Source organism: Ixodes scapularis, unplaced genomic scaffold, assembly GCF_016920785.2.
Source record: "Ixodes scapularis isolate PalLabHiFi unplaced genomic scaffold, ASM1692078v2 PGA_scaffold12__126_contigs__length_90152505, whole genome shotgun sequence".
Taxonomy (NCBI): domain Eukaryota; kingdom Metazoa; phylum Arthropoda; class Arachnida; order Ixodida; family Ixodidae; genus Ixodes; species Ixodes scapularis.
Window position 1 is genome coordinate 40841139 of NW_024609838.1, and position 119197 is coordinate 40960335.

At 47.3% G+C, this 119197-nt stretch overlaps 5 protein-coding genes and 1 pseudogene across 8 annotated transcripts; 2 read left to right on the forward strand and 4 right to left on the reverse strand.

The window, feature by feature from the left end:
- Window positions 1-305: 305 nt before the first annotated feature.
- Window positions 306-2949, reverse strand: LOC8039125 (trafficking protein particle complex subunit 13). The gene has a single exon (XM_002413149.4). The coding sequence runs from the start codon at window positions 2830-2832 to the stop codon at window positions 1579-1581; it is 1254 nt and encodes a 417-aa protein (XP_002413194.1). The 5' UTR covers window positions 2833-2949; the 3' UTR covers window positions 306-1578.
- A 219-nt stretch (window positions 2950-3168) lies between these two features.
- On the forward strand, window positions 3169-54283 carry LOC8039121 (WD repeat-containing protein 76). Of its 4 annotated transcripts, XR_006077565.1 has the most exons (15): window positions 3169-3343; window positions 10187-10321; window positions 14389-14502; window positions 18014-18100; window positions 18160-18197; window positions 20211-20298; window positions 26323-26489; window positions 34901-35054; window positions 39037-39189; window positions 39600-39715; window positions 41044-41136; window positions 42144-42305; window positions 42808-42861; window positions 52099-53900; window positions 54013-54283. XR_006077565.1 is itself a non-coding variant. In XM_029981330.2 (14 exons), exons 1-14 carry the CDS (start codon window positions 3275-3277, stop codon window positions 52352-52354), a joined length of 1641 nt encoding a protein of 546 aa, XP_029837190.2. In that variant the 5' UTR covers window positions 3169-3274; the 3' UTR covers window positions 52355-54283. The 4 variants fall into 4 exon arrangements, 3 of the variants coding, with proteins under 3 accessions (XP_029837190.2, XP_029837189.2, XP_002413195.3); XM_029981330.2 differs by lacking the exon at window positions 10187-10321 and adding an exon at window positions 3989-4078 and having other exon boundaries at window positions 52099-54283; XM_029981329.2 differs by having other exon boundaries at window positions 52099-54283.
- LOC120837493 (tigger transposable element-derived protein 6-like) lies at window positions 36338-37810 on the reverse strand. Its single transcript, XM_040206903.3, has one exon. The coding sequence runs from the start codon at window positions 37583-37585 to the stop codon at window positions 36359-36361; it is 1227 nt and encodes a 408-aa protein (XP_040062837.1). The 5' UTR covers window positions 37586-37810; the 3' UTR covers window positions 36338-36358.
- Window positions 54284-61069: 6786 nt separating the features above from the next.
- On the reverse strand, window positions 61070-73243 carry LOC8039124 (uncharacterized threonine-rich GPI-anchored glycoprotein PJ4664.02). The gene is made up of 4 exons (XM_029981331.4): window positions 72509-73243; window positions 71648-71771; window positions 68664-68822; window positions 61070-64904 (listed from the first exon to the last, which is right to left on the reverse strand). Exons 1-4 carry the CDS (start codon window positions 72695-72697, stop codon window positions 62047-62049), a joined length of 3330 nt encoding a protein of 1109 aa, XP_029837191.2. The 5' UTR covers window positions 72698-73243; the 3' UTR covers window positions 61070-62046.
- A 31931-nt stretch (window positions 73244-105174) lies between these two features.
- LOC115321088 (heat shock protein 68-like) lies at window positions 105175-115850 on the reverse strand. Its single transcript, XM_040206891.3, has 2 exons — window positions 115843-115850; window positions 105175-107032 (listed from the first exon to the last, which is right to left on the reverse strand). Exons 1-2 carry the CDS (start codon window positions 115848-115850, stop codon window positions 105175-105177), a joined length of 1866 nt encoding a protein of 621 aa, XP_040062825.3.
- On the forward strand, window positions 110746-111305 carry LOC115321076 (annotated as a pseudogene).
- Window positions 115851-119197: the final 3347 nt, after the last annotated feature.

Below are 119197 nucleotides of genomic sequence, written 5' to 3' on the forward strand. Positions count from 1 at the left end.
TGGCGGCGAAGATTTTGGTTCGGTTCGGTTCCGGTTCGGCTTAAAATACCGGTTCGGTTCCGGTTTTTGTTTCGGTTCCGGTCCGACACCCTAGTTGTCACGCGCCTTGCTCCGACACTTATTGGGTAGGGGGGCCGCCCCCTCCACAGTTCGCCAAGTTATCGTGAAATGGAGTATAGCATTTGTGCTCGTGACAGAGGCAAGGTAGTGGAGAGATATTGTGCCAGCAGCGACCCTCGGTCTTATGCTTCAAAAGCTTATCACATGAAACGCAAAGTGTGCTCTAACGAAGACAAAACTGAAAGTTTGTGCGTGAGCATTTTTAATCAACCACAAACCTTGGAAAGGAAAAATTATTGCCGAAACGCGTTTCACGTGCTGCAGTGAAACAGTTCACGTCACTGGCTTGAAGACTTCGATCAATAACAATCGTGTTGCACGAACCAAGCAAACAGTGCTTCTCATTCAAAACATTAATAAACTTAAACGCAATGCTCTGCACAAGAAAAACAAAAAATGCCGACGCATTCTGGAATGTCATCACAGCAACACAGCAAGCACCTTTTGGACTAATAAAATCTTGCAAGCAAAGGCTGGTTCTCAAGTCTGCATTTGAGTGCGATCGAGCACATTGAAAATGCTTACAAGAGTGACAAGGGAATGCACTGGGGACATCTTTCAGAACACTTTCGACCTGCACATATCCCCCATTGTTTCGTGCATAGTTCTTTTCCCATGGACTTGAAATAATTTCAAAAATGGTATAAGCAAGGACCATTTCTCTTAGATAGCCCACAGACTTGATCTCGCAAAGTACTGCAAACAACCAGTCCAGTTATGTGCAGTTCCTGAGCCACCCGATAGAGCAGTGCGTCCTTTAAAACGAATGGTAAATATATCTTGGTTATTCTTTTCTCTTCATAAACAGACTCTTCTACTGCAACTAAAACAATGAAAACAAAGAAGGAAACACGCACACAGCTCTGACTTGCAAACAAAGTGTGCAAGTGGGCTGTATGTGGGCTCTATAATCTTGTGGTCGCCTTTTGTGTGCACTGCTCTCATTGTTTTAAAGCATGTTCCACCAACAGGTGCTTCCAAGCCAGAGGCATGCGGTTTAGAGAAGCTCGTTTTAGCGAACGCCGTTTTACCGACCCCAGTTTATCGAATTCCTTTATAGAGAAACCAAGTTTAGAAAAAATGACGATAAGCCTCCTTTTAGCGAATTCAACCGCCGCAAAGGGGCGTGTACGGATAAGTCAGATGAGTTAACATTTTGGTAATGAGCCGCCGCAGACTGCCGCTGCGAAGCAGAGGGAGCACAGTGGGGAGCTTGGGTTAACACAGGCACCAGTGATACACGCGTGAAGTAGAAAAGCCTTTTTCAAATAGTGTACCCTTTTCGACAAACGGCATTTCCCTAAACTGAGGCTCTGCTTTCTCTAAACTGTGCCCATTCTCTAAAACGTGCTTCGACGAAATGGCATTCAATCAATCGTAGTAAACCCCTTCCAAGCAGCCGCAAAGCATGCAATCCCACTCAAAAGCAAACGTGCGAACCAGCCATTAAACTTAAGGCTAGCACAAAACCTTTGTTGTGTTCGAACACACAAACACGCTGGTGATGTCGTCGTAGTCGTACACCTGCTTGAGGAAGGTGTCGTTGAGCTTGATGCCCGAGACCCCCTGCAATCCCGTCCTGAACGGCACGGCCTCCAGCTTGATCCTCAGGCTCGTCTGCGGCTCCAGCTTCCCCAGGCTCTGACCCGACGTTCCCTGCCACAGCAAACCCGACGTCGCCGAGTTGTCGAGCATCAAAACGAGGTCCATCGTCCGCTGGCACGTATTCGTCACCAGGCAGGTGATCTCGAACGGCTCCTCTAGGTTGACGCTGCTCGGCGCCGAATCAACGGTCAGTCTGATGTCCTCGTAACCCGGGGCTATCCGTTCCAGCTGCGACGTCTGCAACCTACCCCTCTCGCCCATGACCGAACGCCAGACGATGTCTAGTTTCCCGATGCTGGTGATGCCGCTTCGGCTCCGTTTGTCGCTTGCCGCGGGCGCCACAGCAGCGTCGGCAACCCTGGGCGACAAGCTGAACAGGTACTGCCGGGTGTCGTGGGGGTTGAGGAAGTTGACCTGTCCAAAGATGCTCTGCCCGTCGGCGCAGCTGTTGAGCTGGCACACGTTGAAGTGCTGGGACGGTTCGAGCGCCACTTTCTCGAGGCTGATCGGAGACGAGGTGATGTTCTGGAGCTGCGCCTCGAGGTAGACCTCGTCCGACTCGGCGTTGTAAAACTTGGTCTTGACGTCGAGCGGCTTGTACACCTGGAACTTGAAGAACTTGCGGAAGTGGAGCTTCTCGCCCGTGTGCGACGAGTAGTTGACGGTGCAGACGAGGATGTGCGTGTTGATGTCCTTTACTTCGTGGTGGATTACTTCGTCGATGCTGCTCTTGGGCGGCAGCTCAGGCACGGCGGTGCCCTCGCTCTTGCCCGTGAGGAAGACCTTCTGGGAGTCGGTCTGGAGCTCAGCCTTGACCGACACGTCCCTGACGGTGTGTTCGCTGTCGTTGTGCACACTCATGTAACACGAGAACGTCTCGCCGAGGTAGATGTTTCCGAAGCTCTGCGGGAGCATGAGGAAGCTGCCGGTGCCGAAGAGTTCGAGCCCCAACGGAGCGCCGAGGTCTTGCTTAAGGTCTTGGAGCCACATGCTGCCCGGGATATCCCGAGAGTCGCAGACGACCGGTAGGGTGGAAAAGAGTGACGGCCGAGTCAGTCGCATGACTTTGAGGGCGAGTAGTTGCTCTCTCTGGTCCCTCTGATCCATCGTGAAGACTGGAAGACGGCCCGGTGTCCAGTCGTATCGATCTGTGGTACTTATTTTCGTTTCAGGAGTGTGAGCGGCAGGAAAACATTACACACCCACTGCCATCTTGGATTGGACGTGGTTGTGGCTACTTGTGGCTTGCGTGGCTTCACGGCTTCACTTTGCGATATTTGTCGCAAGCGTTAATCACATATGTATTAAACGCGGCGGCGATGGACTTGAAATTTATATATATATATATACTACAAAAGTTTAGAGAAAACTTAATTTGTAAATTAAATTAATTTATTTCTCACGTTCACGCTTCGATCATTTCGACCGCAATGCGGCGGATTGCGTTTCGCGCGCGTTCGGCGTTCGGTTTGCGCGGCAAGTGCGGCATCTTTGTCGTGGCTTTCTAACGGTTATTGAAAATATTGCGATATTGTATTCAAGACAGTGCATGTCTAGCTGGTCTAGCGTCATAATGGACCTTCAGACTTCTTTCTACGGGCGTCGCATCCGCCCGAAGGTGAGTACCGCTTTTTAACTAGGCAAACGAGTGCACAATCTGCCATGATGTCCTCTATGGGCCTCGACTCCAAAATTGTTCAATAAAAGTAGCAGATAGTCATTGCAGGTTCGTCAGAGGCAGTTCAATGTTATGTGGCCATGAACGCGTGAAACCGATAGATAGCGCACGACGGGAGGAGTGCCTACTCTGGTTGCCTTGATCATCCTTTGGTGTGCCTAAACTAAACCTCCAGCGCAAGCGCATGGTTGTTGCTCGGACTTATCGCGACTAAACACTCGGAAAAGTCAAAGCAACATTGAAGGGGGCTCTCTCAAACTGTTACAGCAAGTAAAAAACGTGAGTTACATCAGCTGGCGACACAAAAGCTCGTGCATATGTCCTGGCGGTGATCATAGTTCCCACGCGTAATGTATGCCTTGTGGAAAAAAAAGGGCGATGGGTGCTTGTCTAGAGGAAGCCCGCCTTGCTATCACAAAGGTGGCGAAATTCCTAAACGAAGCGGGGAAGAAGAAAAAAAAAAAAAAACCGGGCGAGTACTCCTTTTTTCTGCCCCCTCTCCAGTGAGCCGTCCTTCCCGTTGTCCCTGACGTATGTAGAAATGAGAGTAAACAGTTTCATCGTCTCGTTCTCCTTGTCGCAAAGGAAATTGCAGCAGTGGCACTTGCGTCCTTTGCATACCTGTCTCCTGGAGAGGGTGTCGTAGGAGGGTCTACTTGTCCATGCATGTCCAGGGTGAGTCGGAAACTGGACACACCCTCCGGTGCACGAGGTGTCTCGTAGATGACTCAAAAAGCCCTAAACATCTTGAGCTACTCAAGGTGTCTATGGAAAACTTTTTTTAGATGTTCAAAGTTACTGACAAGAGTGAGGATGGCAGTGTGCGTCTTTCGAATGCTCGGCCTGCAGCGCATGCTCCGTGCCTTCCGCCATGCTTTGGCTGTGTGCGCATGCTCGATGTAAACAAGGTGCCGAAGCGTCCTCAAAGAGTAGGAAGCGCACACTAGAGGCGGAACGAACGAATCACCTCCACTCTGTTCTCGACTTTTCAGTGACCGTATAAGACTTCTTTACTTAGACCTCTAGAAGGCATCTTTGGGCTTCAGCCCCACAGAACTTCTCCCGGGACACCACATTTGAACGTCCCTCCCAGTTGCAATTCCCCTTCCGAGGGCACACTCCCAACCGCACGATGCTCGGAGACTGGGAGACAAAGAATGTGCTTAAATTGAAAACCAATTTTGACGCAGCAGACACGGGCCATACTCCTCAAAGCCACTTGAGAAAGAACAGGCGTGGATCACTGACCGGAAAACTGGCAGGGTTGAGAGAATCGCGGGACTGCCTTGACCCTACGTAGTTGAGACATCTGCAGTCGCCAAAGAGAAAGGCAGGCTGAAGCTTCAGTCTCGCCTCCGGCGCAAACTTCCTACCTTCGACAACGCTTCTTGCTCTTCTCACTTATGTCGGTGTCTGTAGGGGCGAGGCGCAACGCAATCGATCCAATTTTATCCCGACAAAGATGCCCGCAAGAAACTTGCAAGCAGCCGATGGAAGTCAAGAAACTCTATGCCCGGTGCCATCGACGGCTGCCAACCATGAGACGTGGGTACATATTAACACCCCTGCAGAAACTCAATCTATTAATTGTTCTAAGAAAAAAAAAAAAAAAACGGGGCAAGATGTGCAGACCTTGCCGCAGGGGAAAGAATGAGGAAAGTGGTCACATATTATGGACAATGGTTCTTTAGAAGCACGCTGGCTGTGAATACTGCAGCTTGAGCCTAGCATCAGGCTGGAAGTTTCTCCGATGGCCGAGTTATCCCAACAGGTGCTTGTGATATGCAACGATGGTTATCGTTGCATATGAAAGGTGCCAGAAGTCATGTGGCTGTGCAACTTTTTTCTTTTCTATTAATGTATTTGCAGCTTTTTAGAAGTCACAAAAAATGGGTATCATATTTTTTGTCCATTTCTAGTATTGAGTGTGTGCCTTCTATGACCCACAACTTTGATTATCTTTGGTGTTCGTGTCTAAACCATAGAAAACGGCTGTGAGCGCAACTCAAACCGGCCAATTCTCGATCGGTGGTTTTCGGGCGGAAAGAAAAAAAATTTCGAGTCGCAAAATGTTTTCTGGGTAGTTGGGCTCTCATATGCTTGTACAAATAAAAACCTTGACAAGCATAAATACTCTGTCAGTGTTTCTTTAAGCGGTCTGTACAATGTTCCCAAGGTGGCACCCTTACGAGAGCAATGGTAGAAGTTGCTCAGAAATGATTGCGGCTTTTGCTTGTTACTGGGCTCAGGAGCTTCATGTATGGCCTTGAACTCGTCCTCAGTTGGTCATACCCCATTCTTTGTGTATCTTTAATCATAGTCTCTGAGATCCCGAAGTGCGTGCGCGTAGGCTTTTCTAGTTGTTTTATTCGGCTCGCTCTCCAGCAGTGCGAGCTTTTTTTTTTTTGTGCTAACTTCGTCGCTTGCCGCGAGGTGGCAATGTCCTCCTAGTCATTACAGAGTGGAGAAGCCGTCAGTGTCGCAGGTAGGGATCTGCACTGGTACGGGCCAGCGCGCGGCCCACGGACCGGGCTCGGGCTTCACGGCTACATTTATGAAGGGCCCGGGCCGGGTGCAGGCCTTGCATTCAAGTCTACAAGGAGGGCCAAGCCGACCATTACTTTTTGTTTGTTTAGCAGCTTGTTCTTTAGAAGTGTGTTCGGGGGATTGGGAGAGGAAGCACACTAGCGGAGAAACAGATGCTGAAGCATCTGTGTGTGCGTGTATGATTTTGTGTGTGTGCTGCGAATTCTCTTCCAAAGCACTAGTGGTGCGGCGTTCCTTTTTTTTTTCCCCGGCGGCATTGCCATCATACCATAGATTCTCCCCATGAACACGCACACATACATACCTACACAGTGCACACCCTCGCCGGCGTAACCCATCTACATATAAGTGCCTGCATCCACAATATAAGTCGTATCTAAATGCCATAATTTTTTCCCTAAATGGGCTTATAGTACAAGCAAACAACAATATGACCTGCATAATTTACGTAATAAATAATAACAAAATATGAAAAGAAGGACGACACGAGGTCTGCACTTTTGTAGTATCAAACCTTGTACTCAGGATCGAAAAGCTAGGTCAAACAAATCACGAAGATGAAACAAACAGCATGGTTGTTTCTGTTCGGGGAAATACATATATATTTTTTTCTGTACGAAGCTAAATTTTTTTTAGTTTTATTTGCGCCACAAGAGATGACTATGAGACGAAAAATTCTAGGATTGTAATCGAGAAGTTTGTACGGCCATTCCTGGTCAACATAGGCATGACTATGACAGACAGGGTAGCAGAACGAAAGAAACTGCTTGAGTTCACTGCATTGCAACATGCTTCGCATCTAATCTAAAAATTCAAGGCTTGGAATCTGTAAATACACGAGGTTGGAATACTGAATAAACCAGGCTTGAACAGGGTTGGAATTGAAAAATAATTCAAGTTCTTTTTCTTGAGATCCCATTGTCTGTCGGCATATCAATTATGTCAAAAGGTGCATAATGGGATACGGTGGTGTGTGCTACATGTGCCAGAAACTAGACATTTACAAGATAACGCCCCACCTTTTGAATCAGTACCTACAATTATTACAGAGTTTATAAAGAAAAAAGGCGAAATCATTGCGAGGGGGTTGTATCTCACTGCCATAATTTTTTCCCCAAAGCCGGGGTCACACTGCGTATACATCATACAAAAGGCAGTCTGCAAACAGATTCGAATGCAAGTCACCACGAGATCTGTGTTTCGAATGCCACATGGCAAGGAGTTCAAGGAGGCACTTGGCAAGTGGCATTCGAACCACGGATATTGCGGTGACTCTTGTTAGCGGACTTTTTTTTTGTATTACGTGTGAGAGCAGTGTGACCCTGGCTTAAAGGTGCTCCTAGTATAAGCCAACACTGTGATATTACCCCCATAAATTGCGTAATAAATAATAAAAAAAAATGTTGAAAGAAGGACACCACGAGGACTGCAGTTCGAGAGTATCAAACCTTAACTCAAGCTCAAAAAGCTATGTCAATCAATGCGTGGAGAAGGAAAAGTACAGCATGATTTTTTTTATTTAGGGTAATTCATTTTTTTTTAATGTACGGAGCCTTCTAGAGTTGTATACGCGCTACAGATTGCAGTTAAATATATCAAAAGGCGTGCTTGTAGCACTAGCCGCCACCTGTCTAAATGAATATTTCTAATTAAATAAGCATCGCAGCTTGCCTGTGTACTTCCCCAAAGCAGTTTTACCATTCTACCACAAGACAAAAAAAAAATAAATAGAAGCTGCAGTAACTCGACGTAACACGACTTTTTGTTTGACTCATCTCCCTTGCGCCATGCTGAAACCACTGAAACGGCGAATTCGATGCCTGGATTGAGAGCGCCTCTCCGCGGAGGCACTCCTCCGCATACGCCCTCTTCGCACAAATGGGACGGCCGGAGAAGCGTTTGCGCCGTTTGCTCGCTTTGGGATCTTGGAGGCCATGCTTCAATCCCAAGAACATAATTTGGCTTATGTTAAAGGAACAGTGCAACGAATTTCAGACTTTGGCCAATTAACTGCGGAAATTAATCTGCGTCACCTATGGAACGAAAAACAGAAAACAGCATTTTTTTGTGAGCGCTAGTTCTTATTTAAAAAATGAAACAAATCGAATGTCGAAGTGCCTCTCAACTCTCCACGACGTCCATGTCGACTTTCGAGTGATGTACTCTGGTGGTTCACGTGGTTTCCCCTTGGGCCCTCTCTTCAGAGACCGCAGCCGCTTCCTCCGCGATTATCTAATTTCAAAGGATTAGCCTCATCGAAGGTCGCGGCGAGCGATGGACACAAAGGACGGTTCGCCACAAGGCTGACGGCGAGTGTAGCAGCGGAGAGGGACAGGGTTTGTTGACTTCTGCGTACCCCCAGAGACGCCGTCATTTTAGTTCCGTAACCACCACAGGTGGCTGCAGATCGGCAAATAATTCGTTTTTTGCCTTGCGATTACGCAGCAGAATAGCAGTTTTTCGGGGAAAGGTCACGCGTTTTTGGTCACTTGGGCTTGTATAAACAATATAAAAAATGCAAACTGGCAATTCTTTCAACATTAAAACCGTTGCACTGCCCCTTTAAAAGTGCATTCTGCATTGTTAAGGCGTAATCCGTCATCTTTGGGACCGCTGCAAAACTGCTTGCAATCGCCTATCGTGGTGGTCCTTAGATGTACCTGCAATAAGAATGTAATTTAAAAGATGAGTACCCCTGCTTCTGGCATGTAGCTCCTCCCTCAAAAGTGGCTGCTGAGATAGATATTTCAGGTGGAAGATAGCTATTTCTAACAGTGCCTTGTGCATTGTGAAGAAAAGCCTAGCTCACGTTTAACTGACAGTCATCTTCTGGTAGGCCTGTGCAAGATCAAGCTGTGTGAAGTGGCAGGAGCTGACTAGGTAGCTCAGGAGTTGTTCTGATGCATTTAGTGCCTAGGTTTACCAAACTATGTTGTGTTTGTTAAGACAGCAGGAAGCTAGTCAGCCCAATGGTAATTTTTTTTTTTTTTTCTGTAGATTGGTAGTTTTGCCAGTTCTATACCGCTGCTAGCTTGGGGTCTTTAAAGGAGTACAAAAACGAAAATTGAAATCTTTAAATTTTATTCGGAAATGAGCCGAGCACAACGGATAATAACCGTAAATGATAATCGCCCGTTTGTATTTTGAACGACTGGCTATATTTTTCGTTCCAAACGGTGCACTCGAGCGAGCGCTCGAAGAGAAGCGAACGGAGAGTGCGATGAGTCATGGGATATCCGGCACAAAGAAAAACAGAAAAAAAAGATTCCCCGCATTTGGGACGTAGCAAGGCTGACGTGGTTATGAGCTTTGCCGTTGGTGCCGTTGTTAGCGTTGTGGTGGCGTCAATAGCGTCAGCGCATTACGACCGAGCCGTTTAAAGTAGCTGTGGGGTGACAAGCGTGTGGCTGGCCCAAGGAGCACATAGCTTCCACAGCACTGTTGGCTTGGGGGTGAACGGGGTGGGAAAAGCAACTTTTGTCAAAATTTTGAGTGAAGGGCTAATCTTCTAGGGGGAGAATGGCTGTCTCCGGGTGCACAAACGAGGGTTTGGTACAATGCGCGATTTGTGAGTTGAGGAAAGCTATGAAGGGGGTGAAAATGTTGAATTCCAAAGAGTGACGCTGCTCCGATGGAACTTGATACTTCAGAACTACATAGCAAGTTTCGCAACATTGCTAGATTACCTCCCAAATAGGCTCCACATGCATCCACCAGGTGCACATTGAAAGATTGTTTAATTAACATTAGAATTAGTTTTCCTGTGCCTTTCAACTTTGAGGTAATGCTGCAACATGCAACAGATTCAAGCTAAAAAATGAGCACTGGAATTTTGTTTCCGTACCGCTTTAACATGCGTAATGCAGTAGCGATATATATGACTGCGCGCCGGTGCCATGCTCATCCAGGTCGAAACGGGCAGGGGTGGGAATTGAACCCAGCATCCCTGGGTTCTGCAACGTGAGCTTTCGCTCCACGCGCTCCGGTGCGCTAATGCACCCGGCCACTGATCCCCCAGTATTTCCATTTCCCTGCCCTGTTTACCGGGCTTTTGTAATTGCTGCCAATCTGCAACCATTTCTTCCTTTTTTAAAAAATTGTGCGACCATTGGTGTAACTCAGCTTGAGGAACTTGAGTGTTTCAAAGGTTCAGGGTATTTTGTTGGCTTAACTTTTCAAGTTCTTCCTCAACCTTGGAGGGCAGGGCCTATACTGGCACCTTGTCTTGCTTTACAGGACTTTGGTGCTGAATGGGTCTCGACCTCCACACAAATTCGTGGTATTCAACCCTTTCCCGAGCCGGCATCGAAGATTCTGGTTAACTCCAGGAATTTGCCGTCTTGTAGGGTGGTCTTGAACAGGTGGACACCGGTGAGTCCAGCTTTTAGAGGCTAGAACCAGTTTCATATGAGAAGGCTTGCATACACTCTCTTGTCCACTATACTTCGTTTCAGCTTCGGTCCGAGCGCGGCCGATGTTATGAGCCGAAGGGCCAATCAAACAGCGAAAAAGGCACAACGTCATAGCGTGCTCCCTGCAGTTGATAGGACCAGCCGGTATTCGCCGTCTCTCTGTGCGTGCTCCTCCGCCGGCTAGTCTTATCACGCGCAGAAAGCACGCCATGACGCTGCGCTTTTTGCGCTGTTTGATTGGCCCTTCGGCTCATAACATCGGCCGCGCTCGGACCAAAGCTGAAACGAAGTATAGGAATGCTGGGGTCGCAAACATATTTTATGTTGTCTCAGCAAGTTCTTTCCTTGGATGGCTGCACTTGCTGCTTTGGAACACGAGTCATGTCATTGTTCTTTCTATGTTGGTACAGAACATGCATTCTGACTCAGGTTCCATCACTGTTGACTGTTCATTGATCATGATGTCTATGATGAGAGAAAGCACATTGGACGAAAGATTGCACAGCTCACAGCTCGCACAGTTCGTCTTCTTTCGAAGATGAAGCACGTGCCGCTTACAACCATTGCCTCGGCATGTGGTATTCTGGAAGATCTGTTTTTGGCCACGTTATGGACTTGGCTGACTTCGTTACATGTATTTTGAATCTCCACGTCATTATGCTTCGCACATCCTTCAGCAATTGCAGAATTCTCTGTTTGGGCCAACGTCAGTCTGGTTTCACTCAGCAGGCTTCATTGCAAGGCTTCATCTCTAACCCCACGGCCAATCTGATTGTGGAACCTTCCGTTGAGTATATCTCCATAATTGCAGGTTTTGCAATATGTTGCAGACATCAGTTTGTCGCTATGCTGAGTAGACTTATGGGACCTGAGGTTGTTCCACCATCTTCGAGGGCTTTGGTTAAAAGTGCCTTTCCAACTTAACAATGTCCATGAAGTCTAGGTTTGTGAAGAGAGTGCAGGATCACATGCCTCAGCGTCGTAGGCAGTGCAGAACGTGGTTTGCTTCATCCTTGTCTTAGACAAGATACTGCAACAAAATTGTAGCTCATATTTTATTGTCTAAATGTCAAACACATTCTTGCCATATCATGGAGACACCAATTTTTTCTTCGAAAGGACACCAACACATTATTTAAAAGGAATAAACCGAATATCAATACATCACTCTGAAGTTAAAATGCATTGATACCACCAAGTGACAAAGCTCACAACCCCGCCAGCTTTTGTGGATCCCTGGCCGTGAAGGAAAACATGACGCCGCAAATGCGATGCGTCACAGGAGCTTCGGAGACGCATTGCATACGCACAGTGTCAACGAACCGTGTGTCCATGAAATGTGTGTCCACGAAAAGCTGAGCAAACGTCTTAGTCTGTCTGCCGGCCAGGAAGAACTCTGTTTTTAAAACTGGACAAAATCATCATTACTTAACAATTTCAACATTTTATTATCTCACAGTTTGTATGAACATGTAACGAATGACACATTGTAGGCGAATTAAAATAGGGAATGCTCTAGGCAACATCTTTTTAACAGTTCTATGAGTGAAAGATGGGTAAGTAATACATTACTATTTACTGTTTGTAAGCATTGGTGCCAGGAAACGCCGACATTCATAATCATGTTTGTTATTGAACGGATCCAAGACTAGCCAAATGGGCAATAAATCCAGGTGCATTATGCAGTGTTTTTGTTTTGGTTCAAATATGAATAGAAGTTACAAATAGAAGTGAAAATCCGAACAAGTCTGAATCGAAGGTAACAAAAATGAGGGTTCTCAAACTTGGCTAGGGGTCTACGAACTGAGATTTTTATCAATGTTAGGGAGGGGGGAATCATTGGTAAAAATTCTGACACTGAAAATGAACATGTTCCAGTTTTTTTATTTGTGCACATATGGTAAGAAGCGTGAAACAAGTAGTGCTCGCAAGCGCTTTTCATTTGGTTCTGTGCTTGGTGCAGGAATTCTTTGTTATGAATTGTTGTGTTTTCTTGTCAAGAGTGCTGTGAATGTATGATGGCCCTTCTCGTTAAAGTGTCTCTAAATTAGGGAACCCAGATTATTTTGTTGCTAGACCTTAAAACTATATGTTCACTACTGTAAGGTTTTGAAAAAAACGCCCACCCAAAATGACGAGATTAATGGTGAAAAACATGGGGTGGGCTATCCTTAGGGTTGCCACAACAAAACTTTATAAAAAAAATTAATGATAAACACCCTGGCATCGGCCACAAGCCACGTGACGCTGGAACTGGTACAGCAGATCGCAGACTCGGCGAATTCGCGTTTCACGATGCGATAAACATGCGGAAATTCCCTACGAACTCCTGTATCATGGGAAAGGATGCCGCAGGTTGCCGATGCAACAGAGTTGCGTTTCACAGTGTGAAGGACCTGCCAAAACCCGCCGAGAACTCGCTGCAAATTCCGGACGCAGCAGATTCAAGTCTTGTGGTGCAATAAACACTTGGGAACCCGCCACAAACTTGCCTGACAGGGGAACCAATATTGCGAGCACAGATTGCGGACAAAACCGTAGGAATCCGTTACAAACTCGTATGTTATGGGAACAAATACCGCAGATTGCAAATGCAGCAGAATCGTATGTCATGACGCAATACAGCGTGCAAGTTGGTCCGCTCGTTGTGCACGTCGTGCATTTGTTTACCTCCCGACCGTGCCACATGCTTTTGTTTCCCCCCACCTCAACCAATGAGGATGCGGGCTTGGCGGCCTCGTCATCGCGTGTTACCTGCGCCTTCTCTATGTTGCTTTTCAACTGGCGTGCCCCTCCTTACTTCTGATGTGCCAAAGACGCATTTTGGAACACTTGCTCGCTGTACATACATGTGGGGCCAACTGGCGTGGAATCGAGATTGCGTGCGCAGACCGCAGACAAAAACGCAGGAACCCGCTACAAACTCTATGTCACGGGAACGGATACCGCAGATTGCGGACGCAGCAGATTTGCATTTCACAGTGCAACATACACGCGGGAACAACTCGCTTGCAACGGGAGCCAGCATCGCGCTTGCAGATCGCGGACAAAAATGCAGGAACCCGTTATGAACTCGCTTACCAGATGTGCCGGTACAGCGAATTGCGCGGTTGATGCGATTTCTGTCGGACACCGCGTGACGTCCGACGGAAATTGGGGAATGGGCAATGTTTTGGAATTTTTATGTTACAGATATTTAGTCAGAAAAACGGGATGGGGGATTTTTCAGGGGCAGGCGTTTTCTCGAAACTTTACATTAAATCTGTATTCTTTTGGATTCTAGTAGAACTAATTTACCGTGGATCCTTTAAACTTCATATATCATACAAAAAGTGCCTTAGTTGGGACACATGATTTGTTTTTTTATGTTTTCGAAAATACAATGGCAGCCACTCCAGTGGCTTTCTGAGCATTACATTTTCTTTGGATACTACTCTGGCCCCATGCTTTCTGAACTTGATAAATTTGATAAGAGGCATTTGATAAGAGGCAAGGAAAACACTGTGATTTGCTGCAGTTATTGCAAAGCATGTTGTCTTCATGAGTTAGGATGCCCAGGAAATGCTGATCTCCAAGTCAGGCCGAAAACTCAGTGTAGTACCAATTTGATGCAAAGTTGGTACTATACACAAATTTCTCATTGATAATATTGACATATATAAACCCTGCTAACACTTGTCAAAATAAATTTCATCTTAAGCTCGTACGGCTGTTAGGGGGTGTGCCTAGAACGTATTGTGACATTGTTTTACAGCTGTAAAGGGGCAACTTGGTTATTACAGTACAACTAATAAGGGGTGTTAAACATGCTTCATACCATAGTGATCACCCGACTATACACCACCAGTAGGAACCTGCATTGATGTGCCACAGAATCGGGTTTATGATGTGCTGTTTTGAATTTTTCTGATGAAAGGTGTTTCATAACATGGAGGGTTTGTTTTTGTTCCAAAACATTGCTCCGAGACTTAAATTTTCCTGGACTGCCACTGCAGGGTGTATACAGTGATTTCATTTACCTTGCAGCCAAAACTTCAGGATGCGGAAGCAAGTAGTGGTGCCAAAAAGCCGGCGGAGTCTCCTACCAAGGGCATTAAACGAAAGTTCACCGTCCTCACTGAAAACGATGAGCCAGAAAATGTAATGCACTCCTTTTTTTTGCTCTTACGTGACTGACTCTTGCTCCGGATGCATCATTTGTTTTACCAATTTAGTAATATCGGATAGAAGAAAAAAATGGTTGATTTCCACTGCATTTTGGACTGACCTTTCTTGTCAGAGACGCACCTGCCTTAAACATTTTTGCTTAATTTGAGGAGTACAAAGTGTGTAAAGTTCGTTGCATTGCAGTCTAAACCCTGAGACGTGGAAAAATAAAATAACTGACCTTACAACACAAAATCTCTTGATGCTAAAGCAAGTTTTTTTTATTGTGATTTTTTGTTTTGTTTTTAGGGGTGGGTGGGTTGAAGGGGTGGGGGGAAGAGGGGAGAGAGTGCTGTCTTTCGGTTGATTCACATAACCTTGGCAGAGGTTATCATGTCGGGTGGCTTGGCGACGAGTGTTTGCTCTTGGTGTGGTGCCTTTTCTGGCTGAGTTACGTCAAAACCTTGTGGCGGCATTTATTTTGTCTTCCTCTTTTCTGTTCAAATAGATGGCTATATTTTTTTTAAAAATTTCTTATATTATACACACTGCGACCTCATATGACGTCATTACAGGAGTGGAAAATACAGGTGCATGAACAAAACGAGCTGTCCTTGATAATTGTTAACTGAAAGCAATGTACATTGAGGGAAAGAAAGATTGTTTATTGTGCTACTAAAGTCAACACTAGAAAGAATACATATATCTCTGTCAATTTCATTCTAGTCATCAATAGTTCTCTTGAGAAACGAATCTTTAAAACAATTTATATGACTCTAAAACAAAACATTTAATGGATGAGATCGTCTGGTGTACATAGTAGTAGAAAATGAAATGCATTTAGTTTGCTCAGTGCCACATTCTTCATTGACATTCTGTTGAACATTTTGGGTCAATCTATCGTTCGCCTCCTACACAGTGGTTCGAGCCCAAGAGATAACAAAGTGGATGAAGGAGAGAAATTTGTAGTCGCCTATTAAAAATAAATCTTGCAGCTTAGCCTGGATTAATTCCAGTTGATTAACATTTTTTCTTTTGGAAATTAAAAACAGCACGGAAAGACGAGGGCCAGACAAAGAGGTGATACGGACGTAGCGCTGACATACAACTGAGTTTATTGAACGCAAACTCGCAATATATATTTGCGGTGTCACGAACAAAAGAACAGAAAAAATTCAGCCCATGTGATGTATCACCAATAAAAATAAAACAATGATAAAAAACATTGAAAAAATAATAATGAAATGCGCCATGACACAGCCGTACAGAGTATGTGCTAAAAAACGAGCAAGTCACGGAACCAGAAAATTCATCTCTTTGCCTGATAGGGCCACAGAAGGACTGCTTACACATGCTGCACCCAACCTCGCTATCTCAGCAGCCTCTAGAATTTCCCGAGTAAGCTGGTCCCTATGACGCTTAACAACCTCACACCGTTGGAAGTCGGGTAGGCAACCACAGTCGCGGCAATGAATGCCCAGGTGACCAGACACGGTTGTGGAGGCACTGTAAGCGTGCTCTCTCAACCTGTCGTTGAGACAGCGGCCCGTCTGGCCAACGTAGTGCCTGCCACACGTCAGAGGGAGAGGATAAACAACCCCTTCCGAACACGGGACGAAGCAATCTCAATGCCTCGTACTGCAAGCCGTGGCCGCCCTCGAAGAAGGGTTAACAGCTCTGCACAACCTGGACAGCTTGTCCGGGGCAGAGAATGTCTGGTCCTCGTCTTTCCGCGCTGTTTTTAATTTCCGAAGTATGTACCAACTCGCCCAAGCCTCAACTTTAGCTTTTTTTTTTTTTTTTAATATAGGTTCCATACAACAGATCCATACTCTAGAACAGTCGTTCTCAAATGGGGGTCCGCGGACCCCCGGGGTCCGCGAAGCCCTGCCTTATCAGTTATGCCCGGCAATAGAAATGGTATTTTTTTTTTTCAGATAGAAAAGGACTTTTTTCATTTTCGGGCTAGTTTTCTCGTGTGTATGTCAATAAGAGAAGTCTACTTCACGCTAGCCCTTAGTTAAATCCATTTATTACGTCATTATTATATTTAACTTATACATTCACCCTCCCCTCACCTCGAAAGGGGTCCTCCATCATTTCCGCCGGTCCACAAGGGGTCCGCGAAACATCGATGGTTGAGAACCACTGCTCTAGAATGAATAAAATGTTGTCTGGGAGGTAGGCCTAACTAGGGAGCCTTCATGTGCGCTTTGCTAGGGTGATGCCATTTTTTGTAATACCACTCGCCGACAGACCAGCAGCCATCTTGGTTCTCGGCGATGATCCGTCGGGCTTATAACTAGGGTTTCGCGTTTTCGGTTTATTTTTTCAAAATTCGGTGTACTTTTTTCGGTGTTTATTTTAACATTCAATTTTCGTTTTTTTTTTTTTTTTTTTTTCGGTGTATATTTATTCCAAAATAAGTTTCCCGGCTTTTTTCGGTGAATATGAAAGAAACACCATCGGACACCGGATCAGATGGTCCTAGTAGCTGTGATATTGGTGATCACTCAAAGAATAACGTCACATATGCATACGTGGTCTTCGCTACAACTTCCGTCAGGACACACCTCAAAATTGACGAATTCGCGGGAATAATCTTCAGCGCACTTCTTTTTCCTTCCTTTTCTGACGATGTGACCGTTTGAGATGATGACCGTACAGAAACCAGCAGAATGGCAAAAAGCAAATATCCATTGTATTTAAGTTTTTAACCAAAGGGAAGTTTGAGAGAGGGTGTTAAGAAAGGTATTGACGGCTTTCCTCGATGTCCTCTGAAGTGCATGAAGCGAAAAACCTTATACTAGCCCACATCCAAACTTCTTTTTTTTTTTTTTTTCAAACCGCGAACTTGACACACTAAGCCTGATCACAGAAGAGACACAGATGTCCTTTGAATGCCAATCCAAGACCTCTATTGTTGCATGTTGAACCTTGGAAGAGGGCAATCACGAAGACGTCACACAATGTCGAACCTTGCAAAGCCCTCTCTCTTTCTCTCTCTCCCCCACCCATCTCGACGCGGCCCTAAAAAATTGACCTTTTTCGGTTAAAACCGAATTTTAGAAAGCGGTTTGACATACTTTTATCGTTTTTTTATCGGTTTAAACCGAAAACCCCGAACCCTACTTATAACCCTCCTGGAAACAAGCACCTTCTCACAAGTTCGGAGCAGCGTTGTGAAACCCACGGAGGGAGGATTAGCGTTTCCTCCTCAAATGGGAGGACCGATGGACACAATGGCAACTTTCTGGCGCACGGGGAAACAATGAAAGGCACAAAATGGTGGTGGGAGACGGTCGGGGAAAGGGAAACAGGCAGTTGGCATCATCCTATGCGAAGCACAGATGGAGGCACCCTAGGCCCAACTGTGTTTGAAATTTTCTGTCATCTTTTCCGTTTTTTTATTTCTTAGTGTCTCGGGGTTTAGATTATGACATTTCTTAACCAGCTCGTCTGCTTACTATCGCTTTTTGCAATGTTTGTTACTCTCCCTTCTTAGGATGACAAGGGAATGGCCTACCGCGCCAAAATACAGAAGAACATTGCCGAGAAAATGGCCTTCCTGGAATCTCTCGGGATCGACAAGGTATGCTTAAGGCCGTAAGCGAGAAGAGCGTGAAGCTCCAACCTTTTGTTTTGTTTCAGTTCGAGCTTCGTTCTCCGCCCAAGAGGCCAGCCACAAGGTAGCGATTCATCCAACCTTTCATGATCACACCTTATATTTTGAGCCATGTGGGGGTTAAGTAATGTTTCCTGCAATCATTCTACTTTGCGATTTAAAGGAATGATTAGCACTTCGAATGGACATTGGCGTCTTGCAGGGCAACTCCAGTCAGTATTTCTTAATTTGAGATTACAACTGTTTTCAGCTGAATTAGTGTCCCTAAATTACAAAGTATAATTTTTTTCTTTGATTTTGTGTGTAGTCTTATTAATACCACGGCTCACAGTTTGGTTTCGCACGTCTACGGCAAAACCGAAACTATCTACTAAAGGGATGGCAACACTGATCATCAGCCGTACGGACGCGACGTGATGTCACCGTGGTGCTGCAGTACGCGATACAACCAATCAACCGCAGCTCCACCGCACCGTGACGTCGCAAGGGTGCTGCACCAGGGTTCCTTAACTAAAAGCTAACCCACTTGCTGCTTGCTAAAGAGCAGCTGGTCATATCTTTAAAATCGATTTTAGTGGAGTACGCTGTTTCACTTTGACATAATATTTCGTGCCACTGAAGCAATACCAGTCATTTATTTTGGTTTCGTTTTTGACCGGAGTTGCCGTTTGAAGGGGCTAGGACACACCAAAAATAAAATCTGAAATAACTATACTGCTAGGGCCCATTGTATGTTCCTATGTTTTTGCTTATATGGTTTTGAAAATGGTGAGAGTTTCGTGGATGAATCAATCTCAATGCGGTACTATTGGAACCACCCCATTCAGGAAGGCCACCATGTTTGTTGTGTCGGTGAAATCATTTGCCTAACGTGCAGCGTCCCCTGGCACGCACTCACAGACTCGGCTCTCTCAGCGTCTCGCGCTTCAGCTTCCTCGTTTGCCTTCCGCGTCTTACACGCAGTTTGGAGGCAATGTCGTCTACGGCATTGCTCGCTTCGTCGGAACCTTCAACACTGATCGCCGCAGCGGTGAGAGTGATTGTTATCTTCGACCCGCTGGCAACCAGCTCCAGGGACGACGGTGAGACCGTCACGAACGAACTCGCCATCATCCGCGACGATCTTGCCCGTGCATGCAAGTTAGAAGGTCAAAGGGCAAGGGAGTGAAAGCAAAAGTAGCTTTGGAGTAGCCGAGCAGCGTGAGTGCGATCGTACCTTGGCGAGGTGAGCAGGGGGGCACCTAGATGGAGAGAGCGTTCAGCTAAATATGACGGTCGCATAGTTTACGGGCAGCATGGTGTGACTAATTTAGGCAGTTTTGCCAGTCGTCAGATGTAATTGATAGACATTTGTAACTTGATTATTGCAAATACTAGAGGTCTAAAATCGCAAAACTTGGTGTATATAACTAAGCAGCCTATAACCATTTCACTTCAAGAATAATCTACTCATTTAATTTTCGTGTCCCAACCCCTTTAACACGTTGCGCTGAGAGTTTGTACAGGGGTGGCCAAAGACTATGCATTCTGTGTATCAAAATTTCAAAGAATGAACTTGCTTTAGTAAACAGTAAAAAATTCGGAGTGAATTTGCTACTTACGTCGACTGTCTGCAAATGAAAGATGTCTGGCTGGTGCAGCAGCCAAGAGATAGCGGCCACTGATGGCATATAACCAAAATAGCCTGACAAAGCGTCATTCTTGCTGGTTTTTTTGTCCATTCAGCTTGTTTTATTAGCAGAAATAACAAAGTATTTTCTTGTGTCAAAAATCAGTACCTCTGCCCTTAGAGACATGTGCTCTCAGTCTTACCTGCCTCCATCCATCGCCTGTTGTGGCAGATCCCTGATGTTAGCAGATGGATGCTGTATTGAGTGAAACTAGGTTCTTAATTTTTTAACTCTTTATTTAGATAAGTTAATGCTTTCAAATTTTGTTGCGCAACATGCATCATCTTCAGCCACCTCTGTGCAGAATCTTAGCGCAATGCATTGAGGAACCGATTTATGCCCTTTCTTCATAAGGTCAATGATCCATTTGACTTACATGGTACAACTGTCTTTTCTTTGTTATTCAGAAAACCTGCCTCAGCAAAGCCCTTGCCGACTGAGCGGAGGAAGAGCCAACGGCTTCAGAACAAGGGCCCTGAGGTTCTGCCAAAGAAGGTACCGGATTCACTGTTTACAGTCACAGATGAAAGAAACTTGAAAGTGCTGGTTTGTTGGATAGATGAATATGGCCGAACCTTCAGAATTGGGTGGTGGGTTGCACCACCTAGTGGTACCCACAAGCAATTAGTTAAATGGATGGATGGGTACAGCTCAATCTTTTTAGTTAAGTGGTGGCATGTGCCACCTTCCCAAATCTTTTAATTTCAACAGTTAACTTCTCTCTGTTATAAAAAGATTAAAAAATAAATATGGTTAAGCCTTTTAAGAGTACATCCCTAAAAAAATTGATCCATGTAACGGTGGCACCTCTTCACAACCTGGTGCACACACTTTCTGCCCTGCATATTGAGAGAATAACAAAACTGCATTCTTTCCCTCAACCAATACGACCGGTCCGATAACCTGTGCTTGGTGATCTCTGCTTTTCTAACGTCTGTTGTTCACATTGTCCATTTGTGTTTTCTTTGATGTGTTTATCAACACTTGTGCACACACGTTTTGCGTTCTGACACCCACTTGTGCTAGTGTGAGTGAAGAAAGTGTGTTGACGTGTCCAAGATTCTATTCTTTTGTCTGCAAGTGTACGCCAAATTGAAGGACCACTTTTTTACCACCTTATTTTGACAGTAACATATTTTCCAGACTATAGTCAACACCCAGTGGATGGACCACAAAAAACATTTTAGTTGGAAAAAGTTTTTTTTTTTATAGTGCACACTTGGTGCGCAATAAAGTAAAAAGTTCTTATCCACAGCACGGCTCGTCAAATGCCTGTTCTATTATTTTACAGAAAAGCTTGTGTCGTACATAACTTATCATCAACATACTTTGTCACTTGTATAATTCGTCATGTCTAAATGAACAATAAAAAAATCCATGTATAATCAAAACCTATAAATGGTTTGGTATAATCGAAACCTATAAGCGATGTCCACATGATTGGCGTACCGTGCCTGCGCAGCGCACTTCTTGGGGGCCGTCTGGCCGTTATTGCCCTCTCCCACGTCACAACTGTCATCGTCGTCTCACTGTTTATGATCATTGTCTAGAAGTATTGTTCACACTACTTGCGCAGACTGTGGCGCGGTTTTGTAGACGTCGTCGAATATCGTAGGCACCAAAACGTGGTAAAGAGTGCAGTGCAGACGACACTTGTGCCTGGCACATGCCTGCCCCAACGTTGGCTTGCCGGCCCACCTCGGTCCCGCCCGTCGTTGCGTAGAGGATCACGTGATATCTTGTCCCCCGTGATAGCCATGTTTTCGGCGTCCCGAGGCCAATGTTTGCCAGGTGGAGCTGAAGTTTCGGTTTTTAATTTCTGCTAATGTTTAAAGTAAGACTTAACAATGTATCCCATTTTAGAGCGCAGCTCTTAGGGGCCCGTTTCCGGCTTGAGCGGCGTCGCCGTCGGCGTCGCCGTCGCCGTCGGCGTCGGCGTAATTGCGCGGTGCATCATGGGAAATGTCCCATAATGCACCGCGCGAGCCCCCCACCAAGGTCACGTGACCTTGTGGGGGGTCACGTGACCCCCCGAAGTCACGTGACTCCCCTGAGGTCACGTGGCCCCCTCCTCGAGGTCACGTGACCCCCGCCGATGTCGCGTGACCCCCCGATGACGTCATTGTCACTGATGACGTCACCGGCATCCACATCGTCATCGTCATCATCACTGATGACGTCACCGGCATCCACATCGTCATCGTCATCATCACTGATGACGTCACCGGCATCCACATCGTCATCGTCATCACTGATGACGTCACCGGCATCCGCATCGTCATCGTCATCATCACTGATGACGTCACCGGCATCCACATCGTCATCGTCATCATCACTGATGACGTCACCGGCATCCACATCGTCATCGTCATCATCACTGATGACGTCACCGGCATCCGCATCGTCATCGTCATCATCACTTATGACGTCACCGGCATCCACATCGTCATCGTCATCATCACTGATGACGTCACCGGCATCCACATCGTCATCGTCATCATCACTGATGACGTCACCGGCATCCACATCGTCATCGTCACTGATGACGTCACCGACATCCGCATTGTCATCGTCATCATCACTGATGACGTCATCAGTGACGTCACTGATGTCGTCACCGGCATCCGCATCGTCATCGTCATCATCACTGATGACGTCATCAGCGACGTCACTGATGACGTCACCGACATTCGCATCGTCATCGTCATCATCACTGGTGAAGTCATCAGTGACGTCACTAATGACGCCATCGGTACCCGCATCGTCATCGTCACTGATGACGTCATCAGTGACGTCAGTGATGACATCATCGGCATTGGGGGTCATGTGACCCCCAAGGTAACGTGACCCCCCACTGGTTAGTTTAACCCCCCCCCCCAGTGCCCTTCCCTCCTCCTCCTCAAGAGCTGCGCTCTAATTCGGCGTTACAGGGAGTTGTAAGCGGCTTTCATTTTTTTTTGCAAAGCAAAGGATGTACAGTCAAACCCGGATACATCGAATTTAAAGGGGATCGTAAAACAGTTTGATATTGTTAGGGTGATGCTGTCGGCAGCAGAAAGGACAGGACAGTACACGATGATAGAAGAGACAAAGGATTTATGGAGGCCGAGCCGGCTAGTGGGGCCTGGCGCGAGATGGTCGTGCGCGCCACTGCCCCGTCGTCGTCTTCACCTTCCTAACAGCACTCCCTCCGACGAAAACGGCCGACCCGGCCGGTGAATAAATGAACACATGAAGCACACTGACAAAGCCACACACACAGAAGAACAAAGGACAGCTGCCGACAGCGAGGGTGAGGATGAAGATGGAAACGTTGAATTTCGGCCTCTTCCGCAGCGTCACAGACCTCTGCACCAGCCACACGACGGCACGGTCCGGGCTGGGGGACTCACGTCACTCAGAAGCGTCGGAGCGTCGGGGGCTGGGGATAGGGGCGGGGGATCGTCTGTCGGCTTCGTCTGATGCGGCTTCGTCCGATTCGGCTTGTCATGGCGTCTGGGCGGGGGCTGGGCGACGGAGCCATGGGCTGGTGCTTGGTCTGCTGCTGCGGATGACTGCCTCAACGAGGCGGGTTCATAGGATCACAGCGACGCCGATGTTCAATGAAGGAGATGAGGATGGCTCCGCACCTCCACCATACTGTTAGGGTGATGCTGTCGGCAGCAGAAAGGACAGGACAGTACACGATGATAGAAGAGACAAAGGATTTATGGAGGCCGAGCCGGCTAGTGGGGCCTGGCGCGAGATGGTCGTGCGCGCCACTGCCCCGTCGTCGTCTTCACCTTCCTAACAATATATTGATAATTTGATGTACAGAAATATGTCAACTTAAGCTCCCAGTTGAAATTTCCGCGCGTCTCTGCTAATAACGAAGGCTGCGACGAACGGAACCTTTCCAAATAGGGCCTCTAAAAGCCGCTAAATACAGTAGAGCTTAGTTTGTGAAGATCACAGACACCTCCGTGTTTATGCGACGGTGTTTGACTTTCACACAGTGCCGGCAACAAAACACAAAAATAATCTTTAAAAAAATGAGAGAAAACTGAAAAAGCCGGCCACTCCATCCATAGAATAAAGTTAAGCAAGCAACAAAAAAGAAACCTCACTAAATTCAGGCAGCAAAAAAAGAAAAAAATTGGCAAAGCAAAAACTGGCGAAAGAAAAAGGTGAACACAGGTGTTCAAAGTGCAGTTGCTCAGCCGTTGTCAAAGCACTCGCACTCAACTTATAAAAAAAAAATTTTTTCTTTGCTTATTTTATTTTAAGGCTAAGGAGTCGCGCAGCGACTAGACAAGGGTGTTCGGGGAAAGAGCGCACGCTACCCAATAGCGGGCATTCCCTGCCCTCCCTAGGCGTGTGTGTGCGCGCGCTGCCCTTCTTTTTGCTTTTGCTATCCTCCACTTTTGTTTTCTTTACGGTTGCTGGGCTTTGTTTTTACAACTGCTCTTTCGCTGCGTATCCCCATGCGCCCATGCTCGTATGCTGGCTTGGCCATCTGCCAGCCCTGCAACACGAGCTATGTGCTCGCGGCCAGCCAGCACAATCCCACCACCGCTGGAGAAGCAACCTTGGCCGTTTTAGTTCGCTATATGGAGTGTCGGGCCGTGGGAGATCGCTACTATTAAATTGATTTTCAAGGGGATGTTTGGCCTGTTCGATAAAAACAATAATTCGAAATAACCGGGTGTGATATAACCTGGCTTGACTGTAGTATCTTTTACTAGTGCTTTCTAATATGAAATCTCTCATTATCCCGGAATTTTCAGAATTGAGCGGAGTTGCCCTTGAAGAAACGAGCCCTTTTTAACCTGTTCACCATTTTTTAGATTTTGGGAATTTATGACCTTCAACTGCCTAATTGTTGTCTTCAACATTAAATTTGTTGCCTGCAAAATCAAATTTCTAGCTACAAGAAAAAGAAGAAAAAAAACTTTCAGCCTTTCCACTTTGGTCAGGAAGGAAGACCAGCGAAGCTGTGCTATGGTGGGAATGAAGCAATGGCTGGCCGCAAGTTGGCAAGCCAGGGTGAAAAGGCTGGAAAGGTTGTTGCCATCTATGAGCGATGGCAGCATGCCGGTTGCCTGGTTACCGCCGTCGCTTATAGATGGCAGTAGCTGTCCAGAGTTTCGTGTCATCATTTGTTTGCTGATGGACACGATACTGGGGAAACTAGCCCTTAACAGCTTTGCTGTAAAAAATGATTGGTGCTGCTATTTGTTGGGAGAGCCTCAAACTAAGCCATGAGTGAGCCTGGTTTATCCAAAATAGTTGAGTATGTGAACCGGGGAAAGCAGACAAGCTATCCTCGTCTTGAACGGTTTGGGGATGGCTCCAGCCTGATGATCTAGGCTCGTCCAAAGTTCTTAAAGGGTTAATACAAACTTCGGGGTAAAAAATAAAAAAAAAAACATTTGCAGAAGTCTATTGGAGAGTAAGAGTCTGAAAGGAGCACTTGAGTGCTTTTTGCAGAAGCTTGTTTTTGGTGGCATATACTTTTGTTGGGCTTTAGTCAATAAAAATTACCGGTTATAGATGGCGAGACGTTCTAGTGAACTCCGAACAATAGAAAAAGACAGACACTATTTTCTCTTGGGGGGACCAGCCTCGGGTCCCCACCACCTCCGTGAAATTTGACCAATGAAAATAGTTAATTGCAAAAGTGATTTTGAACGCTACAATTATTGCTCCTTTTAGGCGTATCATGCGTTGTATTTTGACAAAAGAACATAAAATCTTTGGGTGTAGGAGACGTAATGCAGCAATTATTGTTTGGAAATGCCATCCGCTGTCATTCCTTGATGTCTGCTCTGAGGCACAGAACCTTTGACTATATTTAAATACAGAAAACAGCCACCTACGACGGTAATTTTGGGGCTTTTTTTTTTGGATGCTTACAGCCTGCAGATAGAGTCATCGCCACAAATATACAGTCTTGGAATCCACTTGAGTGCCCTTTTGAAGCCAGTTCATACACTTGCGACTACCTACAACCTCTTGCGATAGCTTGCTACGAGAAAAAAACACAGGCACGCGGTGCCATCTATGGTGTGGTCCTCGAACTGCGTTTCACTAGAACAAAAGATTTTTTTTATCATTTGCAAGATCTATTGTATGTGCTATCAATGAGAAAGGGTCGTTGAAACATTGACGAAAGCTTTTTGAGCCAATTGTGAAAAAAGGATGCATAAAAAAAAAAAAGCAAATTGCAGAAATCCCAAGTGTTCCACGGCCACTTAATAGGTGACGCCAGTCTGGTTTCTTGTTGTAAGAGACCACAAGAGTTCATAATGCACTTCTTCCCAAGCAGTCACAAGTGTGTGAACAATCGTTTACTCGAGGATAGGAGGTACCCTTTCCAACCAGAGGTTGCCCTTCAGGGTTTCAATGAACGACCCTCACCAATTCAAATTTGTATTTTGAATTTGACAACCAATTTTATGGCCACCATTGATTACAGTAGACATAAAATTGCAGCATAAAATTTTGCGCTTAATAATATAAAAAAAAGAATTGTTTCAGGAAGAGGAGCAGGTGCCGGAGGTTGTGAAGCGAGAAGGTCCCTTCGACATTGGTGCAGTTTTCGTGAGTGGAAGCCCAGACAGTGAAAAATGCTTCCTCACTGAGCCTGCCATGAGGGAAATGCTGTCTGAGGTTTCGTTCCAGAACAAGCCGAGAGATTCCCAAGGGTGAGCTTAAGTTTCTCTGTGAATCTCTCCATTTTCTGTGGTCGCCTTTCTACGGTAGCATCTCATGTAACGCCCTCCACCAAGAGATGGCCCATCCCCTTTTCCTCACTAAATATGCATACTGTAATATTCCGAGTCGTCGCCCTCCTCCCTGCCACCTAAAGTTCATAAAAAAGGTGCGAAGGGCCATGTTTTCGTGGGTAAGCACAAAAAGTTTAGAAAAAGCTAGAAAAACACCCATTTTTCTGAACCTATTTAGAGCGACTGCACAAGAGATACCGTAATTACCCGATTCTAACGCGCCCCCGATTCTAACGCGCACCCGTTTTTCCAGGCCAACAAACCAGAAAAACTTTCACCTCCGATTGTAACGCGCACAGAACTTCGTGATCAAGAACAACGAATGCGAGAGAAACAGGCGATTTATTTACCGAAGTAGTCACTCATCTCCCTCCTCGTCGCTCTCCGAGAGCTCTTTGTCGCTCTCCGCTGACCACAACATGTCGTCCTCGGTGCCGTCAAGCGCGTTCGCTATGCCACACTTCTTAAACGAGCGTTCAACCATGGCCGAAGGGATCGTGGCCCAAGCCTCGCGCGCCCATCCCGCGAGCGTCTCGAGAGGCGCACGCTTCAGCCAACCGCTCGTCGTGAACGAGTGGGAGCCGCTCGTCAGCCACTCGTTGTACAGCAGACGAACGCGATCTTTCACTGGCTTATTGAGGCACACGTCGAGTGGCTGCAGCTGTGACGCAGAAGGAACAAAGAAGGAACGAAATGGTTGCTAAAAGCACGGAGGAAAGATGGCAAAAAGCTTCGGCGCCATCTTGAGATGGCGATGGCGATAGGTGGAACAAAATTTCCCGCTGTTTTGATAGTTTCGGTTTCGTATCCGATTCTAACGCGCATGCGATTTTTTGGCCTATTTTTCCGGAAAAAGGGTGCGCGTTAGAATCGGGTAATTACGGTACATTAAACTCAAAATTCGAATTAGTTTCATTGTTTTATGCAAAACATGGTCATGAAAAAACGTTTTACTATCGCAAAGTCCACAAACACCACTGATCGGCATACAACGCAAATGTTCATTCCAGGAAAGCACATTTCTAGCACCACCATGTTCGCTTCGTTAGTAGAAAAGAAAAAAAAAAAAAAAGCAGACGAAAGAATGGTCAAAGGGCAATGCTGGGGAAGCTGGAAAGCTGGCGATCACGTTGGCAAATACTTTGGCATCAGGCCAAGTTGGGTGCCTTGTCAATCACAAGGAGCAGACTCTTGTGCAACTTCCTTGTTTAGTGCATTCATGCGTGCATCCGCGCGTGGCTTGCTATCAACGCGGGTTGAAGCGGCGTTGTTGCGTGGCGTGGACTGGGCACAACTGGGGATGCCGCTAACTTTTTTCGAATCGAAGTTTCGATGATCGAATCAAGCGGTTCGAAAGGTTCGAAAGATTTCGGATTTTCGAACTTTCCATGTTGAGAAATTCGACGGAAGTCGAATTTTCAAACTTGTTACACTAGGAAGTTCGACGCTTTTCGAATTTTCGAACTTATTACGCTGCAAAATTCGATGCTTGTCGAACTTTCGAATTTGATAAACTAAAAAATTCGATCATTTTCGAACTTTCGAACTTTCGAACTTATTGCACTACAAAGTTCGAAGCTTTTCGAACTTGCGAACTTCCTACGCTAAGAAATTCGATAATTTTCGAACTTTGGACCTTATTAATCTAAAGATTTTGAAAATTGTCGGACTCTCGATTCCTGAAAGGTCAAAAGTTCGACGAACTTCGAACTTTTTGGGTAAAAGTTCGAAGCTCGTCGAACTTCGAAAGACCGGCGGGCGGTTTCATTTGGATTCAAGCAGCGAGGTACATTCGTAATTTTTTTTTCTCAATTTTACATGGGGTGACGCATTCCTTGCGAAAGACAATGCCGTTCATTTCAATCACCTGGCATGCTTGGTTTTAGAAAAAAAGATTCCCGAGGAGCGAGGAAGGACGACGGGTTTTTGACAATTGTCATTTGTGCCATAATTGAAGCGCGCAATAGCCGAAGCTAGGGTGCCTTCATGTGCGCTTTGCTTGGGGTGATGACATCTGGCCATTTTGTTTCGAACGCTTATTTTTATTTTTTGTTCTGAAGCGCGTGAAAGAGCGTGTCCCTGCACGTGCTCGTGACGCTGACTGTGCTACGGCGACATTTAGTTTCCTCGATTTCTTTGTATTTTGCCTGTGAGCGCGTGCTGTCTGCATCGGGTACTACAAACGATGGCATCACCTTAAACAGAAGGACATTGAGGCACCCTAGCCGAAGCTATTAATGGTAGAGATGTTAAACTTTTTAAGAATGATCTGTATATAGCTTAGGTGAGTGTCGTCTTAAGATATGATTATTGTTGTTCAAGACGAGTTTGGAATAAATATCCAAACATGTACCTACGGACAATTATGCCCTAAACTTGGTAATTTTTTTCGCCTACATTGTTTTGGTATCGCATTTAAATTAACACCAGAGACAGTACATATCATTACCCTCTGCAGAATACAAAATAATGTATTTATTGTTTGTTTTTTTTTTCACGCTGAGGAATAAATTAACTCATGGGGGAAGATTTCTAAATTTGGTAAAATTCAGCACGTCATAAAAAATTTTTTTTTTTCTCATTTTACGTTCTTGGGACGTGTTTCTTTTGGCCTGTACACATTTTGGTAGGAGAAACTTGTTTCATAGTTCTGGGCCTCTTAATATGCAAGAATACAACACTTCCGGCGGGTTCTTGAGCGCTTTTTTTTCTCTCCAGCTTTTTATTTTTGCATTTATTGTTATGTTTATTTATTGATTATTTTTTACCAATGGCACAGCTATTTAGGTCGAAAAGACATAGCTTTGAACTTTCGAGCCACCGAGCATGTGACGAGTAGTGCCTCCTGACAACTAGTTTCTAAAGGCTTGCTCACACATGCAGCGGAGTGCTACAAGCATAGCGCTGACCCCGTGCTAAGCACGCGCCGACGGGAGCGTTCACCAGCTTTGTATCGCACCGTCAAAACTGTTGCTCATGGCATACGATAAGTACCTGACGGCACGTGAGCAGCGTTACATCAGCGCTTCGCTGCATGTGAGAACCGGCCCCATCTAAGCGATCTTTTATGCAGTGAAGAGCCACAGTAGCTATACATATGCATTAATTTCAGATTAAAATAAGCTCGACCATGCCCTCTTTCCCCGTATCGTTTTCTTTAACAGTCCGAAATATCTGGGAGGGGGGGGGGGGGAGAGACTGGAGCTCCCCCCCTTCTCCCCCCCCCCCCTTCCCCCACCGTTTTTCTACTTCCGACACCACTGGTATAATAAAACGCTCCTCGACCTCAAGTTGCGTCAGCTTCTGTGCTTTTTGCTCGGCGTTTCTTCCGCCCCAGAAAATAAACCTCCAAAGCAATGACAAAAAAAAAAAAAAAAATGGTCAAGGTGCAGGCGGGGGCTGGTGTATGTTGATCATGATGCAAAATCCCGAGACTGGGAATGAAATTCGTAAGAAATAGTGTAAGGAGAAAGAAAAAAAGGGGACAGGGCAACGTCTGAAACTCAGCTGAGTTGAGTTTGAGACGTTGTCCTGAGCTGAGTTTTCAGCTGAGTTGAGTTTGAGATGTTGTCCTGTCCCCTTTTTTCTGTCTTCTTACACTTTTTCTTTCAAATTTCATTCCCAGTCTCAGGATTTTGTATCATGTACAAACTAAACTTACTATATGCCAGCGTCACTCGGGCGGCGTTCGATCGGATTACTACCAGCGTGCAATGGGGTAGGGGGGCAGTTTGCCAGATCACTTCAAGGTTTTTCTGAACCTCAACCGCCTGCCTGCCCCTGGCCGTTCCGAACTGGATGAGTATCGTTAAACAGTGCGTTCGTAGGATCACTACTTCGTAATGCACGTAAATGACCACCCCGGGCTGGCGGTCACAATTACTGCTCTATTGTTACACGTCACTGCACTGGCAAATATTCCAGCACATCTGGGGCGCTCGTCGTCTCATTTAATTGCCTGACCAACTTTGCGCAGTCTAAATATCACACCCGAACTTTTCTAAACCTGATTTCGTGAAAACCAGTGAGGCGTGAATACGTTATTTGAAGCTGAAACTGTGGCGGAACGTGAAAACCGGACTTTGAACTTTGTGCACTTGGACTTAAAAAAAATCAAAAACCTTCAAAGTTTTTTTTTTTTTTTTTTGATTTTAGCATTAAAAGAGAATCGAAACCTTCGAACTTTTCTAACTTTATGTAGAAAGAAATTCGAAATCTTCGAATTTATCGAACTTCATGTCTTTAAAAATTCGAAACGTTTGAATTTTTCGAATTTTAGATCCAAAGAAATCGAAACATTCGAATCTCGAATTTCAAATTAGAAAAGTTTGAAATCTTCGAACTTTATCGAACCTCAAGTAAACAAATATTCGAAATAATCGAACCCGAACTTTCAGAAACCGTGAAAGCTACGAACTTTTCGAATTCGAAACCCTACGATTTTGAAAAGTTGCGAATATTTCGAATTCGAACCTCCCTACGGTCGAAAATATCGAAACTTTTCGAAATCGAACATCAGTTCGGTTCGAAAATATTGAATCCTTTCGAATTCGAACCTAGGGTGGTTCGCGGCATCCCTAGGCACAACACCACGGACACGGAGCTCGAAATGGTAGGCTTTACAAACGTCTGTGTGCGGCATTCCAGCAAATATTTATTTACCCGTTGGCTTTGTCTCAAACATTGCACAACCTTACCAATCACGGTTGCGATGCACCGGGAAAAGGAGCGAGTTCGCGTTGACCTTATTTCGGGGCAGATGGACTTTGACCTTATGTTCCACGGGTACATTCAAGGATATGAGGTGTTCGCCAACCTCGCGATCCCTAAACGGGTTACTCCTTGTGTTATCTCTCCGACTTTTCTTTTTGTTTGAACTAACTTTTTTCGTAAGCAAGACAATGTTTCATTTTGTTATTGCCATCTTTCTTCTTTTGTGCACACTCCGACTTTGGGGTCGCAGAAATCGGGGTGGAAATGCGTAAACAAGTGAAGTGTCTTTCCCTGCTTCTTTTACTTTGTCATGGACGTCCTCCAACCGTAAGGTTCGTGGCCATGTTATTCGGGTGGGATGAATGTTCACGGATCGTTGAGTCCGTGTTGTGGGATTTGTAAGTTTGGGCAATCACTCGGTTTTTTTCTAAATCAATATTTGCCCAAAAATTGGGATGGGCAATGACTTGGGATATTACGGTAGGTTAAAAATTCCGAAACGTCGGCCACCTTTGATTTCTTTCGGACATGACGCAATGTTTGGCGGGAATCCCATCAACTGCGTGATCTGCGGCATCGGTACTCATGACAGCGGACTCTGGGCTGGTTCCCGCATGTATTGTCGCACCATGGAATTTGTATCTGATATACTTCTGCGATCTGCGATATCAGTTCCCCACCCTCATGTCTATAACTCCTTTTTATCAAATTGATTGTCATATCCCCAAAGAGTCCGCATAGGCATCTCTTTTAAAACTGAGTAACACTTAACGAAAATTTTGTAGTCTTTTGAAACCAATGGGGGTGTATTAAGTAGAGAGCATTTGAGCTGTCTCCGTAAGAGGGGAGCATGTTTTTGTACATCACTTTGGTACAAATAGTCGCACATGCTAAACGAAAAGCGCCTAATAAGCAGGGACAAGGAATTAGACAAGAAAAAGTGCACTAAAATGAAGGTTTATTGAAACAAAGACATACTATTACTTCCATCTTGTTCTTGTGACAAGATGGAAGGTGTTTAGATAGTAAACTCTTGTTCATTATCTGAACACCTTTATTGCCCAGTATTATTGGTTAGCAACAAGGGGGTTCTTTGAGACTTTTTGAGGCTTGCTGAGGTTCTTTGGGGCAAAAAAAAAAACTTTCAGCCTTTCCAATCTGGGGAAGAAGGAAGATCAGTAAAGCTGTACTATGGTTGGAATGAAGTAATGGCCGGCCGCAAGTCAGCAAGCCAGAACGGAAGGGCTCGGAAGGTTGCGCCATCTATGAGCGACGGCATCAACCAGACAGCTGGCAAGCCGGTTGCCTGGTTGTCGCCGTCGCTCATAGGTGGCGGTAGCTGTCCAGAGTTCTGTGTCATCAGGCCATTTGAGGACGGACACGATTCTGGGGACACTAGCTCTTAACAGCTCTGCTGTAAATGTTTGAGAACCCCTGCACTTCATAGTATTACTCACTTGTTCACTCTACACTCTGCGGGCCACCTCAGGAGAAGTGTAGATCTGGACCCGCGGATATCCTTATCTGATCCGCATCTGCAGCCCCTGGCATCCGCTTCTGATCCGCACTCAGCCAAATCTGGTTCATTTTTATCCGCACCTGCCAGTTAACTACGAATATTCGTGGATAATCCCTGGGTAATCCGCAAATGTGCAGGGCTCTGCTATAATGCTTCTGTACTCTGAAAACTGTACGTCAAAGGTACAGTTTTTTTCCCCCAGGTTAGTACTCGGCTATTTCACATAATCACTGTGCCTTATTGTCCTCTTTGGATACATCTATTAAGAAATGCAATACATGATTTTGCTGTATTTGCTGAATTTTCGTTGCTTATATGCAAGACTACCCCTATTTCTGGGTCTCGTTTATGTTTTTTTTTTTAAAGTAGGTTCTTAAAAATGTACCAAATTCTTTTATCTCTGATTGTGGATGCCACACCAACCTACCTATCCTTTGTTAGTAGTAGACCAGTAGAGTTATCTAAAAAGCAATCGGATTGCCTTCTTAGTCCTAGTTAAAGGAAAAAAAAGTAACTGAAAAATTTCAATAATTAATTAACTAAATGTAGGTGCACAAATGAGCCACTGTGGGATAATAATTATAACAGACGGAACCCCACGCGTGAAGACTACTTAACAAGGTCTCCATACAAAAATTGGCAGTTCGATACTTTAATCCCATGTTCCGGGGGAAAAAAACCAGCCATCGGACGTCCAAAAAACATGCTTTCTTTGTAAGGTTCTTAAAAATATTAGGTGCTGGAGAAAATCAGCCATCTGCAATAAGTCCTTGTCTTGAACTCTTTTTGTTCACATTCCACCCATTGAAAAGCATGGCGAAAGAGCCCGAGTACTCCCCTGATCCCGCCTTACCACCGTCTCCTTCCGCACAATAAAGGACGTTTGCTATGGTCATCGAACGTCAATAGTTGCGCCTGCAAACGCAGCGTCTGAAGCCAACTAGCTACCAATGCGGCAATGCTAGCTTGGGCTCCAAGCTGGGCTGTCAACAGTCCGCGCTATGCACGGCAACCCCTCACTTCGCTCGGTGAAACTTTATAATAATCTCGAGCCCAAGTGGTTACCAAGCTTTTTTGTAACCACTCCCCTCTTTAATGCCCAGGGCCCTGAGGGTATACGCAATAAATAAATAAATAAAAAAACCTTGTCGGAAAAACCAAGGGTTCGCCAGGAAACTACTTTCTGCTGTCGGCGTCAATGTCCACAACAGCGCGTCCTCTTTTGGCTAGTGTTGCCACGTTCATATTTGACAGATAACATTGTAAAGATGGCATCTGCCATTTCTGGCTTCAGATGCTGGTTTGCATGTTCCTTCATAAAGAAGATGCTTTGTTGCCATGGTAATGCCTACCACAGCAGACGAAATTAATCGTGTGGAAGGAGATGGCAGGTGGAGTGGCATAATCAGGAGCGTACTTGGGCTCTTTCGCCATGCTTTTTAATGGGCGAAACGTGAACATAAAGAGTTTGAAATAAGCACTTAATGCATGTGGCTGATTTTATCCAGTGCCTGATAGTTTGACGAGCCTTATGCAAAAAGTATGTTTCTAGCATGCAATTCAAACGAAATGTCTTGTACTACAACATTGGGCGAAAGTACCGATGTGCCCAGAAATTGGTCATATACATAATTGGCTGAAGTAATCTGGCTTAAGGCTGGTTTACAGATTTGTGTTTGAGTAAGCTTTAGTGCATCGCATTCCATTGTAACTGCTTACGATGAGAGCACACTAGCGCCATCTATCAAGCAGCCCTGTAATTGCATATAACTAGACCGAAGATTTTGCACAGTATTTGCGAGGTGAAACCGTTGCAGTATCTATGGGAAGTGGTCATCTACAGCATTGTCAGGATTATTTGAAGCCCAGGGTAAAAGAATGATGCTTAGAAAAAGTTACAAAGAATTCTATACGCAGGCTGAAAGTGTTCCAGAACTACTCGATAGATGGCGCCAGCAGTTACAAGGAAACGCAACGCACTTGAGTGCGCTCAAGGCAAATGTGCGGACTGGTTCTTACAGATCTGGGGCAACTGAAACTTTTGCTGCAGCATTTCATGAGGTGAAGCAATATAACGACTCCCCAAACGGTTCTGCAGGTGCCTCGACGCGTTTACCCGACTGGCCATAGACGACACGACGATCAAGAAGGTCGTCCCTGCCCGCATCACCGCTCTCGCCGTTCACCCGTCGTCTTCGGTGACCGTCGTCTTTGCGGGGGACAAGCTTGGAAACTTTGGCTACTTCAAGATGGTGAGTTGGTAGAGTTGGTGGTTTTGCCTTGGTGCGACGCAAATGCACCGTACTACTTTGCCTACAAGTTGTATGCAAGGTGCTCATAGTAGGTTGCCACTTAGGAATGGGACTGCTACGCTTCTACCTTGACCTTGGTATATGTTGACACTGCTCACCAAAGTCAGTAATTTTTGCTAATATCTTATCACTAGGGTTTTTTGCTTATGAGTAAAACCAGTTTTATTAAAGGCCCGTTCACACTCTTGCGACCGATTTCGACCGAGAGAGACGAGACCGGTTTTTAAGCCTCTTGCGACTTCTTAAGTCCAGCTCCGCTGCATCGCATCCGGTCCTAAGAAGTCGCAAAAAGCTTAAAAACCGGTCTGGTCTCTCTCGGTCGAAGTTGGTCGCAAGAGTGTGAACGGGCCTTTATTTTTTTTCCCCTGAAACTTGCATTTTGAACATTGCTTTCCTATCTTTATTTTGTATGAGTTATGTTTTCTTGATATTTATGTTTCCACATGTGGGGCTGTTTTTTTTTATTCTTTGACCCTATTTATAAGTGTAAAAAAAAAAAACTTTTTTTTTGCATAGTTATACAATTTTTTTTTTTTTTTTATGCACGAGAGTTTTTGTGCTAGACATAATGTCAGGTGCCTCTAGCTGTAACTGTAATGGGAGAGACCTCGTCAGATACCAAGTCCTTAGACTCTGACTAACCTCCTGGTCAATTGGGGATCAAATAACAAAAAGAAAGAAAACTTTCATCAAAATTAGGTTCCACTCCATTTTTCCCCAAAGAATAGCGGAAAATGGCAAGTCTATCGTGCCATATTTTAATGCTTTTGGGAGACGTAAAGAACAAGCTGCTGCTATAATATGCGATACAGCCTTTCTGTTGCAGAGACTGATATGACAAATGTATGTATATAATGAACCAGGGGGGAAGTATGCCTGTAATACTAGTATAGTCATTTTAGGATGTTTACATAGTAAAAATGTGGTGCAGATATTTTTCGAAAAAGACTGACTTTGCGATAGAGCACGGGTTCTCAAACTATTCCTAGGAGCTTCGGGGGGTTCCCTAGAAATCACGTTTGACGATGGTTTAGGGAATGGTATAATTTTGCCTCATGTTTGTGAAAATGTCCTGGACTGCTAAAACTACCATGATCAAACACTCCAGTAGTAGACAGTCTACAGTCGAGCCCACTTATAACGAACTTGATCGCCACGCGGCATTTGTTCGTTGTATCCAAAGTTCGTAGTAAGTGGACCACCTATAATACAGGCAAAAAGAGCAAGCGAGAAGAAAGTTAACTTTATTTTTGAAAAAAGTCCATGATGCAAGTCTGCTTCTTCAAAGCTGATCGCATCACTGCCGTTTCTAATTTTTCCAGCGCGGTAATATGTTCATCACCAAGACCTCTGCTGCACACGAGTTCCTTAAGCGACGCGATGTAACCGATCGCGGTTGAAGCGTTCACAGCAACCGGCGGTAGAGCAGCATCCTCGTCATCGTCGGTCTCTGGGCAGTCGGGAAGGGCTCGCACTTCACGCACAATAGCTTCGTCAGTGCACGGCTCCGCGATGTCGGCGTCGTCATCAGCAGAAACGAAATCGTCCCAGGCAACGTCAGGTCCGGCCAGCTGCGTGTCAACGACGCGTTGCCACAAGTCCTCGTGCGACCGGCCTTCCTGTGGGTGATCTATGGCGTCCTCGGTGCCTGGGCCCATAAAACCCGCCTTGCGGAAGCAATTTGCTATGCACTCCGCGGTGAGTTCCATCCACGCCGCCTTCAACATCTCCACGGCGGCAAGCAAGCTGATGCGAACCGGCATGGCGGCATCTGGCCGATCAATTGCGATCAACAAGCGTTGGATGACGCGCCGCCGGTAGCACACCTTGAACGCATGAATAATGCCCATATCCAGGGGCTGAATTTTGCAGGTTGCATTGGGAGGCAAGAAGAGTACTGTCACCGCACTCAAGGAAAGCTGCACATGGTGCGCCGCACAGTTATCTAGCACGAGCAGGACCTTCCTGTTTTTTCGTGCCATGTCGCGGTCAAACTCGACAAGCCACTCGGCAAATAAGTCGCGGCTCATCCAGGCTTTCGTATTGTTCCTGTAGCGTACGGGCACGTAGCTTCCAAAGCATCGCGGCTTACGTGACTTGCCAATAACAAAAGGTAGCCGCCGGTCACTGCCGTCCATATTGGCACAGAGAAGAACGGTTATCCGCAACTTGCTGTTCTTACCTCCCGCGCACTTGTCGCCTTTCAAGGCATGCGTTTTAGATGGCAACATCTGATAAAACAACGCAGTCTCGTCGGCATTGTAAACGTCCCGTGGAGCATAGCTCGCAATTGTTGGGAGGTTGTCGAAAAGCCATGCATCGACGTCCTCGTTGTTCACAGACGCGGCCTCGCCGACGACCGCCTTGAAAACAATTCCGTGGCGAGCCTTAAACCGGTGGAGCCATCCATTGCCTGGGCTGAAATCGGGAAAGTCCAAAAGGAAGGCGAAGTCTTTAGCCTTGGAGAGCATCAGCGGTCCACTGATCGGAACGTTGCGAGACCGGGCGTCAGCGAACCACTTCAGCAGTGCGTCCTCAACGTCCGCGTAGGTCGCCTTCCGAAGGCGCTTTCTTGTCGGGTTGGCATTCACGGTAGCACCAAGAATCTTTTCCTTGTCCTTAGCAATGGTCGAAATGGTCGATTTCGACAGTCCGTACTTCTTGACCAAATCGCCGTTTTTTGCACCTTGAGCAAGTTCATTAACAGTGGCCATCTTCGTTGCAATGTCGACTGCTTTCCTTTTAGCACCTGAAGAGGTCGGCATACAGTCCGCCATCGCGCCAGGCGCAAGTCAAGCCCTTGGACTCGCGCGTTGAGGCAACCTTCAAATCCCCGATCTGGGAAGAGCACGAATGCGGCAACGATGTCAACGCAGTGCCATCGCACAGAAAGAATCGACGGCTCAATATCCGCGGTCCGGGGTGGCAACGGAGCAGCAACAAATGGAGAACCGGTTTGGGCCGGTAAAGCGGGTAGAGCAGGCGCCGAACTTTCCGGATTGTTCGACGCAGATCACGTGGATGCATCCCGACGACGCGGGCGGCGCCACTTTCTTTCGTCACCGCGCGCGCGCGCTTTTTCGTTTTCACTTTTCAACGCGCGCTTTTTCTTTTTTTCTTTATTTTCTCCGCAAAGGAGCGTCCGGGGGACGCTCCGTGGGTGAAGTTCGTCTGCCGCGGGTTCGCAGTCGAGCGAAACCGCGCCAAGCACCGCCGGCTCGGTCAACTACGGGGGCCCGACAGCTTCGCGTTCGCTCTAACCGAGTGGTGAGGCCGCAACAGTTCGTTCTATGTGAGACACTGTGCCATTGCCCCAATGTATATTTTGACGGTAGCACCACCCTTGTTCGTACTAAGCGAGCGTTCGTTATATCTGCGGCCGTTATAAGTGGGCTCGACTGTATTGCTGTGACTGCCATCTGATTTTGGTCAGGTGCTGATGTTGAGCAACTACTTTGCTGCACACAAAAACGATTAGGATGGCACGTGTTTCAGCAAACCAATTTACGACTAGAATTTCCACTGTTAAAGGGGCACTAAAGAGGATTCTGCGATCGTCTGTTCTTGGTGATAACTGTTTCTATGGGCCTTAAGCACCCTAAAAATGCAAAAATTACCATCACGCGACGCCGATTTTTTTGTCACCATGCTGACACCGCTGCTGGAATTTGCCCTGCCTTTCCTAAATGGAAAAGTCTGCTCAGAAAGTGGTGTGTCCCGACCTTTTTATCACGCTTTTAATAAGGAAATCGGCAAGGCGTGAATGTAATTTTTGAATCTTTAGGATGCTTAGGACCCTTAGAGTCAGTTATGACCAAGAACAGATGATGGCAGAATTCTCTTTAGTGCCCCTTTACGTAATCTCATAGAGCTGCCACTTTAAATATTCTGCCTATTACACAAAGACCAAAATATTCCGTAGGGCGAAGGGGAGAGCCTGGTGCAAAGCTACAGTCCCCACACGTCCGGTCTCATGTGCCTCAAGGTCAACAAAAACCAGCCTCAGCGCGTCTTCTCCGCAAGCTACGACGACACCGTCCGCTGTCTCGACGTCGAACGCGGGATTTTCGACGAGGTGAGTGTGTACGCCATCCTTTCTTAAAAGAAGTAGTGCAACGATTTTAACGTTGAAATAATTTGCAGTTTGTATTTTTTATATTGTTTACCTGGTCACAACTCATAAAAGAATGTGCCACCTTCCCCCAAAAAAGCTGCTGTTCTGCTGCATTATCACAGCAAAATAGCACTTTGACTTGCTTCTCGGAGAGAGACTCAAATCTCCCGTTTTCCTCCGACATGCCGATTCGCTTATTGGGCCGTAACCTCCATCGTTTACCAAATTACGGCGAGACAAAGTTTAGCACTTAACAACCTGACGACGTCGTAGCTTAAAAAAAGAGCCAAGAAGTTTGACGAGACGGGGTTGAGTAGTTAACTTCTCGTCTTACTGACGAGTTTCAGTAACCGCATGTTTTGGAACTGCAGGTGTACCGTTCCCTAGATGAGAATGGAGTCTTGTGCCTGGACTGGGGACTGCACAATTCTCTGATCGTGGGCCACAGCGACGGCGCCGTGTCCTTGGTTGACCCCAGGACACGCGAGTGAGTGGTTTTTGTCCGCTTCGCCAGATGTGCCATTCCAATGTGAACATTATTTTGCTTCATTGGAGTTAGTGTTAACTTCTTCAAAGATTAACCGTCTTAAATTCGTGCACACGCTCAGACTAATAATGTTTTAGGGCGATTTTATTTCAAGTCGTGCGAGAGAATAGGTGGTGAGTAAAAGAACATTAAAAAAAAATGTGCATGTTGGGCCAACTCTTGACTGAAACAAAACTGAAAGGTGGTTTTGTAGCAAATTTCGTGGCAGTCGTCACTGGCTGCACATTTGGGTGTTTCGCCAGTCTTATACATTTTATATAAGGAAACTTTTAATGTGATTTTTCGGAATACACTAGAAGAACTAAATGGCCCAAAGACTGTGTTTTTATTTTGAATCATATTTTTAAATTCGGAACCTAGCTTTTTTGACGATAAGCCACCTGGCTTGAAGATAAGTCACTTGGCTTTATTGAAGAAAATCCGTGAAAAGTGCACTAATGTGGTTTATGCAAGTGAGTTATACTGCCAGGGGGACGTAATATAGTGGGCTAATCGTCACAATAAGTCTGATATTTAACTGAGATCTGATAAATAACTTTCTATTAATGAAAATAAACAAATGGTTCCAATCGGAAACTTGCCGAGTGTCATCAGATGCCACTAAATCAGTAAATTTAAAAAGATTTCGAGCATGGAGGAAGGGCAGTAGTGCGCTGAAGTTTCCACTCATGCAAGAGGCAGAAGGCTGGTGGCGTCAAAATGGGACGAAAGGAACAAAAATTCAGACATATTTTGGGGACCCTGAAAAACGAAGCATGTGCACCAAGTCTTTCTACAATGACTGATTTAGGGTTTTTTGATAATGCCCAGCAACTTCCTAATTAAAACAATATGTTTACTTTTACAAATTAAAAAGTTAATGACTTCTAGAATCATCCGACTTATCGTGACGATTATCCCCCTTTATTATGTCTCCGTGGTTGTATAACTGACCTGCACAGACTACATTAGTGTGGCTTTCACTGCTTTCTTAAACAAATCTATGAAGCCTAAAACAAAACATCTCGTGTACACCAGCTCAACTCTCCGACGTCGGGCCACTCCAATGGCGCCGCTGTCGGCATTGCGCATGTACAGACACATTTTCTCATGCGAATCTCGTTTCTTCGCATGCGCAGTGCTCGCACCTGATGTGAGCAAAAGGGAGCCTGTTCGTAAACGCGTGTTAGTGTGTAGCGAGTGAGAGCAACACACATTTTTTGTTTCACTGGATTGACACAAGTCGTTGCACTGTACGCTAATCTTGCCACGGCGTTTTCTTCCGTCAGGACAAGCTCGTGCACGCTGCACAGCAGGAAAGTCCGGACGGTGAATGTTCATCCGGTGCATGAGTGGTGCTTCTTGACCGGCAGCACGGACGGGTGAGTTGCTCACGTAACGATTTGAGTTGCCACCCTCGGACACCTGAAATTACCTGACTGTATGAAATCTTTACGTGGAATGTGTTTCATCGACGAATTCTGCAAGAAAACTGTCGCAAAGAGCCGTCACGAAAGGCCGCCACACGACGTAGGCGCGATCACGTGACATCACAGTCACGTGATGTCGAGCAGCACCATATCAACGTAGAGCTGGATCACATGATGTCGTGCCTTCCATAATTACACTCGTATGACAAAAAAAGAAAGAAAATTTTATGTTTGTGTAAAGTATATGGTCGGTCTGCCTCTGAGGTACGCTGGTTGACGGTTTAGGTGAGAAATGTAGCCAGTGCAATACCACTGCAAGCCTGGAATTTTTTAATGTGCATAACGCTGTAGTGTTACGCGACTGCAGGCCGGTACGAGGCTCGTCCGCATCGAAACGGACAGTGGCGGGGATGGAACACATGATCCCTGGGTTCTGCAACGCGAGCTCTCGCTCCACGTGATCCGAGCTGCGGTGCGTTACCACACTCGACCACCGATCTCCCCGCCTCTGCGGTGTGGGTCTCGCCTTCATGTGGCTTCGCGGCTGTCCCAAGCCAGGAAAAATGTGTGTTCTGTGTTCTCGAGCATGTCTTCTCAAAAAGAAACCTTGCGGTATATTGGTGCCGATACGGTATTAGATGCCTGGCATTTATGGGCCAGCCTCGAAGATTTTACACCTGCGGCACGTAGCCTCGATTACATCGCAGCATCACGACACTGTGACGTCACGTGACACGGCGACGATTTAGGCTTTATACATTCACAAAATCCTTGCAGCGTGCCGTTGAGTAGCCTCCATACTGTGCCCGCAAAAGGAGGAGTGGGGGAAAGCTGTATGAATGCTATGCATTTAGAATGCCTTTGGGAATTGCCAAAGAGGCAGCCAATTTTCGTCTTCGTTCCTTTTTAATCTTTGAGAAACGCGTAGGGGAGTGACCGGTATTTGTGGCGCATTTCAGGACGGCCAAACTGTGGGACGTGCGGAACCTCAAGGAGACTCGGAGCAAAAAGGCGGCAGAGGCCATCGCCACCATGGCTCATCACCGCTCGTGCTCCGCGGCCTTTTTCTCGCCGCTTACGGGCAACCAGATCCTCACCACTTCTTTCGACGACACCCTCAAGTGAGTCCCGTGTTTGTTCTATATTTCACCGTCACTCTATTTATGTGTAATGCTGCCCGTCCCTGGAAAAAATTTACTGTTCTTATCGCTTCAAAAATAAGCAACCGTAAAATCTCGTATGAATGCCCACCCATTTTGAAGAGAGAAATGGCGAAAAATATTGGGTGGCGATCTTTGAGAACGAGACAGCGAAAGTTTGTCAAAAATTACCGATAATCACCACAACACCCGCTATCAACCACACAACACGGGAACTGATGTCGCAGATCGCTGGCACAGCAGAGCAGCTGATTCGAGTTTCACAGTGCGATAAATGCGCGGAAGTTGCTACGAACTTGCATGTCACGGGAACCGATATCGCGTACGCAGATCCGAGACACAGCAAATTCAGGTTTATGCTGTGATAGACACGCGAGAACTGTGGGGAACTGTAGACAGCACATATGTAAAGTGTCTGCCAAGCTGATGGAGCAATACTTGTCTCTCTTTCTCTTTGACACAGGGTTTTCGACAGTTCTGAGCTGACAAGCGAGGTCAAGTTGAAGGTGTCGCTCAAGTAAGCTGTCCTGCACGATCATTGTGCGAGACTCTGGTATCACACAGTTTTCTTACGTCCCACGTGCCTTGCAAGGCATTGTACGTGTCTGGTGAAAGGTGTCGGCGAGACAACAAGGAGGTGCGCCGAGTAACATGCTCCTCCTCGGTTGGGTTACGTTGAGAAAATAGCTACCGTATTTTCCACCATTCAAGTCGCAGTTCCTTTCCTAAATTTCCGTCGGTGCATCCTGTAAAATAATGTAATTTACGTTCTTTGGTTTTTTTGCACACGGAAATAATTATGCAAGGAGTAGGCCATCTTGAGATTAACGACAAAGGAGGAACGGCAGAGTGCCTTCTCGACGACCTGCTCTTCTGGCGGTCCAAAGACGATTCGAAGCGTAGCGGCATGGGTTCGCGGCTGTGGCGACTCCGTGCAGATGCAGACCTAAACAAAGAAGAGCGACTTAATAGTGTAGGGTACAACGCACCCACAGATCCATTCTTCTCATGAAAATAAAAGAGATGGCTCGAGGCGCAGCACGCGCACGCGCCTCGGAGAGCGCGTGCAAGAGAAGACGCGCCTCGGAGAGCGCGTGCAAGAGAAGACGCGCCTCGGAGAGCGCGTGCAAGAGAATGCTCTGAAGCCGCCATGACAGGCAGACACGTCGTTCGCTTGTCTCGTTCTATGTCCTCACTTTAAATAACGTGGCAGGGCCTCGCGGCCCCCCACATATTTGGTGACCCGGTCGAGGACCATGGACAACGGCGAACCCCAAAGAGCAGCGGCCGGATCCCCGGCTTCCATCTCATCGGTTGCAGTCCGACTTCCGCCGTACTATGACAGAAACCCGAGGGTCTGGTTTCTGCAGGCTGAGTCCCAGTTTCATCTCAGCGGTGTGACGAGCCAGGAGAGCAAGTATCATCATGTCGTCTCGGCGCTGTCGCTGGCAGCAGCCGACGAAGTATACGACATCCTTGCGCAACCGTCGGCCACAGCTTCCTACGACCAGCTGAAGGCGGCTCTCCTGCAGAGAACCGAGGCATCAGATTGCTCCCGCCTTCAAGAACTTCTTTCGGCGGAAGAACTCGGCGATCGACGTCCGTCTCAGCTGCTAAGGCGGATGACTCAGCTCCTTGGAGATCGCGCCAACACGGTCGGCGACGCTCTGCTGCGGGAGCTATTTATTCAGCGCCTCCCAACCAACGTCCAGATGGTGTTGGCCACCGCTACGGCTCTCGACCTCACAGGCCTCGCAGCCCTGACAGACGCCGTTATTGAAGTTGCCACTCCACCCGTCGCCAGCGTTACATCAGCGGCAGAAGACGGAAGTGAAGCTATGCCTGCCCCGCCAGGCACTCCATCGTTTGACGGCAACCTCGAGCGGCTTTGCCAGCGGTTGGAAGAGAGTGTTACCGCGGCAACTCACCGGCGAGATCGTCCACGCACTCAACAACGACGTGGACGTTCAACATCTCGTTGCAGAAATGCTGACCGTTCCCGCTCCGCAAGTTCAGCGGACGTCTGCGTATACCATCGTCGCTATGGCTCCGACGCCCGGCACTGCCTTCGTCCCTGCTCCTGGAGCAAACCGATAGAGGCAACGAGTAGTCAGAACCTACCAGGAAGTCGCCTATTTTACATCGCCGACAGGACTACGGGAACCCGTTATCTCGTCGATACCGGGGCCGAGGTAAGCGCTGTTCCTGCAAAACGCGCGGATCGATCACAGACGCCCATCTACTACCTTCGGGCTGTGAACAACTCGTCGATCCCCGTCTACAAGGAACGGTCCATCACCATAAAGGCCCGTTCACACTCTTGCGACTGCTTGCGACCTCTTAAACCTGGGTTCCTTAAAACTTCTTAAACCAGAGAACACACTGGCGCCATCTATTGGGAAGCAGTGTAAACTCGGCGGTCCGGCATATTTTTTTTTATTTCTCGCGCAATATCCTTTCTTTTTTTGGCTCGAAAAACTTTTGTCAATGTTATAAGCGAGCCTTTCTATGTGTATTACGCACATTTGACCCCGGAAATCCCGCAAAACCTTCGCTCTTGTGAAATGCAGTTCTAGGGTCACCGCATAGATGGCGCCACAATGTCAGTGTGTCCCCTCATTCTAGAAACATTTAAGAAGTTGTAAGAGATCTCGTCTCTCTCAGTCGTACTCGGTCGCAAGAGTGTGAACGGGCCTTTAATCTTGGCCTCAGACGAGTCTACCGATGGGTATTCCTGGTCGCAGACGTAGGCAACGCGATCATCGGCGCTGACTTCCTACAACACCACAGCCTCCTTGTAGACGTCAAGGAGAGACGTCTGCTCGACTCCACAACGCGACTCTCCGTGCAAGGCGTCTCAACAACTGACACCGCAGGATTCGCGTCAGTCTGCTCTAACATCGACGGGCCATTCCGACCTCCTCTCCAGGATTTTCCAAGCCTCACTCGAGCTCCTGACTGGACCAGACCGGTTTCGCACGATGTCCACCATCACATCGAAACAAGGGGCGCACCGGTTCACTTCCGACCCCGTCGTCTGGCTCCAGAGAAACTCCGCATCGCTCGCGAAGAATTTGAGCACATGCTCGAGCTTGGAATTATCCGACCTTCGTCAAGCAGCTGGGCGTCTCCCCTACACATGGTGTCCAAGAAGAACGGAGATTGGAGACCGTGTGGCGACTATCGCGCACTGAACAAGAGCACAGTGCCCGATAGATACCCCCTCCCAAACATTCAGGACTTTACTGTCAACCTCCAAGGCGCGACCATTTTTTCGAAGGTTGACCTTACCCGCGCGTACCACCAGATCCCCGTCGCTGACGAAGACATCCCAAAGACAGCTATTACAACTCCGTTTGGTCTGTTTGAGTTTCTCCGCATGCCCTTTGGCCTCAGTAATGCGGCTCAAACATTCCAGAGATTCATCGACGCTGTCACGCGCGGGCTTCCCTTCGTATTTGCCTACGTTAACGACTTGTTGGTCGCTAGCTCGACAAAGGAGGAGCACACCAACCACCTCCGTCTTCTTTTCCAAAGACTCTCAGACCACGGCATCATCATCAACGCCGCAAAAAGTGAGTTTGGGAGATCAGAACTCGAGTTTCTGGGACATCGACTGGACCGACACGGCATCAGACCTTTGCCGTCGAAAGTGCAAGTGATCAGGGACTTTCCAAGACCTAGCTCGATCACAAAGCTTCGCCAGTTCCTCGGCCTGGTAAATTTTTACCGCCGGTTCATTCCGAACTGCGCGAGGCTACTCCAGCCTCTTGATTTTCTACTAGCAAAGACTGCACGTGCCACTACCAACCTGCCTTGGAGTGAAGACGCGGAGCAAGCCTTCTGCGAAGTAAAGACTGTACTTGCAGACGCTGTACTTCTGCGACATCCACAACACGATGCCAGAACCTCGATCATGACAGATGCTTCAGCTACGGCTGTTGGGGCGGTCCTACAACAACAGGTGGACGGTGAATGGCAGCCCCTAGCTTTCTTTTCCAAGAAGTTAAAGCCCGCCCAGACCCGCTACAGCGTCTTTGGAAGAGAACTGCTCGCAGCGTACTTGGCCGTCCGGCACTTTCGACACTTTGTCGAAGGTCGCCCCTTCGTCATCTGGACGGACCATAAACCACTCACCTACGCCATCCGCAACTCAAGCTCTGTCTATACCCCTCGAGAGATCCGCCAGCTGGCCTTCTTGTCGGAGTTTACGACGGACATCCGGCATATCAAAGGGAAATCAAACGTCCCCGCTGATGTACTGAGCCGAATTGACGCCGTACCTTCGCCTGCTCCGCAACTCGACATCACGTTGCTGGCTCGTCATCAGGCATCCGACGAGGAGCAACAGCAGCTCCGCACATCAAACAACTCTCTCCAGCTAGAGGATGTTGAGTTCCCAGGAGGCATCACCATCGTCTGCAACACGTCCACAGGAACGCATTGCCCATTCGTTTCGATGGCGCTACGAAGGCCGCTTTTTGATGCCATTCATTCGTTGTCGCATCCCGGCGTGAAGGCAACACAGAAGCTAGTGGCCAATCGCTACGTTTGGCCTCGGCTGAAGTCCGACGTGCGTGACTGGGTGCGGACCTGCTTGGCATGTCAACGAGCCAAGGTTCACCGTCATTCCGTGCCTTCATCCACGAGCTTCCTGCCACCAGATGCCCGTTTCGACAAGGTCCACATCGACCTGGTCGGGCCCCTTCCGACATCTCAAGGGCAACGATACATCCTGACCTGTATCGACCGCTTCACAAGGTGGCCGGAAGCTACACCATTGCCCGACATGACTGCAGCCACCGTCGCCGAGGCATTCGTCTCGTCCTGGGTGGCGCGCTTCGGATGCCCGTCTGAAATCGTCACCGACAGAGGGCGTCAATTCGAATCCAACTTGTTCACCGAGTTGTCCCGAATCCTAGGCATGACGAGATCTCGGACAACTGCATACCATCCGCAGTCTAACTGCCTGGTGGAACGTTTCCACCGACACCTCAAGTTCGCGCTCATGGCCCACGCGAACTCCAAGGAATGGGTACAACAGCTTCCACTCGTCTTACTCGGAGTTCGAACGGCGTTGAAGCAGGACCTCGGCTGTGCAACCTCTGAACTCGTCTATGGGACGACTCTCCGATTACCATCGGACTTTTTCGAGGTCGACCCGTCTCCAAACACGAGGCCAGAAGACTACGCCACAAAGCTGAAGGAGGTTTTTGCAGACCTACGACCAGTTCCTACGCGCGCGGTATCTGCCAAGACTCCTTACGTCTCTCAGGACTTGTACAGTGCAACGCATGTGTTCGTGCGCCAAACAGCCAGACGGAAACCGCTCCAACCACACTATATAGGACCGTTCCCGGTTCTGGAAAAGAAGCCAAGTGGCTTCGTTGTACAGATCAATGGACGACGAGACACCATCGCTCTCGAGCGTCTAAAGCCAGCCCATCTCGAGCACGCACCCGTGAACCTCATCACATGTGAGACGCGCGAGGAAAGTCCGAAGTCTCGCAGGAAGTCTGCTCAAGTTCATTGGACAAACTCATGGCCAGAGCTAGCGCCCTAATTGTGTGTTGTCGTTGTTCTTTTCGTTTTCTTTAATCGCTCGTTGGGGCTCCTCGCTAAGGGGGGGCATATCTGTAGGGTACAACGCACCCACAGATCCATTCTTCTCATGAAAATAAAAAAGATGGCTCGAGGCGCAGCACGCGCACGCGCCTCGGAGAGCGCGTGCAAGAGAAGACGCGCCTCGGAGAGCGCGTGCAAGAGAATGCTCTGAAGCCGCCATGACAGGCAGACACGTCGTTCGCTTGTCTCGTTCTATGTCCTCACTTTAAATAACGTGGCAGGGCCTCGCGGCCCCCCACAATAGTAATAATAATATTGATCTTTTTTTCTTTTGCTTCACAAACAAAGGGCGAGACAAGGTGAAAAGCTGAAAATATGCATCTTGAGGAGGCCCCTATAGCAGAAAGCAGCAGAAAAGATGCCAACGTTACCACGAAAATGGCCATTTGTAGGGAGGTGCGACATCTACAATGGTGTGACTTATAAACTGGAAAATATGATTGGTTTAACAGCACCGATCTTCTAATTCGGGGGTTCTCCAACTCTCGAGTAGCCCCTTGTGATCTCGTCATCGATCCAGTAAAGCGGTGCGGAAGCTTGCAGACCTTGTAAAGAAAAATGCTCGTACGGAAGAGTGCCGGGCTCGTAGTTATGCGTCAATGGGTGACTCTGGCCTGATTAAAGAGTGCCTATACTCGAAAAACTCTTTGCTTAGGGGAGGGACGGCCGAATCTGAGATACCATGAAAGTATTGCTCTGGGGAACGTTACTGGGACCAGAGGTTGAGAACCTATGCCTCAGACAGTCTATCGCAGGCAAGAGGCAAACAGTCTGAGAGTATCAGGAGGCATTGCGCGACTTTCAAAGGGGGTCCCGTGTTTCTAAAATTCTTCTTCTTTTTTTTTTTATTAATTGGGAAGTGTTTTGTAGGGGTTTATTCATTTTCATTTATGTTCCGTGTTTTTGTGTATAATTTTTTGGCTTCGGACAAAAAATTTGGGTTTTTCAGGGCTTCTGTTTAGCGAACAGTACACAGGCACGAGAGTCTCCAAGCTCCAATGTTACTCGAGCGCTTGAAAAACGTTTCATACCAATAAGAGATGGAAACGAAATAAGGTGTGGCGTTCCGAAGAAAAAAGCAGCCTTGCGGACGGTTCGGTGGGGGCTGTGTTCCGGGTTGACGTTGGATAAAGCCGTAGATAAAGATTTCTTTTGCGTGAAGCTTGACTTTTTGTTACCCAAAAACGGCTCCAAATGGGGGTCTGTCGGCTTTCCCCCGATTTCGATAAAACCGGCTCGGGGTGTTGATTTTCGGGGTTCGTCGGTGTAAAAGTAAACTCGGAAAATTGTTTTTATTTATTTACACAAACAACCTGCAGCGCCGAAGCATTATAGCAGGGAAACACAAAATAAAACAGATACTCACAAACATAAATACAATGGCAAAAATACAATAAATACTGTTAAATAAAAGAACACACACAAACTCTTGAATGTTAAAAAATTTAGGATATTGAAATTTAGGATTTTTACGAGTCGCGTACGCCGTCTTGTAAAAAGTGCACGCGAGACGACGAGACGTGTGCCAAGGAATATGCACATCCGAAATTAGGTTATGTCGTGGGAATGAATGCATTTGCTATACTCTGTTTCACCTTATGATGTACCGCAGGAAAGGCCACAAGCGCAGGCTCCTTGCTCTAGGGCACATCTCGGCGGCACAAGCTCTCGTGCGTTAAGAGCAGCTCCCAACGCTATGAGCTCGCGCTTCTAGCCTTCTCTGCGGTACAGCATAAGGTGAAACGGAGTATAGCAGCGACCTTCCAAATATTTAGAGGTGTGCGAATATCAGAATCTCTGAAGCCAATTGAATCGAAGAATAAAGCTTGCAATTTGAATTGAATATTTTTGAATACGAATAGTAGTTTCGATTAAGAACATTTTTGAAAACAAATTTTTTCTATTTGATGTGAGTTCAACAAGAATTCTCAATCAAAACACAACTGGAATATTTTTTTTCCAACAAACATTTATGAAAGTGTTGATTTTATAGCAATAAGAAAAATGTCACAGATGTGATTGATAAAAAACAGATGAAATAAAAGATGAGTCAGTAAAACACCATTCAAGGAGTGAAGTTACAGAACGTAATTGTAAGTACACAAGTGGAGGCGGGTTGGCAAACCGCAGCGCAGTCGGAGATTGCGTTGCGGACGAACGCAACCACGTGAATGTAAACGAAAGTACACGAGCGGTGGCGGGTTGACAAGCCACAATACAAAGTCGAAGATTGTATCGCGTAGCTGCACCGACTTTGTGCAATTTCTTTTCATGCTGGTGAACGCAACCATGTGAACGTAAACGGAAGTACACAGGCAGGGGCGGGTTGGCAGGTCACAGCAGAGTTGAAAATTGTGCGATCGCGTTGCGTGGCCGCACTGACTGTGCCATCTCTTTCCGTGTGCAATAGCTCTGCCGGTAGAGGGCACCACAAAAAGGCAATAAATTAAGAAAACAGTGTTTTTTTTTTACTTTTACCAGTGCGAACGGGTAGTAGTAAATAACTTACCAGTGAAAACAGGTAGAAGTAGAAGTTTACTCACTTTTACCAGTGCAAATGGGTAGAAATAAATAACAAAAGGAATACTGGTTAACTGACGAACTGGAAAATTAAGCGGAAAATACTACAAGCCAGATATCGCCGATAGCCGAGGTCAGCCGTAAATCCATATCCGAATCCATAGCACCTTGGCTACTGTAGTGACTGTAGGAAGGACTGCAGTGAGTGTTGTCCGTCGCATTTGTGCTCACGACGATGCACGTGCCGTTGCAAATTGTAGTCCCTCATCGAATCTATTGCAGCGTTTGTGCCAGGATCACTTCGCCATCTCCGCAATCCAGATAAAATGGCAAGCAAATGACAGATCGCACTATTGCAAGCAAATAACTTTCCAGTGCATCACACAAACAAAAAGGCACTTAGGTCGGCTTTTTGGGTTTGCCAAGCTCAAAACCAAACTGTGCAGTCCAAAAACAAAACAGAAAGCTTGACCATGAATTGACACTAATCAGCGAGTTACGCGTTATTGGTAGTTTTCGCAGTATTTGAAGAACTCAAATACTTTGAACAGTGGAAGTGTGAAGCCAATCGAATTGCATAGCAAGCATCAATCGCGAAGTCTAGAATATTCGCACACCCCTACAAATCTTTCCACACTTTCTGGAAGCTTCACATCTCTAAGCATACATCTTTTCGGCACTTGTCACCCAGGCGAAAACTGCCGAGTCGCTAGGCTGTGGAGACGTTTCCGACGTCCAATATTCTGCGGAAGAGCTCTACTGCGCATGCTTGGAACAAGTTTTACGGGGGTCCGTAATCGTTTCATCGAAACACGTTTCGGGGAAAAAACGCTTTGTGGACGCACATTTCGTTGACTCTGGGATGTTTCGTGAACAGCTTTTTGTAGGCACGTTTCATCGACACCCTGGCGTTTCGTGAAGACTCCTTTCATGGGCACATGCTCTTGCGATGTTTTGTCGACAATATATTTTTCACTAAGTGCGTAATAAAATCTGGAAGCTGTTAAAGGCTAGCGTGATTCACCGTGGTGTATAGGGGGCCTGAGGCAGCAGCTTTGGGACACCCCTTCCCTCTCCCCTCCTGTAAACCAGGCAAGACGCAAAAAGCCTTTCAACAAAATGTCGCGTGTCAACAAAACGACCTCTTGACAAAATGTCGTTCGACGAACTGATTGCCACTGGTTTCGTGGCCCACTATGGGTAGAACTTGAGAGAGAGGAGGAGATGAGTGCGCGAGAAGACAACAGAACGCCGGGCTCTGGTTGGCACGATTAGCGAGTAGACGCAAAGCTAGTTTGAACGCATTTTGAACAATGAGTGGATACAAAGGCAGCCGGCTTTTTGTCTATCTACTACTCTTCACTATCTACACTAGAGAGCTCGGCTCTCTAGTGTCCCCGCACCCTCTAGTCTCCTTTCTCTCAGTTTCTACTCATATAGACAAAAGAGGACAGCTCACAGAAGCGAATCGTTAGAATAGTCCACACAAAAAATACTAGAATCTGAAGCGTTGACACACACTGCTTTAGTACCCTTCATAAAAGGCAAGTTCCAATCATTTTCACTAAAATTTCTTCTCTAACATGTACTCTATACACGCTCGGAACAGGCACAACAACATGACGGGGCGCTGGCTGACGCCGTTCAAGGCCGTCTGGATGCCCGGATGCGAGGACCTCTTCCTCGTCGGGAGCATGGAGTACCCGCGCCGTGTGGAGGTGTTCTCGTCTGCTGGGACCCTGCAACACACGCTGAAGGGAGACAGCCTGACGTCCATCTGTTCGCTCGTGGACGTTCATCCCGACCGCTTCGTCGTCGCCGGCGGGAACTCAAGCGGAAGGGTGCACGTGTTCGTCGAAGCGTAGCAAGTTTCTCCTCGTTATGCACAACGAAGTTTGCTTTGCATTCCGGTTAGCGTTCCAAAGGCTCGTTCGCACATTTGCGTCTGAGCATGCTTGAGTACGTTGTGTTCGGTTGTAATCGTTTGTGACGAAAGATTTAACAGCGCCATCTGTTAGATGGCCCTGGAAACTTTTCGATCAATGTATAAAGTTTCATCATTTTTTCCACATCATTCTCCTGCTGCGGGCTTGAAATGATTGTGACGACATTATAAGTGGCTGTTTCTCGTGTATGGTGCATGGATTTTATCCTGCAAAGCCCATAGTCTAGTTATATCCTGTTCCAGGGCTACCCAAGTGATGGCACCAGTTTGCCAGTGTGATATCTCATTTTAAGAGAATGCAACGCACTCGAATACCAACAAACGCAAACGTGCAAAACAGCCTTAACTTTTCGTCATTTTGTATAGCCATTTTATGCATAGACTTGTTGGTTTTACTTGGTTTGGATTTGTGCCGTGCTCCTGAAGTGTCGAGAGGATAGCTATCTGAAGAATTTTAATGAGGGATTTTATGTATAGCAGTTTCTTTTTTTTTACTCTTACAATGGCAAGATAGCTGTGTGTCGTTTTTTTTTTTTAACTTGCTTTTGTTTGCACTAAGGTTTCAAACTTGAATACCGACAAACGCAAACGTGCGAAACAGCCTTAACTTTTCGTCATTTTGTATAGCCATTTTATGCATAGACTTGTTGGTTTTACTTGGTTTGGATTTGTGCCGTGCTCCTGAAGTGTCGAGAGGATAGCTATCTGAAGAATTTTAATGAGGGATTTTATGTATAGCAGTTTCTTTTTTTTTTTACTCTTACAATGGCAAGATAGCTGTGTGTCGTTTTTTTTTTTTTTTAACTTGCTTTTGTTTGCACTAAGGTTTCAACCTTGAATACCGACAAACGCAAACGTGCGAAACAGCCTTAACTTTTCGTCATTTTGTATAGCCATTTTATGCATAGACTTGTTAGTTTTACTTGGTTTGGATTTGTGCCGTGCTCCTGAAGTGTCGAGAGGATAGCTATCTGAAGAATTTTAATGAGGGATTTTATGTATAGCAGTTTTTTTTTTTTTACTCTTACAATGGCAAGATAGCTGTGTGTCGTTTTTTTTTTTTTTTAACTTGCTTTTGTTTGCACTAAGGTTTCAACCTTGAATACCGACAAACGCAAACGTGCGAAACAGCCTTAACTTTTCGTCATTTTGTATAGCCATTTTATGCATAGACTTGTTGGTTTTACTTGGTTTGGATTTGTGCCATGCTCCTGAAGTTGCAAGAGGATAGCTATCTGAAGAATTTTAATGAGGGATTTTATGTATAGCAGTTTCTTTTTTTTTACTCTTACAATGGCAAGATAGCTGTGTGTCTATGTTTCTTTTTTTTAACTTGCTTTTGTTTGCACTAAGGTTGCAACCTTTTCATGGTAGTGCTGTGAGTCTATGAAACGTGTCTCTCTCTAGGTTTCGCTCCTTGAAGTAATGCTTTCTGCAATACAGCATTTGCAATTTCTTCAATTAAAGTTGCAAATTTCAAGACTCGGTTACCGAAAGAAAAAAAAAAAGTTTTAATCTTTTTAATTTATAAAGTGTTTTAGGCTGTTTCAAAGCATTCCATAAAGAAAACCTTATGAGCGAGTCAGTTACTACCAGCCCTGTCGATCAGTAACCTTTGCAGTGGACCTAATAAATGGCCCGTCAGATCCAGCCTTCACGTTTCAAAAACCTCGAGATTTTGCCCTGGATGGTTATTTCGTGAAACTACCCAAAGTATGTTTGAAAAGCGTGTTAAGCTGTTTTATAGCTTTCCAAGTTTGTGAAGGCTCTTTTTGTGCATATGCAAGTGTCTTCCAGTGGTTCATGTTTGTACATGTGCTCCAGTAAATACCGGCAGCATTATTGGGGACTCATTGCATGTTTTTGAACCTATTTTTGTGGCTTTGTCTTCAGGTCGCCGGGCGCCGTGAATATCCGATTCGCTTGAGAAAGCTGGCGAGCGAACCTGCCTCTACAATTTTTAGGGGCGAAGCTCCTTAGGGTCTAGCCTTGTCCGTCCGGCGTCCGTGCTCACATCGATTGCCATCCCATCAGTCTTCTTTAAAAAAAAAAAATGTTTGCGCAGTCGACAGGATTCGAACCTGTGCGGGGAGACCCCAATGGATTTCTAGTCCGTTGCCGTAACCACTTGGCCACGACTGCGGGACGAGTGGGGGGCTCTGAAGCCTGGTTTACATGACAGCGACTTCATCGTATCGACTCCACTCGTTCTTCGAACAAAGCCGACGCGGCAACGTTTACATGAATGCGCACCAAGCCCAACACGAAGGTGGCGCCATGCCGTGTCAAAGCTCAAAGTTATGCAGTTCAGGCACCAGCCGCACCACGTTTTCTGGTGCATCGCACATAGGCCACGTGGAGGCTTTTCTGGCCTTTCGACGCGTTCAGTGAACGTAAAGATTTTGCCCGCCGTCTTCGGTGCTGTGGAAGAAGCTACGAGACGGAAGAAACATCAAAACCCAAGTGTTTAGGGCTCCAGGCCGGGCCGCCGGGTCACTCTGGACCAGAGGCGACGTGTGTGCGCACGCTTTGAGAAAGCCTCCGTGCTTCGCCGCGCCAGACCTCGCCGACCGCGACCGGACCGACCGGACCCAGAGTCCGAAAGGCTCCTGCGCAGCCAGGAACGGCACCGAGGTAGGAGCTGCTCGCTCTGCGCTACCATGCAGTGCTCTACAGTGCTCGGAGCTCTCGGTGTCGTTCGTGCTTGCGCCGAAGCTTTTGGGACTCCTTCGGACGCGCAAGTCGTACTTCGCAAGGCTTGGACGGGGGCCGTCTTCACCGAGCAGCTCCGCTATATTCCGCTTACTTATGATGGAAATAAAAGCTCGCGTTTGTTCTCGGGAAAAAAATGCGGGCGACCATACGGAACTGCTCTCTGCGCCGCCGACGAGGTTGGCCGCCGCCATGTTCTCAGCTGTTCACTCGCTCCCGCAGCGAGCGCCTTCTGATAATCCTCCTTGTTCCAAAATGCGATGCGACCTCCGTGTACATGGGCTGAATGAATGCGCACTCGCCATCTCGATCCACCTCTGTCTAGCAACTTGAATGCGATGCGCTTTCTTTGCTCATTATGCCGTTTACATGACCGCGTCGAAGGCGACAACTGGATTTGATGCGACTAAATCTCATTTATGTAAACGCGGCTTGAGATGTGGTAGTAACTCAAGACCTGGGGATGTCATGGATGAAACGTTGCATGTTGCTGCTCAACGTCTATACAGGAGAGGGCGCTGCAATCAAATGCGTATATAATCGCGTTAAACTTTGCATGCATTGGCTCAACGTTTATAGACGAGAGGGCGCTGTGGTCAAATGCTCAACTGCGTATATAATCACGATCCATGCCACACATTCTCTTTCTGACATGGACCGTTAGCTTAAAGGGAAGATGGGGCACTTCTACATTTGAGAAAAAACGCTTGAATTGCGTTCATTTGGCCTTTAGAATAACAGATATCAAAATTGTATTTCAATGCGACGCGCTGGAGAGCCATACGAGCAATTTCAAAATAGGACTGAAGCCCCGCCTCCCTAGCCTTGGGCAGCCAAAAGAGCCGTCGATGACGTCACGGACAGCGACTGTCTTTTTCATTTTTCTCGCGTTTAACAATACTTACGCAGCAAATCGTTTGGGTATTCGGATTCACGGGGTAAAAATACACTAAAATTCACCTCTAACTCATTTTTTTCAAGAAGCTCCGTAGCTTCCCTTTAAGCGGTGGAGATGCGTTCCCATGGCTTCTAGCGGGTCTAAGCTGATCCGCTAGAAGAACCACTGGCTCTGCATTTCACCAACCATAAAGCAGTAATAATGAGGTCGAAACGCAACCCGAAATGTATCACTACCTATGAGCAATAAAAAAAAATCGGCACTGCCTATGAACAATACAATCAGTATCATCAGCACCACCAGAGCTTCGCCCCAATCAACATCATTCACCACGTGGAGATGCTGCCTCTTTTTTATTCTAGCTGCTAGGTGCCGTCGATTTAGCAGAAGTCGTCAATAAGTAAGTGTTTTAGTGAGCAGCGGCGAATACCGTACACAGCGCCAGAGATGAGACGAATCTGCCGACGTTTGAGTTCCATTAGTTTCACCTTTATCAAACTTTTAATGCAGAGTTTGACTGAAGTTCAGCTGTTACGCACATGCGCGGAAATTGCAATCGAGCCAACGCCACCTAGGAAAATGGGCGCAATATTTATTGGGAATAGACTCAATGGATTTACCTACGCCGGCTACGCTCGGTGCACATACTGGACTTTCCTGCATTGTGTTAGAAATAGGCTGAATATGATCTACAATATCTAAACGACAATCGCACATTTGTATTTTGAGCCAGATGGCTGTATTTTTCGTTATAAACGGCCCACTTTGGCGAGCGCTCGGAAGGCAGCCAGCGAAGAGCACGTGACACCTGTTGCAATCGTGACGTAGAATGTTTCGGGACGAGCAAAGCTGTGGTGAGGCTTATGTTGACAGGATGTCCTAGCCGTTCCAGCCACTGAAGTGGCTGAAGCACGCCATCGATCGAACCACTGTAACTAACCCCAAAGCTGCTTTTGTACGAATTTTGAGTGACGTGTTTGATCTTCTACAACCTTGTAGAGGAACAAAACCAACGTCTGGAACACATAAGAGAGTCTCGGGGAGGGGGGAGTTCCTCCTTCCACTCTTCTCGTGGTGGCCGGAGGCAATACGGGCATCATCACTACCTCTCAAGGTTCCTAGATGGGCATTACAAACGAGGCGTTAGCGACATTCACCAGGTGCTCTTTGCTAATCGTTTAATTGGTTTTAAAATTCCTTTCCGTGTCTTTTTCAACGAGAGATTGGTGTGTGTGATATGGCACTGGGTTTCCTTGAACACGAATAGACCAAGGAATAAGCGCCAAAATTTTGTTGTATTGCTTAACGTACAAAGTGATGTCTAAAAACTACCGCAAAAGTTCATCAAAAATTGTGAAATGTTTTGTGCAGAAGTCTGGCAGCACTTCAAAAGTCGAACTGTGTAGAACTTTGTCAAAAGCTTGAAGGTTTGTTGAACCTCAAGGTTCTGTGAATGTTTGCAACAACTGCAAAGTAGGGGTGGGCGAACATTAAACATTTCGAATACGAATCGAATACTATACGCTTAATATTCATATTCGATTCGTAAACCAAGCCTTTGGTATTTTCCGAATATTCGTCGTAACACGCATATTCTAAATTAATTGAATATTCGATAATGTGTTCACAAGCCTAAGTTTTGCTTTCAGTTGCAATTTCGGTAAGCAAGGCCCATTGACAGCAACATAGCTGCATGGCTGCTTCAAACCCTTCAAATGCTTCAAACTAAACTGGTGGCGTCGGTGCAAGGAGGTTTGCATCGGTGTAATCTGCGAGTTTCTGCTCCCTTGCGACTCCTGATTTTTAAACTGTGCTCACTTCAGTGTTCGCCCACCCGTGTTATGGCGGATGGAGGGATAGAGGGGAACCGTCTGCGAATCGGATGAACGAACAGGGAACGGCACCAAAACGAAGAGAGAGGAGCGCTATTTGGAGATATTTTGCAAGAATTCCGGCATCGATGGCGGAATGTATGGCATGCAAGTCAACGCTTAAAACGCCCACAGGTACGGCAACGCCCCTTGTCAACCATCTCAAAGTATGCCTCCTGCGTTGTTGAAAGAGTATCGTGGGATTACCACTAGTACGTCAGGAAAAGATCAACCGACGCTGACAGACTTCATGCGCTGCACGAAGTCCGTCAGCTAGAAAAGAGGGTGCGAGCGCTAAATAACAAGGGGGCCGCCGTGGTGGTGCTTGATTCACACTGGAGCCTTACAGTATTGTGGAAGACTGCGGCTTCAAAGAACTTCTCACAGAAGCCGTTACCATCTATCGCCAACCATCACGCTCTATACTCTCGCGTGTGCTTGTGCCACGAATGTGACGACACCCGAAAGAAGGTGAAATCAAAGCTCAACAGTGTCTTTAAAGGTGGCACTACCGCTGTTGCCTTCAACAGCGACATGTGGACATTGCGCGCCAGCGAAAGTTATGAACTTCACCTGCAGTCTTCTCACTCCAAAATTCATGATGAAGCGGTTCACAACACAGTGAACACTCGACACGAAGTGGTTCACACCACAGTGAACACTCGACACATGGCTACCAGTCACAGTGCTGTGAACAGTCACGAGAGCAATTAGGCTCAACGCCGTCAGCAGATGTTTGGCAAGCATTTGACCACTTAGCCAAAAGTGCAATGGAAAGCAAAGTGCTTTCAGCTTCAGAATGGAAAGTTGTAGCGTATGCGGAGGAGGCACTGCTAAAGAGAGAGTGTGGTCCGTGTGGGTGGTGCCGAACTGCCGGGTACTTAAGATATTCGAGTTTGGTGAAGCTTTGCATAAAATACCCGGCAATACCTGCCACTTCAGTGCCGAGTGAGAGAGATTTTCTCTGTGGCTGGAGGTGTAGTTTACGCTCGAAGGGAGCGCCTCCTACCTGACCATGTGCGGCAGTCGATTTTTCTGCATGACAACTTGTAATCCTCCCTACAACTAGAATTTTTGTTTTTATGTTTTTATTCTCGCTAACACGAGTGCCGTGAAAAATCTAGTTGCAGAGAAGATTACAAGTTGTCATGCAGAAAAATCACCTGCAGTTTAAAAATCAAAAGAAAAATGTCAACTGCAGTTCCCACATGTGAAAATAAAAATGCTGTGAATAAATGCACCTGCCTTCGACTATTCGATTCGATATTCGAAGCTAACTATTTGTATTCGAAAATATTAATATTCGCACACCCCGACTGCAAAGTTATTGAACTTGCAGTTTTGGTTCTGTCCGTGTTTTTCAAACCGAGTCTCTACCGGCAATGATGAATAAGTGATGCTTGTGGCAGGCAGGCATTCCCTCTTTGGAATGTAGGATTTGTTCCCAACTGATTACGAGCAGTGTCATGGTATCAAAGGAATGCTTAGGAAGCTCGCTCCAGCAACACGAAACAAATGCTCGGCACAGTTTATTTTTTAGATTGTCGGCTCGACCGGAAGGCCTGCCTTACACCGACGTCGCGGCACTGGAAAGCGCGGGAATATTTGAGAGTGGGTTTTTTGCATCATTTTAATTTGCTGATTTCACAATAACTAGGTAGTACTGCATTCTGATACCAAACGGCAAATCTGAAAGAGTAAAGGCCGGGGACTCGGAGAACGCGGTGGGGGTAGCTCAGACGATTGCCGGAGTGCACCTTTAAGTTCGACCGCAGCACTAACAGTCCGTCGTCACGGCGCTCGTTGCTTTTGCGGGTTTGCCATCGCCGGTTACGGCAGTAGTGCACAGAACAGATCGCAAGATGCCGGTGCATTCATTGTGCGCGATTGACTTAGTCGGTAATAATGAACGCACAAAGACGACAAGCGCCGTGACAATGCACTTTTGGCGCTGCTCAATCGGCTTTGTCGGGTCGTAGAGTCGGCCGCAGTCACACTTAAAGCGAAACAGAGTGTGGCGGTGGCACAGCGGTGGATACGGATACGAATTTAGCTGTGAAGCGTTCGGCGTCAGACCAGTCTATGGAAACTCCGGCAGATATGCTTCGGTGACTGCGGCTGCGGTAGCCTCTATTTTATCGGCACTTCTACGATAAACTGCCCGAATTACTACAGCCGACGGCATTCCTCGGTGGCCCCTGCTGCCTATATAGGGGTGTGTTCAGGTAAGATTGAACACGTCAGTCCGGTTTGCATTCCCGTTTTTCTTTATATTTTTATGTGTTACTCCCCAATATGTGAAGGGAACAAAATCACATGGTTTCTCAAAAAAAAGAAATCTAAAGGAAAAGAACATGATTGCCCCAAGACGACAGTGCTGTTTTTGGGCTTTGACGGTTCTGTCAAGTTTGACTGCATGCAACAAACAAACTAAAAACACCAAAAACCTGATTATTTTCTAGAAGGCAGGGAATAATAGTTACTATGTTCTTGAATGTTTACAGAACTCTGAAAATTATATATTGTGTGTAAACATTCACAAATTTGGCTGCTTTTACATTTAAACCCTATTTTTGTAACTCATTATGTGTTAAAGATATTAAACACTTTTTTCATATCTTTCATAAAAGTGCCCCTCATCTCAAAATAAATTCCTGCTCTAGTTTATAATTCAAATTATTTACAGTGCTTAAAACATACCCAAAATTGAGAAGTTTCGAAACTTCAACGTGCAATTAAAAAAAATAAAAAAACATCTTCAATCTTTTTCAATATTTGGAGGAATCGCTCTCCTTTAGACCCTCATAATGTTCCATTAAAAACGTGTTGCATCATTTTGTCTCCATCAAAAGTACAGCACTTTGAAATGTACCTTTCCACGTGGACATCTCTGCCGAAACCACAGCCGCAGTGGCCGCCTTCCAATTTTTTTGTTGAGAACTTCTCACAAATGTCCTATTTTTTTACTGAAGCACAAGTCTGAGTTATACATCTGGTGGTGGCAGTTGGATACCATAGCCACCAAGCTGCGTAGCACGGCTGCTCTGGAAGGATTGGTCTCCCGGCAAAACGTGCCGACAAGAGTGGTGCGATGCCATACCATGCGACTGCTAGCCTCATTGACATCTTGCAAGAGCCGCAAAAGGTAGCACTTGTGCGGAGCGCTCCTTTGCTTGGTCTCCCCTGGCTAACATCTGTGGTGCACAATGAAAAACCTAGCAGAAACCAAACACAGTGTGGCTTGTGCTAGTGTCCCTCACGTCCCGTGACGTGCGGGCAAATTTTGTGCTTCCCACTCTTTGTCGGCGCGATCAAGCGAATTAAACTTTTTAGCCGCCGGCCGTGCTGACATGCACGGCCTCAAGCATAGCGGATCCATCACCTGCTTTTAGTATGTGTGTTCACATTTTCGTGAGCTTTTCTCACTTCCGACTGTGCTCCGACCTACAAGGCATGCAGCTAGGGCCAGTGCCGACACACAGTCCATTCTTTTTTGTTTTTATTGAGCTTCAACTATATTTCCTCAAACATCATAAATAGAGTGGCTTTGAACGATATACAACAAGCGTCATCTCCCCCCCCCCCCCCCCTCTAAGGTTTTACAATGCTCGTTCAAGTTTCCAAAGAACTACTGCAAGCGAAGGTGCCCTTATGTGCGAAGAAAGCGAGGGAACACAGATCATCGGCATTTTGGCGAGATTGGATCGAATTCTTAAGTACACTCCCACGCTGCTCCAAATCTGTCTGCACGAAGGAGCTGACTAGTCACTGGTACACGAGAGACTCTTGCAAGCACGAAATACCGCAGAATACTGGACGCTATCGACAGGTCTCGCAGTTCGCCTGCGGCCGTTGGCACTTCTCATTTAAAAAATACACTCTGGTTTAGCTCCGAACGTTGCTGGAACCAACTTGTAGCCGGGAGCTCGTCATCAAAGGTCCTATTTTAAAACTGAACAAAACTGTTCAAGCGCGAACGTTCGGACAGCGCTACAAAAGCGTCTTGGTCCGCCCGACGAAAAACTCGACGAGTCCGCTTTAATTAAAACTAAACTTTCCTAGAGAAACGTGGCGAGCCCCAAAGGTCCCCAGATCGTTGCCAAAAGTTTGAGAAGTCCGTCGCCGCCATTCTCACGAAGTGGTCACGTCTGGACCGCGCAGGAACCTCGCTCGTGGCTTGCCTGCCATCAGCAGCGCGTGTCCGTCGTCGCCGTTGGCGCACAGCGGCCGCATCAGCGTGAAATCGGCCGACTCGTCCGCGTCGTCCAGGTTGGCAAGCTGGTACATGGACCGGTCCGGCTCGTCAGCAGCATACTTCTCGCCGCGCCTCGCCGCCGCCAGCCACAGCGCCCCGAAGTTGAGGCAGCAGAGCGTCACCACGGTGACGTTGACGTAGACTACAACCGCCGGCTCGCGGTCCACAAGGCGGCTCGCAAGGAACGGCAGAACCATCTCGCCTGCGGCGGCGCCGAGGAGCACGAACGACGCAACACGGTTGGTCACGCGCACATGGCGCTCGAGCCACGCGAGCGAGGTCGGCAACACCGACGCCATCCCCACACCGAGCACGCCGACCCCTGCCCAGAGCAGCGCGTCCATCCGGTCGGCGCCCACGACGAGCAGCACTGAGGCGAGGAAGCATACGCCGAGGTCGCCCAGGAGCATCGTCCGGCAAGACACCTTGATGGCGGCGACAACGGCTATGCCGCGCGCCGCCGCAAAGCTTCCCCAGAAGACGTAGGTTAGGAGGTAGCCGCGCGGCAATGGGGCGCCGGGCGTCTGCGGCGCTGCGTAGATTCGTAGGAGCTCGCCGACGGCCGCCTCCATTCCCATGTAGAGGAAAAAGAAAAGGGAGGTGAGGACCACCAGGCTCCACTTGCTCGATGGCCCCTGGACTTTTGTGTCTTCTTCCTGGCGCGAACGGGTCTCGCGCGGGTTGGTGCACAGGAACGCGAGGAAGACTGCCGACACGACGAAGAGGTAGGCGCCGAGGATCGCGTACACAAACTCGAGCTTGCCCAGACGGTTCTGCTTGAACTTGTCGAGAAGCCAGGAGGTAAGCCCGGGTGGTTCGGTGGGGCCGGTTTCAGACGCCTTCTGGAGCGGTCCGTTTGGATCCGAGGCGGAGCCGTCGGCTTCAGTCGCGTTCGAGGGGACGTTGTTCGACGCGGTTTCCGGATGACTCGATGGCGTGACGACGGCGGTTTCTAGAGGTGGTAACGTTGTTACGGCGGCGGTTGCAGCAGTGATAGTTGTCGCGACTGAAGGCTTTCTGCCGGAAGTGCTGGGTGCGGTCTGCACTTCGTGGTGCACTTTCGGGATATCTGGTTTGGTCGGCGCAAGTGTCTCGCTGCTGCGCTTGGTTGTTGTTGTCGCTGTGTCCGTCACAGTTGTTGTCGGGCTTTTAGTGACAGTAGGAGTTTCTTCGGAGGCCGTAGCTGGAACACTTGAAGTTCTGGGGACGGTAGTAGTTGAACTCAAAAGTGGGGAATGGGGTCTGGCAACGTTTCCAGTCGTAGTTGTCGCCGGTTCTCGACTAGTGCTTGGTAAGTGAGTTGGCAACGGCGTCTTCTTTTCGTGGTTCGATTGTGTTGTCGCATTAATATTTGAGATTGTAGGCAATGCAGTCGTGCTCGGCACGGTGGAATTGCCATACGGCCCAACGTCCGTAAAGACTGTAGCAGCTGCAGTCGCCACAGTACCAGGCAATGGTTGTGGGGCTTGAGTGCTAGGAACCGATGGTGACGTGCTTGAGACCGGCGACACTCTGCTCGGTTTTGAAAGGTCTGTTACTGATGGCTTAACTGCGGTCGAACTGGAAACAGTCGTTGCAGAATGAATGACTGAAGATGACGTGGGGCTCGTGCTTGAGACTTTTGTCGACAAAGAGTCGACTGACGACGAGACGGAGCTCGAAGTTGGCGTCGCCATTGACAAAGGAAGACCCGACGAAGAGGAGGAGCTTGCACTCGGGACCATTGTCGACGGAGGAACAGACGACGAGGAGGTGACGCTCGAGGCTGTCGTCGACATGTTTCCGTTCGCGGTAGCGTTTGCAGAGATGCTGGAATTGCCCGTTGCCGCCGCATTCAATTTCGGCGCGGGTGCCGACTGCGGTAGGCTTGGCTTCTGAGATTCGCGGTCCCACTTGTTTTTTGCGGCCGCACCCTCGGCGTAAAGTGGCTTCGTCGGTTTCTTGGCAGCCGTCGTGACGTCCGCCGACGCGCTCGTCGACGAAACCGTGGTATTGTCATCCGTTCTACTTTGCACCACGTCCGTGCCGTTTCCACCGGCATCTCCGGTGCTTGAACTGTTCCATGTATTACTGACTAGAGTTGGCTCTGGACTAGTAGATGTTGCACTGGTTGCCAGACTAGCGGTCGAACTACTGGCGGACACACTTGAGAGCGTAGTAGGCGGCAACGTCTCTAGTACCCTTGGCTGCATGCTGACGGTCGAACTATTTGTAGGTGCACTCGAGGTGGTAGTTGGCGGTGGCGCTCTCGCCGCCAACAAGATTCTAGCAGTTGAACTGCTCGTGGACGTACTTCGGACGGTATCGAATGGTAACTGCTTTATTCTAGGCTGGACGCCAACGTCGGCACTGCGTTCCGTCGCACTGTTCGGTTCCGGCAACTGAGGTAAGGGAGTCGTCTGCTTCGCGTTGCGTCGTCTGCGTCGAGGACGGTCGCGCTCAAAAAATCCTGGTGTCGCGCCCGACACGAGCGTGTGCGGGAGTGGCCGGTTGACGGCGATGCCGTGGTGAATCCCGATGGACGGAATGTGTCCGAAGTTGTCAACTGGGATTGACGAGTTGCCTGGATGCAGCGGCTGGACGTGTTGCAGAGTCCCCATCGGTCCGCTTGGCGACAGGAAGGGCTCGGCAATGAGTGGGGCGACCAGCGCCCCCAGGGCGAAGCAGAAGTGGAGCCCCTGCATGAAGGGGGCGCTGTGGCGACCCCACAGGTCCAGGCACCACACGTTGCCGCCTGCACAAAGACACGCAATCTTTTCGTTAACCCGTTAATTGACACTTTTTTTTTAAAGTGTGCGCCGTCTAGTGGTTGCTGCATTAATTGTTTGAGTAAGCCATTGTTTGGGCATTAGCTTCGCGTTTATTGGACGCGGGGGACGTGTCAAAATTCGGCGTAAACTCTGCTTGGCTTATGTCGAAAACGAGCGCTGCATCGGCATTCGGCCAGGACTCGAATCCAATCGCAGGCTTCGTGCCCTAGGAATGCTGACCGCCAATTTTGCTTGTTGGGGTCTTGAAAAGGCTCTATTAAAGGAACACTGACATCCCCCAAGAAATTTTGTTATTTCTTTTCCAGGTGATTCATTAGGGTGTTAGGAAGCTATGCAATCAATATTTTGCTGCAGCGTCACATGTATTTTTAATAAAGAAACAAACCGAAACTGGGCTGGGGATGAAGAAATACGGAGAAGGAGAAAGATAATTAGAAATCATGTGGCTGTTTAACTTTTTTTTTTCTTCAGTCGATGTATTGTCACGAATGACAATGGATGAGGCAGTAATAACTGAATAAACTAAACGTTTAATGGGGCGAATTTGTGCCCAAAACAAACAAAACAAAATGGGAACAGAAGAAAACAGCAGAGCGTCGTGGGCGTCGATGTCGGCGAAACCGCAGGATCGGGCACTGGGGCAAGACTGACTCCGCTCGCCTTGCACCTTATGTACCCTCGTGGGTTTCTGGATCATTCAGCGTAGAACTTTCGGTGCATAGAATATTCGGAACTAGATCAGACGAGAATGTTCTCGAACTTATGAGAAGGCCAAATTGAAAGAATAAATAAAAGGACAGTCCGCTGACTGGAATCGAACCTACACCTACCACGCGAAAATCAAGCGCGGTAACCACGCACGCGCTTGCTCGCCGACGCGTGTGGCAGTATATGCAGCTTTTTAGAAGTCGCAAAAAATGGGTATCCCATTTTTTTTATTTATTTCTAGTATTGAGTGTGTGCCTTCGATGACTTTGATTATCTTTCATGGTTGTGTCTACACCATAGAAAACGGCACAGGACCATGGAGAAGACAGCGAGCGTGACTCGAACCGGCCGGTTCTCGATCGATCGTTTTGGGGCAGAAAGAAAATAAATTTCGAGTTGCAAATTGTGTTCTGGGTAATTGGACTTTCATATGTCATGTACAAATAAAAACCTAGGCAAATAAATACCCTGTCAGTGTCCCTTTAAAGGAAACATTCACTGGATGAGTGAGTGGATGTTAACAGTCGTAACCTTCATAACAAACAATAATTTAAATCATTAAAAAAAAAAAAAAGAATACACGTGCACCTAATGTGGTTGTCTTTGCAAGGAAGTTCTCTAGCCAAACCTTTTCGATGTTACCCCAAACACACTAGGCCTCCATATGATGTTGGTTGCTCACACTATTAATTTCTTGCCACCTGAAGTGTTCATTCAGTAGTTCTTCACTGTGTGGTACTGTTGGAAACATAACGTGGACAGCAAAGGCCAAATTTGTGCAAATTGCCGGTTTTAGATAAAGCATCCGAGTCATGGGAGAGATGGTACAACTTGAAAGCTGACAAAGCAAGCTCCGAAACTGAAACACGAGCCAGACTCCTGGTCGGATTTTCTGGTTCGTTATAAACGGCCCGAGTGACACTCGTGATTGATCAGTAGCCGAAGGTTTCGAGGGCCTCCGACAAGACATTTACATGTACCTAGATTTGCTTCACACTAAAAACCTTTACACCTTGAAGGGGGCCGAAAGGATGTTCCCAAGACGTACAACCTGGCTAGACCCTTTGAGCAGGGTCCGTTATTGGAACAACTCGGATGGGAAACTGCCATAAGAGCCTGCTTTGAAAAGGCTGCTCCAATCCGTACTCGAGAACCGAACTAAACGCAATTACAATGCCGCCATTTCTCCCGCAGCGGCCACTCCGGGAGCTGTGCAAGGGTTGGTGGTGCCATCTCGCAGTGCTATTTCACAGTAGCTATATAAAGCAAGTTTAATTTTTTGACTCGCCGCTAAAGGACGTTGCTGTAATCATTATTTAGTTCGGTCTCGGTAGACGCAAGCGGCCCAGATTTCACAGGCGAGTTTCCCAACGGAGCATTTTAGTAACGGCAGGGCCCGACAATCAAAAGAAAATATGTGGGACTCGAAATATTTTTTCTCTACAACAAATAGTTGCTTGAGACTTCCTTCACCCTCTTTTTCTCACTTACAAACAATGATGATGCACAACTTTAAATTTTTTTTAGAAACAATAAGCCACCTTTTTCATATCTTCATTTATAAACATAATAAAACCCACGAGACATAAGTGACCGCTGAAATGTGGGACGCCGCCTTTTTGCTGCCTAGAGTCACGCAAGTACCACTGACAACATTTCTGGTTCTGAAATTCGACACCTTTGAGTTTTAGATACAACATCAATTCACTCCAACTCTGGCTAGATTGTTTTGCTCTTTCATGGACTGCTTTAGCAAGCAGGGTGATGGAAAGTGCTTCTTGCATTTTCCTTTACATTAACGACGTCAACGACAGCTGGCAATGCAGATCCTATGCAGCAAAATAGCTAAAGTGACGTTACTCTGACATGTAGCCTGCTTAGTGACTCCACGGTGGGTAAAAACTGAAAACTACTGACAACACTGATCCTCATGGATGAAGAAAGAATAAAACAATTAAAACAGGGACAACACAACCACATCTTTCAACTAGCAACAGACGAGTAAACTTTCAAACAGCGAGCAGCCGACTATACCCGGTAGGAGTAGGGAAAGAAGGGGGAGAGAAGGAAAGGACAGAAAAGAAACGCGAAGTGCAAGTCAGGGCGGTAGGGTTATCTCGGATTTTAAAAATTCAACCTCAGTTTTCGTCAGCAGGAGGGAAGGGTTAGACACGTTGTTTTTTGCTGTGGTCATCTCGAATGATTCTATGATTTCCCTGCCGAATCTGCTGTCATGTCCCCCCAGGATTTTTGTGCCATCAAAAAGGGGGATGACAACGCAATGCGTTGTCATCCCCCTTTTTGATGGCACAAAAATCCTGGGGGGACATGACAGCAGATTCGGCAGGGAAATCATAGAATCATTCGAGATGACCACAGCAAAAAACAACGTGTCTAACCCTTCCCTCCTGCTGACGAAAACTGAGGTTGAATTTTTAAAATCCGAGATAACCCTACCACCCTGACTTGCACTTCGCGTTTCTTTTCTGTCCTTTCCTTCTCTCCCCCTTCTTTCCCTCCTCCTACCGGGTATAGTCGGCTGCTCGCTGTTTGAAAGTTTACTCGTCTGTTGCTAGTTGAAAGATGTGGTTGTGTTGTCCCTGTTTTAATTGTTTTATTCTTTCTTCATCCATGACCAAAACCAACACGCTCTTCTCCCAAGCAACACTGATCCTATGCAGCAAGATGGCTGAAGTTGATGTTACTATGGATTGGGTTTTTATGGCGCAAGGGCTGCTGAGACCAAAGAGTGCCAGATGTTACTCTGAAACGTAGCTTGTTTAGTGGCAGCTGGTGACTGCTGGCAACAACGACCCCTATGTAACAAAATGGCTGAAATGTAGCATGTGTAGTGGCTCTACATTGGGTGATAGCTGGTGACTACCGACAACACTGGTCCTATGCAACAAAATCGACGAGGTCGCGTTGCTCCGAAGGTTGGGTTGTTTAGCAGCTCTACAGCGGATGTTCTGCCTTGCAGGAGGACGAAATTCCACGTTGCCAAACACGCTCACCAGTGTCCAGAAAGCCCATGGTGATGCCGGTGATGGCAGAACAGGCCATCAGTGTGGACAGTTGAGCGCAGAAGGGCATCACCACAATTCCAATGGAGGTGGCAAAAATACTGAGGAACAGCAGGAACTGTCTGTTGTACCAGTCGAACAGGAAGCCACCTGAAACGGTTGAATAGGGTAAACTAAACTGGCAGCATTTTCAGCTCAAGGATTATACTCGCAGAAAGCTGGGCCGCTCGAAGGGCGTTACTAGAATTTATGGAATGCATTTGCAGCAGGTCATTTAGCGATTTGTAAGGAGCAGAGCTACATGCTACGAAAGTTAGAACCGTGATTACTAATATGGCCTGCCTGTTCTATGGGGGGGGGGGAAGCATACTTCATTTCACAGAAAGCTTCTGCGGAAACACTGTGGAACAGTATGCACTTGCACTATCTTCCACAGTGCCAGTGCGTAGTGTCGCAGGTATATCACTGTCAATATTCATCATTGTACATGGTTTCTAAAGAGGAAATAGTCAAAATGTGCAGATGAATTAAGCATACCGACTGAGTGGAATAAATCTTTGGCAATGCCGGTATTCAAACTCCAGGAGCAGTTTGCTAGCGAATGCGGCTATTCCTCCTGGTGGGTATGCAAGAATTTTTTATGCCATGTGACCAGCTCGGATGCAGGAAGTGCTTAGCGTCCCAGCCAATATCACTTGGCAGCCGTAATCCTTATCCGTCATTTTCTTTATTTCTCGATTAACACAATCTTCCCCAGAAATAACCTTACTACCCATTCTTAAAGTACACAAGTGTGGTTCATTTCACTTGCATTTTAAGCCGGTTCACCCTCTTTTATTTTGTGCTAAAGCAGACTAATAATGGAAGCGAGGACAAACTCACGGTAGCTGCTTGCCTGTTTCGGCGTCAACTATTCTATGCTGCACAGTCGAGGCTGGCTCAGCTTCCACAGTGCTCTTACGCTGTCAAAGCCACTTCCACGAGTGCGTCGCTTTGTCTGGTGTCTCTTTCGCATGAGCGCACGTGCGAATGAGATGCAAGACGAAGCCACGTGCTCTCGCAGCAACGCCGAGCAGCAACACCCTGGAAGCTACACCAGCCTCGACGACGTATCAAAAATATTTGATGCTGAGTTTTTTTGGTTTTTTTTATAGGCACCTCGTTTTCGTCAAGCGGGTCATGCGATGAGAGAATCCCTCTTGCGGTAATTTGAGTTGCCGGGAGAGATGTCCGCATTCACTGGCAAACTACCCTAGGTCTCCTAAATGCCGGTCTGGTAAGGGAATCGAGAGACCCGATGTTCTGATCTTGGCGCCGCCAAAGGTATTGTCTCTCGGCGACCTCGTAATATTTATCCCATTCGATCGGTACAGTTCAGCCATCTGCATGTTTCGTCTATTGAAGCAGGTAGCTTCAATAGCTTCAATTGCTGGTAGTTAAAATGGCATCCAAGCATAAAGCTTTGCTGTGTGCCCGTGCCGAGAGAAATTGGAAAACTTGCATCCTGCAAAAGTGTTCAAAAGGGATGGCCTGTTCTCACACTGTCAGTAACGGTAGCAAAGACATTAGTATCACGACTCTAAAGGCAGATGCATCGTCTAGAGGTCATCTGTTAGGTAGAGAGGGAGGAAAATGGAAATTTGCTCCAGATAGCCTTAGGCAATGAAGCCACACTTGAGGACCCTTTCCTGTCCATTGTGCATTACCTTGACCCTCCCAGTTTGTCCAAAGAGGTGTTTTTTCCCCCATTAATTAAAGGCGGGCTCTGGTGAACTTTTGATGGTTGCCGATTGGCCACGAAATTGGTTCTAGACACTAATAGACACATCTGACCTAGTAACCCAAATTGCAAGTCACTATAAGTTTTCAAGTTTGGTCCGAGAGGCTACAAGGAGTATGATGGTGTCAAATGAAAGCTAGTTAAGCTCACGCCAGCAAAACAAAACAAAAGATATGCGCAGAATGCCACATTCTTTAGGCCACCCGCTAGACTCGCTGGTTACACAGCACACGACGGACGTCGCCCCGTCGGAGAGTGCAGGAAACTTTTAGTGTCGGTGTTGGCGTTGCATTCATTTTTCTCTTTTCTTTTCAACAGCTTTCGAATTTAGAGACGATAAATAGCGAACCGGAAAGAGCAAAGCCCGGGTATTCCAAAAATGTTTCTAAAGCAGCTACAAAAAACAAAAACACTACCGGAGCTTTTCTTTTAAGGTTGGTTCACAGATTTGCTTTTGAGTGCAACCACCGCCATAATAATCACTCGCAAAAGAACACACTGCTACACTGACGGAACCTGTCAGGTAGTCCTGGAACAGCTCGAACCAGCGTAAGTCTAGACTAGGTTTTGCAGTACTTGCAAGACCAAATCCATGTACTCCCTACGAGAGACAATCCCTTATAATAGTGTCAGAATTAATGTCTCGGTGTACGTAAAATACACACAGGTCTGAAGTGTTCTAGTACGTAAAATACACACAGGTCAGAAGTGTTCCAGTACATAAAATACACATGGGTCTGAAGTGTTCCAGTACGTAAAATACACACGTCTGAAGTGTTCCAGGGGTAGACGACGCAAGTGTGTCTGTCCTCATCGTTGCAAGTGCCTGAAACGGAGCCGATTGCACCGAAATGCAGATGCGTGGATCGTCGTTGACGAGCAGGAATAAAGAAAGGAGAAAAGCTAGCCCTGCTGAACAAGATTTTGTGGACTGGCAATTAAAAGGAAAGGGGCGGAGGAAAAGCGTATTTTCAATTGCATGGGTGCGAGCGGCATCGAAGCCTTCAAATAGAGACTCGGAGAAGAAATCGAGCTCTTGTTTGAGAGATCCCTCGCGACTTTGTGGGAAGCAAATGTAACCGTATCGAGGCACTTTTATTTTTGCCGTCGGTCGATCGATAGATGTCCCCATACCACGCCCCATTTGACGGTTTCGTGTGTCCGATTGGCAGCCGCACCGAATGGGGGAACTTGCCTATTAGGCAGCCAAAGATGTAACCTCCGTAGCGTGCCGTGTATATGTGCTCGATGCTTGCTTCCGAATTCGTTCTCTGCTGAAGGTCTTGGATGGTCGCCGTAGGTATCGCGAAGCACAATCCCTAAAAAGATAAAAATAGTTTTGTGACATACTTTCATAAATTGCGTTCTAAATTTGGGCCGGTCTTGATTCCCGACCTTTCTCAGACTTTGTAGAAGGTCGCAGTGACACTATTTCTAGTAACATCTGCCGACAAGAACATAGCAGCGTGCGACGTTCTGCAAAGTTGTGACGTCGTGCAACATAGACGTGATCTTTGAATCCTAACAGCATTTGAACAAACAAATTTTACAATTCAGTTCTCGGTGCAAATTCCCCTCGTAAATGTCCGAGATGGGGAGGGATAAATACTATCCTCACAATACAGGATACAAAATATCAAACCAAGAAGCTGACAAAACAATAGGCTATAATTTACCTTTCTCTGATAAGGCAGAATGGATCTCTTTCAGTACAGGTAAGAACTAACGTAGGTATTATCTATATAATGAAGTTGAAGCCATGACGCAGGCGAGGTGGTTTCATACGAACATTTTAATCCTGGAATGTTGGGACTGAGAGGACAAAAAAACGCGAAGCTGCAGGGTTACAATAAAAATTAACGTCCAACCCTCCCTCCCCCTCCTCTTCCCGGTGTCCCCACGTCCCAGAGTTTTGATTAATGAGATTTGATTTCTCAACTCGTCTATGCATAGATCTCGCCTCTCAGAGACGTGGTCGAAGTCTAAGTCTCGATGTTAAAACGTACCGTTCGAATCGCGGCAGTGACTGAACTATAGCGGAATAGAGACAACTTACCAGGCCAAAGAAGGAGAGACATAGGTTGACAGTCCGCGCGATCGTCAGGCGCCCGCCGCTGTTCACGACGAGCGTCCTGGAAAACACGCTGTGCCGAGATGAGAGCTTGTTCGTCAAGAGTCCGGTTTGATCGAAAACCAACTCTTCCTCGTCATCGCTCTTGAGGAGCGAGTCTCGCCCAGCCATCATCGAGCCCGCCCTTGTCGGTCGAGTCTTGATCTGCCGACACCTTTATACCCGTCGTAAGTCAACTCTGTCTGTCAGCATCGCGAGTTTCACGACCACTTCGTACGCAATCAAAGCAGTAGCCACCGTGGCCACCGTAGCACCGAGCGTTGTGCGGCCGCTTGTCAAGAGCGTCGAGTCAGTCCTCGGCGCGGTGCGATGGTGTCCGACGACGCAGCGCGGGGACTTGCGGACGCCTGAAGCGACCCTCTTATCGGTGTTGTGACGTGAACCAGGTACCTTGATGTGCGTCAGCCGGTCTAATGCAATCAACGTGTGCGACGGATGAGCAGGCGGCGACCTCAACGAGCCTCTCAGATTGGATTGCACTGGATGTCCGTCCGGATTGGATTGGATAAGAAGCGACCAGAGCAACTTTGTACTACCCCGCCCCCTAGATAGATATTAATTGGTCCCTCTATACCGGGCGGTAGCTTGCGCCACCTAGCCTTGAACTAATTCTGACCCGTTGCTCTGGGGCAGGGAGCGCGAGCTGGCGCGAGCGGATCCGCAAGACGCGACCACGTTATGATGGCTGAACCATCCAGGTGGCTCTGTAACGTTCGATTTTGCACGTGCCACGTTCGAATGCAAGAATCTGAAGATGCGCAATAACAAAACCTCTAAAAAAAAAAAAATTTAAAAAGAATTATGTGCTCGCGGCCGCAGTGTTCCATTAAACATTCCTTTCGTCTTTGCTTTCTTTCATAGCTTCAGCGAGCACGTATGTTTCACTTTACGTGATAGCGAAGTCGAAGCTATTCGCAAAAGCACGTCCTCCTGAAAGATGCTCGCACTGCACGAGCGCGCGTGCTTGACAGGGACGCTGAAAGTACAATGTACTACTGAAAGCTCGTAGCTCGCGCTTGTAGCCGCTGCTACGCTGGCACTTATACTTCGTTTCACCTTATCTGCGAGCGAAGCCAAAGCTAAAAGCGCGAGACCAGCGCTTTTTGCGTTTCTCTCCAGCTCGCGCGCTCGAGCAAAGCCTGAACGCACGGAGCTTTCGTGCTCGTGCTTCCAGCTTTGCCTTCGCTCGCACATAAGGTGAAACGAAGTATAGAATGGGACGGAGTGGAAAAAACTCTAGTGGGGAAGCGTAATGACGCATGTGCGAAACGCGAGCCAAATATTCTATTTTGCCCGCCTGGAGCGCTGCTCAAAACTTGAGAGGTACGGGCAGGTACCGGGGAGTCAGAGCAAGCAAGAGGAGGCAGGCGCCTCGAGGACGAAGATTTAGAGCACGTCTTCTACGATGCTCGCACCTGCAACCCAGCGACACGTTGGGAAGAGACCTTGATGAAGTTTTGGGACTTATTAAAAACACCGAGAACTTGGTCGGAAAGGTCGGACACGACTAGGGGTGTCGCGAACCGGCCGAGGTTCGAGTTCGACCTGGTTCGACTTTTTCGAACTTTTAGTGGAAAGTTCGACGAACCTTGTATTGAGGTTCGACTCCTGTGCGCATGCGCGACAGGCTGGCCAGTTGGCTTCGGATTAGATGGTGATGGCTAAGGGATGAATTAAGAGCAGCGCTCATTGGTTATATCAGTTAATAGAGTACAAACGATTAAGTTATTAACTTCTTCAGTGATTAGAAATAGTTTCTTTTAATTGCAGCTGTTCACAAAATTAAAAATAACCCTTTGCATAAAAAAAAATATCTCCGAACCTAGACATGCTTGTATCAAGGTCTGGCCACACTGTCCACAAAGTCGAACCGGCCGAATCTGGTGAAAAGTTCGAAGGTTCGTCGAATGGTCGAACCGGTTCGACCCAGTCGAACCCCGAAAGTTCGACCTAAAAATGTGGTTCGACAAAAGTTCGCGACACTCCTAGACACGACCAGCCAGTGCAGCCGCCTCAACGGCAGCTAGGAAGCGGAAGTGGGAGAGGCGGCGAAGCGCCACCTCACAAGATGGGAAAAGCGGTCGCGGGAAGTCAGCTTGGCCGGCTGGACTTTTAAAAACAGTCCAGAACACAGGGCAGGGCTGACTAGCATGGTTCTGACTGGACACTGGACCGAAGCCTTTGCTCTAGGTGGTGTTGGCCGGGGAGGAGGAAGCAGACGGAACGCTAAAGAGAGAAGGAGGTTTCCCCCTTTCTTCTCCAGCGTTCCGTCTGCTTCCTCCTCCCCGGCCCGTCTTACCCTCGCCCTTCGTTCTTGTCAGTTCATAGTCTACTTCACCTTACGATGGACCTCAACAGACAGCACGAGAGCCATCGAAACCAATCCAGTGGCTTCTGAGTGTCGCGTGACCCAGTCCCGCTCACGGTGCTGGATTGCCCAGGGTGACTCGTAGCGTCCGCAGCGGTCCATCGCAAGGTGAAACGAACTATGCAGAGACTAAAGTCAAAGGAAATGAGCGGGAATCCGCTCGCTTGCTTGTAACCCCACTCCACTAAAAATATAACACAGAAAACGAGCATCGGAACAACCTCCTTGATCGGAAAAAAGACCAAATAAAAGGCGGACTTACACTACAAATGCAGTACAAAAAACGAGCCTCGGAGCAAAGCGCAAGGGGAGAAGAGGGGAGTGAATCTCGCTTTGGTGTTTTAATGCCGAAGCAAACCCACATTTCGCACTTCAAAGGAGCTAGTGCGCACGAATGAACGTGGAAGGCAGCAGGGTTGGCTGCCTGCTAAACAACCCCAGGCAGCACACAATATTTGAGCGATATTCGCCTCGGGTCGGGAAAGTCGTGCGAGTATTGCTGATTTTTCCGTTGTATCGGGAAAATGGTGCCGGTACCATTTTGGTACTGCCGATGTCGACAGAATATCAGTTATATTCCGGCGACGCAGCCATGGTATGTATGGTACACGAACCGTGTTTTTTCCTGAATATCGTTTTTGAATCGGCAATAACTGCGCAGTATTAGGCATTTTTGTCCTATTCGAAAATAATATTGAAAGAAAGCCGGTGCCATTTTGTCACGGCCGATGTCCACACAATATCTGTTATATTGCACCGACACAAACCCGGTATCGACGATTGGACGAATATTGTTTTTTTCCCCTCCCAAAAAGATAACTTGGAAGGGGAGAGGAGAGAGACGGGACGACACGAGTGAGAGAGGAGGCATAATAAGAGGGAGAGTGAACCCAACCTTTTTAGGTCAGCATCACGTGACCAGACTCGCTGGCGCCTTGGAAAGCAAACTTGGAAAGGGAGAGGGAGGGAGACAGTTGTGAGGTACCCGTCTTTGGTTAAGGCTGCGGTCCCACGGTGGCCATGACCAGGGTGTCGAACCGGAACCGAACCGAACCGAAAACCGGAACAGAACCGTTATTTTTAGCCGAACCGGAACTGAACCGAACCGAAATCTTCGCCGCCATCTTGGAACTGAACCGGAACTGAACCGGAAAAAAATATAACGGTAACCGGTTCAAAACGGTTCACGGTATTTTTTTTTGTTAGTATTACAAATTTATTATTATTGGCACGTGTATTCCTCTACGTATTGATCAAATCGTCATATACAGAATTGCAATGTATAATAAATCCTGGTTTTTTGCGGCGCTTTCTTATTGGCACTCTGATTAGCCATGTGTCACAATGTCACGTGACGTCATGATGTCAAGTTATGCTGTGAAGTAATGTCACATCACGTGACCCCGTGACGTCACGTGACTCACCGCGTTAAGTCGATTCGAATTGAGGACGTCGCTAGATCTATTAGCGTTGTTGATACCGTGACGTCACATGACATCACAACTTCACACTGAGAGTCACGTGACACCATGATGTACCCGATTGTCATGATTTCGAGTCAAATGCTCTGGCTCATGACAACCAGTATCGCCAAGCATTCGGGTAACGCTCGTGTTCAACTCAAAGATTATGATGGGCCCGAGTCCCACTAGAGCTAGAAACAGAAACAAACGAAAGCGACAAGCCTCAGACACATGCAGCATGTTCGCGATGGTACCTTTATACGGCTTTGAGTTGTTCGGTGCTCGCGAAGTTAGCACGAGTGTTTACAAGCCTGCAAATGGTACCATCGTGTGCAAGATAGTAGTGTTTGAACATAGCCTTCTTTATTCTACAAAGCCTGTCAAATCGCGAAATACTCTGGTTTAAGGCTAGCCGCTGTCGTTTGTTTCTGTTTGTCGCTTTAGTGGGGCTCGGGCATTATAGCCCAACTAAAGCTATATCTGAAGATCAGCCCATGCTCTATGCTTTGCCAACCCTGCGTATGACTATGATAAACACTGACGGTGTATATATTAGGATCAGATCACGTGGCTGATAGTTCTAATTGTGAGTTGAGGAGGGGAAAGCTGTTTCATTTCTTTCTTTCGACTGTCTGCCATTTCGCGGAGGGGCAAACTAATGGATGCATTTGCAAGTTATCAACGTCAAGGATTACAACTTAGCGGTATTTATTGAACTTAAGGTAAAAAAAAAAAAATGCTGCACGACCCATTTTACATGTAGGCACATCATTGAGGCTCCCAAACATGTTTTCGTTATTGCTGAACTGCCTCAGAAAGTTGTCCCGAGAATAGAAGTGTTAAAGGGTCTAAATGTGACGTATTAGTCGGACGTTACATGGAACTATTAGTGTGTACGGGAGGGATACCTGAAAAGAAGATCCTAGTGGCCTTACGGGGATAGCCGAACGTTGGCAGCCGCTCTAAGTCTCACAGGAGTGTCGCTCTCAAGTTCTCCAAGTTTCGACCGCCCTGTATTTTGTTTAACCTTCACAGTTTGGTGCAAAGTTAAAGCAAGGAAGAATTACTGTTAACAAGTGACACAAATATAATTGTCGAGTGAACACCACTCAATACGGAGCAGGCAATCCCTGAGGAATAAAAAGTATCTTGAGGAGCAACTAAAAAAAAAAGGGAGTGGGGAGGGGGGTAGTTTTAAAGCATACTGTGTCGTAAAGATTCCTCTGCCCCACATTTTCGGCGCAGACTAGAAAGCGTGGCCTGGAAACGATAGTGACAGATGGGTAGTTGGTACAACTTTTATTTGTAAAAACACTCTTGCCAGAAAGCACGTTTTCGTCGTGCCAGATACTCGCGCCGTGCCTAACGACGATGTACCAACAAGAAAAATGTGTGCCTCTCAAATACATAGCTTGCACTGAGCGCGAAACTTTTGCAGCTTGCATTTTGCCAAACCGGATTTGATTTTCTCAGCAAGAACAACTCGCAATGACAACCAGTATCTAGTGCGATTACGTCACGTGCAAAACATGTTAAATACTTCAGCTTTCTGGTGAAGTGCGACGTTCGCAACACCAGCACTAGACGTCCAATGTGTAAAGTTGTGTAGTATTTATAGTAGTCTCGCGATGATATACGGCAGCCTAATGAAATGTTGGAGCACATGACTGATAAAGAGCAGAGTCATGAAGTAAGGTCTCAAAACAAGTGCACGTAAAACCTAAGATAACATTAGCCTCCAGAGGTAGTATACCGCGACGTTTCGAGCTGAGGCAAGCTGATGCCCAAAAGTGATTTATATTAGGACTCTAAAAAATCTTTGTTTGCCCTGCGCGGAATCTATGTTTAATTAGGAATATCATTTTATGCATTTCTATGCATTTCTTTTTGCAGTAAAGCGTTGTGTAAGGGATTATTTAGAAAAAAATTGCGTGTCATCTCCTTATTTCTGCACATTTCGTGTATTTGCCCTCCGATATATCATGTGACCACAGTGTTTTTTGGCATGCCCTGCAACCCACTATTTTACACTGCAAAACAGCTAACAAAAGCACGTTGCCGAAGACACAACAGCTGGCGTATTTTCGAGTATCGTCCTTCCGTGTCAGTCTCAGGCGGTTATGTGAACTTCATAAAGTCAAATTTATCGATGATAATAAAAATATTCTTAATTCCTGTCTGAAGATTTGGCAGCATAAATAGAAGATTCTCACCTCCAAGATATATAAGTAAATGCGCCTTTAAATTATCTGAAAGATGTTCGGCAAATATTTTTCGGCGCTTTTATCCTCTATAGACACGTTATAGGTGATTTTGAAAAGATATAAATGTTTTTTTTTATTATTTTGAAGCTAACTTAATTAACTATATGTGTTCCTCACGCATATATAACTTCTCAAATATATAGAAGTTTATTATCGCGTTTTTTATGTGTTTTTACTATCTCCTTTTTTTACTGGAACGAGTGGTGGAACTATGACGATTGCACACAAACTCTCAGAAAGTGTCCAATTAGGTAGCTTCCGAATTGAGTAGAGCATGAAATACCACTTTGTTCTATTTAACAAAAATCATCAATTAGCGAGGGTGATGCTTATTTGCAAATTAAATTGACCTGCATTTTGTCAAGAGCAAACCTCAACATCCAGGTTATGCCAGTTTATCCAATATAAGAAAATGTTCACATGGGTAAGCACTGTTTCAGGTCAGATTCGATCTCAGTACTAAGGTGCTCATAGGTTAGAGTGAACAATTTCAGCCACTCCTTTTCGCATGATTCGTCGCCCGCATCATGGTGCTGAGAGCAAACAATATGCTAGTTAGAAAAACAAGCATTGCGATTGTCGCTTAGTGTTCCTATAAAATATAGACTGGAAGGACTTGTCCCGTGACTTTCGTGACATTTTGAAAATTATATTCCCTTAAGCTCAGTCGTCTCGTCATCATATATATATTGTGAAACGTATTCCGTAAAACACATGTCATGATATATATGGCGACAAGGTTCCCATTTCATGATTGTATTCACTGTAATTAATTCCTTAGTTCAAGGGCAAAACCACGATTCAACATCTAATACTGCGATACAAAGTTGTACCAGTCACGGGTATTTTAGGCAACCTACTTCACTTCCGAAAACATTTCGATTCAGGTACAATATATGTGACTCTGGTAAACGAAGGGATGTTGAGTCGTATAAACACGACGTTTTGTATGTTAATGTAGATTTTCCTTTCTTGTTGTGTAGGAATAAATAACAGAATTTTATAATTTTGGTACCTGAGAATAAAACTGAATTGAACAAACAATTAAAAAAAACAACTATATACTGTAAACGACTATTTTTCGTGGGCTTAATATTTCGCGATTTAGGTCAAAGATGAAGTTTTGGAATAATTCGCGGGTTGTAATTTTCTCGACGCGGTGGAATCTCAATATAAATTTCAATCTGTTTACATTTTACCGAAATTGTTCGCGGGACCCATTTTTCGCGAATTGTAGGCGATTCGCGAAATTCTCAAAAGTAGGTCCTCGCAAAAATCAGATTGTTTACAGCAGTTAGTTTCACGGCCTAAATAGCGCCTATTGACAGAACAACGCGGAAAATATATTCTCAATTTAGCGGTTCAAACCGGTTCAAACCGGTTCGAACCGGTTCGAACCGTTATTTTTTGCGCCCCGGAACTGAACCGGAACTGAACCGAAAGCCGTGAACCCGAACCCGAACCGAACCAATAAAAATATCGGTTCGACACTCTGGCCATGACATATGACGCTTTCCGCACGTTTTCGAAATGCGATCGTGGCGTGTTCAAGCTTGCTAAAATTATGTGTTATATATCATCTTGTAGTGTACAACATTATCTTTTATCTGATGTAGGATTTGTTTTCCTAGTGCAAAAAGCTAATCAGAGGGCACCCGCGGACATTGACCTTTTCGGCAAAACATGGTTTCGTAGTACAGTGGTACAGGGTGCACTATTGGAGCAATTTCTTTCAAATTTTAGAATGCTATGGAAGAAGAGTGCGTTCATTGTCAACGGAGGCCCTTTTTTCGTTTTTTTATTTTATTTTGACAGATATTTACTTCAGAAAAATTGACTTCGCGGAAGCATTTCAGTCGCGAAGTTTTGGGCGCCTACTCGGTCATGTTATTTGGAACTTTTTACATCAGTTTGTAATTATGGTCGAAAGAGTTACACTAAATTTCATTGTAATATGGCTTAAACTTTTTTCGGAATGCTCACGTGAAAAGTGACAAAAACAGTTAATTTTGGCAAACTTCATTTGGTAGTACAGTGGTACAGCGCTTAGGGATTGGCACACATGAATAAAATTGTAGGCCCGCATTGTAGGCCCGCGTGTTTCAAGAAGCGAAAGGCAACGGGCGGTGACTTATGGCAATCGCGGCATGCTTCGGAGAAAGCGCTCCCCCCCCCATTTCGGACGTGACAATCTGCTGGCCTTTTCCCCCTCACCACGAGCAAGAAAAGGACCACGTTGCCCAAGCAAACAGAAACAGGCGAGGGATATTCCAGCAGAGCGTCCGACTGGAAACATCTCAAGTTCTCCTCACCTTTGCTGTCGGGAAAATGGACGACACCGGAGGGGAACAAAAAGGAAGGAAGGACGGGGCCAGGGGCTGGGCGTACGGGACGGTGCGGAGACCAGGAGGCAGATTTTTCCTCGGACGGGACGGCCGGGAGGCAGCGAGACATCGACGGACATAGGGGATATTTAGAAAAGGATGATTGCCAACGCCGTGGGAACTCGACGCGGCTTCTCTGTGACGAACCCAGATCTGCAAGTGCTTGCCAAATAGTTTTTTTTTTGTGTGTTCGCTTGATACTACGCCATTTACGTGGATTCGCGGAACAAGTCCTGCTACGGTTTGAGTGACATGTGTGGCAACTTGGCAACTAGTCAACGATGACACTGGTCAGTAGCGATAGACCCCTCTCTCGACAAAGAGACTTCTTAGAGTTTGTGTTCAAATGTTTTCGTGGCGGATAGAGCGGGACGTATGGATACGATAGACAGGTGAGAAACAACTTATTTACGGGTTTTCTTGGTCATGTAGGACTCAAGCGAAGTGCTGCAGTCGATGTTTTTTTTTAAATCTTGTGATAGAATTGAATCTTGTTCTTCGTCGTTATCCGCGTGCTGTTGCGTCGACATTTGTAAATATGCGTGGTAATATTCTATTTTTTATTGGAAGTCGAATAACAAGTTTGTGATTATTGAAAGGGCGTTGTTAGTGCTTATGTGTATATTTATACTAATGTTACTTTATTGCCTTTATCGCGTTTATACTAGAGTCTGAACTGGATTAAGGAAAACTATTACTGTATACAAAATAAGTTATATTTTGTTCTAAGGCAGCTCAAGCCCATAGGGAGAAGTAAATTAGTTGACTAAATAGTAAGTTTAGTACCCCTGCCACACGAAAAAGTTAATATATTTTCATTAAATTATAGGAAATTTAATCAGTTCGCGGTCTTGAGTGATTATACGAGCGTCGCAAGCTGATCTGTCAGCCCCATAATGTCACTCGATCGAAAATACGTTAATTTTGCCATCTGGCCGGGGTATAATGCAAGAATTTAGTGACTGCAGGTGATAACAGTCACTTACATGATCGTAAATGACACGTGTCTAGCCGTACCCGCGTTGACTACGTCTAACTGATTTTTAACAGTGATCTGTATTGCTGTGTCCAATCACTGCGTGTCTCGCCATTTTGCCGATGCATTCCTCTATGAAACAGGCATTCCTACAGCAATAATTGCGACTTAATGTTTTCGAGTTGAAACAATCGTATTTTTCTATAGACGTCTTATACGCATACCTCGTGCCATTTCGTAGCGATAATTTAGCGGTGTAATGTTTTTTTCCGTGTGATAAAATGTTTTCTTGACCAGTTGCTATGTGCAGCATTCATTTTAGCTAATAAGACGCACGTTGCGACGGCCGATCCACGCGCGTCGCCTTCGCTTCGTCGTGCGCCCCCGATGACCTTCCGTTGCGACGTCACGAGAAGAGCGCTATACGCCTCGCAAGTGGGCTCATTTTCATCTTCTGCGCATAAGGAAGGAAGTAGCGGTGACGTCAGAACGCCGAACTCTGATTGGCTGATCGCGACCCCCTATCTCAGCGTCGTCTGCTCCTTTGCAACGTCGTCTGCTCGCAACGTCGTCTGCGTCTGTCTTACCTTTCCTGCGACTTTCGGAGCGAACTCGACCTCGCCTTTAAGAGAGGGCAGACGAAATAACTCGAGCGGTACGTTGTTTTTGTCTAACAACTAGCAGACGCGCATCAAGGAGGGAAGTCAAAGGACTCCCTGGCGAGGTGTCCCGGGGCGCCGAGGTTTTTTTGCTTAGAACCGAGGCAAGTTCCCTCCCAAATACTTTTTCCCTCCATTCGTGTGCGGCGAGACCCCTCACTCTTTAACGGCGTCGGCGGGTTGGCGCAGTTAACGTCGTCTGCTTTACGTCTGCTAGTCAAAGCGGTCAAAGCGATGGCTGCTTTACCTTTGCTGCGTCTGTCGGAGATTCACCGCTTTTTCATCGGCGAGAGTCACCGTTGCCTCGGGAAACAAGGAGATAACAAGAGGAAGAAATTGACATTTTAATCCAAAACTGAGGTCAGCAATCAAAATATTATACGGGAAGGGTTCACAAGGGTCGCGCGGGCATATTCCACTCAGCACGCCAGCCGGTCGTGGGCAGACGGTCGCCGAGTCGCGGAGAGCCTGCTAGGCCTAACTGTCCAGCTCGTTTGGTCGCGTTCGGTGGGATCGTGGCCGTGGGAGCTTTTCCCGGGTGTTTGTGGATCCAGCGTTCTTGTTCGTCGTGGTCTGTTTCAAGTACTTTTTACTTTTTTCTTGCTGCTTGAAGTCGGGATGCGTCAGAACCGCACGTAAAAAAATAAACGTCCGTGGGTCGTCGCGACCGCGACGTTGTCGGCCATGCTGATTTGATCGTAAGAAGTGAGTAAGACAGCTTCGGAGCTGTCGTAGGATTTTGTCGTAACCTGCGCAAAACTTACGAAAATTTCGTTTCGTGAATACGAATTTGTTCTTAAGTTTTGTCTTAAGCACATTTTTGGCGTAAGATCGTTTCGTGAATCTGGCCTCTGCACTTCCGAAAGTCGCAGGAAAGGTAAGACAGACGCAGACGACGTTGCGAGCAGACGACGTTGCAAAGGAGCAGACGACGCTCAGATAGGGGGGGGGCGCGATCAGCCAATCAGGGCTCGGCGTTCTGACGTCACCGCTACCCCCTGCGCGAGAAGCAGACGAACTTGCCCTCCGCATAGGTGTTATTTCTAGGAGGTGGTGGTTAGTGTGCGGCTGGGCTGATGTTTGTATGTGCCGTGTATGAGTATGCGCTTAATGTATATGTTCAGCTGGTGCTTCTGGTATGCGTAATGTATCTACATCTGTGTATAATAAAGGTGCCAAAAAAAAGCCCGGTGGCGTGAGCAAATAAAAATATTTTTGTAGCGCATAAATTGGGCGACATCTGTAGTCCGTTGAAACTCGAGAAGGTAGGGCGAGGGTAAGACGGGCCGGGGAGAAGGAAGCAGACGGAACGCTAAAGAGGGAAGGAGGTTTCCCCTCTCTTCTCTGCAGCGTTCCGTCTGCTTCCTCCTTTCCTGCCCGTCTTGCCCTCGCCCTACCATCCAAGTACTCTGTGGATATACGTGCGATATCTGGCGGATGCTCGGACGACACTGCCTGTACAAAATCGAAATTCTCGACCCCCGGCGGATACTCAGCCGACGCTCTAAGTATTCTATAGATACACGCCCGATATCCAGCAGGTGCTCAGACGACACGCCAGCTCGATTGACATACGCGGTGCCCGGTGGGTACTGAGCCGACACTCCAAGTACTCTATGGATATGCGGGCGATATCCGGCGGGTACTCCGACAACTCGATTGACCTTGGATTAACACGCGACGTCCGGCGTGCACTCAGCCGACGCTGCTAGTGCTCTATAGACATACTCGGCGTCCGGTGGGTACTCAGCCTGACAGTGGCGGTACTCCAGTGATATTGTGCTGATACTGCCCCGCTTTTGAAACGATATTGTCTAGACATCGTGTGGATGGGAAGAAGCGTATATTCTGAGTATTTGCCAACAATATTGTGTAGATACTCGCCTAATATTCTTGTGCCGCTTGGGACGCTTCTTAAACTATAAAAAAATAAATTAAAAAATGATAATTTTTTGGCGGCGCCCGAATCAACGAGTTATCAGAGCTCTGCGAGTTGTGAGTCGCTTCCGCTCCCAGATCTCAGTCTGTGAGCACGCGTGTAGTCTACAAACCGTCGCAACAACAGCAAAAAAGCATGACAAGAAGGACGATGAGGAGTTGTGCATGGCGGTTTCTTCCTTTGCCACTCTCTTTTTCTTTTGCTTGGTGCTTGGTTTCTTATTTCGTTCTCGTGTAACGCCGTCGAAGCCCGACGCCTGCGCGTCCGTGAAAGGCGCCACGTTACCCCCCTTTCCCCTTTGCTCTTTGCTTTGACGCTTGTTTTCTGAATTGCATTTTTTTTATGAGTCTGTTAGGGTTCCACGCGGGCTAGCAGTTCCATTCCCATTCCATTCCGGGCTAAAGGCACCTAATTCCATTCCCATTCTCCTTAACGTTGCCGCCATTCCATTCCCATTCCATTCTGGGGTCGTGAAAATGCGGAATGATTCCGGAATCATTCCAACTCCGGAGCGGCAACTCCGCAGCACTGGTTGGCATTGGGGGCACATGGGAATACAGTGCTTGAGGTCTCCCGTAAGTTGAGGGGGGTCCCTACAAGAAGGGAGGAGGGTGGGGGGGGGGGGGGTTCTGACGAAATGTATTAGATGCACATAAAATAAAACCGACTGCTGACTATGTCCCCGCCGTAACCTGCAACCCTCAAGTTGATAATCCCCAAATCTCACATCCCTGAAAACAAGCTATTTTATTGCAAGATATGATTTTGATTTCACTAATGCTGGGGCTGTGGAGACCCCCCAGACTTTAAGCCCTGGGAATACACCAAATGAGGGAGTACAGAGGGATATGGGTTGGACATCTTTCGAGAGTAGGGAAGCGATCAGTAAAGTAAACTTTGAACAAAGACTAGCTGAAAGTGAGGATACGCGTTGGGCGGGGAAAGTGTACAAGTATATATATATGAAAAGTCTAAACACTAAATGGACAGATTAAACCCGCAAGCTGAGACTTAAATACATTCAACGAGATGGAGACGATCAGAGTATATCAGTGGAGGAGGGAGTAAAGGAAACTGAGAGGAAATTGTGGGAAGAGAGAATGCAGGGGAAATCAGCTTTAACAATATACAGGGCACCAAAACAAGAAATAACGAAGGCACAGCTGTATGATAATTCAGCGGGGAGCTCTTTGCTGTTTGAAGCTAGAAGGGGGGTGCTAAGAACGAAAACATATAGGGCTAAATTACAGGAAATAGACACTCTGTGTGACGCATGCAACCGCAGAAGAGAAGCTATAGAACATGTAATTTTAGGGTGCACGGGGCTTCGTCCCACTCTCTTGGGGTGGATGACTATGGATTTGGAGAGGGCACTGGGTTTTCCGGACATGGATGGACGAATGGATAGGGAAAGAATTGTGGTAACTAAGGGGAGTTTGAAAGATTGGTGGAAAAGATTTAGAAAGAGGTAAAAAATGCAGATAAAAATAAGCAATGGAATCACTTTAAAAAAAAAGGGGGGGGGGGGCCGTGTTATAACAAAATTTATACAAATAAAAAAAAAGATGACAAAATGTTAGGCTAGGTGGCGCAAGCTGCCGCCCATTACAAAGGGTATAGCTATTACCATCCATCCATCCATCCTATTGCTGCAGGTTCTGTAGTTTCTGCCTTCCACTTTATAACCACCTTATTATTTGTGTACACCTCTTCAGGGGCTCCGGAAGTCAATTCTGATCGGGGGGGGTCAAGGCTCACATCCTTGCAGTGCAGACCCCCCCCCCCCCAACTTTGAAGATCGAACGCGCGGAAAAACCGAAATGGAGGAAGCGACCTTTGTTTAGCCGAAATCTTTTCTGAGTAACAAAAAGAGATCTTCAAAATCTCTAGCAGGCAAGAGCGTTTCCTTGGCCTCTCCTGTCACACCGAACAAAAGTACGAAAATGATCGACGGATGGCAGAAATGCTTTTCGCGTCTAGGCGTCGTGCAGAAACTTCAAGGGGCGCCTCCCATGCTAGGCCAGCTCTGAACCCTCTCCGGCCATTATGGGATCAGTGCGCTTAATTGTCACGGCATTGGCATGACCGAGCTTGAAAGAGCCGATCCCAAGCAAAACTCGTCAAAGAGAGTGTGCAGTCCCTCCATGGACATATGCTCCGGACTGCTGTTCGTCGAAGCGCTCTGCCAGAGACCAATTTCCAGCGGCAAGAGGTTTTACGTTTGGGGAGGCTTATCCAGAGCCGGAGGGAGGCCTCCTCCCCTCCATCCTTTACGATGACAAGGAATGGTAGAAAAATGCCTTTCCTAAGCTGTCCCCGTCCCGCTGCCAGTGGTTAAAGGCCGCCGTACAGTTCGCGCTTTCCACTTTTTCTGCGTTTCCCCCTCTCCTGCCCTCCTTTCCTTCCTTCACCGCCCTCCCCCCCGGGGGGACAACACGGAGAATGGATTAGGAGACGCCTCCGTTAATCCGGCCTAACCCGCCGAAAAGGGGGCCTGCTGCTTGACCAAAAATTATTTCGCTGCACAAAAAAAAAAAAAGAAAAAAAAAGAAAAAAAAAAAACTGCCGTGGGCAGCGACCGAATGCGCTTTGCCGGGTTCGCAACGCTCCGTCCGCCTTGAACAAGCTTGTATGCAATAATTCAAGAACATAACGACGGCAGCGTATTCAAACAGTGTAAAATAAAATGTATATAATATTTATAAGAACACCGTTGTCTTCACTACTTGGCTTTCAAATTTTTAGCGTTGCCAATAATCGTAATCAAACTATTTTTATGATTGAAGACCCCTCGTCGTGCATCGACCCCAAGATTACGCTCACGTGAAACATGATTCTCCGTGGGAGCGGCTCGAGTCACCGTAAACTTTTTTTTTTTTTTCAACGTGGATTTTGCTTTTTAATTTAGCTGAGGTACCACTGGCAGAACACGAATCGCATACTTGGAAGGTATATACCGTCTGAAAACTCATATAGCTGGTTGAGTGAATGCAATACTATCGCATTTGTTGAAGCTTGATTTGTTGATTCGAACTTCAACAAATCACACGCACCCATTCTCCCTATTCCTGTTTACCCAGTCATAGTCGTTCCCTCACGAAGCAATACGAGTACAAGTAACTGCAGTTTATGCATTGTTGACGTTGCACAGCCGTGATCGCACGGTTTTTAGAAGCGCTATAGAACGAGCACAAGCGTCGAATTCCAGTACACTAATTGATTTCTGTCTCACCGCCATGACGCCACACGAGAAAAGCGATTTCGTTCTGTCTGTGCAATTAGGAACACAGAAATCAAGATATAATCCCGGTGATAAAATAAAGCGAAATGGATCTCTGCAGCCAATACCCAACCGTTTGCGAGGTGACTAGGCGAAAGCGTATATTACCTCCGTGCCTTTGCCCTCTGCAGACCGCCAGAGAGAGTCATACAAACTCCTTGTAGCTATTGTCAACACGATTGCGTTTTTCAAGCCGGTAGTTTGACTCGGCTGGCATTCGTCCCTTTCATAGCTCTCTATGAAACCAGAAAGGTAGATACTTTTCTACATTGGGTGGGTTTGCCCGGGGCCTCCAGTTATTTACGGCCAAAATCACACTGAAGGCGCTTCAGCAATGTTCACTCTGGTCGACACACGTGCACTCTAAAAATGCCAGTCGTCTGCCTTCCCAAAAGATACTTGAAGAGCCAATCATAGAAACCGACGGATAACGAGGCCGAAATTATGCTTATACCTCAAAACAATTATAACACGAATTTGGCGTCGTCATTCCCAAACTGGTTGCCGGACGAAATTCTCTATGCGTATTGCAAGCCAGGATTGGTAATAGGAACCGTGCGTATCTAATTCAAGCCCCGACCAGGGCGCCCCTAGCGGCAAACGGGTCCATTGCATCGGGGAGCTTCTGCCAGCCGCTGCGTTGGTTGTGCGTTGTAGTGGGCTAGCGCTGTAATTTCTGAGATGGCTATTCCGCACCAAGAAAGCCGTAACAATTGCTGCGTGGTCGGCTGCAACAGTACGTCGAAGATCGCGCACGGCACGAAGTACTACATCGTCCCTTCGGAGCGGTACGAGGAGAGTACTGCGCGGCCTGGGTGCGACTTGTGCGTCCATACAGGTTAGTGGCGTTCCTTATTTTCCAGTTCGCGCTTTGTTTAAGCTGCTCACGAATAATACAATTAACTTTTTTTTCTATTCTAGCGACGATGGAACAGCATCGACACCGACGGCAAACTCTAAAGTATGCGGCAAATACTTCACCGGAATCGAGAAGCGGAATGCGGTCGCCACTCTAAGCCTACCCTGGATGTTTCCATCAGCCTACAGGAAGATAGTAGTGGGAATCGCGGAACGGCGCTAAAAAAATCGCCCAGTTATTGTCAAGTTGATTCAGAAATAAACGTGCATAATTACCACAGTCCACTCAACGCCAACTGCATTTTTTTGCGGGCGCGCTTAATTTTGTTAGCGGAGTACGGCGCGCCGTGACATCCACTTGTCCGTCCAAATGGACCTCCTTCACGTCGTACACGCGGCCAGATTCGCGAACGAGTTTTCCCTTCATATTGGTACCACGGAAGAAGCTTTCTGGATTCGTAACCGCCTTAAACCCCATCGTAATCACCCCGGGAACACTGTCCGCTGTGCTGCTCATCACCATTGCTTCCACCCGATGATTCTGCACCGGCTACCGAAGAAGCTTTCCGGATTCGTAATCGCCCACTGTCCTCGGTGGCGTTCGGTGCTATTACTTCCCGATGATTCTGCGCCGACGGCACCGGCTACCGAAAGAACTTTCCGAATTCGTAACTGCCTTAAATTCCTCCGTAATCACGACGGGGACACTGCCTGCCGTGCTGTTCGTCGCCATTGCTCCCCGATGCTCCTGCGGCGGCTACCGCTAGGTCGCGGCGAACAATAGGCGACCGCCGCGACACGGCCGGCTTGCTCGCTTCCTATAGTAACATAAGATACGTACGGCAAAATTCCCTGCCATAAATAAAATTATTTGGCTGACGCCAAAGTAACGCGAAATAGGTGCAAAGAGTTTTGCAAAAGGGAGCGTAAACCGAAAAAAGGGGAAAAAAAGACAGAAGAAAAGGAGAAATAAGAAAAAAAAATCTCTGGTGACGTGGCCAAAAAAAATCTGTTCATGTGATTTTTATTGTCACGTGACCGAACAAAAAAAAAATAAACGAAATAAAAAAAAGAACACGAGAAAAAAACCATCCCCTGCACGGTTTCGAAGCTAGGCCCTCTTGATCGTGAAACTAGCGCGCTATTCGTTGCGCCAAGTTGCGCCAACATAACTTTTTTTTTTCTTTCTTTATTGCAAGTTGCGCCAACATAACTCTGCCTGTAATGCTCACGCATTCTCACATCATAGGAGAAAGCTTAGGTGCCTTCGTAGTTTTTCATGTGTGTGTTATTTTTATTTGTGGCAAGAGTTCGCGTTCCAGAATGCTTTTAGAGTTTTGGAGCAAAACGAGTTTTCTTCACCTGGGTCACCTTCTAGAGCCAGTAGACCGCACTGGGTCCTTCGGCTAATCAAGCAGCTATTTTCCCGTCCTCGCAACCGAGGTCGCCGTTTGACAAGCTTATCTTCCACCTGGTAGCCGGAACCCCCAGCAAAGCGCACATGAAGGCTCCCTACCCACGGCCATAGGTCGGCATTTCCGAACCCACTCACTCACCATCACATCACTAATTACAGCAACATCCAAAAGTCACAGCCCTTCACATCACAAAGTACATTGACGTCCAAAAGTCACAGCCTTTCACATCACAGAGTACACCGACGTCTAAAAGTCACGGCCTTTCACATCACAAAGTACACCGACGTCCAAACGTCACAGCCCTTCACATCACAGAGTACACCGATGTCTAATATTCACGGCCCTTCACATCACAAAGTACACCGACGTCCAAAAGTCACGGCCATTCACATCACGGAGTTCAACCGGACAACAAACTCATCCCCATCACGTCACCGCAATCTCTGAACTCACAAAGTCATTCACCGTCACTTCACGAATCCGTCAAGTTCACGAAGTACTTCACCGTCACATCACGAATCCTATAGAGTTCATAAAGCATTCCCCATCTCATCACCGCCAACTCTGAATTCACGAAGTCGCTCACCGTCCCATCACGAGCTCATCGAGTTCAGCAAGTCGTTCCCCTCACGTCCGTGAACTGATCCCGTTCATGAAGTCGTTCGACCGGTTCGACTTCACGGCCCTTCACCGAGTCACAGCCGTTCACCGAGTCACAGCCATTCACCGAGTCACCGAGGTCACGGAAAGCGGCGTCGGCTTCTGCAGCCGCGGCCACCGCCACTGCTTCCGGCTCTCAGCCATCCTCGAAGTTCTTTCACAGCGGCGCTGACGGCTCCAGATGTGTGTGTCAGTGTGTGTCTGTGTGTGTGTGTGTGTGTGGGGGGGGGTGGTATTGGGCTGGGCCGGGCGATGCACCCTGCTCTTGTCATTTTGTTTGTTTAGCTAGTTCCCTCTGGCTTTTAGTTTTGTTGTCCCGTTTCTTTTATTTTCGTTTTGTTTCGCGCTTTCTTCGTCGTGCGCTCATGCTGTGGAGAGCGAGCGGCTTCTTGACTTCCCTGCTCCGAACTTGTGAGATAAGGTGCTTGTTTCCGGGAGAGTTATAAGCCCCACGGATGCCCAGAACCAAAATGGCTGCTGTTTTGTCGGCGAGCGGTATTACAACGGTTGGCATCACCCTAGCAAAGCACACAGGAAGGCTCCCTAGACTTCGCCTGGTTGTCGGCGTTGTGATTGTGGAGGGGACCCCACCTCAAAATCTTCTGGCCTGTCTTTTTTTTTTTTTTTTTTGTTAATTTCGTTGCGCACGGTTTTTCTTTTTTTAAAGAAGGCGCTTATATTTTTGCCAACCACCGCTCGCCGAGGGGGCAAAAAGGAGAGACAGACACGAACCTGCGTGCACGATTTTTGTGAATCGTCTGACTAACATTAATACGAGTCCATATTATATGAATGAAGACATTTTAGCGGATTACATTTTAGCGATTAGAGATCACATACGCGAGTCGACGTTTATTATAGGCATTTGCAGGGGCGGCAAACTGGGCATCCAAACAGACCGCGCCAGGTGGTCTGTTCGGAACGATAGCAAGGGGTGCTTTGCTATAGTTTGGGAAAAAAATATGAACTCAAGTTCGAGCGTCCATCGCCAAAGGTTGGCAAGCTCGAAAACAGGACGGCGGCGGCCTCCATTTTATCTATTCGGTCAAATGAACGCCGCCATTCGCTAAAATGTCATTCGATGAAACGTCGTGGGCCAGGTTTCGCTGGCTAAACCGTCGTTCGATCAGTACAAAATTGCTTTGTGTGTTTTATCTTAATAATTATGATCCATGGCAACCAGCCTATCGTTGCCTACCTCACTGTACGTCGTGAAATAGCGCGATGATGTCCCTTTCATAAGAGATACCATAATAACGCAATACTTCACAACCGACCGCTGAATCACCCGTCTAATATTTTGTCACGGAGTTAATCATATATATATAAAGTAGACATTCCAAAACAAGAGTCATCTATTCCCAAAAATTTCAGTGGACTGGAACTACCTTCCCACATCTGTTGCCACAATTGCCACTTACCATATAAAATTGCCGTAAATAATCTATACAGCTCAGACTGAGCTCCAAAGTGTACAGCTTTGTTCTGTTCTCTCCTTACTCCCGCTCACCTCTGTAATGCCGATGGCCCTGAGGGTATGTCAGTTAAGCAAATAAATAAAAAAAGTAAGTGCCTCCCCTGAAAAACCTCTTAAAGAGGCGACCTGCAGCTTGCCGAAGCAATGAAATCTGTGTTTTATTCAAACCCGTTGGTCAGAGTACACCTCATCATTAATTAAACCACTCATTGGATCATTCCCCTCAAAGCAATATGTTTACTTCTGAGCGTGTTCGTGTCGCTCAACCTACTTTGAGCGAAATGCAGTCAAGATAACTAATGATGGCGGTCGACTCCACTTTTCTCAGCTTTGAACCGAAGCAAGGCGCGCGACTCACGCGCGCCTCGCGCTAGTTGTTTTACGCCGGGGTTTGGCTGCGCATAGACTCGTATTATAGGTAGCGTACTGTGTTTTCGGAGTTCATTTTTGAATAGAAACGGAGCGTGTTTTTCGGAGTTTATTTTGTAGCGTAGGCTACACTGGCCGAGGCTGAGCAGTTTCGCGTGGCTTCTGGCGAGCCGTGCTGCGTATGCGCGAGTAGCAGTGACGTCACACGTGTCAGTCCCCGATGCACGCGCCGCGCGCATGGACCCGCTCGAGATCATGCATGGCTCGCGCTGTCCGGTTGTTCTGGGCGGCAGCTTGGTTTCTTGATACATAACACGGCGCACAGCTGGCCAAACCAACGACGGGCATCTGGCACGCCTCAGCGGAGGATTAATTTGGACCATCTGGGGATCTTTTGACGTGCAACCGAAGGCTCGGTTACACGGCGCCTCCTCCGCAATAAGAAGAGCAGAGAAGCTTAACTCATCGGATCCCGAAGTAGTCACATAATCCGTAAACCGTCTGTGTCATTGAAGCAGCAGTAAGCATGATAATCAAGCTAATCCTAGACAACCAGGAAAGCTAAGAATAACCAGCTGAACCTAAGCTTACACTACGTATATCCTGGCATAGCCGAGCTAAGCCACTGCAATTTTTTTACAATGAATTCGGGGTGTTTTTCGGAGCTTTCTTTAATGGTAAACAAAATTCGGAGTTTGTCGGCTTCTTCGGTGGTGCGAATTAAATGTAGAAAACAGCAGTTTGTGAATTTAGTAAATCAGCCTTTTCATATGCGAGACTTCGACTATGGTCGTAAGAGAAGCTACCTCATAAGTTGCAACTAGAAAAGATGACAAACGTAAAGCTTGTTGTAAATTCCGGGGAAATATGAAGACCTGTCGGCGTTATTACTTCTGGCAGCTCCGAATATTCGGGGTTTTTCGGATAAACCCGAATCGGCAAAAGTTTAAACGGCAAGTGTTCTTCGGATTTCATAGGGTTTATTCGAAAACGCGGAGCCCTAATTATACTGTAGTAGGCTCACGCAAAATGCGGAGCTTACTGCATTCTTAACTTGGTTAAGACTGCAGTTCGAAGCCCCGAGCGCGCACTCGCTCCCTTCCGCCAAGCATTCGCTGCGCTTGCAAGCTTGTGCTTTTCTGGTGACGCAGGTCCACGAAAACAACATGCATACAAAATCATTGAAAGACGAAGTTGCCGGGGCGCGCGGGATACGCATGCCTCGAGAGTCGAGGCACAGAGAACGTATACCAGCCCCAACAGTCGGATGCGCAGTGGTGACCCGGAGGCTAGAAACCTCGCGCTGCAGGCAGACCTTGCACTGCGGTCGTCACCGGTCACTGAATATAAGTACAATAGCGCAATGTGCTGAACGTACTTGGCACGCTACACCTATGTCGATACCTGTGGGCGGCATGTTTCCGTATTTCGTTAAACTCCTACGCATCTGAAGCTCCGTTCGACTAAACATGAAAGGAACCGCGGCGCAAAAGGACACACACACAAGTAGAACAGCGACACGTGCACAGCGCTGTCTGTCCGCTATTTGCTTTCCCTGTGTCCTCTTGCGCCGTTTTTCCTTGTATGAACGGTCTTTGTCAAAAGTCCACAGCCCACCAAGCCGCTCCGGCCAGGCCGGTGAGGGCTCCGAACTTGCTACAAAGACTGAACTATGCACAGACTGGCCCACCTTCAAACTTTACCACAGTTCGACTAAACATCTGTTGGACAAAGAGTCAATCATTTGCTAAAGTCCGACGGGGCGGTGTTCGCGAATATAATAGACTCGGAAACTTGATGGGACGCAAGTTCTTGAAGCGGGAATCTCTACGAAGCGTTTTATTAGAGGACAGGGTCTTCCAGTTTCACCCCATGGCATCGCTTTCAGTCATGATGGCACGCTGTACGATTGATTGGGAGCTAGTGCGCCACTTTCCGCGAGAACACCAGTAATGCAGGCGGCAGCTACCTACGGAGAAAACTCTGCGAATGACAAGGACTAAAGTATCTAGACTTAAAAATGAATTTTCTAACGTTATACTCACATGACGTGACGTGAGCATGTAAAACGTGGTGCTCAGTGGCACCTCATTTCACATCATTTTTCCACTATATTTTATACACCAACTCATGTTTACAAACAAACTGGAGCGCTCCTACCGACGCCACCGGCGCCGCGCATGCGCAATGGGGTGTGGGCAAGAAGCTCGCCGCGTCGCCGATAAACAAACCATTGAATTGCGTTGTTCTTGGCGGCGGTGTGAGTCCCCGTGCACTTTTCTGCGTTGGAATTGTTGATTCTACGTCTTCCTGGCAATGCCTGACTACTTGAGCAGCCTCAGCGAAATTACCGAGGCTCGCTACACCACAAAACTTCGCGTGAATAATGTGACATGCGGCGATTCATTCCGCGTGGACGCCGCAAAGGGTACGCTAAAGCCTGATTCGCATGATGAAATTTCGGTCACAATTTTCAGTCATGACGTCGCTCGGGTTACAACAGCGTGAACCGTAGCTGAGATGTTCAACATCGATACTGAAAATCGCAAGCAGAATCGGACCAAGTGAATGAGGCATAACAAGTCGTCGATGGTCACTGGTAACAACGATCAACATCTCCTTGTATCCACTGTTTACATCGAGCCTGCTTACCAATTTTCGAAGTTAGTATTTTGAGGCCTGCACTCACTTCTTATCGCAAGTACCGGGCCAACATTTGGTCCACGGGCCGGTGTCGTCTATAAGAGCAGACGACGAGCAGAAGCGTTTGAAAAAGCAGACGACAGTTCGAGCGATCAGGCGGCCGTTCGATCTTGAAGACGCACTGAACGTCCGCATGCAGGCGGTCCCAACAACTTGGCGGTATTCCCGCTTTCATGACGGAACAAAACATATAAATCTGATGACAACAATTATCCGTGAGTTTAACCCAAACTGCTTCCCGCCCAAGCAATCGTGGTCCGACGGCGACTGGTTTTCCATTTTCACGGCACATATCCACGTTCTCGAACGAACCGAGCACATGAAAACTGATCTTCCAACCTTTTTCGACTCTTTTGGTACAGCTCCAGTCGCGGCGTTTTGACGAGAAGGCAAGTTTTTGTCAGGTTTTTTTTTTTTTAATACAACGCTAGAATACACGTCTCACATAGGGACTTCCGCCTTCAGCCCCAGACCGGAAGTGCGCCCGACGCGCGACCACCGCGCCGTGACGTAACAGAGATGAGTTCGTTGGTTCGTGTATAGCCAGAACATAATTTCGGCGACATATTCACCTATACATGAACTCATCTCCGTTACGTCACGGCGCGGTGGTGGCGCGTCGGGCGTAACAGAGATGCTCCTTAAAACAAAAACCAAAAGGCTCCTTAAAACCAAAACCGACAGACTCCACACGTAACCCGTAACAAAAAAGAACAGGTCACAACGGGTCGACAAAGGCAGGGTTGGGCAGAAATACTCAAAAATGTATTTGGAAATACAAATACTGGGATATATTGAAATAGTAGCTAAAATACTGATACTAAGATACATCTGTAAAAATGTATCGCGATACGTATCGGAAATACATTTTAAAAAGAGGCAAAAAGTATTTGGAAATACAAATACAGGAATACATTTTAGGGAGGGCAGAAATACAAATACAGAAATACTGATAGCGGAATACATTTTTCAAATTTTTTGAGACGCCAACTGAGATGAAGCTTGAAGTTTGAAGTGGATGTTTTCGATCCCGAAATTACGTTCCCGTAGGCTTGGCACTTTGCCTTGAAGGTAGTGGTTTCGGACGACAAGGAGTCTTTAATGGGTCCAAAAAAAACGTTCCAACAATTGCTGACCGCGGTCCCTTCCATGACATCCTGTCTGTCTGACGAGGGAATCCTGTCAACATTGATCACATTATGTCACGGCGGAATGAACTAGAATTCTTTATCTGTAGGTGTGGCCTTGAACATGAAACTTTACCACGCTGCTGTATGAAAGGGCAATGCGCACTTTCGTTGTAGGCTACCTAGCTGAAGATCGTGCATGCAGTGTCATTTGGAATTTTTGAGAATAGTGGACCACCTGAAGAATCTTGGAATACATGTCTTATCTTCTGTTTTACAGTTGAAAAAACGATACGGTAGTATCCCTGTTCTGAAGGTCTTTACTACCAACCCTCCGCCACCGACGCACGGATTGCAGTCCTCAAGTTTTGCCTAGCATTATCCAAACAGAGACCTCGTGGATTACGAGCTGATACTGCCGGCACAGGTGCGAGCTGTCCAAGAAACGGCGGTCTCGAGACTAGTTGCGGGAGTACGTAGTCTGGGATGGCACAGCGATGTCACTTCTAGCCTCCTTCTGGGTTTCGGATCACCAGAGCAGCGGGTCACGTTCACGTCGGCTGATGACGTACCCTTGAGCCGTGCAATATTACGGGCGCAGCCGCAGATGCATTCGGATATGTGTTGAACTTCACAGCATGAGTCTTCCTACTATTTCAAGTCAGCCACCGCCTGGCTCGTGCTGCAACGGAATGTGACTCAGCTTTGCCCGCAGGGTGTACTCTGTACGCTAAGGCGAGGGAGACGGTTAGCAGCGGGCATTGGATGCCAGGAAACAATGACTCAAGAAATCCCTACCTAAAGACCTGCGGCAGAAGATGCTCTGACTCCACTCCTGGCACGCCACCCGGTTCGAGTTTCCCACTATGCAACACTTCTCAGAAGAGAGAAAAGGACTAATAGAAAAATAGTTTGCAGAATCAAAAGGAACTAATTGGTCAGCATAATAACAATACCCCAGCATCTCCTTGACTCTGGTGCCCTTAGAAGTAAAAAAAAATGCTTTCAAACTTGTTTCTCTTCTTTTCTTTTTTTTTTTTTTGGGGGGGGGGGGGGGTATTTCTCAAAAATTGTAACGAAATACATTTCATCGTGATTGTATCGCGATACAAAGGAACATTCAAAATGTATTTCGATACAGGAATACAGATACTGGTGAAAAAAATGTATCGCGATACAGAAATACAGATACGAAACGTATTTCTGAAATACTATCGCGATACATTTGTATCGCGATACTGCCCAACCCTGGACAAAGGTCGCAAAAGGAAAAACCCGAACAGCGAACTTTTCCCTACGCTTGGCAAGGTCAAACTTTGTACCTACAGGTTGCCTCAAGCTTGAAACACAAAAGCTTACCCCAAGCTTGAAACACAAAAGCACTAATCGCAAACGAGCGTGTTGGGGACGAATTAAGTAAGTGCTTATACTTCCTGTTTACACGTCTAAGAAACTAGGGAACTTTGTGTATTGTTCCAATAATCCCGATACTCTTCTGTCGTCTCTGTGCATGCATAGTATCGTTATTGGGTATCGTTACCGAGCACGGAAACCGTCTACAAGAACTCCCTACCGTTTATCGTTTCTCTAGTGAAATTAAAGACGACGTTGGCAAAGAGAAGCAAGCTAACTAATCTCGAAGGGAAGCGAAACAGAGGTCGTCTTCGCTCCTTCAGCTCCCCTTGATAACCGGTGATTTCTTCAAGCAGACAGAGCCAGTGAGGACGTCTTCAGTGAACATCAAACATAGTCTTTGAGATGAATAGAGGCAGGTTCTTAATTTTGTTTTTGTTACAAAAGAAGGGTCATTTTGGAACAAGGTCTGGTGGGAAATGCAAGATGGGAGGACGGGTAAACAGCTCGTTCACACTTCTAGACGGGGAACACAGCCTGTCAGAAAAACTGGACATCACCGGCTCATCTGACAAAAAGGTGCAACGCCAGGGTCTAAAGAGCCTGGGAAAGTAAAAGCTCTTTGAGTGAAGCGACGATACGTGCCCCAGAACAGCACGGCGACGTGCATGGAAAAAGTTTAAAGGAACGCGGCAAGCCCGGTTCAATAGTTTTTCATGTTTTAAAAATAACAGGCTTATTCAGCTCTTTGCGACCTTGTGTGTTTGTTTACCCCTCAGACGCTCTGACGTACCGCTATTTACACCTCGTTTTGACCAATGACGGCGCGCGCTTTTTCGTCTCGTCTTCACACGTTCTGTGCGCGCTTTTTATGTTTCCCGCTGATTGTTGTGCCATTCTTCGTATTTACTTCTTTTCAATGGGTCACGATAACGTTCGCAAGCGCGGAAGACACGTTTTGGTACCCCTACTTGCACGTCGTATAAACACTTACTTCGAATTTGACTTCGACCTCGACCGCGCACCTTGTTTTTCATTGGTAGCCTGCTTGCAACAGCAGGATGACGGTGATGACAACGCAATCGCGGTCTGCTTGTGGTCCTGTGTGATGGGCTCTCACTTCCGATCGAAGTGAAAGTTATTCGTATCGCTCCGACGCTGTTGAAAAAACTCAACAGACCTTTGAATGAGTCACTTGCTCAGGAAAATAACGAGGAGACGAATGTCTAAGCGCTTATGTAAGAAGAGTGGTCTCGATTTCAAATGGAAAAGCACTCCAGCAAAATGTGGCCGATATGGTTCGTATGCAAAACTAGCTAGCATAAAAAAAGAGATAAATTCAGAAATGGGGACGGACTATCTGTCTCCTCCCTTGGAAAAGATTTATGTCATTTTATCAAGAATCTTTGAACACTCGTACTCCGCCTTCGCGTTCGAAGCGCTGTTCACGGAGTAAGGCTAGGCTGCTTAGTGGATTGAGTTTCGCCACGTGCTCGTCGCATATTTTCTTATGGGGTCCGGCTTTTACACACAAGTATCGTGCCAGTAGCTGACGTTTGCTCAAATAAACAGAAACAAAAACCTCTTTAGTCAATATTCACGTTCAACGGAAATCGAAGAACTCTGTTCGTATTCCTAGAATTCCAGAACTCAGGCATATGCACGACTGTGATGAAAACTATTATCGGCAACAGCAAGCGAAGCCCCCACCTAAACGCCTGGGAGCACGTAAAATCATCCCCGCCTGTTGTTGCAACGGACATGTCCGCGCGCTTGTTAGGAAACGTGGGCGACAAACCATGATGCCAATCGGCTGTTTCCTCACATTTTTAAAATTATCATAATTCTCTGGAATATGGATGAAGCCCGTAAACTTCCGTGATTTTTCTAGAATAGCGTCAAGCCTTCCCGAGATCTTAGATGCTAAATAGCGTTTGAAAAAATCCGGAAGCGGCCGAAACAGATCAAATCCAGCGCACGCTTTTTCGTGTGGACAGGTAAAAACGAGCGTATGCCGCATATTACCAGCATCATAGAATATCTCTAAGCATTATTAAGCGAGAGCGAGAAAACAAACATTGCATAGTCCAGTTAGGGTCCCACCAGTACTCGCGTAAAAGCTCCGGGAAGACGGTTTTATTTGTGTTTCCTTGAGGGGTGCGCGCACGCGCGCGCTTACAAAAGACAAAAACATGGGCGCACGGACGCACGCAGATGCAATCAACGCGAAGAGAAACCCTCCCGTGGCAGAATAGCAGTGGTAAAACGACACCTTCCCCGGCCCCCCACACACAATGACACACACAGACACACACACCGAAAGGAGGAGCCGCCAAGCCGCGCCGCGTAAACGGAACCCCACGGCCATGCAGGAGGATCAAACGTCTGCCGCGCACAGACAAAGCCTCCCTAAAGTTCGCTAAGCTGCACATGTACTACGCGACGCGGGTACGCACGCCCGCAGTATCGGGGCAGAGGAGCCGAGGCCCGCCAAACTCGTTGGAGTCGCCGCTGAGTCTCTGCCGGTCCAAACATCCCCCCCTCCCCCCCAATCCCCATCTGGGAAGCGCTGGTGCCGCTTCGTCTGCAATACACAGTCCCCTCCCCATTTCCGATTTAGCGCTTAAGCCGCGCACAGTCGCACACGCAAAATGTCCCATCCTCTCTCAAAGTCCTCCAAAGCAAACGCCACCTGCAGTTGCTTCCCCCAAACATTACCAGACCACCCACGAATCTCGTTCTGGGCTATAACAGAAGTTCCTTCCATGTTTCTGCTCCGTCTGCACTCTATGCTAACCGCCACAGCATGTTTGTGCGTATAAGGGCACCAACATGCTGCAGACACTGCCAAATGTCAAGTCGGCTATCAGTCGCGAAGAGTACGCACACGCAAGCAAATCCATACCGACATCTCCTGAGTCCTGACTCCTAGTTCACGAACTCAGTCCCCATCACATCACAAATTCAGTTCACGAATTCATTCACCATCACATCACGTATATACCAGAGTCACGAAGTCCTTCACCACTGCATCACGGGTGCGTCAGAGTTCACGAGGTCACTCCCCGCCACATCACGGCTCCTTCCGAGTTCATGAAGTCACTCCCCTTCGCATCACGACTCGTTCCGCGTTCACGAAGTCACATCCCCTTCACATCACGGCTTCTTCCGAGTTCACAGAGTCACGCCCGTTCACATCACGACTCCTTCCGCGTTCACGAAGTCACATCCCCTTCACATCACGAGTTCTTTCGCGTTCACGGAGTCACGCCCATTCACATCACGACTCCTTCCGCGTTCACGAAATCACATCCCCTTCACATCACGACTTCGTCCGAGTTCACGAAGTCATTCACAGCCCTTCACCATGACGCGGTGAGCGTGAGTGAGTGTGAGTGAGCGAGTTCGTGAGTGACTTCGCCGAGGTATGCCCACGGCAGCTTTGTTCCGTCCCCACTCCCTCTCGAGAGGATGGCCTCGCCCCGAGGCTAATCCCATTCTCTAGACACCCTTTCCACCCAACGCTGGCCCTTTCCCTCCCCGTCTCCAGCTTCGGGAGAGAAGGTTCTTCCCTGCAGAACGTCCCGTTTGTACAGCGGCCTTTAAGATGTGACCAATACGCGCGCCTCAAGGCTGGCTCAGAAGAAACGTTTACTCCAGCACTTAACAGGGGTATCGGCTTTACTACCAATTCTCGTCCCGACAAAACGCTTTCTTATGGCGCGGTAGCATGTTGCTCTGACTACATTATGGGAGGGTTGTGGGTCAGCCTTCAGCGTCGGGGGGGGGGGGGGGGGGGGACATGACCCCTACGAAAAAAACATGAGGGGAACGGACGCCCCCCCCCCCCCCCCCCCCTGCCCCCCCGGTTCCGGAGCCCCTGCACCTCTTGCAAGAATCTAATCAAATGCGCATCTAGCTCACAACTCCTCAGCAGTTCCCAGAGTATTTTCTGATTCATATCGTCGTATGCCCCATTAGTATCTAAAAATGCTAACCATATTGGTGTATACTTTGTCGCTGCTATTTCTGTACTGGTGGCTTGCATTTTTAGAAGGCAGAAACTTCTACGATGGCTGTGTGCGGCCTATGTGGCGAACTTATCGTACAAGAAAGCGTTGTTTTTTCTTGAAGCGATTCTCCCGTACTTGAGAAGAAATCCGCTGCCGCGGAAGCGGATCCGCTCCCGGCGGCGGCGGCGACGAGCGGGTTGCGTTCACATCTATTTCCTTCGAGCGGCGACGGCGGCGACGGCGGCGACGGCTGCGGCAGCTGTTCTCGTAACATCCCGTCAAATATGACGAGAAGGCGCAAGAGTTCCCACCTCAGCTGTCTCTAGACTAGGAGTATCGCGAACTTTTGTCGAACTCGATTTTTAGATCGAACTTTCGGGGTTCGAAGCAACCTTTGAACTTTTAACCAGGATCGACCGGTTCGACCACTGATCTCAATGACAATTGCTGGATAGCGCTTCCCCGCTTGTTTGCTGCAGCGCGAGTGAAGCATCCGGACGGCCGGCCATCCTGCTCGGAGACGATTTGTGCTTTTGCTAGCGTTTTGCTGCACTTTTCCAGCGTGCTATAGACACATTTTCTACTCGTTCGTCGTCATTCGCCGGAGAAGTTATTAGAGCGCAGCTCTTAGGCGCCCGTTTCCGGCTTGAGCGGCGTCGCCGTCGGCGTAATCGCGCGGTGCATTATGGGCAGAGGTCGGCATTTTAGGTCGCCCTCACTTACCCTCAGCCTCACAGCCACACTCACCTAAGCCCCTCACTCACCCTCACCCTCACAGCTACACTCCCTTTCAGCCCCTCGCTCACCCTCATCCTCACAGTCACACTCACCTTCAGCCCTTCACTCACCCTCACTGACCCTCACGGCCCTCACGCCCCTCATACACTCATGGCCCTCACGCCCCTCATGCACTCACCGCCCTCACGGCCCTCACGCCCCTCACCGCCCTCACGCCCCTCACGCACTCATGGCCCTCACGCCACTCACCGCCCTCACGCCCCTCACTCACTCATGGCCCTCAAGCCCCTCACCGCCCTCGCGGCCCTCACGCACTCATAGCCCTCACGCCACTCACCGCCCTCACGCCCCTAACGCACTCATGGCCCTCACACCCCTAATGCACTCACCGCCCTTACGGCCCTCACGCCTCTCATGCCACTCACTGCCCTCACGCACTCATGGCCCTCACACTCCTCACCGCCCTCACACCCCTCACGTATTCATGGCCCTCACGCCACTCACCGCCCTCACGCCCCTCACGCACTCATGGCCCTCATATCCCTCACCCACTCACGGCCCTCACCGCCCTCACCCACTCATGGCCCTCGCGTCACTCAACCGCCCTCACGCCCCTCACGCACTCATGGCCCTCATACCCCTCACCGTCCTCACAGCCCTCACGCACTCACTGCCCCCACCGCCCTCTCAGCACTCACGGCCCTCACTCACCCTCATACTCATGAATTTTCCTGGTTCAGAAACTCACTCACCCTCACCTCACCTGTGAAGATGAGGGTGAGTGAGGGTGAGCGAGGGCCCTCTTGAGTGAGGTTTGCCGAGGTATGATTGTGGGACGCGTGACGTCACTGGTGACGTCATCAGTGATGACGATGACGTCACCGATGACGTCCTCATCACTGATGACATCATCGGCATCGTCACTGATGACGTCATCATTGACGTCACTGGTGATGACGATGACGTCATCGTCATCGTCAAATTACCTCACGGGGTCACGCGACCCCCTTGAAGTCACGTGACTTTCGTGAGGCGACGGTGACGCCGCTCGTAAGGAGGAGTAGCAGGCAGGGTGATAAGATGAGGAGGAGGGAGGAGGGGTATACATACCCTCCCCTCAGTACCTTTCCCTCCTCCTCCTCAAGCGTTGCGCTCTAATTTGGCATTACAGGGAGTTTTAAACGGCTTTCATTTTTATCTGTATTAATGATATTTTTAAAACATTGAAGTGTCAGCTAAATCATTTGCAGATGATTGTGTTATTTACTCCGAAATGAGTCCCTTCACGATCATGTTAAACTCAAACTCAACTCAGTACCAGTCACTCAATAGAGCTTTGGCTAAAATTGAGGAATGGGCAGATAATGGCAAATGCAAACAAAATATATGATAAAACAGTTGCAATGACAATTACTTTATTCTATCAAATCAAACATCGTCAGATATGTGGATTAGTGCAAGTACTTTGGTGTGAGAGTAACAAATAAACTAACTGGAACAAGCATATAGATGACATCGTTCAAAGAGCCAGGGGAACATTTTTACGCTTAGGCAAACGTTGAAAGTTGCCGATAGTGAAAGAAAAGAAATGCGTACACTACTCTGATAAGGCCTATCCTGGTATACGTAAATTATGAATAATATATCCGCATACAGCCGCGTGAATGAATAAGCTGGATAGTGAGAAGGAATTTCGCTTCCCGATTTATATGCAATGATTTCAGGTTTAACTAATCTCTGTGAAGTTTGTTTTTAAAAGCGAATGTTCAGCCATTAAAGTCAAGAGCGAAGATAAATAAACCTATGGGTATCTATTTTCTTTTCTAAATAAAATGTTTAATACAAACAGTGAGATATCAAAATTTTTAACTACCGGTTCTTCCAGACTTAATCGTACCATAGCATTAAAACAATTGAAACTGAACCATGATCGTGTTAAATTAACCTGATACTGGGGTAGAGAGGAAACATCAAAACGTAGAAGAGACAGAAAATGGACAGGACGAGGTCTCAACGTGGTTAATAGTAACCAGCTCACCAGCACCCTTACGATATCTTCTCTAATAAACCATTATGTTTTTCTTTTTTTTAAATAAGGCATACTAAAACAAACAATGTTTTTGTTTTGATTTTTATGTTCCCACGCCTGTTATTGCCTATTTGTTTGAGTCGGAGTGTCCTTTATATAAATAAACAAATACCATCATCAAGTGTATTTGTTTCGAAAACATTTTCGCCGATTCTCCATCTTCAAGATAGATAATTCTGGCCGACCTACATTAAACATTGGATTCATTGCCTTGTCTTTAAACTTGTCTTTAAACTACAAAGGTAGACCATTTTAGCTTTTACATAAATATCAGCAAGACTGATGAGATTCCCAGCATGGCATACTCAGCAGCCTGCGGTGCAGACAGAGAAGAAAACCGTTCTCAGACCTTGCAAAGGGTAAATTTATTAAAAATCTAACTGTACAAAAATAAATAAATATACAAGACAACGTTCATTCCTTCGAGCAAACCTACAAGACACCACGCAGCGCTTAGTCAACTTCTTCAATCGTGGGTCCTCTATGACTGGGTGCACTCTGCTTCGTGCCCTGGTGCAGCTTGCTCATGATGGGCGAACACAACTGCTGCAGCTCCTTCAGCCTGTGCTCATACTCCTCCTTTTCAGCCAGAGTGTTGGAGTCGATCCAGGATATTGTGTCCTTGCACTTGTCCAGGACATTTTGCTTGTCCGAGGGAGAGAGCCTGTCACCCGCCTCCTCCGTAGCCTGCTTGACGCCATACACATACGACTCCAGTCCGTTCCGGGCGGTCACCTTTTCCCTCTGGAGTTCGTCCTCGCGCTTGTACTTCTCGGCATCGGCCAGCATACGGTCGATGTCCTCCCTGGACAGGCGGCCCTTGTCGTTGCTGATGCGGATGCTCTCTTGTCGACCTGTGCTCTCGTCCTCGGCCGAGACGTGTAAGATGCCCCTGGCGTCCATGTCGAATGTCACTTCGATCTTGGGCACACCCCGTGGCGCAGGAGGAATGCCGCTCAAGTTGAAGGTTCCCAGCAGGTGGTTGTCCCTGGTCATGGCGCGTTCACCCTCGAACACCTGAATAGTGACGGCCGGCTGGTTGTCCGCGTACATTGTGAACGTCTGCGACGTCTTGCAAGGAATTCGGGAGTTGCGTTCCACGATTTTTGTCATGACGCCTCCAGCGGTCTCGATGCCCAGTGACAAGGGAGCCACGTCCACGAGGAGCACGTCTCGGATGACCTCGCTGGCCTGCACGGCGGCGCCATAGGCCACTGCTTCGTCCGGGTCGATGCCCATCGAGAGCTCTTTGCCGTTGAAGAAGTCTCTCAGCAGCTTCTGCACCTTTGGGATGCGCGTCGAGCCGCCAACGAGGGCAACATCGTGAATCTGCGATTTGTCCATCTTGGCGTCCTGCAGAGCACGTTCCACAGGCTCCAGGGTGCTTCGGAACAGGTCCATGCATAGCTCTTCGAACCGGGCCCTGGTGATCTTGCTGTAGAAGTCCACGCCTTCGAATAGCGCGTCGATCTCGATGCTCGCCTCGGCAGAGCTGGAAAGGGTCCTCTTGGCTCGCTCGCAGGCTGTCCTAAGTCTCCCCACTGCACGGGCGTTGCATCTGAGGTCCTTGCGGTGTTTGCAATTGAACTCTTCGCAAAAGTAGGTGACAAGCCGGTTGTCGAAGTCTTCGCTTCCCAAATGTGTGTCTCCAGCCGTAGATCGGACTTCGAACATGGAGCCTTCGTCGATGGTCAGCACGGACACGTCAAAGGTCCCTCCTCCCAGATCGAAGATGAGGACGTTCTTCTCTCCCTTGAGGTTTTTGTCGTGTCCGTAGGCCAGTGCAGCTGCAGTGGGCTCGTTGATGATCCGCAGCACTTTGAGGCCGGTGATAACTCCGGCGTCTTTCGTAGCCTGCCTCTGGGAATCGTTGAAGTAAGCACGCACCGTGACCACAGCGTCGCTGACCTTCTGACCCAGGAAGGCTTCCGCAGTCTCCTTCATCTTGGTCACCACCATGGCGCTGATCTCCTCCGGGTTGAATTTCTTCCGCTCTCCTTTGAACTCCACGCTGATCTTGGGCTTGCCAGCGTCGTTCTCCACCTTGAAGGGCCAGTGCTTGAGATCACCCTGGATCTTGGGATCATCAAACTTTCGTCCAATGAGCCTCTTGGCATCGAACACTGTGTTCTCCGGGTTCAGCGCTGTCTGAGCCTTTGCTGCGTCTCCGATGAGTCGCTCGGTGTCGGTGAAGGCAACGTAACTCGGCGTCGTTCGGTTTCCCTGGTCGTTGGCGATGATCTCGACACGACCGTGCTGGAACACACCGACGCAGGAGTACGTAGTACCCAAGTCGATGCCGATAGGCAACCTGCAATGCTGTTTGGTTTGGCGCCATCTAGCGGCCGAAGCAAGAAATATTGGGTACCCCAGGGAGTGGCGGATGCATTGTTCAAACGTGAGCTTTTACTCTCGTGGCGCCGCTTAGCCTGGCGTCTAAAGCAAGAAATATTGGGTATCCCAGGACGCCGTGATCGCGTAACATGCCAGTATAGCGGAAGCTACTGCCCTGGCGGGCCAATGGGTACGTGACTGCGTATCACCGGAGCGCGCCTCTACTCCGAAGAAACATCAGGCTTTTCGATGCGTCATGCTCCAATTTGTGTGCGTTGCGCTCGTATACGTCGCGCATTTCGAAGCCTTCGGCACGCAATGTGGGGCTTATCGTTCACCCTTTGCCAAGTTACAACGAGACAGGGTATAACCGTGGGCTCTCACTCTGCCGGCGCCGCCTGGCCATTGCCGGCTGCCTATGCGGAGGGCAGTTCGTCTGCTTCTTGCGCAGGGGGTAGCGGTATGGTGCCTGGATCGCGTCTTTGACTGGTGTGTTTACCGCGGCCAAAAAAGTGGTCCCTCGATTTCCGCCTGATGACGTCATAGAAGTGTCATGCTGTCGCCGGTCGCGACCCTGGTGGCGTTTCAACAGTTATGGTGTATGTAGCAGATGCCTGTTCTGCTGCAGGTCGCTTTCCACTGTGACAGTTCACGGAAGCTAGTGCAGCCGGAAGTTGGGACGCCTAACGGAACGCCGTGACGACAGCGACACTCGCGTTCGCTCGTGCTTTTCGCCAGCATTTCTACGGCCAACCGCCAGGATCGCGACAGGCAACAGCATGACACTCGCGTCATTTGTTGCCACATCGGGACCACTTTTGATGTATGGGCGGAATAGGACGCTAAACACACCAGTCGAAGACGCGCTCCAGGCACCATAGTAGCGGTGACGTCAGAACGCCGAGCCCTGATTGGCTGATCGCGACCCCCTATCTGAGCGTCGTCTGCTCCTTTGCAACGTCGTCTGCTCGCAACGTCGTCTGCGTCTGTCTTACCTTTCCTGCGACTTTCGGAAACGCAGAGGCCAGATTCACGAAACGATCTTACGCCAAAAATGTGCGTAAGACAAAACTTACGAACAAATTCGTATTCACGAAACGAAATTTCCGGAAGTTTTGCGTAGGTTACGACAAAATCCTACGACAGCTCCGAAGCTGTCTTACGCACTTCTTACGATCAAATCAGCATGGCCGACAGCGTCGCGGTCGCGGCGACCAACGGACGTTTATTTTTATAACGTACGCTTCTCACGCGTCCCGACTTCAAGCAGCAAGAAAAAAGTGAAAAGCACTTGAAACAGACCACGACGAACAAGAACACAGGATCCACAAACACCCGGGGAAAGCTCCAACGGCTACGATTCCACCGAACACGACCAAGCGAGTACGGCAGTTAGGCCTAGCAGGCACTCCGCGACTCGGCGACCGTCTGAACACGACCGGCTGGCGTGCTGAATGGAATATGCCCGCGCGACCCTTGTGAACCCTTGCCGTATTATACTTTGATCGCTGACCTCGATTTTAGATTAAGAGGTCAATTTCTTCCTGTTGTCATCTCCTTGTTTCCCGAGGCAACGGTGACTCTCGCCGCTGAAAAAGCGGTGAATCTCCGACAGACGCAGGAAAGGTAAAGCATCCATCGCTTTGACTGGCAGACGTAAAGCGGACGACGTTAACTGTGCCAACCCGCTGACGCCGTTAAAGAATGAGGTGTCTCGCCGCTCACGAAAGGAGGGAAAAAGTATTTGGGAGGGACCTTGCGGACACTAACACGCTTACCTCTCGGTTCTTAGCAAACAAACCTAGGCGCCTCGGTACACCTCGCCAGTGAGTCCTTTGACTTCCCTCCTTGATGCGCGTCTGCTAGTTGTTAGGCAAAAACAACGTACCGCTCGAGTTATTTCGTCTGCCCTCTCTGAAAGGCGAAGTCGAGCTCGCTCGACTTCCGAAAGTCGCAGGAAAGGTAAGACAGACGCAGACGACGTTGCGAGCAGACGACGTTGCAAAGAAGCAGACGACGCTGAGATAGGGGGTCGCGATCAGCCAATCAGGGCTCAGCGTTCTGACGTCACCGCTACTTCCTTTCTCATGCGCAGAAGGCGAAAATGAGCCGCTGTTCGTCCGAGATGGCATGGTTGTGTAGTTTGCTTCGTGTGACAGTTGATGTCACAATTTGAAAATCGCGCTCACTGTGTCAGCTGCGAAATGATTGCGGCTGCGAGCGCGCGTTCTGCCTTTTGTGCGATTCTTTCGCCATTCCAGAAACTTCCAGAGAGACCGAGTTCTCATTTGGTCGAATCAGCAGCGATTATCGCCGTGACGTAAATCTTGGAGAGCGGCCATTGGTCAGCCCGATATAGAACGCGCTGGAAGTTTCCCGCGTCGTCTGCTCTATTCTGGTGTGGCAGAGCTGAGTTCGTTTTGACTGACGCTATTCGCTTCGTGATTTTGGCTTCTTTGTTTCTTGTTAAAAAGAGAGGAAGAGGAATTGAGAGTGAAGAGAGAAGATAAATTGCAGTTATCAGTCGTGATCATGTTGAAGTTTGTTATTTTATTAATCAACGTTTATTTCGCAACATCGAGGCTGCAGGTGATTTTAGTTGAGTGTCTGTGGTCAAATGTTCCTAAGAACTGCTTGACCAGTGTTTAGAGTTTTCAGAAAACACAGGTTTAGTGTTTAAGAATGATTCACTAAGAATATTAGTTACTTAGACGCGGAGTCAAATGAAATAGCAATGGTATCACATGTTACGTATTAGTTATTGTTAAATTTTTGTCGGGGCTTTGCGTTCGTTCAAATGCCATATTTCATTGAAATTTTTGAAAGCGGTTGCGTGTCCATTTATTTGTAACGTGTGGTGTTGCCTGCTTTGTGTTACAAAACAACAAAACAGGGCATGTGTTTTGATGGTTGCGAATCTTTCAACCCTTCATGATTAAACCCAGTTTGTGTTGTTTGGGATCTTTATCAAGAGATGGCGCCACAGATCCGTGCGCAACGTTGGGGCAACGCTGACTCGACGCAGCGCGCGGTCTTTAGAATATTCTCGATGTTTCTCGAAGGTCCTATGCGTTTCCAAGTGCGCGCGTTATTACTCATCCGCTCGTGACGTAATGACCGTCAACAAATCACATCGCAAAGCGGCCTTTCTAGGAGAAGCTCCTCCCACAAGCGTGATGCGTCCGTTTCAAATCTCTCCGCAGTCGAAAGAAGAGTTCACTGGAAACGCTCATTGGTCTGCTTCAATGGATTCCAACTTGTCTCCGATCCCACTTTTTAAGAAAGCGACCTTTGCATTCATTGGAGGGGGAACCGAGCCCCTGAAAGGCAGCCTTTGTATTCATCGGAGGGGGAAACCTCTAATTTCCCTCTCGTGGCTTCCACAATGCTAAGTCAAAGTCGAAAGATAAAGCAAATATGTGTACAGAAAGGCAAGACCCTCCTCGCGCGTTGGCCGCGACGTCACGGAAACGATGGGACGCTATTTGATGCGGAGGTGGCGGAGGGATATAGGAATCCTTTTGAGGGGCATTTGCCGCTACCTTCTCTTTCGAGGCTGACTTGAAACGTGTATAAAAGCGCCCTCGCTCCCGCCCAGCTCGTCTGCTAGAAAACAACTCGCATTCAATCGAGTCGTGTTTCGAGAGCGTCAACTCAATCCATATCTGACTACTGCATTTCGGCATCGAGATGATCGTCTTCCCCATGGCTTCGATCTTCACATCGATGGACAGAGGTGCCTTCTCTGATTGCGGCTCCATGATGAGTCGGATGTTTGACGGCAACGACTTCGACAGGACTTTATTCGACGGCATCGTACCTGTTGGACTCCTTGGATGTCCGGACGATCGCCGCAGCTCTTATAAGGCGTCCAGTTCGAAGTGTCCGGCCTCCGAAGTGTCTTTCACTCCGGACAACTTCGACTGAAACTGGACGTCCGAGGCTTCGTCCCCGAGGAGATCAGCGTGAAGACCGTCGGAAACTCCGTCAAGGTGCACGCCAGGCACGAAAAAAAAAAAAAAAAAGACGCCGAGAGACGCGGCTTTGTGATGCGTGAGTTTGGACGCAATACACGCTTCCCGATGACGTCGATTCGAAATCCGTGACGTCACAGCTCACAGGACGTGGCCTGTTGGCAGTCGAAGCCCCGATGAAGAAGCTGGAGACGACATCAGTGTCTGACACGGTCCCCATCTGTAGAGCACACGTCTTCTAACGACGTCCCTTCAGTGTCGCAAGGATCAACTTAAGGAGATGCGAACGTTGTTTATGATAATTTACTGCCTGTGATATTTTTCTTCTTTTTACTTCACCTTTTAGCTAACCAAGTACTCGAATAAATTATATTTTTCCAACCTTTACTTAATGTTTACATTTTCCAACCCTTTTTTCAACCTTTTTGCAATTCCTTTCATTACATTCAAAACCGATTTTAAAAGGGGCGAAGGTTTGTCGCCATAAGTTAGGTGCGCCAAGACTGTAAATACATTTGGAACACGAATCTAAAGAATCGTGTTCCAAATTTATTTAACCGCTGAGTATGTTCAGATTACTGTTGCACAAAATACTCAATGAAAGTATTTAAGTTAATAAATAGTAAATACCGGCTTCATAAAGAATTTAAAATACTGTTCAAGTTACTTTCAATGTAAAGTATCTTTAGTAGAGAACAAATATTTAAAAATGTAATTCAATTACTTTTGAAGATACTTCCGCATTGCGTATTTTATATCGAGGTCAGTGACAAACACAATTATACAATTGCACAAATCTGGTTTACCAGAATGGTTTATTAGCGCGCAACAAGACAAAACGAAAAAAAACAAAAAAAAACATCGCAGGACTTTTTTATGCAGTCAGGCCATAAAGAGCAGAATAGCACTGATACATGTTCCAAAACATTTGTGGGACAGAAAAAAAAAAGAAGGTTTTTAGCTGTTTGCAACTCTAACAACCTAAAAGGGGCGCGCTGGTCCCTATGGAAGTGGCCGCCATCCGGATTATCGTCGTAAAACAGCAGTAAGAGGCGGGGTATGCTACGTGTAATTAATTATAGTTAGGGTTCGGAGTTTTCGGTTTAAACCGATAAAAACCGATAAAAGTACGCCGAATCCATTTTCGGAAATTCTGTTTTAACCGAAAAAGGTCAGTTTGTAGGCTCGGCGTTTTTGGTTTAAACCGATTGAAATACGTCTAATCCGTTTTCTAAAATACGGTTTTAACCGAAAAAGGTAAGTTTCTTAGTGCCGCGTTGAGGTAAGTGGGGGAGGGAAGGGGGGAGAGAGAGGGCTTTGCAAGGTTTGACATTGTGTGACGTTTTCATGATTGACCTCTTCCAAGGTTCAACATGCAACAAAAGAGGTCTTGGATTGGCCTTCGCGGGACATGGGCTAGTTTAAAGGGATACTACAACGAAATTTTGGCGCTCATTTTTTGGTCTATATGTGTTCAGAAAAGCAGCATCACATCGAACATACCAATATCTTGTTAAAAAAGTCACGAAAAGTAATTTTAAAACGAATTAAACGATTAGCAAAAAGCACCTGGTGGATGTCGCTAACGCCTCGCTTGTAATGCCCGTCTAGGAACCTTGACAGCTAGTGACGGAGGTTGTCTCGTCTCCGGCCACGACGAGAGAAGAGGGGCAGGAGGAACTCCCCTCTTCAAGAGAATGCCTTTTGTGTGTCGCAGAAGTCGCTATTGTCCCCCTACAAGATTACAGAAGATTAACCCGTCACTCAAAATTCGTACAAAAGCAGCCGCTTAGGTGGCTGGACCGAGTAGGCCATCCTCTCGACGTTAGCCTCGCCGTAGCTTTGCTCATCTTGAGACGACCTACGTCACGATTGCGTTGGATGTCACGTGGACTCCGCTGGGCCTTCTCCGAGCGCTTGTCAGAGTGGGCCGTTTATAACGAAAACTACAGCCACCAGGCTCAAAATACAAACGTGCGATTGTCATTTACGGATATTGTGGATCATATTCAACCTATTTTTTAACACGACAGGAATATTTCAAATTTCGTTGAAGTATCCCTTTAAGGTTTTTCGCTTCATGCACTTCAGAGGACATCGAGGAAAGCCGTTCATACCTTTCTAAACACCCTCTCTCAAAGTTCCCTCGGGTTAAAAACATAAATACAATTAATTTTTTTTTTTACCATTCCGCTGGTTTTTGTACGGTCATCACCTTAGACGGTCACGTCGTCAGAATGGTAAGGAAAAAGAAGCGCGCTGAAAATTATGCCCGCGAATTCCGCGATTTTGAGCTGTGTCCTGATGGAAGTTGTAGCGAAGGCCACGTATGTACATGTGCCGTTATTCTTTGAGTGATCACAAATATCACAGCTACAAGGATAATCTGATCCAGTGTCCGATGGACATGGTGTTTTTTTTTAATACTCACCGAAAAAAAAAAAACCGGTAAACTTTTTTGGGAATAAATATGCACCGAAAAAAATACCCCTGAAAATTGAATTAAAAAAAAAACACCGAAAAAAGTACGCCGAATTTTGAAAAAATAAAAACCGAAAACGCGGAACCCTAATTATAGTTTTGCATTGTGCGAGCAGTATTAGACCCTTAATTAATTTTTTTCCCGCCAGAAGTGGGTAGACAGGCACCTTTCTTGGTAAGCCGATGATCCAAAAGTTAGGCAGTGCGATTCTCACTGCGGTACCACCATCGCTGGAAGTTGCGAATAGTGACATCGCTGAATATCACGTCCCGCGGCGGACCTTGGACGCATCGCTATAAGCAAACTTGGGATACGGGAATGAGTGAATGGATAACAAAGATAGCCCAGATAATAGCCACAGCACTCCTCGCATCTTCTTCAAATAGGTTGAGTTCAGAAAGGCACTCAACGTTGGGGGACACTTTGTTGGCATTTTGAGAGGTCATCCTGCCCGTAGTTAGTTTCCTGTCCTCTTCTCTGCTTATCAACGTTTGTTTACAGAGTCTCAAATCACTTATTAGGAGAACCGATGGCGTCTTCGGTTTGTGTTTAACTTAAAAAAAGATGTTTTTGGCTGCTGTGCAGAGTTTGCGTCACGGTGACGTAATTCTCGCGAGTTCGACATCAAACGGACACTTTTGTGTTGAATGTGTCTCACGCTGCCCTCGCTCGCATTCAACCTGCTACTGTTCTTAGAGCAGCTAAGCGGAGCACATAGCTACTCTAACTCATCACAGCGAGTAGCGCTACCTATTCATGCGATCGATGTGAGCACCCGTTCGCACAAGAAACGATAACTCTTCATTAGGCATGTGAAAATAATGAATTTTGGGTTCGAAGCAAGTTCAAAGTGAATGGTGGTTTTGGCCGAATAATTTTGAATCAAATATTGGATAGTCTGCGCCTTTCGCCATGCCTTTCACTACTGTTACACCATGAAATAAAAATTCAGCTAAACTGGCGAAGGTTGTTCCCAAGCTTCTAATTGCCCGCTTATGAGATCTGTTACATTTATCTAGCACTGTGGCCTCAGAAATTCAAATGCATGCGTTGGGATGGCAACTAAATGACAGATCTGGCATAAAAGTAAACCTATAAAGGAGCCCCGGCATACCTAATTGAGGGGGTTTATAAATCTTCTTGCAAATATTTTCTTCAGTTGTGAATTAAAACAAGCACAAGTAATGTACACAGGTTGTTAAAACATCGCTGCCTAACATATACCCTTGTATAAAAGCCACAGTTAAATTTTGAAGATTTTACTGCAACATAAAAATTACCAATCATGCTTTCTTCTTTATTTTGTTTTACATTAGGCGCGCGCGTGCGTTATACTACAGGGTGATTTAAGGAGAGGCCAGGCTCTTTAAATCGACCGCAAAATTCGATTTTTTAACCTATCGCGCTACAACTTTGTGCAGCGTTGTCCACAGATGGTGCATTTTTTTTTTGTAAAATTTGCAAAGAGCGAACTTACCAGAGGAAAAAGTAAAGAAAGAAAAAGGCTTAGCTCCTATGGAAACGCAGCGACGCCACCGGTCTTCAAACAACACGGCGCCGTTTCGCGTGGGAGTCAAGAGATGGCGCAACGAACGAGCATACCGCGCCGAGAGCCTGGGTCTTTGGCAGACAATTTTTTGACTCAAAAGTGGCGCGCGTTCCGCAGGCGGCGACAGTCGCGGAAACAAAAACAGGCGCGGTAACAACAAGGAACTGCAGTTGCTTTTCTGCTAAAGACGCCGGCTCTCGGCGTCGTATGCTCGTTCGTTGGCGGCAGTTGGCGTCGCGACCGCTTGCGCCATCTTTTGTCTCCCACGCGAAACGGCGCCGTATTGTTTGAAGACCGGTGGCTTCGCTGCGTTTCCATAGGAGCTAAGCCTTTTCTTTCTTTACTTTTTTCTCAGGTAAGTTCGCTTTTTGCAAATTTTACACAAAAAAAAAGAAAAAGCACCATCTGTGGGCAACGCTGCACAAAGTCGTAGCGCGATAGGTTAAGAAACCGAATTTTGCGGTCGATTTAAAGAGCCTGGCCTCTCCTTGAATCACCCTGTACTTGTGTTTTTCGCCTAAGTGTTTTTTGCCTAAGTGCGCGGCTGCACGGCGGCGAAGCGACTCGCAAGATCGCGGTGTCAGCTCCGCGGGTATTGCTTCTCCGCAGTGAAACAATGCTTGAGGAGAAGCGCACTCAAGGGGACAAACCCGCCGGGATGAACACTTCGAAAAGTATGAATATTGCAGTTAATTTTGAAGAGAATATCAAACAGCGTGGAAATTGAAACTAGTATTTAATAATTCTAATATTCGTGCAGCCCTAATCTTCGCACATAGTACTTAGGCATAAAAAAAAAACTGTACTTAATTTTCAGTGGCTTCGCCAAGAATGCCACGTCACGTGCCAGACACTTTCAGTTTTCTTCTTGAGAACAACTCCCTTTTGGCGCAGACATGGCGCAAATTGTGCACAAATGCAACCTTTGGAGCAGCATGTAGCAGGGTTTTTGTTCTGGCGCAGTTTGGCACAAATGGCGCAGCAGTTCCACCACTGCTATCATCTGCTAGGATTCTTCTGTTTCTTGCAGTGATTCCTGCCTGCGCCTTCAAAAGGAAATAGAGGACACAGGATTTTCTTAAAGTCTCTCAAATTAAATAAAAATAAATAAAAATAGCTGGAAATGTGTACGGCTAGAACTGAGGCTCCGTCGAAGGACTTTCCTATTCGCGGCCGCAATTCCAAGATGGCACTAGGTGGTCAAAGCCGCCGCCACACTTTCAGGCTTTTTACAGATGGCTTCAGTGTCACGGCGGTAGTTTTGCATTATATTTCAGTACGAGAAACGTCGTCCAAAGTGCGACCCAAAAACAAAAGTTTTATGTATGGCTCGTTAAAATATTAGGCATTGGAGACAATCAGCCATCTGCATTAGATACTTATTTCTAACTCTTTCTTCTCGTTCTCGTTCCTCCCATTGAAAAGCACGGCGAAAAGTCCAAGTGCGCACCTGATCTCGCCACTTCACCATACCTTTCCGAAGAAATTTATTGTGCGGAAAGAGGCGGTGGTGTGGCGTAGCAACGTGCTTGAGCTCTTTCGCCGTGCTTTTCAATTGGCAGAACGTGAACAAAAACAAAAAAATGCTGAATGAAGACTTTATGCAGATGGCTGATTATGTCCAGCGCCTAATATTTCGAGGATCCTTAACAAAAAGCACGGTCTTTTTTGTCATCCGATGGCTGTTTCGTTTTCTCCTGGAATCTAAAACTGCCCAAAAGACCTTTCCAGAAAAAGGCGTCTGGTGTGTATCCCACACTAGAGCACTGCACGGGCCGAAATTTCTAGGCCCGGCCCGGTAGAGGCACGGCCCGGGCCCGGCCCGTGCACGACAAAATAGTTAATTGCTAGGCCCGGCTCGACCCGTCTTGGAACATACACTGCCCGGGCCCGGCAAAATTTTTAGACAGAAGCTTGAGCCCAGCCCAAGCCTGAAAAAATGTTTTTAAATAAAAGCCTGAGCCCGGCCCGAGCCCGAAAGATATATACTTGAGCCCAAACAAGTTTGCGGGCTTTAACCTAAAAAAAAAAAGAACTATCTAAGCATAAAACGAACATATTTGATTTCAATTTACTTTAAACTTAAACCAAGTTTTTTTTTTCTCTTTTGAACACGATAATTATACCGATTTAGACGATGCATTTTTGAGAATATAAGCGAAATATGCACTTTAAAAGTTAGCTCGAGAGAAAAAGTGGACAATATTTTATTTACTGTATGCATTTCTTGAAGAGATATTGGACTTTTCGTTGTTCAATTCGTTTCACAGAGAACTTTCCTGTCTACGTGTTTTTTTGTTTTTTTTGTGACGAAGCAATCACAATTACACTAGTGCATCTTCAAAAGGCTGTAAAGCATAAAATGATCTATGGTAGTTAGCTTATCTTTGGTGGCATTGTAAGGCCCCCTCCACAAAGTGCAAAAATCAAGCTCAGGTTTTTTTTTGTTTTTTTTTTAGTTTACAAAGAAGAGGAAAGGCTCATCACCCTGCGACTAGAGTGCCTTCGTTTTCTTCACCGCACATTCCCAGTATGCAGGCAGAATCACATACGTTTCCTTTTATCCACGTAAAATTTCCCAAATGCGAGCCGACTTTTTTTTTTTCACGGTGCCGTAGTGATTTTGCATTTTGCTTGGTAGTTTTCATTGAACCTAAAGGATCAATGAGCACACTCTTTGTTATGAACAATTTATAATTTGCGGGACACGACTGCCCAGCCACGGCCCGAGCCCGGCTTGGGCCCGAGAAAATGCATGCTACCCGGACCGAGCCCGGCCCGCGGTCCGGCCTCGGGCTGGCCCGGGCCCGTGCAGTGCTCTATCCCACAGTGCCTGATAATAGTTACAAAAAAGCGGAGGCGAAGCAAAGTGGGTTAGGCGGACGAGGGGAGTAATGACACTTTTGGTTTGTAGGCGAGGTGGCACAAGCTACCGCACGTTACAAAGGGTGCAGCCAGTAGGATTCATCCATCCATCCGTTTTCAGCGTTTGCGCGTATGGCGAGACACCTTTTTTGCACGTCGTCAGGGCGCTGTCACGTGCCAACAAAGAACACGTTGCCATCTACATTCCGTCTCACTAAAAGCGTGCAGTACAGCCAAAGCTACAAGGGAGAGAGTGCACCACAACCTTTTCAAGAGGAGGGAAAGGAGGAACAGGAAAGAATCACGGATCACCCATAATCCGTGATCTTTGCGTGGAAAATGGGCTCCGATAAAATAAATATAGTACTGTGCGTATCTCCCTCGTATTAGCTCCAGCGCGAGGGCCGGGTGCAAAAAAATATTATTGCTACTCGAAAAAAAGCCCGTGCGTTTACTTTCCCACACAACGCTGGGAGAGTCAATCACAACAACTTACGGAGGCAGCTCATGGAATGACGATGTCGAAACACGTGTTTAGGCCAAAAACGCAGTCCGAGTTATAACATTAAGCAATGCAAAATGTCACGCTTGCATTGCTTACTGTCGCAACTCCATCAGACTGCGTTTTTCACAACTCATCAGACTGCGACGGGGGAAAGGGGGGGGGGGGGCACGAAAATGGTCACGTGACTGAACCCTGACGACACGCAAAAAAGGCGTCCCGACCTTTTTTTTTGACCGGGACGCCTTTTTTGTGGTCGCTTTCCGAAGCGACGAACGTGCCGGTCTGTGGAGATCGCCGACTGATCTGTGGATTGGTGACCATTGGAACGGTGAATGCTCCGTCTCACCTTTTGGTAGGCCTCCAGCGTACGCTACACGCCATCCCAGCACATCAAGTTCTGTGCGCGTATCACGTGATCACGCGCGCTGCACACCTTCCCGAGGAATCACGTGCCAATCACACGACATTAGATTGTCACCAATGTGGACGCCACAAAAACCAAGGCTCGTGGCTTCGAATCTGGCAGAGACACCGAACCGCAGACGAAAGTAGCAGACGAAATTGGGTGGTACACTTCCTCGATGCCTTTATTAAAGCCGTGCGCAGTTTTTTCGCAGACATGGTCCTGGAGCAGGGCTCTACTCAGTTCCATTGAAAACTACGATGCACTTGCTACACGACACGGTTACGGAAGTTCTCTACTGATGCTCAGGTGATCATGTAGTACAAACTCCGTTTTAACAGGCAGAGACAATCAACGCGAAGAA

What these genes read in the sequence shown, in the direction of transcription:
- LOC8039125 (XM_002413149.4), bottom strand. Translation starts at nt 2,832, where the DNA reads ATGGATCAGAGGGACCAGAGAGAGCAACTACTCGCCCTCAAAGTCATG.
- LOC8039121 (XM_029981329.2), top strand. Translation starts at nt 3,275, where the DNA reads ATGTCTAGCTGGTCTAGCGTCATAATGGACCTTCAGACTTCTTTCTAC. An exon ending in AACGCGGGATTTTCGACGAG is followed by an intron (nt 39,190 to 39,599) that starts GTGAGTGTGTAC and finishes TTGGAACTGCAG; the next exon opens with GTGTACCGTTCCCTAGATGA. An exon ending in TTGACCGGCAGCACGGACGG is followed by an intron (nt 41,137 to 42,143) that starts GTGAGTTGCTCA and finishes GGCGCATTTCAG; the next exon opens with GACGGCCAAACTGTGGGACG.
- LOC120837493 (XM_040206903.3), bottom strand. Translation starts at nt 37,585, where the DNA reads ATGCTCTCCAAGGCTAAAGACTTCGCCTTCCTTTTGGACTTTCCCGAT.
- LOC8039124 (XM_029981331.4), bottom strand. Translation starts at nt 72,697, where the DNA reads ATGATGGCTGGGCGAGACTCGCTCCTCAAGAGCGATGACGAGGAAGAG. An exon ending in GTCTCTCCTTCTTTGGCCTG is followed by an intron (nt 71,772 to 72,508) that starts GTAAGTTGTCTC and finishes TTATCTTTTTAG; the next exon opens with GGATTGTGCTTCGCGATACC. An exon ending in CATGGGCTTTCTGGACACTG is followed by an intron (nt 64,905 to 68,663) that starts GTGAGCGTGTTT and finishes GTCTTTGTGCAG; the next exon opens with GCGGCAACGTGTGGTGCCTG.